Source organism: Nannospalax galili, unplaced genomic scaffold (assembly GCF_000622305.1).
Source record: "Nannospalax galili isolate Female #2095 unplaced genomic scaffold, S.galili_v1.0 scaffold1830, whole genome shotgun sequence".
Lineage (NCBI taxonomy): Eukaryota > Metazoa > Chordata > Mammalia > Rodentia > Spalacidae > Nannospalax > Nannospalax galili.
Genome location: NW_008328092.1, coordinates 597,229 through 723,288, shown reverse-complemented (window position 1 = coordinate 723,288; position 126,060 = coordinate 597,229). Strand labels below are relative to the sequence as shown.

Here is a 126,060-nt window from a genome sequence, read left to right as displayed (position 1 = left end):
ATAAGAACTCTTCAGGGTCTTCCATAATTTTTAAGAGTGTCAAGGGGTTCCGAAGCCAAATAGTTTGAAAGCTGTGGTTATAGAAAAACTCCCTGGTAAAATGCTCATGAAGGACCATTAAGTTTAAAAGCAGGTGCTGAGTACTGGCATAGGAACCCATACACATTTAATATAAAGCAGATTTAGGAGACCCACATAACTCAGCAAGCTGCTCTTTGCTCAAAGGGGAACCTTCTCTCCTAGCGAGTGCTTGGGGTAATTTTTACCTTTTGAGTATTTTTATTTTCTAGTTTCCCACAGTGAATACACATTTATCTTGCGATTAGAAAACCCCAAAATCTTTAAAATGAAGAGGAGCAGCTGATCACTGAGATGGAAGGATAAGGCACATAAAGTGAAAGGAGAGGTGGGAGGGAAAATAAAGGAGAGAGGGGGAGAGAAACACACACAAACGTGACAAAGACAGAAACACAGAGATGGGGACAAGGCTACTGCACTGAACAGCGCCTGGCACAAGAATCCTACTGTGATCTGTGAGAATGGCACACTCTAGGAAACTCCAGAGGTGGAGATGGCACAAGATCACCTCTTGAGAAGGGCAGGCTCTAACCTCACCTGGCAGCCCCTGCAGAACTGAGGGTGCTTGCCCAAGGACTCAGGGACAAAGAGAGAGGCTGGCTCTGCTTTTCTCTTATACCCCTTCCCTCCACATCCTTAATACTTTGTTTGGGGATTTAAAGCATTGTCATTTCTCCAGTTTTGTCTCCTGTTACTTTCCTATGATGGTTAATCTTGACTGCCATTCTAAATAGATTAAGAAGCACCTACAACACAAATCTAAACTTGGAATACCTATAGATTCCAGAAACCTAGAAAGGAACTGCTGGTGGGGAGAGAGAAGAAAGAACTTAAGGAAAGGTGGATAGAATACAGATGATATGAAAGGGAAAGGGGGAGGGAGATTTAAGTGGAGAGAGAGATGGGAGGGGAGGGTAGAGATTGAGGCTGCCCTACACAGGGGATAATGCTCCTCCAGAAACCATAGGTTGCCAAATAAAAAGTCCAGTGCCAGGTGTGAGATACTGCCCTTGATTTTGTTGGTCAGGAGTGTCCTGGAGACCCACCAAACAATACAGACTATTACTACTGCTCCTGGTTGCCCATCAGAACAGATGTTGTTGCTGAAGATACCACACACACATTGGTCACAGGACATGGAGAAATCAAGTTGATACTAACCAGGGAACTTCCTCCCTGCTGGTTAGCTTCATAGTATTGGAAGGTGCTTACGTAGGCTGCTGCGGGAAAAGTCATCAACAGTCTCACCCAGCTGTGAACCATGGCATGGCAAGATATGCTCATGGGTACAATAGTGGCACAAATGTTATGAGGGTAACCAATCATTTTTTAAAATTGGATTTACGACTTGCTCCACAGGAGGAAACACCTGCCTGGTACTGTAAATCTAAGTTCAGAGGCCCCCCAGGGGTGAACCTATTACTATTAGTTTTCCAAATGTGCATAGCACCAAATTATCCTCTAAGGCTTTCTACTTTTTGTTATTTGCAATTATATGTATATGTGTGTGAGGGAAAGGTTGTGTACATGAGTGTAGTGCCTGCAGAGATCAGAAGAAGACATCATCGAACCCCTGGGAGCTGGAATTACAGGCAGTTGTGAGCTGCCCACATGGGAATTGAACTCAGGTCCTCTGGAAGAGCAGTAAGCAAACTTAACCACTGAGCCATCTCTCCAGTCCTCAAACTGCCTTCTAAATTTGTATCTCTATATCCATAGATTAGTGCAGCAATCAGACCTCATCATATGAGTACCTTTACAATGGACAGGCGGTTAATACAGAAACTTACAATTGGTCAAAGAAAAGAGAATAAGTGCTTGTGGTGTGGTCAGACATCTTCATCACACTTCCTCTTACCAGGGCTCAGGGACCGTTGTAGAAGAGGGGGAGGAAAGATTGTAAGAGCCAAAGGTTGGGAGGACTGGGACAAAACAATGTCTTCTGGACAGGACTGCTGTACTCATGAACTCACAGCAGCTGCATGGGCCTGCACAAGATCTCCTCAAGATCTAACCAGTCAACGTTCCAGCATGGAGGGGGAGGGATTCACAAGGCTGCACCCTTAGCTGAGAAGCTATAGACAGTTATGATTTCTGGGGGAGGGAGAGTCAGGTTTTTTTTTGTTTTTTTTTAGTATTTTATTTATTATTATTTTTTAAATTTTATGTGTATGAGTGTTATGCCTGCATGTAGGTAAGTGCACCCGTGTTGTGCAATGCCCATGGAAGACATAAGAGGCTATCAGATCCCCTGGGACTGGAGTTATGGACAATTGTTAGCTGCCATGTGGGTGCTGGGATTCAAACCCGGGTCTTCTGCAAGAACAGTGTTTTTAACCACTGAGCCATCTTTCCAGCCCCCTTTCCAGCCCCTCTCCTTTAAAAAAATATTTTATTTATTAGAGTCAGTTTTCTTTAAGAGTGTGGTCCCTGGTAGGTTGACCAGCCTCAACTAGATGGCCTCATACCCATGACAAATTGGACTTGGTAGGTTATTAAAAAATAAAGAAAGAAAGAAGACATGGAGTTAGGAGGGATAGGGAGATGGGGTGGATCTGGGAGGAGATAGGGCGAGGAATAAGAGATGCTTATGATCAAAACACATTCTATAAAATCCTTAAAGAGTTACTAAAATATATTTTAAAAAAGAAGCACCTAGGAGATTTACACATATCTTTGGGGGGAATAACTAAGAAGGGAAAATCTGCTATTAATTGGGGTGGCAGCGTATTATAGGCTGGAAGTCTGGAGAAGGCCAATGAGTGCAGGCATGCTCTCAGCGTGTGAACTGCTCGGCTCTATCATGCCCCCTGCCTTGAAGTTCTAAAACTTTGAGTCAGATAAATCTTAACTTGCTTCTGCGTCCCCAGTGTTGGGATTAAAAGCCAGCACAGCACCAACATGCCCAGCTTCCACTCCACCTGTTTGGAATGGGAGTGTTTACACAGGGCTATGTTGGAAGTATGTAACTTGCTTTTTAAATTTTGTACACAGTTAAGAGTTTGTCTTGAGGGGCCTGGTCTTGTAGAGGACTTGGGTTTGATTCCCAGCACCCACATGGTGGCTAACAACTGTCCGTAACTCCAGTTCCAGGGGATCTGACACTCTTCTGACCTTCACAGGCATTGCATGACACAGGTGCACTCACATACATGCAGGCAATACACTCATACACATAAACTTAAAATAATAAATAAAAATTTTTTTTCAAAGAGTTTGTCTTGAATCTCAGAAGAGACTTTGAACTTGAATGCTTAATGCTGGAAATATTAAAACTACGGGGAGTCTTGGAGATTGAACACCTTTGGATTATGAGATGGTCACACACCTTTGGAGTCTAGGGGAAGAATATTATGGCATGAATATGAAATGTTCCTCATAAGTTAATTATTGAAGGCATGGTCTCTAGCTGGTGATACTACTTGGGGAAACTCTTGAAACTTTAGGATATGGGCTTGAGGGTTATATCTTGCCTTGGTGTTCTCTCCCCCCACCCACGTCTGCGCTGAGCAGTCTCTGCCACACGCTTCTGCCACTGTGTGATGTTCTGCCTCACCATAGGCCCTAACCAACAGTCAATGACTACAGATCGAAACCTCTGAAATTGTACGTCAAAACAAAAATAAATCCTTTCTCCTTTAAATTGTTTTTCCTCAATGATTTGTCACAATGACAGAAAGTCTGATACATTTCCTTTCATATATTGGACTCCAAACCTCATACTGTTTCATAATAGTTTCAGATATGCTTCTGCCTCAGAGCTGCATGCCTGGAAGATGCCTTCCCCAGATAGCCACATGGTTTGGTGCCTTCTTTTACTGGCCTTTTTGTAAATGTTTCTCCCTCACTGAGACCACCTTTTTTCTTTGCTTTTTTGTCTTTTTTTATTTTTAAAAATTTGTTCATTTATTTTATGTAGATGAGCGTGACACTTCTATGTATCTAAGTGCACCCATGTAGTGGATTCCCTGGAACTGAAGTTACAGATGTTGTTAGCTGCCATGTGGGTGCTGGGAATCAAACCTGGTTCCTTTGCAAGAGCAGCCAGTGCTCTAACCACTGAGCCATCTCCAGCCTGCTTTTGTCTCCCTATAGCCCTAGCTGGCTTGGAAGTTTCTAAGTAGACCAGGCTGGCCTTGATCTCACAGTGCTCTGCCCGCTTCTGCCTCCTAAATACCGGAATTAAAGGTGTGCACTAAATGCCTGACAGAGACCACCTTTTAAACACACTCTTGTCTTACTTTCCTATTATGCTTTCCTGTTTAGAATTTAACCATGTTATAATAATCTTTGTCTCTTGCTTTTCTTTTCCCACCGGACTGCAAACTCCAGGAGAGCAGGGATTTTTGCCTGTTTTGTTTACTGCTTCATATCCAGTACCCAAGTTGATGCACGGTGCAATGTATGTCCTAGGTATTTAGTTGAAACAAGGCATGTATGGATGAGAGGTACTTGACAGTTTTGCATGTCTTTAAAATCTGGTATAAGGCATCAAGATGAGGGGGCAAGTTGTGAATGCTAATTCCAGTGCAGCCTGGACCTAGAGGTAGTATTCAGTTACATAGTTATGTGGGTGGACTTTGCTGCCCTTCCTTCCTCTGGTTGTTGACCTGTTTGTTTATTTTTCACGTGAGTTAAAAGATTTACTGCTTGGTCAGATCCAGCACTAGGGAGGCAGAGGCAGTTCGAGGCCAGGCTGTTCATGAAAGAAGTTCCAGGCCAGCCTATGTAACGTTACCTATCAGGACCCTGTCTCAAAAAACAAACAAAAACATTTACTGATAATACAAACAAGTCCCATTCGGAGTCAATAGCCAACAAACACTTGCTCAGTGGAGGGAGCTAACTGCTTCTGTTCACAAAGCAAGACCAGACATGAAGCGAATCTGACAGCGAAGAATCCAATGAGTGGGAGTAAAGATGGCTCAGTGTCTGATCTGCGGGCAGACAAGGGTTTGACTATGACTTGTATTTAAAGACAGTGGGCACGGGCTTGAGACCTGGGAAATTTGCACTGATGGGGAGAACTGTGGCCCCTCCCGTGTGGATGAGGTTACAGGAATGAGGCGGCGAAAGGCCCGAGTTCAAAACAAGGCACACAAGCCCTGGCGAAGAGCATGTAGCTCAAGGATCGAACCTTCCTCGGGCGTGCAGACCGATGCCTCGGGGCACCGGGCCAGGGCGGCTGACGTTCGGGGGCTCAGTGCAGGCCGGGGTCAAGGCTGGGGCGCGGGTGGCGCGGGGAGGGGTGGCCGGACGCGCGGGGCTGAGATGGGATGTGACGAGCGACGCGCTGTGCATTGTGGGAACCCCGGGGCCGCGGCGACTGGTTCCAGTTCACTGGTTCCAGCGCAGCCGGGCGGAGGGCGCGAGCGCGGGTCGCGCGGGCGGGAAGCGAGGAGGCACGCGGGGCCGGCAGGAGCGCGGAGAGAAAAGGCGCGAGCGGCCGACGGGGCCCAGGCTGGACACCTTGCCGCTGCCGCCGAGTCGCCCCGTAAGTGCCCGGCGGGCCTCCGAGCCGCGCCGATTCCGCTCCTCCCGCCGCCGTGCTAGCTGCCGGCCTGGCTCCCGGGCGGCTCCAAGGGATCCGGCCTCCCGCCGGCCGGGCGGGTCCAACCTGAAAACCAACTTATCCGGAAGCGCACCGTGCCCGCGCTGGCCGCTTTGTGGCGAGCTGGCGAGGACAGGCCCGGGACTCCGAGGCCCGCGCTGACTGCCCAGGCGGGGACCCGCGCGAGGAGTTGTACTGGCGCAGCCGGCCCGCGCGTGGGCCACCCCGGCACAATACATCGGGCGGAGCCCGGGGCCTTGGTGTGGCCCCCTGGCCGGGACGCCTGGGCGGGGGAGGCCTAGCTGCCCCTCACTGACCGAAGCCCAGGCCTAGGCTGCTGGAGAGCCACCACGGACACCCCACGGCTCTTGCACGCCTTTTGTTTGCTTTGTGGTGGTGAGGTGTTATTTTAAGGTGACTCCGGAAGGCCGTTAGGCTCCCGGCGCGCGGAGAAGGCCAGCAGAGAGAGAGTCGCTGGGGGTGGGGTGAGTGGAAAGCCAGTGCGCTGGATGCTGTTGGCTGTGTCACCTGACAACAGGTGTGCAAGATGGTGTGCACCATCCCCACTCCCTCAGGGGCCACAGATAAATTGCTGGCAGGATATCGCTTGAAAGAGTCTTTTTGAAGAAATTCAGGGAAAGTGTTTTCTAGTTTGAAAGTGAGTGACTTCTGTACAAGCAGCCCAGACCCACCTTGAGTTCAACAATTACAATCATTATGTAGTCTTTGTAAGATTTTAACGATCCAATAAACAGCTTGGAAGAATAGACAATTAGGCTTTTCTGCTAGCCTCCCTCTTTCCTAACACCTTTGTGGTTTGAAGTTTTACGGTTAAAAGGAGGAAGTGCTTTGTTTCTAGACTCCTTGCTGCAGGGAGTCCCGATTGAACGGTTTTCTGTTAGAATGGAAGACTTAAGTTGTAAACTACAGCTAACTCAACTAACCCTCTTATCACGTTTAGGTTCCTGGTGTTCTGTCAGAGTTGTCACCAGCTCTGAAGTGAACATTTCCTGCCTGCAACTGGAATTAATCCACTTTGCACACAATTGACCAAGTTAAGCAGCAGCAATTCATTTCTTACACAGGATGACTAGGATGACTTTTTAAACATTTTTTTTTCCTTAAGAATAATGAAACTTCCAAGATTTTACCCCCTTCTAGTTTTACAAGGAGAGAGAGCCATCCCTCCAGTCCATTCTAAAGTTTTTCATTTGTTACTGTTGTTAATGTTGGGGAAGGGGGAGGTGGAGATTGTTTGACGCAGGTCCTAATTTAGGATGATGCAAAGAAGAGCTCACATTTTGATTGCTTCATCACTGGTTTGCTTTTACTAAATGGTTGAGGGTCAGGAATACCATGGTTGGGTTTGCCATTTCCTCTGGTTCTGGAAACTGTAAATTTTCAGAGAGCCCCCTTTTTTCCCATTGATAGGCTTAGTGCTAAGAATGTCCCAGTTCACCTAAAGATTTTATTTAAACCGACAACCCCAGCTATTCTATATTTGATGTTCAGCAGATTTGTAGTAGCGCCTGGTTCTTATTCATGTAACCTTAGGGATAGTGATGGGCTGTGCAGAGCCCATTCTTGGAATAAGAAATGGGAAGGGGCAGGAGTGAGTGGGGCTGGTACTTGTCCTGAGTTCCTCCCTCATTCTGTAGGTTTGGGAGCTCTTCTGAGTGCACCTGAATGAAACGACTCTTCATTCCAAAGAACTGTCTGATTCCCTTGTTGAGATCAAGCCTACCTGGTTGGTGTCTTGCAGTCCTTCACCAAATATTTCCCAAGAATCTGCTCAAGTTCAGGCAATAAGGACATAGTCATGATCAAGAAATGCCTAGGCCCTACCTTGGAAAACGGACCTTAGGAGAAGAAAACAGGAAAAGGACTCTTAGTTGGTTAGTGTAGGAGGGATGTAGTATTGGTGGGATTAATCCTTACCTGACATGAAAAGATCAAGAAAGAGTTGGCTAGGCAAAGGAGGACAGATGGGGGCAAGAGTGTGAGGCCTGAGAAACCATGTGTGTAGGTTGTAGAAGACAGCAGAGGACCCCTGGAGTACAGCCAGAGGCTCAAGGTGGCAGAATGCTAGGGTTAGGTGAGGACAACAGGACACAGAGGCATACCACAGAGGATCCTGATCAGAAACACACTTGATCTTAAGAGCAGTAAAGAGCTACTGAAGGACTCTGAGCAGGAGAGGAAGCCAATGACTTCTCCTAGGAACATGTCTGTTTGGCAAATAGCAAGTGGTTTCTATATACTAGGCCTTACTAGGTTCTTACCCCATTGAGGTCACATTTTAACTTTTCTTTTAATGGCCTTCTCTTGGAGGGGTTATGTTAGAATTTAGCATAACCTTTAAGTTGGAGAAGAGGTAAGCAGCAAGATTTCCTGTGAAGCAGGCAGAGTGACTTGCTCTTACAATGCAGGGCTGGTCCGTCAGTACAGCTCAGGAAACATATTTTAGGGTCAATGTTCAAAGGTGGAGTTTCAGGCCCTGACTGGCTACGTACAGACTTTTCCTGCTTCTGGTGAATGATACTTGTGTTTGGGTTTTTGCTTTTCCCTCCACTAGAAACCTAACACAATAGCAACATACATGTGCTGGAACAAAGTGCAGGTTTTAGGATTTATTTTGTTTCAGTTGATCTGCCTCTTCTGTTTATAATCCCTCCTTTCATAGACCAGTGGCTCATTTTATGATTTAGTGTTTAATGAATGGAGAGGTGTTTTTTCCTGATTGACTAGTGTATAAGAACAGGTCTCTGTTCTGAGCCAATCAGAACCCAGCTTGTGAACCCAGCTCTGTGAGTACTGGTTGTATAGTATATCCACATGCTTCTAGGGACGTGGCAGCAGTGCCACTTAACCATCTGGCAGGAGTCACAAATAGGATTGCTGTCCTTCCCTTCAGAATAAAGTGTCTCTGGTTTGCCTTCATGATTGTTGATGGGAAGGTAATAAATGCATGTAGATATGGGCATTTATCCAATTGCAGGGAATGGAGCAGGAGGCCTCTCCTCATTGACAGTGATTTGGGTACTTACAGCTCAGATTCCTCCACGCTGCTGCTGGAACTTGGACTCTTTGATGCAGCGGCCTAGTAATTTTAACATTTCACCTAGGATCAATATAATGAAAAACTTAAGGATTGATTATTCCCACGGTTTTCTTGATTGATTGTGTGTGTTGTCTACATCCACAGGCTGCATGCATCCTAGGGTAGCTACGAATGTAGCCCACCACGTTTGTAAATGGCAACATCATGTTGCAATGCAAAACATTGGACACCCTTGGTAAGGGCTTTCTCTGCTACAGTATTAACAGGGGTCAGCATCTCATAGGTATGAAGAAAGCAAGTATTTTCCTCTGCTCTGTGTTACTGAGCCAGTCTAGTGGTAAGAAGAGAAGTTGATGGAGTCAGAGATTTGTCACAGAGTCATTACCTCTGTGTGCCTAATGTCTCAGCAATCAGAACACTGGAATGTCTTCTTCCTGGGAACTCCTAAAGTGGCTGCACAAACTCATTGACCTTCAAGGATCTCAGCTCTCACAGTGACTTGGCAAATGGGTATACATGGATGATCCCGAAGAAGGTTCCTGACTGATTTCCCAATAGCCATGGCCCTGAGTCCTTGGCCTTTGGAAATGCTGCTCTATTCTCTATCAAGGGAACCTCATCCACTATAGTGCCAACTAAACTACAAGCCAAATGGCATTTGAAATTCTGCCAGATAGCAGGTAGGGTGGTGGGTGCTTAGAGATAGCTGTGAACAGATTAAATTGGTCCAAGGCACCAAGACATGTAAATTCTTTAAGAAAACAGGTAAATGATGATACAGTATAACTGGTCCTGAGGATGGGTGTATAGAAACTGGATTGATAGTGGCAAACAGGTTGGAAGGGAGGACTGGAGAAACATTTGTAGAGTATGTAAAATTTAAAATGGTCAATGAATAGATTAGAGAATAGGATCTGACAGAGGGAAATTATTATCTAAAGAACTTTTTGCTCAGTCCCTGGAGCTACAGCAACAGTAACTGTGAGTCAGTCAGTTTAGAGGAGCTCTAGTTGCTGGAAATAAGAAAAGATTGGGGTCTTCATGGCTTCAAGGCTGGAGTCTGTACATGGAGCTGACCTAGAGTAGATGGGGATTGGAACAGAAGGCACAGCCACAGCAGAATGCAGAGGGGATACTCTTTGATGGGCCTACATCAGCCACAGAAGACACTGGCACCACTAGGTAGGACAGCTGCAGGTAGGTCTGAGGATGGTGTTCCAGACTGAGGGAGCTGTTTGTGCTAACAGTGGAGGTAGAAATGAAGGTGGTTTGCATACAGTAAGGAGTAGGTAGATGTGTGACATTATCTCCATATTACTTTCCTTTCTTGCCCTTGCTGCCCATCCTAGTAGAAGAAGGCTGCTTTTGTCTGTTTTACTCATGGAATCCTCACCACTGTCTGTCTAATTGTCCCAGTGCTCTGAAGACAAATTGCAGTCTCCCAGTCAGATCTTAGCTGTTGAGCATCCCGCAATCAGAGACTAGTTTTTCACTTAAGCTGGTTTATCTAACAGTTGTCTTTGGATAAAGTTTGAGTTTCTGCTAACAAGGTTCTTGTCTACTGTGACTAGTTTGTAGCTGAAGGAATTGCAGAGTGTGTTATCTGTTTTTTACTATAATGAGATATCGGAGGTAGGCTACTTTATAAAGGAAATCAGTTTTGGAGGTACAGGGTCAAGGGGCTGCATCTGGTGTTTGCTTTCTTTCTGGCAGCATCCTAAGGTAGTGAAGAGCATTACATGGAATGAAACAAGGATTGCATTGTGTACGTATGTGTCTCCTCTCTCCCTCTCCCTCCCTCCCTCCTTTTCACTCACACATACACCCACAGTGACCAGGATTCAATCGTTGGAGCTCTGCCCTATGACCTTGTCTAATCCTGACCATTTTCCAAAGGCAGCACCTCTAAACACTATCACCCCATTAAGTTTCTGTCCTCTGCATACTTGTGATGGGATTCAATTTCAGGAAACCTCAGGGGACACTCAAACCATGACTATCCTAGAGCACAGGGGTAAGGATCCTGAGGTACCCCAGGATTGGTAGTAGGGTCTCCATGTCTTAGGCTGGTGACTAAGCAATGGTAACTGTGTATTCGGAGTGTTTGGAGCCCTCAATGGATGGATCCTCCTGGATGACTGAATAGGGTGCCCTCCTGAATGGTGAGCCCAGCAAGGAGAGACAGACACTTCCTGTCTGTGTGGCCAGGCAATATATTCTTGTGGGAGCAACAACAGAGGCTGAGTTCTCAGAAGGTCACACTTTGTCCATGATATAGGACTGTACTTCCTTAGATCAGGCTGCATGCAGGACACAGGTTATACAGGCCAGCATCCTGGGTTGGCCATTCAGACCATGGCTTCAGGGTCAACTTTCAGAGTAGTTTGTCATATGACAGAAATGGTTCTTTCCTTCCTTCCTTCCTTCCTTCCTTCCTTCCTTCCTTCCTTCCTTCCTTCCTTCCTTCCTTCCTTCCTTCCTTCCTTCCTTCCTTCCTTCCTTCCTTCCTTCCTTCCTTCCTTCCTTCCTTCCTTCCTTCCTTCCTTCCTTCCTTCCTTCCTTCCTTCCTTCCTTCCTTCCTTCCTTCCTCCTTCCTTCCTTCCATGCTATAGTACAATTCCCAAGCTCTTCTAATTCCATAGCACTGTGTGTAGCCAAGTTCTGGTTGATGGATCGTGGTCCATACTCTACATGGTCACCATCTGTACTTGACAGATGAAAATAAATTCAGAGGGGTTAACCCATATTCAAGCCCAACTCCCAAAATTCTGTGTTATCCTCCATGATTTCCCTTGGCAGTGCTGGCAATTGGGCATTAAAGATGTCAGAGCCACAGATGGGAGGGGCCTGGATGGATCCATGAATCACGGAGAAGATGGGCCTACCAGTCATGGAAAACTCTTCTGACCTCTATCGGTCTGTTTTTCTGTTACTACCATGAAATATCTGAGGTTAGGTTAACTTTACAAAGAAGTTTATTTAGCTCACAGTTTCGAAGGTTCAAGGACATGGTATCAGCATCAGCTTAGCTCTGATGAGAACCTCCTGACAGCTCACAGTGGTGAAACTCATGCAAGACACCACATGATAAAATAGGAAGCCAGAGAGGGAGTTGGTGAGGAGCCAGTAATGGTGTCCCACTAGTCCCATCTCCTGACACCTAACACCACAATGGGAACCAACCATAGCAGGACTTTCCATGAATGAGAAATAAGTTATAGGGACTTATCTATTACAGCAGCTTAGCTATAGCACCTTGACCAGTACAAATATCTAAGGTGTGTTCTGCAAGGAGTGGCCTTATATATATGTTTTGGTTCACTTGAACACCAGCTGAGAGTGTTAGGCCCTTAACACACACTCAACTGATTATTTCACTAACACTTTGAGGTCCGTTCTGCCATCATCTCTACTTGAGAAAAAGATGGGAAAAAAAAATTCAGAGGGGTTAATTCATTGGCCAAGGCTAGCCACATGCCAGCCAGGGGTAGAGCCATGATTAGAAGTATATCAGTCTGGTTTTAAACTTCTACTTATAGATCATGATGCTCAGTAGCCTCTTTGCTTATATCTACTCTCTGCCCCCACATTGGGGATAAACAGGAGTCATACCTCAGGGCAGGTTGGACCAGGTTGGACATAATACACTCACGAAGTTTTCTGGAGTCTGTGCAGGTAGGAAGGGATTTTGCAAAAGATGTTTAAAAACCACCACATACTGTTGAATGTCAGGAGACTTTGGGGCTTAGAATTCTTGCATCTTGGAGAACTATAGTTAGACGTGCAGAAAGAACACAGGAACATAACAGAACTACCCCAACACAACCCCCATGGCAGAGACAAGGAGGCTGCAACACTGGGGAAGAGCCTGGCTCAAGATGAGACATGAAGGTGTTCCTCACCAGCACGGTAGCTCTGGGGATTCATGATGAGCCGCGTGGGTGGTTGGTGTCCAGTCATTTGCGTTTCAGTCAAGTTGGGCAGGCTCACACATGTGCCATTTATACAGTGGGAACATAGGGCAGGTGGGCATTGAGGTTGTGGCCAGGGCCTAAGAAACTTCCATCGCTAAGGGGGTATGTGATCCTCCATTCAGCAAGCTGACAGGAGGACAGAGGGCATTCCATGTAGAAGAAAAGTATGTTTAAAGATGTTCTTAACAGCATGACATGTGCAGGAAGTGAGGGGCCTAGGGCTCCTGAACCCGGCAAGGTATTAGGAAGCAGTGCTATGGAAGTAGGTAAAGGATGCTTTCTATAGCTGACTTAGTTCAGGGTGGTGGGGAGGAGGCAGAGATGACTCTGGTGTGTGTGGAGAAAGCCTTCTGTTAACAATAATAAGTGATAAGTCTGAGGCAAGATGGGGGGGCATAGGCATGGGGAGAATGAGTTTTGTAGATGAGTTAGGCAGAGCTTTGCTAATGCTTGGGTGCTGTGGGACTGGCAGGGAAGTAGGGACCAAGTTAACTCCTACTTGGGTTGCATGGTATATGTACTGTCACTAGTGTGATCTAGAAACCCAGAGAAGCTTGTAGTACCTATGGGACTGGTAAATGGGCCCTTGCCATAGACAGTCATAACAGCTCTTGGGGCCTGGGACACTGACCTAGGGTCGTTAGCCTATTGGCATAGAGACTGTTGGGTGCTATCAGAAGAGGGGAACAGAAGGAATGTCACTCTTAAGGAGCAAGCATGTGCAGCATCTGCCAGGTCCTGGTACTTATGGCCTCTCTGGAGAACAGTATCTGCTGTCCATAGAGGCAGCCCAGGCACACCCACAGGTCTGCTGGGAAATAGCTTGTCTATGCATCCATCATAAAGGGGCTGAGCTGCTGGCAATCATCATCCATAGGCTACCTCTGCTGAAAGAGGGGAGACATTGGTACTTAAAAGCTCTAAAAGGGGGCTGGAGAAATGGCTCAGCAGTTAAGAGCACTGACTGCTCTTGCAGAGGACCTGGGTTCCTTTCCCAGCACCCACATGGCAGCTAATAACCATCTGAAACTCCAGTTCCTGGAGATCCAATGCCCTCTGCAGGTATTGCAGGACATAGTACACTTACATACATATAGGTAATACACTCATACATATAAAATAAAATAATGAAAATTTTTTTAAAGCTCTAAAAGCCTTGAGGTATTGGTCTGTGAAACACATTTAATAAGTCAAAGACTACAAGGAAACCAGTGACAACTCTTCCTTAAAACAGGTAACACATGTGCTACCCATGTACCCCATTTAGTGAGCCCAGGCACCTATTGTGTAGGTCATAGCTTAAAATAGTGTGGCACCACAGGAACCAAGTCAGTTCATAGCTTCAGAAAAGTTCCTAGCACCCTGAAACCTTAAGCCTTGTGACTTGGAGCTGACTCAGTACAGGGTTCTTACCACAGAGGCTGAGCTACCTTACCTCTTCCTGGGCCTGACAGTGTAGCTGTCCTGGCATGCCTAGGAATTCTGTTATCTATGATCCTCATAGCTGTGTCTCTCTCAGGCAGATGTTTGGTATGGTCCACAGTCCCAGGATAAGGTCGGGTGTGAGAATAACAAGGACTCCTAAACCTGGGGCCTTCGTGTTCAGAGCACAGTCTTTAGAAGTGGATAGCACTCGCACCATGGAGCCTGATATCAATGTCTCTGCATATATGAGATCTGTTCATTTGGTTCAGTGGTGCTAGCACAGGTGTTCCATGTAGAGAGAGCATCAGGGAGACTCCAGAACTACCTGGGGCCCCCCACAGCCCACCTTCTAGCACCCTACACTGGCCCTTTGAAACACATGTTACAAATATCATTTAATTGACCATAGGATTATTCATTGGGAGGGCAGGGACCTTATCTGTCCATCAAAGTTCCTATAGTGTATGCATGAATGAGAGGAATGCTTTGTGTAAGCATTTGATGCCCTAGGATTACAGTTAGAGGCAGTCCTCCATCTGTACTCTGATGGGAGAAGTGGGAATGGGTGCTCATCATTGCTGTGGGTTGAAGCTCATGGAGCCTAGAATGCTAAATGGTCAGATAAGGGATGATTGGCAGAGGGCAGAGAACAAGGGGATAAAGGAGGCCCTGGCAAAGGGGAAGAATCACTGCAAAAGCAGGGCATGGGGGGAGGGGGTACTCCTATGACTCCCTGTGTCAGAGTTTAGATTAAAATGGCATGAGGCCAAACTAGGCAGATATGCCAGGCCTAGATTTCTAGGACATTGGATGGTGACCAAGGATCCTGACTTATCAGAACCTGTGGTCACCTTGGCAAGCTTTTAGACCAGAGCTAGGGCATATTCTGATATGTATATACAAGACTGACCAGCATGAAGTAGGTAGAACATCAGGAAAATGAGAACTGCAGATATCTGTGACTGTGATTAAGGCTGGGAAATGTTGGGTCCAGTCACATTGTGCGGGGGAGGGGGGGCTGCTTTGAGGAGCATCCTCTGTACTGAGGGTGATTTGGGTAGAGTAGAAGAGAAGCAGTGGGAAGATACCTTTCCCTCTTCTCCAGGCAGCCCCAGTAGACTGACTGTGCTCAAAGGGCCTTTTTTCCAACCCAGCTACCCCAGGTTCTTGACTCCTCCCCAGTGTTCTAGCCTCTCACAGGTCAGCATCCTAGGGTAGATAACACAGCTTAAATTACAGAACCCAGCAATCTGGCTTTATCTCATTCTATGTGAAGACAGAAGTTTTCTTTCCTTTTTACTGCAGATTTATTACTTCAGTCTGAAGTATATGAAAATGTGATTATTAAATAAGTATAAAATATAACCAGGAAATCCCATTTTCTTTTACATCATAAGGCATAAAGGCAAGACACTTTAAGAGCAGTGATTGTCAGTATAGCATTTAAATGGAAGTAACCAATAGAATTGATGTCGTGAAATAAAATGTGTAAAGCTATACATTCTCTGCTCTAGCTGATTTCATAAATGACTGGCTGGGCTTGGTCACTGCTCACTGCGGCACCCATTCCTAACAAGGAACCAGGGTATACCTGGAAAAGGGGGAGTGGGGAGTGTGTTGACCCCAGTGACCCTGACAGTGTGCTTCTTGCCTTCACAGTATACTTACTGACCCACTTCCAAGGCCACCACCATGTCGAGCCGTGGTGGAAAGAAGAAATCCACCAAGACCTCCAGGTCAGCCAAGGCAGGGGTCATCTTCCCCGTGGGGCGGATGCTGCGGTACATCAAGAAAGGTCACCCCAAGTATAGGATCGGAGTAGGGGCACCTGTGTACATGGCTGCTGTCCTGGAATACCTGACAGGTGAGTGCCCAAGACTGCTACAGTCTCCATGGATCAGATGTGGCAGGTCTGATAGTTTTTTCTGAGGACTTACAGGACCTTTCTTCTGTCTATAAAAGCTCTCTGCCTTTCCCTTCCTATTTTTGTGCTATCAGCATTGGCTCATGTTTGCTTAACTTGGTGTATTATACTCCATTCATGTCATTACTCCTTTTAATGTTTAGATTGTCTCAAATTGGAACTAAAAGCTGGTTCTTCTGTTCTAGTTCTGTGTCGCCATTGGTTTCTTACATTTTCTTGGTGTCCAGCTTAGTCTCACCCCGGTTTCCTTGTCCCAGTCTTGGAATCACCCATTTCTCTAAGAGGTGCCTGGTCCTTTTCATAGGTCTCAGCTTATTTGTGGTCCCATAAAAATTGGGAGGCCAGCTGGGCAGACGGGAATATTCTGTTTTTAGTGAGGAGAAAATTGGGCCTCAAAGTATAAAAGGATATGCCTAGGGCTACACACATCACACATCCTTTAAGAGGCTCAGAAGGCCCCAGATCCTGCTGTCTTATTCTAATGCCACTTATTAATTGGGCAGGTTTTCTAGGTGCCAGGAAATAGCTCTTCTGATTCTTGCAGCTGCCTCTCTAGCAGAAAGAAGAGGTTTAGCAGGACAGTTGACTCTTAAGCCAGCACAGCTATCAGCAAAGGTGTTGGCCTGTTCCTAGCTTGCCTCTCAGTAGGGCAAGTCCAAGGCTTCCCTGGCACAGACATAGCCATGAGGGAGGTACAGTTTCTATGTTCTGTGGAGATCATTTAGCTTTGAAGGGTAGTCATTGTGCTTGAGTTTGAGGTGTTTGTATGTGTGTTGGACTCTTCACTCTCTGCTTGGTAAATATTCTAATAGACAAACCTGGTTGTGTGAGCTAGGCATGATTCTCACTTTATAGATGAGGAGATAGCGGCCTACCATTTAGATGGAACACCTATGAAAGTGATGTATATAGCATTGGAAATCAGCCAGAGAGACCAGTGGAAGAGTGACTGGATAGAGAACAGAGGACTTTGTAGTTCTTGTGTAGCAGTTTATATATGTTGTTACCTAGGGTGAGTCACTTAACCTTTCTGGGCCCACTTTCCTTACAGCTCAAGTACAGACAACTATCCCTGTTCCACTAAGTCCAGGCTCCTGTGAGAGCCAAAAGGGTTTTGTTTGAGCATGATGGTAGTATGCTGTGTAAACCTAGCCAGCCAGTGTATATTGGACTTTGAACACCGTCATGCCCCTCATGCCAGGAGTTCATAGATACGCTCATTAGTTAAAGACAACATCAGTTTCATTTCTTTCTGTAGTTTCTTCTGTTTTGTTAGAGGAATGTGGTGGGGGACAGTAGCATCACTCCAACATCTGCTACCTGTTGCCCCACAGATACTGTCTGTTGTTTGTGCCTGTCTTGTTCTGAATCTGAGTCCAGTGTTCATGAGATCAAGATGAGGATCCTTTCTCATGCAGACCTTAATACAATTGCACTTTCCTTGGTCCCTCCTAACTTTCATGATGTATAGGGATGCTCACAAAGGAGAATGGTACAGCAAGGGCAGCCATTCCTATAGCTGGAAAGGGAGCTCAGAACAGTTCCTTACCCAGCATTAGCCACACCAGCTCTTTCATAGTGAAGAGCAAGTTACTTGTTTTATAAAGTCCTTCTAGCAGGGCCACTGCTGCTGAATCCATGCCATCTCTGCCTGCACACAGCTTTTTTAATCCTTGGCAATGAACATCACATGACACTGCCCATCACATGGTCTGGTCTATGTGATATAGGAGAATGTCTTGAGTCAGCCCCATGCCCCATTTCCTGATGGGAGAGGAGCCAAGCAAGCTCTAGGGCCATGCCCAGTGAGCACCCCTCAGAATAATGCTGCTCACTTACTCTAACTGCTCTCAGGACTGGAATGTGATTCAAAGGGGTATCTGGAAGTTATCAGTCTTGCTTTGGTGAGTGAGGAGAGGTGGACCAACCCCCTTTATATTCTCTTTGTTTTTGTTTTACTGAAGACCTGTTCTTATCCATCCTGCACACTGAGTACCTATTATCTGCCAGGTACTGTGCTGTGCACTGCAGGAAAATATAGGAGTGATCAGGATAAAATGGGTTCTGCTCTCTGGAGTTCAGTCTAGTCTGGGAAAACCCAGCTTGTTACAGACTATGATAAGTGCCATGCACACAATGATCATAAACAGGCCAAAGCAAAGGGTTGCCTGGATAACCTCAGGGCCTAGGAATGCACTGTCAGGGAAAGCTTTAGAGGGCAGGAGGAAGATGTTAGCAGAGCCTAGGGAGGGACCTGGTGCCAGGTAGTACTCCACTCCCTTGTGCTTCACAAACCTGTTGGGTGCCTGCTCCACACCCAAGCAGGAGGAAGTGTTCTTGTTACTTTTTCTATTGCTGTGATAAACCACCCTAACCAAAAGCAACTTGGGGAGGAAAGGGTTTATTTTAGCTTTCAACTCCCAGGTCTCAGTCCATCACTGAGGGAAGTCAGAGCAGGAACTCAAGGCAGGAACCTGAAGGCTGGAACTAAAACAAGGACCATGGAGGAACTCTGCTTACTGGTTTGCTTACCCTGGCTTGCTCAACTACTTTTCTTATACAGCCCAGGACCACCTGACCAGGGATGGTACCACCCACAGTGGGCTGGGCCCACCTCAGTCAATTAGCAATCAAGGAAGTGCTCCACAGTTTTACCTGCAGGCCAATCTGATGGGGAAAATTTCTGAATTGACATCCCCACTTCCCAGGAGTCTCTAGTTTGTGTGAAGTTGACAAAAACTAACCAGTATATCTCCTACCCCCAGAGAACTTCCTGTCTAGAACAGATACAGGTAAGGGAAAGGCTGTGATAAGATAGGGCCATCCCTGTGCTGTGAGGTAGAAATGGAGTTGTGACTGGGTATCAGAAAATGCTTCCTAAAGGATGTTGTTAACCACTTACCAGGACTTCTCTGGGTCTAGCTCCCTGAATCCACTGCAAAGGGACTGCCTTCTCTGCATGGGACCAGACTCTCAGATGTGGCATAAACAGATGCCAGCATGATGTTTGAGTGGATCATGTAGATGTCCATTTGAAATAGTAGGCTGACCTCCCACTTTAGAAGGCCCATTGGAGACACAATGGGGTTTGAGGCTCACAGGTTACTAAAGGACTGCAGAACTACAGGGCCACCTTCTGAATCAGGAAGGGCATCTCCTTGGTGACTAGATGTGTTTGTTATTTTTCTTGTTGCTATCACATGAAACCTGACAAAAGTGTCTTAAGGAAGGTTTTATTTTGTAGCACAGTTTGAAGGTAGAGTCCTTCATGGCATAGTAAAGGAGTGTGAAGCAGCTGGCCACATTGTATCCATAGTCAGAAAATAGGGATGATAGCTGGTGTTCAGCTGCTTTTCTCCCTTTTACTTAGTCTGGGACACCAGCCCCTTGAATGGCATCACCAATACTTAGAGTGGGTCTTCCTACCTTAATTAACTCAATCTAGAAACTTCCTCACATGCATGCCCAGAGATGTATCTTCTAGGTGATTTTAGCTCCTGTCAAGTTGAAAGTATTAACCATCACTCCAGCCCTGAGGGCTGCTTTACCATCTGTAAAATGAGCCTCACAGTCAGTGCCTCAAGTTGAAGGCACTGTGAAGTCCTTGTGACTGTGCATTCTGTGTGCCCACATGTGAGCATACAGTAAAGTATAAGGAAGGACTTCTCCAGAAGTCCTATACTAGCTATACTACCTATACTAGCTGTACTAGCTACTGAGGTGACTAGGTTGTCTACTACACTTAAGGATGGTGATGGGAGCTGTTCTTGCACACTCTGACTTTCTGCTCCTCTAACTGATCCATACCCCTCCCCTGAACCCTGGGCCTCTCCCTGATACCTGTAGAATGTCTTGGAACTGCCACTGGATCCTCCTCCCATAACCTATATCACTAGATACCTTAGAATGCATGCTTGCCAAACTATCCTGTCTGGTTCTAAAGGCCCCTTCTGTCCCGAGTTCTGTAGTATTCCTGGAAATTGTGAAGAAAGGAGCTGAGAGGGCCCAGCTCTGGGCTGTTACATCAGTACTGAGGCCAGACCAGCCAGGGAGGATTTGAACTCATGAAGACTTGTGGACTAGAAGCCTAGTTACACAGTTCCCTGTGAGAATGTGTTCTCAGGGTCAAGGAACATGCAAGGGTTCTTCCATATTCTTCTCAGGATGGAGGGATATGGGGAGATGGTATTGGCCTTGCATATGAAGCTTGAATCGGCATTGGTTTCTCCTCTTGGGTGAGGAGCCCACTTATCTGCTGAATGTAAAAGGAGAAAGCACCATCTGTAAGAATCTACATCTAACAACCTTCTCCAAATCTCTGTGCACTGAGGTCCAAGCCTGGCTTGCCGCTTCCCCAAGGCCCTGCCTAAAGTACATGGTACTGTCTGCTTGTCCCTGGAGTGCCCCAGCTATGCTGTCCACTGTCCCCTGGCCCTTGACTTCTCAGCCAAGAGGATCAGAGCAGTGTTCCTGTCAGTACTGTGTCGACCAATGTTGCATCTAAAACATTTAGTCTGCATTCATAGTACACAAGCAATAACATTAAAAATAAGTGTTATCACAGGGAACACAGGTCATCAGGGACAACCTCTGTCCAGCCCTTTGCCACCATGGTACTGGGAAGCTTTCCTTTTTAAAGATTTATTTTAGTCTTTTTTTCTTTTTCTTTTTGGTCTTTTTGAGACAAGGTCTCCCTGTTGCCCCAGCTGACCTGGAACTCACTACATAGACCAGGCTGGTCTTGAACTCACAGAGAGCCGCCTGCCTCTGCCTCCCGAGTGCTGGGATTAAAGGCGTGCCACCACTCCTGGCTTTTTATTCTTAATCATAAACATATGCATGTGTGTGTGTTTAAGTGTGAGTGCCTACAGAGACCAGAAGAGGCCATCAGATCCCCTGGAACTGGAATTACATGTAGTTATGAGTTGTCTTACATGGGTGCTGGGAACTAAACTCTGGTCCTCTGCAAGAGCAGCAATCACTCTTAACCCCTGAGCCATTTCTTTAGCCTACTGGGGCATTTTTTGGATGAATGATATTTTAGGAAACCTCAATCCCAGAAAACTTTAGAGCCTCTCATTTGAGTTCAGCACAATGCTGACAGTGGGAAGGTGTCACAGGAAATGGGACATGACTTCTGCTTCCCTGGAATTTCCATTGGTGTTGGGGTATTTGGTGACTTTTAAGTGGTAATTCATCAAAATACAGTGTTCTGTGGCCAAAATCAGAGGATGATTGTATTCATATCTCTGACGTGGATAGATGATTAACTTTGATGAGGTCCTTAGTAAAGGAACTTGTTTTAGTTTGGAAACCATTGAGCAAACTTTATACATTATAAGACTTACCAGAGTCTTTAACATACTGGTGTCACTGTGAATTCCCAAAGGAAAAGATGTGGGATGTAGTAAATACTAGACTTTTATCACAAAAGGCTTTTAAGTAATGTCTGTATGAATGCTTTGTGTGACACAGTGTAAGGGACACCAAGCCCAGGAGAGCTGGCATTTGAGGAGGGCTATGTGAGGAAACAAAAGGTAGCACCACCTTAAAGAAGTCTAGCTTTTCATGGCATCATTTCACCAGCTTGGACCTAGGAAGATCTAGGTCTCTGCTACAGAGGACCCAGAACATAGGCAGTCCTGGCGTATTTAAGTGAGGCTTTGGAAGTTGTTTGTTTATTTTAAGTTAGGGAGGGACCTAGTGGTAGATACTGAGACTCAAGACAAGAGTTGTGCCTTCAAGAAGCTTGCTCTGGAAAGAAGAGAATTTGTAGCCTTTCAGCTCAAGCCCTGGGAGAATAGGCCTGGTTTCTTTATGAGGAGACCACTTTTCTGTTTCTGTCTGGACACCTTATTATATAATCTGGTCATACACTTTATTTTCTCAGCTTAACTTCTTAGTGACATAAGCTTTTTTTTCCAAAATGAAATCCACCTTCAGAAGATGTCATTCCATTAAGCAGAATAGGAAGCTGGCGTCCAGCTTCCATATGCATAGACCCTACCCACAGGGATCAGTGCTGGGCTTGATCTGTTGAAAAACCTAGTGTCTGGATGGTCATGGTGGCCTATACCTTTAATCCCAGCACTTGGAAGGCAGAGGCAGGCAGATCTCTGAGTTCAAAGCCAGCCTGGTCTATGTAGCATGTTCTAGGCCCACAGGGGCTATAGCGAGATCCTGTCTCAAAAGAGCCCCCCCACCCCAAATAAAAACCAACCACCACCAACAAAAAAATTATAGGGTCATAATACTGTATGGATCTTATAGGATAAGATTATGACTTAATGCTTTTCCATCTTGGCTGGGTGAAGTCTGTAAAATGGTAAAGACACCTGCATTGGCCTAAGTCCCATACTCTTTTCCATTTTCCCAAGCTCTTTCTCTCTCTATCTCCCCATGTTTCAAATCTCAGTCTTCCTTCTCCCATGTCTAACCCTTGATCAGAGTTTTTTCCAGGCCCTTAAAGCTGCTTTCAGGAACTTAGCTAACCATTGTGAAGTTTCAGAGCCAGCTCCTAACTTGGAGAAGCAGCACTCTCCCCTGGGTGATCTTACGGCCACTAAAAATACTGAATGAGGCTCAGCCCTTAGGCCTGACTGCACCTGCACTAAAACCCCCAAGAAAAAGGCGTGACTACTAGGAATATACCTGCTATCTGGTTTTGGCTGACAAAATGGTCATCCTCATCTACATTTCAGCTTGTATGGCTTCTGAGTCTCTAACTCAGGTTAGATGTGGCACATCCTTGTAGTGTTAGTCATTGGGCCACAATCCATCCCCACCTGGCCTCTTAGGTAAAAGGGAAAGAACACTGTCCTGTCAGCAGCACACCTCACTACACAAATGTGCCTTTCAGCATTTATCACACTTGCCACTTCTGATGAAAGAAAGAATCCTACATGCTTTGAGCACTGGCATAAACAGGGCTTGCAGTTGACTCTGTCACTTACCTTTAAAATGAATTCCAAGTCTCTTTACTGCTTCCTATATGGGACACCCAAGTAGGTCCTGAATTTAGACAGCTAAAAACAGAGCAGGAAGAGGCGTATATTCAGGCTCAGGTCTGTGATTATACATAGTCCTCTGAGTGCTGCATCCCTTGTATGGACTACTCCTGCCCTAGGGCTCATACCACAGTGGGTGCTATGTTCCACAAAGCCCTACAGCAGCCTCATTTTCCTTAAATTAAAACAAAACGGAAAAGAGAAGGCAAAGAATTTTAAGGAGTCAAGGGGTTGCATCTAGAAGTGGAGATACTGAAATGAAACTGCATTGTGCTAGGCACCAGTGTGTACAGACTGCATTTGGATCCATGTTCCCTTTTCTGGTTTTGTGAATAATTTGCGTTTGAAAATTTAGGAAGCTGATAACTCCTAATCCCACTAACCAGAGATAGCAGCTGGCTCTGCATGCCTTCTGAGTGCTTGTGAGTGCACATATAAAAAGCAGATTTAGTCTGATTGGAGGGTGGGCTTCCTCTATGGTACCCAGATCTGCCGTAGAACTCTCAGACTGAGTTCTTATCTAGTCCTTCATTTTGCTTTTCTAGTCCTTTATCTGGCTTTTCTAAAGAGTCCATACAATTGTCCAGGAGCATGCAGATGGATCCTGGGCACTTCATGAAATAGTTTTTCTGGGTCTTCCTTCTCTCCCAGGGCCCAGGGTTAGATTGTGATATTTGACTCAGAAAGGGGAAAAGTCTTCCTGCTTTGGCTTCTTTGTTTGTATATTTTGGGGTTTTTTTTGTAGCTTTTTTTTTTTTTTTTTTTTTTGAGGTCTGTAACCCAGGCCAGCCTAGAACTCACTATGTAGCCATGTACCCAGGTTGGTGTTTAAGTAGGATATTCTTGCCTCAAGCTCACTAATGCTGAGATTACAGGTAAACACGACTCAACTCATTGTGCCTCTTGACTATATATTTAATTTTTTTTTTTTAAACTGTGGTGCTGGGGATCAATCCTAAGATTTTACACGTGCTAGACAAATACTCTACCATGGAGCTATAACTCAAACCCTTGACTGTCTTTCACAGGGCAGAAACATTTGCTTTCTAATCTGTCAATTATTTCTTTCATGGATGGGCCTTTAGTATGTTCATCTCCAAACCCCAAGACATCTAGGTTTTCTCTCACATTATCTTCTAGGAGTTTTAATAGTTTTGTTCTCTATATTTAGGTCTGTGGTCAATTTTCAGTTAATTTTCCCAAAGAGTATAATGTCTATGTTGAGACTAGTTTTGTTCTTAAAGGTAGATGTCCAGACATTGTAGTATGTTTGCTAAAAACTTCTGCTTTGTTGAAGATAAAAATATTGTCTAAAAACTCACTGTTTCTTCATGCTATCCCTTTGAAGGGCAGGCTGCACTTCTTATTTACATCTTCAGCATCTACAAAAGCACAGGCAAGCTCCACATTAAGGGTTTGTTTTGCTTGGGCCAAAGTAATAGCTTAAAGCATTATAAAATCTGTTTCTGGTTTCAAAAAAGGAAAGAAGTATGGCACAACATAAATGTGCCTCCTTTCATCTATACTTTCCAGAGGAGGGGCAATTTACCAGTGACCATACCACTGACTCTCCCTCCCTATAAGGCTATATTTTTAAAGACTTAGTTTTTCTCTTTTTTTCTTTATTTTTTATTTTATTTTATTTTTTTACATTTTAGAATTTGTAACATACAGTGAATAAAAGCAAAATTCTTGATGTTTCCAGATTCTTCGCATATTATTGCTTTCTTTCTTTTTTCTTTTTTATTTATTTATTTTTATTTAACAACACATGATTAGAAGAAGCATTTCATTATAGCTTTAACATATTCAGTAACAATTTCCAGAGCAAGGCTACATCTCTTTCAAAAGTGGCTGTAAATTTTTAGGTTCACAGTTGGATTAATACAGTTATACAATATTGAACTCAGTATAAACCCTCTAAGACATAAAATTGAATGAATTTTTACCCTTTAAAGACGATCTCCATTTTAAAATATGCTGTTTACTACATTTTTAATGCTACTAACGCTTAGTTGTTTGCACATGTGTCTTTAATCTCTTTGTATCTGATTATTACTAGTCACAGTTGGTTATACTCGGATCCTTGGCACCTGAGTATGAATATAAAGCCATCAGGTAGATTTTACTGATAATGTTTATCACCTCTACTAATTAACATGAAGTAAGTTTTTATGCTTCCTCCTCAAATACGTCTTTTTTTTTTAATTTGTTGATTTTTTTTGTGTGTGTATCTCATACAGAACATCCCACACAATCTTATCTATATACCCACTTCCCAAATGGCACCCTCCCATACCCCCCCCCACTGGAGCCCATATACTCTGTCATCCCTGTTACTGTCCACTGTGTTGTCGGTGCCCCCAGCCATTCCCCAGTGCTTGTCCATCTGCTGAATCTAGTCAGCCTATCTTGAGAGCCTTGTTTTAGGAAGATCAGCGGTTCCTCATCTAGCAGCAATCGGTTATCAATATTCCTTTAGATAAGATGGGGTCTGCTGTTCATTTTCCCAGTTCTATGCTGGGCTACTGTCTGGGACTCTTTTGGGCCACCCTGGCTGATGACTCAAAGGAAGGTATTTCCTGTCGGGCATTGTTTCTTGTTATGTAGCCTTTAGCTATACATATTGATCCCTTTAATCTTTGGTTATACTTTCCTTTTGGGTGTTTAAGACCCTACAGTTGGCCCAGATAAACCAATTTATTTTTACTCTTAAGGTCATTTGATGATCTGTTCCTCAGGGGTAACATGGGCTTGGGAAGAGCCCCTGGCTCCTTTCTTTTACCATCTATATGAAGATAAGTCAAAGGTCCTGTTTGACTATGGCTGGCTTCACTTGGAAGCATGGAGGAAATGATTCCTCTGTGTTGACCCTCCTCTTTGTAGACTGGACACTGGTTCAAGTCCATCTTGTGGGGTCTCCTCAGCCTCCTTGATCAAGAGGACAGGTGACCCACCACAGTTACAGGACATTTTGAGAGATGCTCATAGTCCCCTGGAACGTAGTTGACCTAGGAGGGAAAGGAACAAAAACTGTCCTTTATGTCCCTCTGTCCAAATTAGTATAGGCCTCATAGTATGGCTGGTAAACATCCAAGAAGGTTAGTTCCACCAGTCTGGTACTTTTAATTACCATGTGCCATGTAGATAAAGCTTGGGCAAAGAACAAACGCTCTCAGATAAACCTTGCCTAGACATATATTATAGTCTTTGATCTGGTTGTATGTATAATTTGTCAGTAGGTTGTTGGACTAATATGGTTCCCTCTGGTTTTTTAAAACTACCTAGGCATTATTTATCTCTCACATTGTCTCACCCCTCCACCATGGTTTCCCCATTTAGGGTGCCCCCATTTTTTCCCATTTCTCCCTTAATAATACCCTTCTCCTATGGTCCTACCTCTCTTGAGCTCCTTCTTTCCCTTTATCCCCTAGGTTCCTTGTATAACCTTCCCTCCCTCCCCCCTTAAAAGAACCCCATTTTTATCCATATCTCCCTTATTAACTCCTGTTTCCTTCTGTTCTTCTCTTTCAGGTTCTTTCTTTTCCTTTACCTCCCTGGTTCCTTTTCATTATCCTGGTTCCTGTAGTTATGTCTGGATACATAATCACTTACCAGGATTTGGTGCTAGGATCCACATATGAGGGAGAACATATGTTGTTTTTTTTCTGAGTCTGTGTTAGTTCACTTAGTATAACCATTTCTAATCCCATCCATTTACCTGCAAATTTCATGATTTCATCTTTCTTTACTACTGAGTAAAACTCTGTCGTATAAATGAACCACATTGTCATTATCCACTTACTTTGAGGCACTTAGAATTTATCCTGATATATGGCGTAAGATAAGGATCAATCTTAATTTTGTTTCATATGATAAACCAGTTATCCTAACACAACTGAACATTCCATCTTTTTCCTGGTGGTCTGAGGTACTGCCTTAATCAGACATGGGATATCTATGTATAACTTCTGGGATTCATTTCCTGAGCTGGTCTGTCTTGTTATATACTTTATTTCTAGTAGCTGTTTCTTAACTTCACTAGCATGTAGTACATTATCTTTCATTCAATTTATTTTCTTCAGTAAGTAAAAATACCCATGGTAAAATTCCTATACCAAAGGATATGCAGTGAGACATTGTCTCTCTCTCTCTCCTAGCTCTTTTATGTACCTGATTCTTCCAGGAGTTTCTTATGTATGTTATATGTCTTTCTAAGTACATTAATTTCTTTTTGTATTCCAAAATAAATCTAGAAAGTGAAATGCCCCCCCCCCCAAAAAATCACTGAATCAGAAGGATAGTGGATGCACTGATATACAGGCTGATTTAGTTGGGAGAATTTAAGGATCTTTGACCAACCCTTGACCTTCCTCAATCCCCTAGTCAAGCTCCAGTCTTCACTTGGGGCTGTGAAGTGAAGCATCCTACATCCTGGGCCTAACCTGGACTGCTTTCCTCTGGGACTGCAGCTTTGTTCACACTGCCCTGTATCCAGAGCTTGTGTTCCAATATACAAAACCAGGCCAGCACCTTGGAGAATATTCCTTCACATACAGCTTTCATACTGCCTGACCACTGCTGTGCTCAGGCCACTTACTCAATAATTCATCTGGAATGGCCTACTTGTGAAAGATTTGCCAAGCCCTGACCAAGTGCAAGGTGCTAAGCCAGGTCAATCAAAGAAATCATCATTGATTTCCATAGATTTGAATTGAGTATCCCTGTGTGCCAGCCATATCAGAGACCATCTCTGTGACCCTAGTGCAGGGACTGTGCCTTCTCCACCCATCTCTCACATACACTTAGCTCCTAGCATGAGGCCTGGCATTCCACAGCTTCTCAGCTAATAGTTTTTGTTGAAGGAGGACACTAGAGGGATGATGAGTTTCAGGAGGAGGGGGAATTGGTAATGTCTCATGTTGCCAGGAAACTCATGAGGATGAGAATCACTCTGGACCCTGGATTTTATATACATATATATATATATGGGGTTTTTTTGTTTTTTTGTTTATTTTTGGTCTTTTTGAGACAGGGTCTCCCTGTAGCCCTAGCTCTCCTGAAACTCACTATGTAGACCAGGCTGGCCTTGAACTCACAGAAATCTGCCTGCCTCTGCCTCCTGAGTGCTAAGATTAAAGGCGTGCGCCATCTCGCCCGGCTAAAAATATTTTATATTATTTTTATTTTATATGTATGAGTGTATTGCCTGCATGTATGTAATGTAAGTGTACCTGTGTTGCGCAGTGCCTGTGGAGATCAGAAGAAGGCATTGGGTTCCCTGGAACTGGAGTTATCTGGTAGTTGTTAGCCACCATGTGGGTGCTGGGATTCAAACCCAGGTCCCCTGCAAAAGCAGCCAGTGCTCTTAATCACTGAGTCATATCTCTAGCCCCTGGACCCTGGATTTTTTAAATGAAGCATAATTAGGATGAACTTGAGTGCAGTGGGCCACATTTATCTGAGGAGGGCAACATGGCAGGGCAGCTATTGGTGGTTGACAGGAGGGCTTTAGAAGCCTTACACAGACTGCTTTCTCCTTGGCTTGAGGGTTTCTATGTCAGGTTAGCCCAGAATAAAATACCATGAAAGCAAAAACAACTTCTCAGAGCTATAAATAAGTTGCAGCAAGAAGACCAACCCAAAGGATATTCATCACAGCCCTCCTCTCTCTGTCTCTTCCCACCACCCCTTCCAGTTTTGCTTGCCAGGATGATGACGTAAGCCCTACCCCCTTAGATTTGCCAGTCTGTTCAGCTCACCTTACTGCTTTCACCCTGGCTCCCTCCCACCCTCCCTCCTTTTCTTCTTTCATTTCCTACCGCAGCCCTTTCTTTTTTTAAAGCAAGTGTATCTTCCACTTAGTGGCTGGAAAGTGTGGGTTCTGTGGTTTCTGGAACTGCTTCCTTTAGCAGCTTGCAGGAGTGTCCAATGCTGAGATGTCCCTCACTGCAAGGTATCACCCACATCTATTTGCAGGGAACTGCTCTGGGTCTTTACAGAAGCCTGATTCCCTATAGGACTTCCATTTCAGCTGGCAGAGCCATGTGGAAACATAAGCTATCTGCAAATGGCTAATTATTGACTTTATTTGCCATCAGTATCCTGGTCAGTATTCCTTGTAATAATTGGAAGCTGAGGTAGACTTGGTTAGTGTTTATTGCCTTTATAAATCTGGATATTGACTGCTGAAAGTCAGTATCTGTACTCATGGAGAAAATGAATGCATTTACTTGGAGTAGCACCTAGTCCTACCCCAGGCCCCAGTGGTTTTTATATTCAGAGACTGGTTTGTCTTGATGTTTTGGGATTGTCAGGCAAGTGCTTTTGGTAGATGGAACAGTTTAAGTCTGTTGAGCACTTAACTGTATGCCAGACACCAGTGAAATGCTTTAAGTTTGGCAACTCACTGAATTTGTAAGCCACTAGAGAGTTTAAAACTCCTCCAAAGCCATTCGGCACACTTAAGTCATCTCCAAGAGCAGCTCCTACAGGCTCAGCTGGGATTGAATCCTCAGCACTTAAAGAGAATTGGGACTAGGGGCTGGATAGATAGCGGTTAAGAACACTGGTTGTTCTTGCAGAAGACCTGGCTTCGAATCCCAGCACCCACATGGCAGCTAACAACTGTCCGTAACTCCAGTCCCAGGGGATCTGACAGCCTCTTCTGACCTCCATGGGCATTGCACAACATGGGTACACTTAACCTACATGCAGGCAATACATGCATACACATAAAATAAAATAATAAATTAAAAAAAAAAAAAAGAATTGGGACCCAGAAACTTTCTTAGCCTTAAAGCAGCCACTGGACACTGCAGAAGGACTTAGGCTTCTCTCCTCAGTGACACTTCAGCCTGAGGGGACAGGTTCCAGAGCAATCACAGGGACCTCAGAGTGCATGGGAAGGATCTGCAAAGACTGGAGACATTCCTGTTACTTGGTGTGGGCAAGGAGACCAGGAATCATGTAAGTGAGCCTGCAGGACAACAGTTAGCCATGGCAAGGATGAGGGAAGTCCAGAGCATGAGGGAGAGATGGTATGAGCTAGGAGGAAGGATCCTTGGGATGACAAGTGCTGGGGTTTCAGGAAGGACCAGTGGCCTCAATGTTGACTGCAGCAGCAGGTTAAACAAGTTGCTGGGCGGGGAAGTACTTGGGAAGCCAAGGGGCTGCAGGAGGAGTTTCTATAGGCTCCCGAGACAGAGGGCCCTGCCCAGTTGCGTATGGGAGGTTGTGTTGCTCAGTGGTGCTGTGGAGGGACTAGAGAGCTACAAGCTTTTGGGCCAATGTCCCCTTAAAGAAGGAGGTGTAGAGTATTGAGTGTGTATAGAGTTTAGGCAATGCCTAGGTTGTCCTCAGCCTTGGGAATCCACTAGATAGGACAGAAGTGGAACTAATGAGGGTGATGCCAGAAATTGTAGTCCCTCTTGGGGTCCTTCCCTTTGGGGCACTCTGCTACTGTTTAGAAATAACTCAGCCATGAAAAGGGACCTGAAGTTCCCTGTGCTCACAACCTTGTTTTGTGAGAGACCAGATGTGTGGGCTGGGAGGGAATGTCTGAGGGATGCTTGTGACTTGTAGTAAAGGCCTGTCCCCACAGCACAGAGCAGAGCTGCCTGCCACTTTACATTCACTCTGTTTTGCTTTCCATGTGTCTCTGACCTTGTCTCTGATTCTGGTCCCTCTTGGCCATGCTGCCTGTGTGACCATCCATGTACCACAGCAGCCCCCCCAGCAACCAGCTGCTCTGCTCCTTGTTTTCCCTCTAGAAGTCCATCTGGGAAATGGTACCACGACAGGGTTCTTTAAATGAATTTCCTCTTTACATTATATTCTTCACATAATTTCATTTCACCAGACATCTGATTGTTCACCCCTTCCTGATCTGAATTGGGAACAAATGGCTCTGGTTTTCCATATTAAAACAAACATATACATTAACCATTTCTTTGTAAATTAATTTAGAGACCTTGAAAGCAAGTGATCAGTGGCAGAGAGCCCTGCCATGCACTAGCCAGGCCTGGGGTTAGAACAGGTTTCCCTGGGCCTCTTCCCTTTCCCTCCTCCTTCCAGGGACTCTACTTCTGCAGCCTCCGCAGCTGGCTCTGGCCCTGCACTACCCTAGTACAGCCTGGCTGCTGGGGTCAGATGAAAGTCCCAGACCCCATCCCAAGGCACAGACTGCTTGTGGGGCTGCGCTGGGTGCTGTGTTCCATCAAGGCAGGTCTGGCAGCGCTGAGGTTAATCGAGTTCAAGTGCATATTTCAAACATATGCAAACTGTTAAGTGTAACAGCAAAGGATAAACTATCGGGGAGGAAACGCCAGGTTTTCTGTTGCTTTTTCTCCTTTTGCTTTTCATGTACATTCTCTACCCAGTTATTTCAGTGGAGGAAACCAAGGGAAAAGGAGTCTAGCTTCTTCTCCTAGTAATCAAGGCTTCTCCTTCTCCTCCATCATCATTTCTTCTTTTAGAGAGGGCATCCTATCCTCAGTCAATAGGTTGTATTTACCAAACCCACTAAGCATTTTACTTAGTAACTCAATCCTTACAAATCTAAGAGATAAGTAACCTCAATCCCTGTTTTATAGAATTGGAAGCTGAGGCTTAGTGCTATGTTGGCCATGTCTCACAACAAAGCAGGAGCTGGGAAGCAAATCCCAGTGCCTAACAGCAAAGTGAGTGCTGCCCACAGTACATCTCATGGCTGTTACCCTCCACTGCATGGTGACTGGAAGTCACTTTAGCAGAAGCACAGGTCTGTAAAGGTGGAGGTGAGTTTCCTAATGGGGGAGCCATTCAGGCACTAGGCTGGATTGGTGGGTTACAATGAGATGATGTTTACCAACAATCTAAGTATCTCTTCCCTTCCTTTAATATGTATACAAAATGACTTTTTACTATGAAATATGAAAAACAAGTACCTAGTGGAACTTCCTTTAGAAATTCCCAAGTTAAGCTACATTTCTTTCTTGTTAGTAGTCTGTGGGAGGGCAGCAGACAGGATCAGATGCTACAGCCAAGACCCCTGGCTTGTAGAACTAACAGCAGGGATGAGCTTGAGAGGGCCTTGGGGGAAGCAGTGGAGTGGCCCACTCTTACACAGTTCTTTGTAGTCAACACAGAAAGACTGGCTGCAATGACTGTCTAGCCTTTTCTTCATGGAATATCTGGTTCTTTTAAGAGCCCTGGGGGGTCCTAGGATAGACCTGTGACAGAGAACTTTGATGTGGCCCAGAGCTCCCCCTGAGGTGACAGGTCTGCAGGCTTCAGTCCCTGCCACTCCCCTTCTGCAAAGATGGGGTGGGAGCAGTGGAGTTTGATGGGATGCGGCTGCAAACGCTCAGGCCACTGAGGACACTGGAGAGAGCCATGGTATGGTTAGGATTCAGGAAGCTCTTAGCAGTCACCCTCCAATTGGGGTTGATTAGGTTAAGGCCTTCTGGAGTGGTATCATAGTTCTAAACTCAGTGAACTCAATGGAAGGAAGAATACAATAAACAGATTCCTCATCATATTGTTGGCTCTGTAGCAAATACCTGTTTTCTCCTTGGGATTACGTGGACATTTGCTTTCTTTGATTTTTGGTTGTTATTTTCAATCTTTCTTTTGTTAGACGAGATGCTTCAAACAGCTCTGTAAAAGCTCCAGATTCTTTCCTGTTGCAAGGTTTGTGTTTGGAGTTTGGCCCAGCTTCACTGCATCACCTGTTAGCTGTTAGGAGTCTAATTCTGCAAGCCATGACTTCATCTCCCTGAAGGAAGATAGACGAAATGCTTCCATACAGCAGGGAGGGTTTAGTTTGAGATGCTTGGGTGGGGGTGGAGGGTAAGGCCCTAAACTTTTGGTCTTGGGGTAAACTTGGAAAATAGGCCTGTCAAAGGCATTCATGTTCAGACAGCTGTTCTAAAGCTGAAAAGGCTGCCAAATCATGACCTTATCCAAAGCTGTGGGAATCTTGTCATGTTGCCTTAATCATGTTCAATGAGACTGGGGAGCTTTTGGCCTGGGGTACCTCTGAGTACTTGCGGCTCTGAGCAGGCAAGGTCATGTTAGTGGGCCTGGCCACCACAAGCTGGGAGCCAGTTGCTCCCTACTTGTCATATACTGGGCCTGGCCAAGAGTGGGGCCCATTTGCTATATGAATGTCTTACAAGTCATATCTTAAAACAATCTTAAAAGAATAGGTAACAAGCCACCCAGTAGTGTGCCTTACTTGGCATTTGTGACTGGAGAAGTTTACCATATTTAGTATCTTCTTTAGAGCTGACCTCGGGCACTCTGGGCCCCAAACCAGGTCAATGTTGAACACTGGTCATAAAAATTCACCTGTCTCTGGCCAGAAAGAGCTCTCAAGGGGGTGGAGGGCCTGGTGAGGGTTCTGCTTCTCCTTTTCCTTATTACTGTCGTCCCTCTCATCCTATAGTTTCTTATGGGTTCCATTTGTTCTGATTATGGCCTCTAGAGTATGGCTTCTAAATACCCCTCTGAGGAGGGGTCCAAGGGATGAGCCCTAGAAACCATGAAGAAAGAGATTTGTGCCTGTAGATCAGGTGTTTTCCTGCTTTTCTTTTTCAGATTCACTTTTCCCTTTTACTAGCCAAAAGCAAACATTACAAGGTACACAAGACCTTCCAGAATACGAAATTAACTGAACATAGGTGCCCCTCCCATGTAGGAAGGCCTGGGAACCAGTACACTTGAGGCAGAGGCAGAAGCTGGCTCTGGTCTAGCCTAGAAGGTAACTCCCTTAATGGAGGAACTACGAGCCTGCCCCAAGGGCATGGGGTACAGTGGCAGGAATTGTCCTGCAGCTCTGTGATTTTGCCTTCCATGTAATTTGCCAGGTAGAAAATCACTTTCTGGGAAGAAAGCCTCCCCAGACCATCCTTCCTTGGTGTACACCCTGTCATAGTCTCTTGGCAGTTACCCTCTCTCCACTCCCTCATCAAGGTGAGGGTGCCCTGAAGAGCAAACAGAAATCGTCCTGTTTCGTTGAGCTGTTGGCAGTTTACATCTCTCCTTCCCTGTGCAGCAAACAGACTCTCCTAGTCAGGAAAAACGATTACTTTATTGCTGTTTCTAAAACTGGGCTGAGGATGAAAGGGTATAGGGTGTTACTGCGGCTCAGCAAGGGGTGAGTGCTACAGTTTCTGCTTTCCTTAGCAGTCATGATGTACCCTTCATCTTTCTCAGCTGTTACAAAATGCCCAGGCTGTCTACCCACTGCAGGATGGGGTGTGGGACATGCTTCCTATAAAAGATGTGTCTCTGAGGTGCTCTGTCTTGTATGTCCCCCGTTACTATGGTTACTATCTATCTGGAAAAATGTGAGGGTAAACAGAAGATACAGTACTTGCCCAGCTAGCTGGAGTGTCTGTGTGCTCTCCTTTCTGTTTCTGTTAGAGCTCTTGCCTCCCTCCCTGCAGAGCCATGTCTTCTCTGGCAGTAGGCACCTAAGGTGCTAGACAGTCTTCTTGATCTATGCAGAAATCTAGGTTTTGCAGAAAAGAAGCTGTTTTGGGCTTCCAGCTCCTTGTTAACAGAAGGCAAGGGAATGACCCCCTTATAGTGCTCTCTTCCAGGAGCTGAAATGCTCCTATGCACAGCCTGAGCCTGTGCACCTCCTATGTGTAGCCTAAACCTGCCACTCCCAGGTGGATCCAGGATAGCACCCCTGCATTTAAGCTGAATTAGCAATGTGCAAGGAATCCTTGAAATTTCCCTAGTGGAGAATCTAAGGCATTTGAGCCTAGAGGGAAGGCTTATGGAAGCGAGATGTCTTTTTAACTCTTGAGGAGTAAGTCTTCTGGCCCCTCAACCTAGGGTGTTTGCTTCTGTGTCACTCAGTTACTTTCTTTTCGTTTTTCACTGCTTCCTTCCCCATTCATGTCAGTGGGCCACACCACACAGGGTTTCGTCCCCATTTCCACTCATTCCATGTCTTTTCACCCACCACCATTTTCCTGCATAGAAAAGTGAGAACAGTTTTGCAAAAATAAAAAGACCACATTTCTCCCTCATCCCTACCTCCAGTGGCCACTCCCCCTTCTCCTTGGGGATGGTCTTCTAGTAACACTCCTGTAGGAAAAGGAAACAGCCCTCTTCCACTTTCCTGAGAAACTGCTTTCAAACAATTTTCTTGTCAAAGAGGTGGGCTTAGGACTTAGTAAAACAGACTACCATTGTGGGTACTCTGAACATGCCCGTTTTTAATGAAGTGCACGTAAGATATTAGTTCATTAGGGTCAGCAGACTGTAACCTACCAGCTCCCTTCTTTATGTTCAGTGCTGGATACTGATGGCCTCTCCTTCCTGTGGCCTCAGGCCAAGCCTGAGGAGGGAGTATGGTAGAGGCTAAGAATCCAGCAAGATAGGCTTCACAGCTCCATGCTGCCAGAGACTCCTCTCAGGCCTTCCTAAGTGCTGAGTTCTAGCTCTGGGACTGCTGTGACAAGCTCTACTCATTGCCCTTTACTGTTCAAGTCTGCTTTTGTAGGGCTCAGGCACCCATTTTGCTAACTCTTGAGCTGTGGGCAGGACAGTAGCCTTGCTGATGTTGCTACCCCCATTATGAACACAGGAGCACTAGGCTCCACTGGACTGCAGGAGGGTGTTTCTACATTCATGGCCCCTGCATTCTGAAGTCACACAGGCATCACAAGCACCCTTTTCACTTGGAAGAGAGGCCCATGATCAGTTATGGGAGCTTTCAGGAAAAACTGCTAGGTAGACTATGTCCTCCCACCATCGGCAAACTACACTGTCCTGAGGCTATGGGGGAACAGCTCTGTGAGGCTGACAGATGAGGTAGAAAGGAACCCCTCCTCCAGTTAGTGTCTGTAAGTACTAGCCAGCCTTTCTGCCTCCCACTCAAGGCTCTCATGTGTATGAAGCCCAGGTAAGGCACTCTCCGGAGACCTGGCATATGCAGCCTTGTGTTGCTTTCCCTGCTTGCAGGTAAAGATCCAGAAGAGAGGGCCCTCAGTGTCTTTGTGTCACTTCTCAAGCATGAGCACCCTGTCTCTGTTTGGTGGTTGTTGAGTAAATGATTTCCTGGATTGAGGGCAGGAGATTTGCTATTTCTAAGTATGACTGATTTTCCACCCTCCCCACACCAATGCCATTATGAAGTGTTCATAAGTAGCCATATGTGTAGGTTCATGAGTACACATATGTAGTGGGTTTTTGCCTGGAGCTCAGCTTGGCATGGTGGCATGCTTACAGATTAGAATGAGTAAATCACGCTAATTAATGTAACTGTCCTTCATATTCCTATTTTTTGTTTTTTGGAGAACATCTAAAATATATTTTAGTGATTATGAAATACACATTATCAACTCTAATCACCATTCTGTGCAGTAGATCACTGAAACTTACCCTCAAGTCTAACTGAAACTTTGTACTCTTTGGCTCACTTTTCCCTTTTTCAGTCCCACCCCCACCTCCATCCTCTGGTGATTACTTTCCACTCTCTACTTGTGAGTTTTAGATTTGACATTGGTAAGATCATACAGTAGTCATCTTCCTCTGCCTGGTTTATTTCACTTAATGCCTCTTAAGTTCATACATGTTAATACAAAAATCAGAATATCTTTGAAAGAGGGATACTCTTATGAACAGATTTAACAGCAGCTGCCACATTTTGCTAAACACTTTGCTGTCTAGACAAACATCAAGATGTTTCACTCCAGCTGGGTGTGGTGGTGCACACCTTTATAATCCTGGCGCTTAGGAGGCAGTGGCAGTTGGATCTCTATGAGATGGAGACTAGCTTGGTCTACATAGTGAGTTCCAGGCCAGCCGGGACTACAGGGAGACCCTGTCTTGAGTGAATAAGTAAATAAATATGGTTCCCTCCTAAATATGTCAGCAGGAATTTCTTAAGAACAAGGATGTTCCCTTCAGAGTGGCTGTACTACTGTCGACTTAGAAAGGTTAATTCCCTAGGGGTGACCCCTGTGTTCAAACCACCTCAGTTGTCTCTAGAATGACTTTTGGGGGTGTCCATCAAGATAACACATTGGTTATGTCTTCTTTAGCTTTTCTACTTTTGTTTTATATTACTGTGACATTGACTTTGTAAAAGTCTAGTCCTATCCTTCTAGTTTTGAATTCAGATGTACAGGTGCTCATCTTTGATTCAAAAAGAGATTTCTCAAACTCCCAATATATCAAAACAAACAAACAGTCTTCCCCTTGAATTCTACAAATGCATGGCACATTACTGGAGATGATGCCCTTTTGGCCACACTGCTATATCCATGGGGTTGGCCCTTCCCACATCCAGGTACCAAGCAGCACAGCAGCCTTTTCTGGGAAATGGGAGCTGGACCTGGGTTTAGATCTTAGTCCCACTACTTATTGACTCATTTTCTGTTCTAGTTTGCTTTCTGTTGGCTGTGGTAAACACCATGACTTGGGGGAAGAAAGGGTTTATTTGGCTTTTACTTTTATGTCAGCATCTATCACAGGGGGAAGTCAGGACAGGAACTCAAGTAAGAACTTATAGGTAGTGACTAAAGAGAGACCAAGGAAGAACACTGCTTACTGGCTTGCTTCCTGTAGGTATTTCAGCTAGCTCTCTTATACAGCCTAGATCCACCTGCCTAGCTAGGGATGGCACTTTTCATGCTCATAGTGGGTTGGGTCCCCCTGTATCTCTTTTTCCTTTTTGAAATTTTTTGATTGATTGATTGATTTTTTTATGTGTATGACTGTTAGGCCTGAATGTATGTAAGTGTACCTGTGTCACGCAGTATCCAAGGAGGACAGAAGAAAGTGTCAGATCCCCTGGAACTGGATTTAAGGATGGTTATTAGCCACCATATGGGTGCTGGGATTTGAACCTGGGTCTTCTGCAAGAGTAACCAGTGCTCTTAACCACTGAGCTATCTCACCAGCTCCTAGGCCTTCCTGTATCAATTATCATTTAAGAAAATACCCCAGGCCAGTCTGATGTAGGAAATTCCTCAGTTGAAGTTCCCTCTTCCCAGGTGTGTTGTCAATAACCAAGATTAGCCATCACAATACCCTTCTACCTTTTCCCTCTTTTCTCCCAGTCTCTTTTCCATCTTTAAAACAAAGGGTTCTACCAGGGGCCTCTAAATCACTCCCAGCTTTCCCATTCAATCCCTGCCTGATTCCTCCCTAAGTATTGCCACCAAAACTTATCCATAGCTTCCTGCCTCAGGGTAGCTGCTTCCTAAGGCAGTCACCTGTGCCCATTCATGCACTGTGAATGGGGGATAGGGACATGTGAGCTCTCTGATGCTCTAACATAACCACACTCTTTCTTGTCCCACAGCTGAGATCCTGGAGCTGGCTGGCAATGCAGCGAGAGACAACAAGAAGGGGCGGGTCACACCCCGGCACATCCTGTTAGCTGTGGCCAATGATGAAGAGCTAAACCAGGTATGAAGCTCTCCACCTGCCCCCAGACACTAGCATATGTTCAGACCACCCAACAGAGGCTGTTGTGACTGGCCGAGGGCAAAGATGTGGAGCACATTTTGGACTATGAGCAGCTTCCTTAACTTTTAGGACCTCTTTGGAGGTGGGGTAGGTGCTTGGCTGTCCATGGAAGAATGATAGCATAAGTTCCAACCAAGAGAGGTACTCAAAGACTTGTTGCCTATGTTGTGAACCCGAATGCTATGAGCATCCTTGTAGATGTCATAGAGTCAGGAGCTGTACCAGCCCAAACCTGGGGGGTGTGAGCAGGGCAGTTTAGCTCACCAACTGCTACTTTGGTTTTCCTGCAAGCTGCTAAAAGGAGTCACCATAGCCAGCGGGGGTGTGTTGCCAAACATCCATCCTGAGCTGCTAGCAAAGAAGAGAGGATCCAAGGGAAAATTGGAAGCCATCATCACACCTCCACCAGCCAAAAAGGCCAAGTCTCCATCCCAGAAGAAGCCAGTGGCTAAGAAAGCAGGAAGCAAGAAAGGGGCCCGGAAGTCCAAGGTATGGGATCTGGCAGGGATGTGTGGGACAGAGGAGGTGCAGATAAATGAGGTCAGGACCCCCTGCCCTACATTGCTTCTCAAGGCTCATCCCACTGAGGGGGGAATGTGGGGGAATCCAACTCATTTGCTAGTCAGGAGGATCTGGTGGAAGAGGACTGAACACCTGTGGACCAAGAGAGGGGTGGTGGGCTTCCAGGGAGCAACTGGAAGTGGGTGATAGCCCAGACCCACACCTTCTTCTGTCAGGTCTCTCAGGTAGATGTACAGGCCTATGACAAGAGGCTTTCCTTGTGTCCAGGGACAACTACCATTCAGTCCTGCTCAGAGAGGCTGTTTGCCCACATGCCTTGATGTTCAGTTGCAGTCTAATTGTGTTGCCATAGCTACATATCATCCCTTGGGTATGCTCCAGCAGGGAGTATTCCAGACAGTTGTCCTTTACTAGCTTACTTTAGTCTAGAAGGAAAAGCAGTTCCCAGATCTACCGTCCACTGAGAACAAGGTCCTAGGTGCTGATCTCCCCATTAGTATGACCTGTGTTTTTGATGAGGAACATCAGAAAACCCTTCTGTTCACACTGTTTTGGTGCTTGCTTTAGTTGAGGTCGAAGATGCTGCATTTCCTTACACACTTCTGTGTACAAACATCACTGCCCTGAAAACGAGATCTAGATCCTTTTGCCAAGGAGCCACCTAGTTTCCAAGTCCCAGAGTTGCTCCTAGCTCTAGGAAAGAGAAACCTGATCTTGAAGAGCAGCCAGTCCTTTATTTCCAGATACATTCCATCTTGCCCATGAGTCCTGGAGGAGGCTGGGGAGGCAGGGCAGGGCCTTCACAAAATGCCCCCTTATTCATTCCTGAAGGGGAAGGGCTCCCCTTCCCCCTTCCCACATTTGTAGTTGGGAGGAGGAAGGGCAGGACAGAGAAGGCTGACAGGTGCCTGTACAGTCTTTTTAAATGTTAGAAAGAGACCCAGAGAAGCCAAATTTGCCCTTTCTTGAAAATGGACCCCAGGTCCACAGCAAGGCCCTGGAGCTTGGTGCTGGGGACCAGCATGGGTATAACCGTGTCTTGGGCTTGCCCCTTGTCCAGGCTTCATCCAAACATTGCCCTCTTTGATACAAGTTGTTTGTGACATTTGAACATATGTTCAGGCTTGGTTGAGCCTTGTTGACCTTGACCTTAGCTTTCCCTTATAGATTTTACCCCATGACTTCCTGAACTTTCCAGCTTACCAGTCACCAGGAATTTGAGGTTGTTTTGTTGTTGTTGTCTTGGTTTGTTGTTTTGTGCACACGCACGTGCGTCCAGCTCCTGGTAGCTATATTTGGAACTCTGACCATATGACCATATGTCAATAATCACTTGAACACTCAACTTTCCCGTGATCACAAAAGCAGGAGGCTGTGGTGGTCTGGTTTTCTTCCACACGATGAAGCACACTGTCTGCTTACTGTACCAGTATTTGGCTAACATTAAACTCTGGGGGAAGCTGAAATTGGAACCGTGAACAGCTAATTTTCAAAACATTTGTTTAATGTAAATTGTAGTGTCAGCTCCCAGAAACAGAAGGACCCAGCATCTCCGAGTTGGAGTGGAACATTCTGAAAATCTCCTTTGCAGGGGCATGCAGAGAGCACCTCAGTAACATGCTAAAGCACTTGTTGTGAAAGGGACTTGGTATTTTTCAAGTGTCAACACTCGAATTCCAAATCATAATTTCCCCTTTAATTCTATGTAATTTGAAGGTTTTGAAAATCTCCAGTGTGACAGCTGAATCAGCTATAGTGGGACTAGTTAGAGAAGGCAGCAACCTTTACGGGCCAGAGCTCTGGCTGTGCCCTAGGCTCCTCCTTCCTACTTGGGTGGCCTCAGGCAAGTCTGCTCCCTGCCCTGTACCTTAGTCTGCCTACCCCATAAAATGGCAGGGTCTGTTCCACTCTACAATTCAATGACTGTGCATATTGCATAATGTGCTTTTGTATAGGTTATGTGTATAAGAGTTTAGCAGGCAGAAAAAAAGTATGCAATAAAAAAACTTTCTCCCATCAGGTTGTATAATGAATTATTAATGTGTGCTTTCAGAAAATCTATGCATGTAAAAGTATGCACATATGCAAATCCCTCCCTGACCTATCTAGTTTTGTTTGTCTTTCTATTATGTAATCCTGGCTGTCCTGGAACTCCCTGTGTAGACCAGACTGGCCTTGAACTCACAGAGCTCTGCCTGCCTCTGCCTCTGGAATGCTGTGATTGAAGGCCTGTACAGATAAGGCTCAGCCTGTCTCATTTGTTATCTGTTTAAAATACAAGTCACCTAACCACTGATTTGGCAGTGTAGTGTTAGTGGTAAGGAATGGAAGGCCTGGGGTCTGCCACCTGCCTTTGTATTCTCATTCTGCCATTTGTATGATACTGGCGAGTTCCTTCTGATGTTCAGTGTCCTCAACTATGAAATGAAGCTATAGTAAAGGGAAGTTATGAGGCTTAAAAGAGAATTCATGAAAGTGCTTGGAATAGTGCCTGGCATAGTGGGAACTGCTGACTCTTTCCTTGGCAGTTTTCTCTCACTGCCTGCAGCGTTCCCAAACCCCAACCTTCTCCCATGTGAAGACAATCCTCCTGGGTTATAAAAATGTGCTTACTCCTCTCTGCCCTGGAAAAAAAACCCCAAGGTGATTTTGGTAGAATGTCTCTTTTCTGAGGAATAAATATTTAAACTACAAATTGGCCAATGTTCTGTTAAGGGATGTGAAAGAAAGGAATTAGTTCTTATGAGGAACTGTCATCCTGACAGTTCTGCTGGCCTTTCGGTAAAGCTTCAGCAGCTCAGGCATGAGAGGAGATGAGATGTAGGTGAGCTTGGGTTGATGGTTTTACCTCTATCTTTTTGGCACTTCAGATTCTTAAATGTGACTCCAGACTGACTCTGACCTGCCAGGTTTTCTTCAGCTCATAACAGCCCAGTATATGTCCAATGCATGGTAGTTTTGCATTTATATAAAAATGTAAAATTTTAGGAAGTCAGTCATTTGAGTTAGATGGGATTGCTTAGTTTTTCCTCCCAGTTTTGAATCTGAAAAATCTCGACTACCTCATATCACTACTTCAGGAAGAAAAGTCATTTTCATTCTAAGATGTAATTACAGACAATAAGCTTATGAAGCACTTAGACACAGTAATGGTCTGAGTGCACTCGAATCTTGCAGGACAACTGGGCTGACCTGAAGCTCCCAGACACCCCTGGGGCTTCTGCTGCTTGGAAGAAGCTTCTGCTCTTTGCAGTGGATGGTCTTCGAGAACCAGGAAAGAATAGCATGTTTCATTCTTCATATAGCACTTACTACTTTCACTCTTTTAACCAGTTCTCTAGTCTCAGTTCCATTTCTCACATGAAGAATCTAAGGCTTAGGCTAAGAAGGTGAGCAGCTTTCCCAGGTCACCCAGCTAGTGGAGCCAGGACTCAATGTAGAGCTTCAGAGCTCACATGAGTATTGCTTGTATGTCCTATGATCATGGACCAGAAACCTTCCTGTTCTGATGGTGGAGGGCTACAAAGCCACTCCCCACGTCTGCAGGGCAAGTGGGGAAATAGCTTTAGCAGCTCACTGTTGTAAACCACCAGCATCATCATGGTTTAAGAACCTGGCTGCACACGTAGCTGGGGGCTTGCATGGGATATGGGAAACGTGAATGCTCTCTGTCTCTGTAGAAATAAGCTCTAAGAGTTATGTGTCTGCAGTCCTAGCCATTAGGCTCTCTTCTTCCCTTATAAGTTGGTGTGCTTAGCAGAAGCAACAATTCCCTGTCTGCTTATTCCTTGGCAGAAATACCTTCCTCCATTTCTGACTGTGTCACAAGCAGCCCCTGTACAGATGGTACTACACAGACTAGGCTATTTTCAAGCCTTTTTGTTTATATACCTCCTAAAAGAACTTTGAAAAAATTTTGGTATCATAGTCATTTAAAATTTGACATTTATACCTTTCATAATAAATTTACATGATTTCATTTTTGGTATGCTATACTAACATTTAAAAAGTTTCAAAAGTTGTTTCTATGCATCCAATGGAATCTAAATACTCTAATTTGATCCATTGCTATATTTTGAAAATATACAGCAAAGTTTTTTTTAAACAGTTGGAAAATTGACATTAGTTTTTTACTTACCTCCCTTTTACTTCACAAAATTTAATTTTAATGTAATACTTTATTATTAAAGTATGTGTGTGTGTCTGTGTGTGTGTGTCTGTGTGTGTGCGTGCATGATGTAGGTGAGGGCACATGTATTAAAGTATGTGTGTGTGTCTGTGTGTGTGCGTGCATGATGTAGGTGAGGGCACATGTGTCACAATGTGAGTGTGGAAGTCAGAGGACAAACCTGTAGATTCATTTCTCTCCTTCTATCTTAACATAAGTTCTGGGGATTAAGCTTGTCACCAGGCTTGAACTTGTGCCTTTACCCAGTGAACCATCTCACCAGACCCAATTAATAAATTTTTCTGCTTAGTAATTTAGTGACTTCTGTAATACAACACAGTACTGTATATAAATTTCAATTTTCTTGAAGAATTTCTTGTGACCTTTTGTAAATGTACTGTGATATGAATTCTCCAAGTGGAATTGGTCACACACTTACTACTAATAGATACTTAATCGAACCAACAAATGCATTCCAGATTTTAGTAACTATTAGAGAAAATTTAAATTTTTATTGTAAAAGCATCTTGTAATGGGATTAATGATTTTTCTCCCTAATTATCAAGTATCCTAAGATATATGTAAGTTACTGCTAAGATGAGACAAGTTTCAGTATACTATGTATAGTAAGAACTATAAGTACCTTGAACATCTTGCCTGGTAGAATAACTAAATGAGAATGGAGAGGGGCTGTTAGAACAACATCACTTCTTTACTCCTGTATACAGAGGGTCAGTTTAGCAATCTCCCATCAGTTTATTGTAAGAAGCATTTTACTTTAGAATAATTTTAGATTTACAGACGAGTTACAAAGATAGTATGGAGTTCTTAGGAATCCCTTACCGTGTTTCCCTGCTATACACAACCTAGTACACAAGGCCATTACTAAGAAGCAACTGACACTGCTGTACTGCTATTAACTAGATGCTGTCAGCATGGTTTTCAGGGTCTCCCAGCTCTCAACTCAATTAGGCTTTTCTTTAGTTTTGTTGAAAGTGTAGAATTTAAAAAAGCTGAGTATGAAAGGCCTTGTTAGCCTTTGTTGCCTTCCTGCAAAGTATATTTTAAAAGGTTCCATAAAACTTACCATGCAATTCTTGATTATACATGGTTCTCCTTCATGATCAGATCGGATGCACTCAAAGTATTAGGAAAATGAAAATAGTGAGAGTCTTAGTATTATCTTTGCTAGTGCTGTATTTCTTCATAAAATGCTTTTGTCTCATCAAAACCTTGGAGCTTCAGATTTAGCTTATTTAATACATAGAAAATGTCAGCTATATAATCCAGTTGCCAAAGTAGTCCTTATTATTAAAGCAGTTAGCAAAATTAGCAGTTATTTTTCAATGCAAATAAGGCTGCTAATATACTATTGTTAATGAATTTGAATCCTACAAAGGCAAATGGATAGGATGCTGACCTTGCCAAGTTTACTGTCTAAGCTCATCCTTCTGGAAAGCACAGCCACCCCCAATACTCTGTGTCTCCATCACCTAGGCAGCTGTTTTCCACTGAGCTACACCCTAGCCATGCCTTCTTAATTTTCTCGCACTGGGCCTTTATCAGGATTAATTTACTCTATTAACTGAGGGGAGGGAAAAGCAAAATCAATAGAAGTCTCCACCACTCCCACTGTCTTCATCCTACAAAATATCTGAATGTAGAAAATTCACAAAGAAACCAAATAATCACTAGTGTTACAGTCTTCATCCTAAAAGTTTGTATGTCCTTTTAGCACCTACTCTGGTCAGTGAGAGGAGGGGTTAGGAATGGGGTCAGGTATAGGAGGAAATACACCTGGGGCCTTGTACTTCTTGGAAGGCCATCAGGAACTCCAGGGCACACAAGCTTGCATCTGAATGATTTGGGGGAGCATCCTGACACACATGGCACTGTGGGGATAGGGGCACAGCAGCCTCCATGCATGTCCTTCTCCACAGCTAGCTCCAGAATGGACAACAGGAAAGGGCCTACTGTGACTTCCAAACAGTTTATTTTCTTCCTTTTGTTTTATGTGCATGAGTATATTGCCTGCTTGTATATAAGTACACCTGTGTCCTGCAATGTCTACAGAGGTCAGAAGTGGGCATTGGATCCCCTGAAAATGGAGTTACAGACAGTTGTTAGCCACCATGGGGGTGCTGGGAACTGAACCTGAGTCCTCTGCAAGAGCAATCAATGTTTGTAACTGCTGAGCCATCTCTTCAGTCCCCCTTTTGTTTTATTTTGAGGCAGGATCCCACACTACACCCCAGGCTAGCTAAGAATCCACTGTGTAGCCCAGACTGGTCTCAAACAAATGGCAGTCCTCCTGCCTCAGCTGAGTGCTAGGATTACCAGTATGCACCTCCAACATTGACCTTGAGTCATATACAGATATCTAGAAAGGAAAGGCACCTAAAGACCTTTCGTGAAGTGATTTTGGCTTGGTCTGAATTTATGAAGTGGTTCTGTTCCAAATTATTATAAAGTAAGGTTTTACTTTAAGCTTTTTTAAGATAATAAAATGATAAAAATACAATGAAATGTTTTTCATAAAACTGTTGACCCTCAGAATAAGTTATGTGTCCAGTAGGATATGTCAGTGGTTTCATTTCCTTTGTCCTCTAAAGTGGTCTGGGTGAAGCCTGTGGCTGCCTCCCTACTAGAAAAGCCATAGTTGTGGCTCCTGCCAGGCAGTCCATGTTCTGACTCTTCTGTTTGTACAAGAAGAAGCAGGGAGAAGTCAGCAAGGCAGCCAGCGCAGACAGCACAACTGAGGGCACACCTGCGGATGGCTTTACTGTCCTCTCCACCAAGAGCCTCTTCCTCGGCCAGAAGGTAGGTAGACACAGCTCAGTCTGCTCCAGGGCCCTGGGACAGAGGACACAGGCCACCTCTCCTGCAAGGCTGAGATTCTTTGGGTAGACACAGCAACAGGGGACTTTGGAAGTAGTTATAGGGAGGTTCAGATGCTGAGAGGACCACAAAGCTGGGACAGGTAGGAAGGGGAGATAGTATGAAGACAGTAAGAGGTTCTCATTGGGGGGTTGGGACCCTTCGGCTCAGCCTAGGGAAGGAGCTGCTTTTGTGGGTTAGGCTGGTCACCAGGTAGCATAGATCATATATAGAGAAAGATCTAGCAGGCAGTGTCCTGGGGGGCGGGCACCAAAGATAGAGCCCTTGATCTGATCACCAGGCTGGGTTGTTCTCAGACAAACTAATGGGTTCACCAGGGGTTTCTTCACTGAACCACCAGACGACTCCTCAAGCCAACTCTTTGTTTTAACAACGGGCGATGTATTTTTCAGCCGCCTCAGTGATGCTACTTTGCCAGGATGCCATGGTTTTGGAAAAGTTAATTCACTTTTATTGAAAATAAAAATGATGCAAAGGCTTTTAAGACCTGAAAGCGAGAGTTAATTAAAAGAGGGGTGGGAGACTTTATTTTTTTAATCCTATGCTAAGAAAATTAAAGGGCTGAATTTGACCTTGCACATAAATTTGTTTAGAGGTGGCAACAACTTGGTTTAGAAGCTGCATCATTTTTAGATCCTCACTGTCAGTTTTCTTTCACATCACAGTGGCAGTTCTCTTGCTCACGTCATTCCAAGTTCTCCTTCAGCCTTTCCCTCTTCCTGTCACTAATTGCACTCAGTCTCTCTTGATGCAATTCCTGTGGTGACTCTGTGTTCCGGAATCTAACCATTGCTGTTTACGTTTTTATAACCATTATCTATATTTTGTGTGCATTTTTCAAAAGAAAAAGAAAGCAGTTCTAGTTGTCATCTTAAGGTCTGAGGCTTTGAAAGTTTTTGTGTAATTTCTTTTTTAATTTCAACTCCACAGTGAAGGCAAACACCTGGGTCTATTTTCACACCTCTTAACATGTCCTTGGGGTCATATATTGAAAGTTAATGTGACCTGCCATCCAAATTGCTTCAGTTGGAGCTAATGCGTGAAACCATCTGCTATTGAGGACTAACTGCAGTATATTCTAGTTCCCTAATGACATGATTAGCCAGAACGGGGACTGTTAAGCAGGTAGCCTCTGGAGCTACAGTTTAGCCTCTGGAGCCACCTTGTTCCTTACCCACCCTGCTTTTGGACACCTCTACCCTAGCCTCTCTCCCCTTCTGCTGCCACCCCAGAGCCAGCCTTAGTGTAATAACACTAAGTGTAATAATAGTGTAATAACACTGAGCTGTGTAAATGGCCATGTGCCAGTGAAGATGCCCTTCTGCTGTTGCTTAAGATGGAGTCAGGTCCACATCTGGACTGTTACCTAAAGCCCTGATGAAGGCTGCAGATACCTTGCTCACTCCTGCAGAGCTGGACATATCAATGCCCTGAAGCTCTCCTCCCTTTGGAGTCCTCATGGTCTCAGGACACAGGATGGGTATAAAATCTGTACATCTGCTCAATACTGACTCAGTTTCCCTCAGGTCTTGCAGAGGGCCCAAGAGGCCATAGAAAAGTATTGATGCTTCCTAATAATGTACAGATGTGTTGTCTGATGAGGAGACTGAAGTCAGTGAGCTGAACAGTGAAGCTAATCCTCTCTGAGATCGGAACTTTTGGTGAGGACTTTCTGTGGTAAGGACTTTTCCAGAGGCTAAACGCTGGAGCCCAGTGTAAAGTGGTCAGCCCAACAGTTCACCCAGTTTTGTGTCCCATTTCACATACTTCAGCCCCTTGGCTACCATTAAACTGTCCTTCCTGTTAAATGTACACACAACACTATGTATTAGGACTTGTGCTCCCTGGAAGAGGTCCCCAGAATCACTGTAGACACTTAGCTTCCCAGTGTGGCTTCACAGAATAAAAACAGCATCTCAAGTCACCAGTGTGAGAAACTAGGGTGCCATTGTCCTTTCAAGAACCCTCTTCTCTGTAGCTTGAGTCTAGAACACTAGCCTGAAGCAGCACTTCCCAGCCCTTGATTGGCTGTCAGGTAACAAGCATGGCATGTGGTGCTGAGGGATAGGATCCTAAAACAGACACATACAGTGTTAACACAAAGCACACTTAAAATATTACTACACGCATTAATTTTGATTTTGATTTTAGGAAGTGTTTCTAAAAGGGTACTTTGAATGATGACTGTTGTACCCCATGTTCTATGAACCTTATTTTTCCATCTGTGACAGTGAAGCTAATGCTTGAATATAGCAAGTGAAGAAAGGTGATATTGTGCTTACTAGCTCTGTAAGGGGTAGTTGCTAAGCTACTCACAGGAGGAAATGGCCCAGGGCTTAGGAGCCAGAGCTCTAATTGTTGATGTTAATGATGTATTTCACAGCCTAAAGTCTCAGAGTAATCACTCTTATTACTCTATGATTTCAGTATTCACACACGTTGAATTGTTTCAAAAAAGAAAACTGCTGTGAGTCTTGAATCCCTGAAATGTTTTTGCTTCAAGGTTCAACTGAGATTTGCAGCCTTTCTTGAGACCTTTTAAAACGAATGGTTTTATTTCTTAAAAAAAAAACAAAAAAACAAACCACTTCCAATGTGTACATCTATAAGTTCGTGTCAGTGGTAGTGATTATGGTTTCTTGATGGAAGAAGTATTTGAAGCATTTGGCGGGGCAGGCTGGAAAACATGTGATCGAGTCCCCTCCCAAATGATTAGAAGCATGTCAACAGCTCTGGAGGCCCAAGTCTCCCTCTGGCCCATGCCCCTTCTCCTGGGGCTGGGAAGTCATAAGCGGAGAGAGAGCTGTCCTTCACACCACTCAGATTGTTGTCAGGTTTCTGAAGAACAGGAAATGACAGAGCCCTGAAGCATGGCTCTGCTCTGGCCTTTGGCAATACCTGAGTGTTCTTGTCTTTTTGGGGCACTATCTAGCCAGAAGCTCAGCAGATTGTACCACCAGGTCTAAGGCCTCTAGAAAAATTCAGGCTAGAGACAGCACAGCATAGGGACAGCATAGCACAGATGCAAAGACGGGAGTGGCTTGAAATGGTTCCCCAGGAAAGCATAGTTCTCATAAGTCTAGAACGGGTTCTGTGGAGGACACCTCCCTTTCCATCCCCCTTAGCAAAGAAGGGGACTTTGAGGACAGTAAAAGAATTATACTGTGTGTGAGTAGCACAGGAAAATTAAACCAACCAAGGCTTCTTTCTTTGTCATCATGAATAATACCAAAATTTGACAATTATTAGAATCTTTTATCACATTCATGTCCTAAAATGGAATTTCTATTCAGAATATATATATATCTTATATATATAAAAGATTATGCTATCTCCTAGAGCCAACAAGGTCAAGGTAGTAGACCAGGCTAATTACTGCTACTTTGTCCTTAGTGATGGACTGCCTCCCACCCAGGTAAGTCCATGTTGGCTCCAAGCTGCTGAAATCCAGACCTGGCAAGAGCCCAGTTTCTGAGCTCTGGAAGTTCCTTTAGCCCTACTTTAAGGGAGAAGGGATGTTTATTTCATCTCAAGAGTTACTTCTGAGGATGTTTGATGTTCTTTGTTAAATGATATATAACCACTTTAGGAGAGGCCTAACCACTATAGCAGAGGTCAAGAGATGGGCCACAGCAGAGCCTCTTAAGATTAAGATAATCAGACCCTGGTGGGAGAAAGGAGCTTGAAATTTTCTGGGCTAAGTTCTTTTCTTCCCATTCTACAGCCAAAGGCACATACTTGTCTTCTCTTATTGACAGGATCCATGGTCACTTTCTCCAATGAACAATAGAGTTCGTAGCTGGTTCAAAGACCCCATGTTGTGGCATAAAACTAAAGTTTACAGTCTTTCCTGCTGATAATCAGGACAAAGATGTAATCACCTTACTCAAACACTGAAGCCATTAATGGTCTTTCTCCTTACTGGAAAATCAAAGTGTTGGAAATTTTCATAGTTTTCTGGCAGTCTGATTTGTGGCTTACAAGTTCCCCTCCTCTGCCATGTGTTTTGTGTGGCCACATTCCCTCTGGCTGAGAGGAGACCTCTCCCTGGTACCTGTCTTGACTTGACCATGTCTGTTCAGGGTGGCCAGCTGGCCTTGTAGGGTCCTTTCGGGTCTCATTCACACATGGCCCATTTGCACCGTCCCATGGGTTTTTCTCTCTTGTCTAGGATCTTTTTTTCTGTTGAGGTCATCTTACTTATGACCTGTGGCCACTGATTCATCCCGCCCAAGTCAATTCATTTTTCTTTCCAAAGAATCTGAACAAATTTGCCTTCTCTCTCCATCATCCTTCTACCTTTTGTAGTCCAGAGGATTTTTAGAGTTTTCCTATTTGTGAATATTTTATAGCAGAAGAATGCCACGTTTATTGGAGCCAATGCCACATTGTGAACACTGGTGCTGTACCCTAGTGCACAGCAGAACATAGGTAGATGACTCCAACACTAGCTTCATGTTCAGATGTGGGTGAAAGAGACAGACAGCCTCTGTTGCCTGGCAATTCCCAGTGCTAAGCAATAAACACACTTAGGTACAGTGGTCTTTACTCCTAAAAGTGATCTACCTGTGACCAAAGGGATGGCGTTGAGGCCAGAAAGGGCTAGGAATTATCCAAGGAGCTGAGTTCTGTTTGCAGCTGCTTGCTGCCTTCAGCAAACCCAGGACACTTCAGTTGCCCCCAAATAACCCATTCTTCTGAAAACAAGAGGGTTGCTTCCCCCAGAACAGCCAGAGGATGGCCACTTGGAGGGCTTCCTGGCTAATGGAATCAGAGCCCATGAAAACAATTGCTTGTCTAATTAATATAATCCCAGATATATCTTTACAATTAGGAAAAAAGTTTTGAGGATCGAACCCACGTGAGTCTTCTCAACTGTGCCACACCAGCAAAAGATTCCTTTCCTTTTTTCTCCTTTTCCCACCATCCCTCCACCACCAACCTCTTGCCTTTTCATACAGTATGAGGATTTTTTTTTTCCTCGTGGGGGCAATGAAGTGTTGGCTTAGTTCATTTTTATAAATAGCATTTGCTTGGAGTAAATGCCTAGCCTACCCTTCTCCCAATAGGAGGACAGCAGTTAGGGCCACACTGTGCTGTCTTCTGTGCCTCTGTGTACTAGGACCCTGGCTACTGAGAGCCTCACTGTGTGAGAGCCCAAAGGACTACTTGATTCCCAATGGACTTCTGGGAATACGAGTGGCCCCCAAATCACCATATTGTGCCAAGTACGAGAAAATCCAAGTGGAGAAAATTCGTCTTCTGTCTTTGAGGCTATCTTTGGTTATGTGACCTCATTTATTTGTAACAATTGTGCTGGGGGTGGTGACATACTACTTCTATTCCAGCACACAGGAGGCAGAGGCAGGTGCATCTCTGAGATTGAGGCCAGCCTGGTCTATATAATGAGTTCCAGGACAGATGAGGCCATAGGGAGATTCTGTTTGCAAAAAAAATAATTTTTGATTTCTTCCAAAGAATGACTTTTTTTTAGACTTTTTGAAAATCTAGCAGCTTCTAAGGACCTGATATTTGAGTTTATATTTTTAAAAAATAGTTTGTCAGATGTTTGTTTTTTGTTTATGACAAAATGTTTGGGCCTAGAAATTCAGAAACTTGGAGCTCAGTTGACAGGAGACATCCTGCCTAGGTCTGCTCACAGCCCCTCCTCATAGTGAGTCTAGGGACAAGGGCTTCAGTACTGCCTCCCACAGGCTTCAGCCATTCTCTTAGCCTGAATCTTCGTGAGTCTATGAGCTGCTTAAGGCACTTTACTGCAGCAGTTACCAACTGATGTCACTGAAAAATGAGCAACTTGATTACAGTACAGAGAATGTAGTATGCAAGCTCACCTAAGCACCTGTACCTAAAGGAAAGGAGGGAAAGGATAGGGCCAGCATGGCAGTGTTAGGCCTCTCTGAATCCAGTACCCACTCTTCTTTTAGTGACCAAAGGTTGCCATGGCAACAGAGCAACAGTCAGGAGAATAGTCAGTGGCTCTTCAGAAAGACCCAGTTAGTTGGGCAGACACAGAATTCAAGGCATTTGCCAGCTACCTATTGGGCCGCCTCAAAGCAACCTGACCAGTGAGGTGAAATTTATTAAACAAACAAACAAAAGCATAATCTTGCTGGAGAACTGCTGGGTTTCTTCCTGGGTGTCCCCAGAATTTCAGCATGTTCCTAAGCAACAGACTATTCTTGCTCCTTGCTACTTCTTCAGCAAGCTGGGAGCAGGGAGGGAGGGACAGCCAGCAGTCACAGGGGCGAGGATAGCCTTAAAGACCCATAAACACTTGCAAGACAGCAGTTTCTAAGGGTATACACAGCTGGGTACTGCCTTAGTGCCCAAGGACAAGAGCAGTACCCTGCACTCATAATGAACACCCTGATTCTGGGTCCTGACAGTCACTTTACTCTGGCCCCCAGGTCAAAAATTCCTCTAAAGAAAAGTCCCGTTCCCCCCCCCCCCAAGCCAGCGTGGCTTGTGCTTCCTGCAGGTTCTAAATGTTCCACCTAGCTTGCTTCCTTTCAGCACCCCATGGCACTGGAGTCTTCTGTTTGAAGTGGATTCACATTAGCCAGCATCCCTGTTTCTCTCTGCCCGGTACACTGTGAGCCTCCACTCCCTCACCCATGTCCAGGGCCCACTTCTCTGCAACTTGCCGGCTCTCCTGTTATTTCCCACCTCGTGCTTTTCTTTTCAGCTGAACCTTATTCACAGTGAAATCAGTAATTTAGCCGGCTTTGAGGTGGAGGCCATAATCAATCCTACCAATGCTGACATTGACCTTAAAGATGACCTAGGTAATTGGGGATGGGGTTTGGCACCACCAGCTGTCAGATGAGAATTTATGGAACCCAGAATTTAGGCTTCATTTGCCTAGACTTTAGCATGGTCAAAGCAAATGCGTAATCCATGATTGACATTTGAATGTAGACCTTAAAATTTCATTCACTGTAGGCTACTCCAAATGGAGACAGTCTCTTAGATTTCACTGAGTGTGATTGGCTGCTTCCCATTGATTGCAAATATATTGCCATCTAAATTCTCTTCCATAATGATCAAACTGACTGCTGGTTTCTTGGGAGGGATTTTAAAATGTGTTTTTTGTTCTTTTTCTTTCCTTTTTTTTTAAGCTGAAAAATCTCAGGTAACTACCAAATGATAGTTTCTCCATTTAAGCCTTGGTTAGGAATGACACTCAACATGTACAAAGGAAAGCAAGCTATATTGCATACCATGGAGCTCTTCACCCACAAGCAGATTGCTGTGCTCCAAGTTTACCACCTTATGTCACTTCTTCAGCCATTCTACAGTGAGACCAGGATATGATTGAGCACAGCCTTCATGAACTATTTGGCTGAAGGATATTAAACTAAAGGACGGAATCTTCCTGAGTTTGTTCCTATGGAGGAAACTGCCTCAGGGCCATGGTGCCCTCCCCGCCCCTGCTGGGGAAGGCAGGAAGTTCAAAGTAATCTGAGAGAGCTTCCTCTCAGGTGACCCACCTCTGTGGTTTCATCTTTTCATGAAAGGAACTGTGAGCTCAAGGTATGATAAAAGCTCTTGTCCTCCGAGGTACAGCCTTGCCAGGGCATACAGGCTTGTCCACATGCTTGCAGAGGCAGTGTCATCCTGAACACTGACCACAGTATATTCTATGAGCCTTCAGCTCCAGCTTCAGCTGCTTTTGTCAGATGGCAGGTGTCCTGATGTCCTTACTGGATTTCTGTCCTTACTGGTTTCTTGTCACAGAACTGGCTTGACCCAAACAGACTGGGCTCAATAGTGGGCTGAAAACATGGGGACTGGGGCTCAAAGCTGCCCTGCTGGAATTTGTTTCCTGCTTTACACAGATGCCTTCTTTAAAACAAAGGGCAGAAACTATAAATGGTAATGATTCTATTCAAAGTATATTGAAAAGTATATTTGAAAGATTTCCTAGGAAAAGAGACAAGCCTGGAAAAATAATTCCATCGTTAAGGGAAAAACTTGCAATACACATAGTTGTACTAGTACTATTTTCTTCTTTTCTCAAGCTGTCATTTGAAGGGAAGCTAAATGGCAAATGCCAGAGTCAAAATCAGCCTGCAAGTTGACTGCTACAGACTAAATGGAGAAACTCATTGTTTTGGTTGGCCTGATGGTCCACATTTTTTTTTAAAGCAGATGCCATGTTTTTGTAGACTCCTCAGTGGGGTGCCAGTTTTAGAGGCTTTTGAAACGGGGCATTTGTTTTGTTTCTTTTAACCTTTGGAAATGATCTCATATGTGTGTTTCTCTTTTTTTGGACTTGTCATTCAAATGTTTAATTTAAACATGTCACATTTGATATTCCTCCTCCTCCTGTCCTCACTCCCATCCACATGTGCGCACACTGCGTGGACTGATTGCCCCCTGGGCTCATATGTTGGAATCGACCAGGTAGGCCAGCCCTGCCATTGGGGCATTAGTAAATGTGCCTGTGCGTGGGTCTCGGTCCAACACAGTTGATCTACATTTGTTTACCTATTATAGTTGCAAGTTGTTCAGGCTGACATTGCCTCGATCGACAGTGATGCTGTCGTTCACCCGACAAACACTGACTTCTACATCGGTGGTGAAGTAGGTAATGCCTAGCTGGGTGCTGCCGAGTGTGTGTGTGCATGGTCAGTCGGCCGCGCAGACAGCTTGATCCTTTGACAGCTACGCAGGCTGCATTCATTTCACACTTCCAGCCGTCCCGACCTTCCTGGGGCCTTCTGTCCCTGTGTTGTGAACTGGAGAAGTACAGCTAGCTGTCAGCCAGGTGCATCATGCAGCTCCCCAGTGGGCACTTCTGGTTTGGAAACTGGCCCAGCAGTAGCATTTCTTCCTCTGCTTCATGAAGCACAGCTTTGTTGGAGACTGGGTTCCCAGAGATTTCAGTTACAGGCAGGATAGGGCCATCCTCTGAAGAACAGACATGCACATACTCTGATGCACAAAGCTCTAGAGGCCCACCTGCCCAATTTCTCCACATCAGAAGACACTCATTCCTGTAAATGGTCTCAGCTTAGACACACAGAGGGCATCCTTTCTAAATGTGTTCCCGCATGCAGAACACTCAGACTAGCAGTACATATTGATGAGATAGATGCTCTTAGCTCTTGAGAAACACTGCCCTAGACCCAGAAGGCACTTGAGTCTCTCCTGGCACCCCCTGTGGGTTTACCATCAATGTGCTGAGTAGCTCAGTATAACTGAGGTGAGAGTACTTGGGATGCTGAGTCTGGGGTTACAGATTCACAGTGTGGAGTCAGTAACCTGCTCTCATACTAAGAGGAGTTATGTCATAAGGAGGCGTTTAAGCAGAAAAGAAGAAACATGAATCTTAGGAACTTGAATCCTAACTTCACTGTCTACTGATTATGGGACCTAGCAAAGTCACTTAACTCCTCCATCCCTTGGTTTCTGTGCCTGATACTAAGAATTATGTGAATGTAGGCAAAGCACCTAGTATGGTGTTTACTGTTGACTGCATTGTCATGTGCACATATGATTTGCAAAGATGGGCTGAGCCCGAGCAGTGTTCTGAGTGTGGTTTCATAGACAGTTCCCAGAGAGAACAGTGATATTCCTAATAAGCACCAAATCTTACCATCTTGAAGAATGAGTTGATGGAAGCTTCCCTGGGTCCTGGACCACCTAGCTTGGCTCAGTGTCACTAGCAGAGCCTGCCATCCCAATCACCTCAGACATTGCAATTTGAGCTAATGACTCTCCTGAGCATTTTGGAATTCGGACATAGATAGATAGAAAGACAAGCTGGATGGAAAGTCAGGAGTTGCCAAGTGTGTCAGGTCAAAATGGATTCAGGCTGTAGACAGTTAAACTCCCCTCCTAAGACAGGTGGCTTAAAAGAAAGATGCTTCCTTTCTTAACACAATAAAACCTTAGTGGGAAGGAAGTGCTTACAGAAGAATAAATACATGACCAGCACAGGGATTGCCCTTTTTTTTTTTTTTTTTTTTAAGTTGGTAAAAAAGAAGCATTGAAATTTGGCATCTTATTTGAGTTAAAGTGAAGAGCACTTTAGACTAAGGATTAAGCAACTTAGTACATGTAGCTAACATGTGGTAGATACCTGTAATTTTAAGCTGAGAATGATTAAGGCTTGGCTTATCCTGCCATCTAGGCTATTGAATGACATGGAAATTATGAAACTCCCTGGGCAAAAGTATGTCACCAAGCCCAGAGAAAGGAGAGAGCTGGCCGACTTGCTGGGTACCATGGAAGGCTCATGTTCAGCAGGACTAGCCATAGCAAAAGAATTGGAAGCTTTAGGACACGGTTACAACAAGCTAGAGAGTAACACTGAGAATAAAGCTCCCACCTATCCTATCCTTCAGAGCCCAGTTCTCCCCAGTCTGGGACTGGTCTTGCTGTATAATGACAGTGGTGACACTTCCACTGATGTACACAGGCAGGCATTGTTATCTTCTGTGGCACATATGCTACCTGGGTCTGAGCACTTGACTGAGATCATTACATATCACCTACTAATGCTATAACAGCTAGAAAAACCTCAGAAGAGGGACTATGCCAGGCCGGAACCCAGTCTTCCAAAGCCCACCTCTGTGCTTTCTCTGCCGAGAGATCCAGTCCAAACTAGTACTGACCTCAGGTATTTTGAGCAATTCCAAAACAATGAAAAACCAGATTTATGCATGTCCTCGATTGGTTCCAGCTCCCACTTTGATGTGAGAGAAGGGAAAAGAGGAAGCTAGGAAGTAGTCACTCCACTTGTCATTTTCGGTGTGAATTCCTGAGTCCTGAGACTGCTGGAAGAAGGAATTCGAGTGCAGGAATGCTTAGCCCCAGTGATTAACTTTTACCCATCGAAAGTTCTTTCTAACAGTGAAATAGACCACAGGCTGAGCCTGACATTTGTCCAAGCCTAAATTTTGCTTAGGCTGTTTTGAACACTGATACTTATGCCTGCTTTCTAAGCATGAAATAATGTTCTGTTCTCATGGGAGTAACACATGTTTATGCTTGGGGGCAAATAAGCCAATTGCTTTATGATTAACCCTGAAGTTAAGCCTAAAAAGCAAGAGTCTTACATTAAGAGTGTTGACAATATGGTTGAAAATGGGCCTGTTTCTTGTTAAAAAGTACACGTGTGTCTACATGAACATGTGCATACATATGTGTGTGTAGGAGTCAAGTCCTGACTGGGTTGATTGCCTGCGACCTAGGGTTCAGTTTTTAAGTTTGAGAAACCCATTAAGTGTATTTTAACTTGCAATTTCACTTCTAATTAAAGCAATATTTAATTATAAGTAAAAATTTTAAAGTAAACACTCTTCCTAAGATAAAACACCTTTAGTTATAAAGCAGCTCATTTTCTTAGGATGTTTTACATCTTAGAAGGGAATCAGTAGTCTTCATAGGTGAAGTACTGATTTTATTTTCCAAATTTCCCAGTCCTCACAGAAGAGTCAATGTGATAGAGAACAAGGGCCTTAATCAGCCTGCAGCATATTTGTCCCCTCCTCAGACTCCCAAGGATTAGGGAAAGACTAGACCAAGGAACCAGTTGATTTGGATGCCACACTTCTTTTTCTTAGCTGCATAGATATCTCAAATGAACCTATATTGGGGCTCACATCTGAGCCGTATCCGCTTCCTAGTGGGCCTACCCCTAGACACATGGCTCATTTACTTGCCACTCTGGTACTGAAGTTTGCTGCAAACATGCAGCTGCAGGAGCAGTAGCAACAACAGCAGCAGGAAGAGTCTCTGGATGTGACATTGTGACACCTGCCATATGAAACTCATGCTGCTTGTTAGGGAGGTAAAGGTACAAGGGCAGTCTGAACTACAGGACCCCACCACAAGAATCCACAGTTTGCATCTCTCCAAAGCCCACCCTCTCCTAACTGGGGCCCTTGTGGGCAGTGGGCTGTGTCCCTTCCAGTCACTCCCTTAGACTTTCTGCAGTGACAGTGAAGGTTTAGTCCCTTCCATTAGCCCTGGTTCTGTCTTATCTGTGGCAACACCCAAAGTATTGGCTTTTGCTTCCAAATGCTTCCTGGGTTAACTCACCTCTGCAGAATACACATACACATGAGGCAGGTTTGCTAAGACAATTAAGATCTAATCTGGGCTGGTGCGTTCTGATACATCTTGACCAACCCAGATAAACTTAGAATTTTCCAAGACAAATGGTGAATCTTAAGAGGAGTATTTCATCCTCTTGTGAGGAAAAAGTACTTTAAAATGTGCAAAACTGAGGAACCAGAGCTTAAGGAAGAATTAGACTCTATTCTGGCCAAACTTGAAAGGCTGTTGTCACCAGCCTAGATGGTTGCTTCCTAGCCCACATGAGCTGCTTAACTCAAAGTTCTCAAGGTTCTCTGGCCACCTTGTTTGGAAACTTGGCTTTCATAGCCAGGAATGATGTCTTAGCAAATGTATAATTCCAGAAAGCATAGTGCTCCTGACCGTTGGTTGGTTGTCTCTAAAAATCTGATCCTAAGCAGCTAACCATCCTTATTTCCAAACTTTGATATAAAACCAGTTCATCTTTAAGCTCTGCTTCTGACGCTGCCCTCCTTTCCCTAAAATGATTCTGAATCGTTAGTGTAATTAAGAAAATGCTGTCTGAGGCCATTATTTTTTCTTTTTTCTTTCTTTCTTTTTTGTTTTTTTTTTTGTTTGTTTGTTTTTTTGTTTTTTTTTTTGTTTGTTTGTTTGATTCACATATGACACCAGAGCTGCAAAATAGGACCTAAGCATATAATGTTGGCCCCAAATGGAAATGCTTTCTCCTGGGCCTCCTGCCAGAAGAGCTAGCTGCTTGATAGGAGCATGCTCTGCTGTTGCACAAACTTCCTTATTTGGGACTTCTCCCCTGAGATGAGAAGAAAACCCTGGGCAGCCTTGTAACCACTGGAAGCCAATGCCAGCCGATTTCTCAGTGCCCATGGAAAGTGTGCAGGCCAGGCATGTTTGCCAAAAACAGACGTCTCCTTTGCATCTCTGACATCACCAGTCTGAATCACCTCCAAAGAGAGGGCAGCAAAGGTAGCTAGAAGAAGCAGTACTGCCAAGTGGCCCCTGGCTGAGAGCAAGTTCCTTCTAGATTTCCCCTCCCCGACCCAGCCAAGGCATAGATCCTGTTTTGCAGCCTTGTGGAAATTTAGCTCATTAGACCATTTAAAATATGCAATCACTTGACATGCTTAATGTATGTATGTGTGTCATAGACATGGTTGGCACTCTGACCCCACCCTGTCCTTGCCTAGGAAACACTCTGGAGAAGAAGGGTGGCAAGGAGTTTGTGGAAGCTGTTTTGGAACTCCGGAAAAAGAACGGACCCCTGGAAGTAGCTGGAGGTGAGGTGTGGAAACCACCATACGTGTCTGGGTGGCATGCCCAGTACTGGGGAGGGACTTAGAGTTCAAGGTACTTTGCAGAGCGGCTGTGTCTCCTAGGTGGAAAAGCCTGTCAGCTTTACCACTCACAAGTGTAGCCCATGCAGATTGTCAGGGGAACTTAAGGTTCATGAAAACCACCTTAACATTTTAAATATTATTTAGTAGCTCCTATATATTTGGTGTCTAGACCTCAAATTTGAAGGAATTTTAGCTGAGTTTGACAGATGTGAGAACTGGGAATAATCGAGGGTGATACTGAGCCTGCTGGTGAGCAATGCGAATTCATTTTCACTCAGTCAGCTATTTTTAATAGGAAACAAGCTCCCAAGCACACATTTCTATTTTCCACATCTACCTTCCTTGGTGGGAGAGGGAAGAAAAGGATTGCAGATGTGCCTTGAGGGGAGCAGTGCCGAAATCCAGAGGTAGAGTTTAAGTTTTAGATTTTAGATGTTCAGCAGGTCATGAAGGACAGGGCCTCCTGGGTCTCAGAGGTGAGAGCCCCTCCATCCTAGCTGCCTGAGAAGAGATGACCCTCCCTTTCCTTACTTCAGGCTCTGCTTTTCCTTATTTATTCTGCAATCCCTGATGCCCCTTCATCAAGTCCTGCTTGTCTTTTAAAAGTTAATCTTGAGCTGGGTGTGGTGGCGCACACCTTTAATCCCAGCACTCGGGAGGCAGAGGCAGGCGGATCTCTGTGAGTTCAAGGCCAGCCTGGTCTATATAGTGAGTTCCAGGCCAGCTGGGGCTACAGGGAGACCCTGTCTCAAAAAGACCAAAAAAAAAAAAATTAATCTTGACTAAATGTGGATATTAGTAATTACTACATGATGTCCACATAGGCCCTCTCAAGCCTTGCCCAGGGATGAAATATCACCTGCATCCTGGACTAGTGTCAGGGCCTAATAGCAATCAAATCTGAGCTTGTGTCCTGTGATATGCTACTTCTGTTTTCCCATAGGGGCATGATGGGCTGAACATGATAGGCAGTTCCATCGAAAGCCCCCCTTGTACAAGGGAAGACATAAAGACTGATAACTCCCCACCAGGAGCAGCTGGCCTTTCCCATGTACCCTTATTCATGCTCCCATTTGAGGATGGTGACTTTTGGCACAGGATATGTCCCCTCTAATGGGAGTCAGCCTGGTGCAACCAGAACTGTGACTGTGGCAAGCCTGTTAGATTTAGTATGGTTCAAAATACTCCTTGTTTTAATATTTTTTGGTTTTGATTTGAACCTTTTTGTTGTTGCTAGTCTCAAACTCCTGGGCTCAAACGATCTTCCTACCTCAGCCTTCCAAGCACTGGTATTATACCTACCTTAAAAAATCTTGAAGAGTATCAGGAAAGGGGCTGGAGAGATGGCTCAGTGGTTAAAAACACTGACTGTTCTTGCAGAAGACCCAGATTCGAATCTCAGCGCCCACATGGTAGTTAACAACTGTCCGTAACTTCAGTTCCAGGGGATCCAACAGCCCCTTCTGTCCTCCGTGGGCATTGCATGACACAGGCGCATTTACCTACATGCAGGCAATACACGAATACACATAAAATAAAGTAATAAATAAAATATTAAAAAAGAAAAGTATCCAGAGAATAAAACCTATTCCTGCCCAGGGGATATCTGTTAGCATGTTTCTTCCTAGCTCTTTCCCATTCATCTTAGGGCCAACTTCAAAGGCAGTAGTCAGCCCTGAACATGTGATACCAGTGAACCCAGCCCCTAAACTGTCAGATTAGAGCTTATTTCTGTGGTACCATAAGACTTGCCACAAATCGTTTTTCCTGCAGTGTCTTCTAGTGCCACAACCTCAACCCTTGCCCCTGGGACAGTGCTAACAGTGTTCACCAAAACATGAGTTTTGCCCACACTCAGCCAAATCAAGAACTTTGAAGTAGTGGGTGGAGATGTTAGCATGAAATGCTGCTTGAACCCACTGGCCTGAGAACTGCTTTCTTTGCAGAGCATCTTGCAGACAAGTTTCTGGGAACTGCTACAGGAAACAGGAATAGGCTAGTTAAAGCTCATGCATGCAGCAGAGCTAAGGCTGTTTCCTTAGATCTGACAGAGAAGTAGACTGCCATGGATATATGTAGCTGGAAACTTACTTCTCCTCCAGGAAAAGAAAAAGTTGTATCCTAAAGAACCACTCTTTTTCTGCCATAGTGGACAGGATCAGTAGCCATAGAACCCAGGCTGCCACTCCAAAGAGAAGACAATGACTACAGAGAGGCAGAGCTCCTTTAAAGGCTCTCAGGACATGGCATGGTATTGCATGACTCTGATTACAGCACTTGGGAGGTAGAGGCAGGTGAATCTGGTAGAGGCCAGTCTGATATACATAGGGAGTTCCAGTCTAGCCAGGGTTACCTAGTGAGACCCTATGAGCGGTTTCCATCTCAAGCTGATGTCAGAGTCACAGCATGGCAGGAAACTGCAGTCCTCTTTGGACATAGGCCTGCGTGGAAGATGGGGGACACTAGAGAGCAGCAGAGCAGGTGTGGGTTTGGCCTCTTGTGACATGTAGTTCTGTCTTATCCCTTCTAGCTGCTGTGAGTTCAGGCCATGGCCTACCTGCCAAGTTTGTGATCCACTGTAATAGTCCAGTTTGGGGTGCAGACAAGTGTGAAGAACTTCTGGAAAAAACGGTGAAAAATTGCTTGGCCCTAGCTGATGATAAGAAGCTGAAATCCATTGCATTTCCATCCATTGGCAGCGGCAGGTAGGGACACAGACATGCCATGATGTCAGTCATGGATGTTTCTCTGCAGTCATGGTCCCTAATTGCAGAGCTGTCACTTGCAAGCAAGGCCTGGTAAGGCTGCCTGCAGGCCCTACTTCCTCCAGAAGTGCAAACAAAAGAATGCAAATGTAAAAAATGGTGGGCTGGGGCTAGAGAGAAGGCCCAGTGGTTACCATGCTTCCTGTTCTTCCAGAGGACTCTGGTTTCCAGCATCCTTGTCAGTGGCTCACAGCTGCAAGCTGCCTGCAATTCCAGCTGTAGGGGATCCAACACCCTCTTCTGGCCTCCACAGAGGCTTGCACAGACATAGCATGCACTGACATACATACACATAAATAAAAAAATCTTTTAAAAAGTGGTGGGCCAATTAAAGAGTTAGATCTAAAACTTTGTGACAGCACTTGTCAGCCCAGAGGAGACTATAGAGACTCTGCCCCAGAGAGGGTTTTGGAGGGGCACTGAGACCTGGTTGAGAGAACAGGACATTGGGATTGCAGGGGCACTAAGAGAATGACCTTTCCAGAATTGACATAGCAAAGTCCTTTAGCTCCTTATGTTTTCATTCCCCAGCATCCTTTATCTCCCACTCCATGGCTCTAGGAGAACTGAGGGCCTGCTGATGAGGTCAGGGTACAAGTAGAACTGAGGAAGAAAATTGGGAGACAAGGACTTAGGTCTGGGCCCTGCCACTCACATACCCCAGATATACTTACAAGGCCTACTCTTTGCAGTCAGAGGGCCAGCCCTGAGGTAATTAGTATAGTCCTTCTACAGTTGAGTGTGGAGGTCAGACTCAGCCACAGCCCACTCCTCAGGTCTCTGTTAGGCAGTGTTGGGCTCAGCTGGAGTCAGGTCCTGCCCCTGTTTTGCACCAGCTGATCGATGGCATATAAATAAACCATCACTCTGAAAAATAGGTATTGTTATCCCTGATACAGCATCTCAGGGCTATTCTGGAAGGTAAAGGAGCCTACAGTGAGTGAGTTCTTTGAGAGCTCTTCACTATGGTATGGTGTGGAGTAGTGCTTCCCAAGGTAGCAATGCCCCAGAGGGCATCAGAAATCATGTCCTCTCTGCTAGGGCTCTAGGCTACTAGCCTCTGGAAGACTCAGGATCAGGTGTGAAGCATAAAGAAGAGACTTTAGAGCCTCTTTGAGCAGCTGGGATCATAAGGAGCCCCACCTGGGTGTCTGTATTAGCAGGTGGTATGGTCTGGATGGAGTACCTGCTTCCCTTGGGTAGCCCATACATACCAGCTTTGAGATTTCTGGGGTCTCTGCCTGTCTGTCTTACCTATACCCAAGGAAGGAAGGGAGGGCTGAGGGCAGTAGCACTGATGTCCCAATCCCCATACTGTGCTATCTTTTCAGGCAAGCCTGAGCAGTCCTCAGGGAGCCTCCACCCTGTGGGTTTAGAAAGCAGCTCTTTACCAGACATTTTCTTTCACTGTCATGGAAAAGATAGAGAGCAGAGCCTCCTACTTTCCCTTTTGGGCTGCACTGAAATCCCACACCTTAAGTGATAATGATAATAGAAGCTTTGAGTAGACTTTATGTTTGGCGGAGGTCAGGCATGACTGTTGAGACTCATCAGACATCCCACCATAGGAGGATGGGAGGTCTCTGGCTGTTCTTGACCCTGTTTCTCTGCAGCCTTCCATTGCTCCTTACTGCAAAGGCACCGTGAGCTGGTTCTCAGCCTGCTGTGCTAGGCATCAGAGGCCTCCTGGAGCTGGGGTTCCTTTGATGAAGGTCCCTCAGTCCTCAGCACTTCATGTGGGTGGCCTCCTTGGACCTCTGCACTGAAGGACCAAAACTAGGCTCTACAGTGTGTGGGCAGGGGTGGAAGGATTCCTGAGTAGAAGATAAGTGAAAGCTCAGGCCTGTGCCTGAAGCCTCACACATACCTGCCCATACACTCCACGTACACTGCACTGCCAAAGCAAAGGCACAACCCAGCTGCATGGCAAAAGCTTGGGGACCCCTGAGAACATGCTTATTGCTGTAGGTGGCTATCTGCATTCTTAGTGACTACACACCTTCATTCTAATCTCTTGTCAACATGATTCCTACATTTCTTTCTTTTTTTTTTTTGGACAGTCTCGCTGTAGCCCCAGCTGGCATAGAACACAGTATGTAGACCAGACTGACCTCAATCTCAGAGAGATCTGCCTGCCTCTTCCTCTGCTTCCCAAATGCTGGGATTAGGATTAAAGGCATGAACTGCCATGCCCTGTGGCACATAGATTTTATTTTAAAAATCAATACCAGAAAGCTGAGCATGATGGCTTGGAAGTAATCCCAGCTCTTGGAAGACTGAGACAGGAGGATTGCTGCAAGTTTGAGGCCAGCCTAGACTGCAGCATGGGACTCTGTCTTGAAAACAAACAACAAAGTCAGCACCAGAGTTGAAACATCCCAAAGCCCTTTCAGTCTACTCTGAGAGCACCTGGAAACTCAAGTATAAGGTCATGGGCACTGAACTTGCCCTGGAACTTTGGATATGTGTTATATAGGTGCTAGGGTCCCTCCCAAAATAGATTCAAGACCCTTTTTTTAAAAAAAAAATTTTCATAAAGTACTTTTGAATCAGAGCTTAAATAGCCATATTCCCTGCTTTACCCACCTTCCATGGAAGGTCTTTTTTTTGGCTTTGTGTTGCTGTGCTGTGTGACCTTTAGTAAATGAATCAATTTCTGTGTTCCTGGCCTTCCTTAACAAGTGAGGCCATAGGGACTACCCTTCACAGATGGTTTTGAGGCTCAGTTAATTAGTGTTTCAGATGCACTTTGATCTACTCTGATGAAAGGTGCTTCCGAAGAGCAAGGCAATAGGAGCCTTTATTGGAGGTAATAATTTCACGCTCTTTCATATGGCTATTGGGAAATTTTTAATTGAAGCATAAAAGTAATTCCCATAAAAGAACATATGTTATTACAAACTTATTTACATTTTTTCATGGAGTAAAAAAGTTTTTTAAAATAATCAATGGGAAGCTTTTAAGAGGGCAGAACGCCAAAGGCAGCACATGTGCTGGGCTCCCTCACCACATCTGTCAGGCAGACCTCGTCCCACAGCCATGCAAACAGCTGCCCTTGCTTTCATGAGGAAAGAATGGGATTACACCAGGCCAGCCAATAAATCACAAGAGGTTAGGACGGGAAATAAAATGGCTTGTTTGTGGCATCCAGTGTCTCTGGCATAGAAGTCATGGGGAAATGCAAACAACAAAAGTGCTAATACTGAAGAGCTGGGAACACTTTCCCCAGAAGGTTGGTTATGGCCTCTGGAGGTACTGGCCTGCTTTCACCAGCTTCTGGCCTTGACTGGGGTCAAATGAAACCCCTTCATGTAACCCTGACCTTGGCCACCATAGTCACAATATTAATGCACACCCACCTCTGTTGGACATCAAGAGGTGACTCCTCTTAGGGCAGCAGGCAGGGACTGGCTGGTGTGGGGCTTTGACTAAACTTCCTTTAGATTTATGAGCATACAAGGAAAACTACTTTGTGCTTTTTAAGCTACCATTTATGGGTATTCATTGAGCCCCAGGCGCTGCTAACCCTTTTATCTGTACTATCACCCAGCAATGCTGAGGAGTAACACTGTTAAATCCATCCACAGGTGAAGGAGCAAAATTTAGGGGTTATGGCATGCACCTAAGGTCACACAGCTTGTCTTTGGCAGAGCCAGATTTGATCCCAGGGCTCTAGGCTCCAAAATTTGTGCTATGAAGCAGGCTGGACCCCTGCACACCGCTCTTTGTGCTGCACATGCACTCTGCACACAAGGCCCCATTCACATGCTCACTGTGTGTAGATTTTCCCCAGAAGCATGAAGCATCTCTGTATTCCCTGAGCTGCCAGGGAAGCACAGCACCCTCCCTGGTGGCACCTAGGGCATGGCTTTAAAGGAGAAAGAAGAGGAGCAGAACTGACCTTGAAGGCCTCTAAGCTTACAGGAATCCCACATGGGCTGTTTGGAAGCCCAAGAGAGCCTCTAGCTGTGGTGCACAGAAGCCACCGTCATCCCTCTGAACATCCCCTTGGATGCCATTGCTCTTGGCTTCTCTAAAAGGAGTAGCCTCAGCCTGGGGCAGTTTCACACAGTCACTCAAAAACTAGACAGAATGTGGGAAAATGGTAAAGGCCTGGGAGCAGCCATAATGGTACAAGAGACCTAATCCTAGCAGAAGTGTTTTTATAGGAGGTAACAGCCATGTCCCTACCTTACCCAAGCTCCCAAAGCTCCCAGCCTGTCCCTACAGGACACCCACCTGGTCTTTTCCATCCCCAGGATTTTGGATGCTGTCTGAGGTTCTCTGAGATCCCTAGGGGGCCTATTCCCTTCATAGCCTGGCCCATCCACTCCTAGGCAGTGACCTTCTAAGAGCAGGGCTGGTAAGTCCTGGCAAGATCCACAGGAAAGGGTTCTGCAGATTAGAGCTGGAACCTGCCCTTAATGTGGCCCTTGTGAACCCAGCCCTCCACGTACCCAGGCAGGATGACCTTTCTGTGTGTATGCCCAGGCCATCACAGAGCAAGCTGACCTAAGAGGGCACAGAGAGAGAGAGCCCTCAGGATTTCCTTGCACTAGCCGAAGGAGACTGGGGCCAGGCCTCTGGAGAACGGCTGTTCCAGACACTGTAGGAGTCACTCCAAGGGAAGGTCATGTGGCTCTAGTCTACACAAGACTGGCAGAGAGATCAGTGGCTAGCTCTGCTTGGGAAGTGCGTAGCTTCAGAGGAACTTGAGGTCTGCGTGGTGGACACAAGCCACACATCAAGTCGGTTGAGAGTGAGGAGGGAGCCCACAAGTGGCTGCAGCAGTATCTCCTCCCCATCCTCCTCACTGCATATGCTCTGGAAATGCCTGTTTTCCACTTGAGGAAACCAATGCCTTAGAGAGGCTTATACTCTGCCAAGGGGCAGCTGAAATTCAAACCTGGATCACCTCCAGAGCAGAAACCCCGAGCCTTGTAGAATCTGCCCAAGGTGAAGAAGAAGGCAGAGACCTTGCAAGTTGAAATGGCCATTTAGAGTAGAGCCCAGGCAGCTCCCCCAGAGGCAGCTGGCATGGTACCAGTCAGCCTGCACCATTCATGCCAGCAGCTGGGCCTATAGTTCTAAGAGAGCTGCGCATCACACACTGGATGATAGCTCTCTGGCAGCCTGAGGCCTGCACTGGTTAACCTCATATAACTGACAACAATAGCAGTCATAGGTGTCGGGCCTGAGGTAGGGGAGGCAGTACTCTACCCTGTAAACCTTTAGAAGGATCCCAGGAGACTGTCCCTTTCTAGCTTGAGCCTGGACCACACCCTGGTGCAGGCTGGTCGTGCCACTGCTACCCCCACCACCAGAGTATGGGGTGGTGTGTGAATCGGTCTGAGAAAGCATCATATTCAGCCATTTTGTTTACCAGTGCTTCTTTCTTGGGCAGCTAGGAAGCATTTGGGGCCATATCTGGAAAATACGAGGAAAACCTCTGCCTTTGCTTTTTCTCCCTGGCTGCCCTCCCAGTTCCATGGCAGGGCTGCCGCTTAGTATGTGGCTTCATAGAACAGAGGGGTGACTTGATCAATAAAGAGTTTTTCTGGAAACAAATCCAGATGCATAGCTGCCTAACGTCAGGCCAAGGCAGCAGGAGGGTATGCTGGGGTGGACACTACTGGTCCTAACCACTGATCCTACCTTTTCTTAACTATCAGACTCACCCTGTGAGCTCAGATTATGAAATCCATCCCTGCTAGCTACATGTAGAACACGGTTCTCAAAGAGGGACTGCAGACCTAAGGGGCAGAAGCTCCAGGTAGAACCCAGCAAGCTGTGTTTGAACAGGTGTCTGTAATGCTGTTACCAACTACAGTTGGAGAATTACGACACAGAGGAACAGAAAGGAACCTTCCCTCACTGACAGCAACATTCCCCTTTTCAAGGGCTACAGCAAAGGACTAGAGAGCTCTTGAGGGTCTCTCAGAAAACACTGAGCCAGCTAAGATGACCACCACATTTTTGGTACTCCAAGAAGGCTGTAGCTTTGCAATCAGTAGGCAGAGGGACTGGGGCCACAGCATGTATTTGCATCATAGCACTCCCCCGCCCTGCATGGGCCAGATGGAGCTAGATTGGAACTGGAGGCCTGGCAGACCAGCTGACTGAGCACATGTAGAACACCAGGTTGTAACCACTTGACTACAGGGCACTGTTGCTGCAGGCAGTTCCTCAGGCCCTCCCCCATCCCTGCTCACCTAAGCAGAAAGAAGACATGCAGGGCATCCTTACAGGCAAAGCATGGTGCTAGTGAAGTGTAGCCTTACAGCTCTCAGTTCTCATCTTCCCAGGTCATTCTGTGGCCTGAGCTCTACCCACTCTAGTAGTTTTCTTTCTTCCCTTGGCCTGAGTGCAGGCTGCTTGCAAGACATGGGAACCCAACCACAGCTGGAAGCAGCTGTACTACAGGGAATATGCTCTCCACAGCTGAAGATCAAGTTTATCTCCTCCAACAGTTCCTCTGTGTTCCTCAACACCTAGGAAACAGTCATGGCAGCTGTGCCCAGCTGGCTTTCAGATCTGACAGGGCATGGGTGCTTCACCATAGGCCACTGTCTCTGTCACCCTCCAGTCAGGCTAGGGCCACTGGGGTCACTCTGGGAAGAAACCAGAATGGACTTGAAGCTCTGAAGTGTTCTCATTGGTTGTGCTGTATATAGATGTATTATATGGCTGTGCGTGGAGGGGCCTAAACCTGGATCACATCCCATTAGTTGCCCACATCTAGGGAAATGCCCTGAGGTGAGACCCTTGCCTTCTAAGAATGTGCTACATTCCTGAAGCATGCACGAATACCTGGGTCTCCTAAGTGAAGCCATGCCTACTGCAAAGCTAGTCACACAGAACAGTGTTCAGTGGCCATGTGATGCCCTGCGCACTGGCAGCTGTGGAATGTATGTCTCCCTAGGTGCTTTAGTATCATAGGAACATGGTACAGAAGATGAGAAGTGCTATGAACACATTCTCACCACACATCTCTGCAGACCACCCCACCTAGTAGTAGTAGGTGCCCCACCCAGAGGAGAGGACCAGTCAAAGTGGTAGACACCAACAGGTCCACAGGTTCAGGCAGAGAGGACTGTAGATCTACCACTGAGCAGAGAAATGCCTGTGAAAGTTGCCCCAAGCCCTCGCCCACTCTCAGTATCTTTAATTGTACAATGGGCTCAGTATGGGCAGCTCCAAGCACAAATATTTCCACCAAACCAGGCAAGCTGCCACTCCTGCAGGTGTCTGGGTTATATGTATGCAGTGTTGACCAGCAACAACATCCAGTGCTAAGCTTCTCATCTTTAGTTCACATTCTCACTAAGTTCTCAGCCCCTATCTCTAAAATATGCCTCGTGACATTTACTTTGAATAAAACCACATGTCAGTTGCAGGACACTGGCTTGGAGTTTTAGATGATAACCCTGAAATCAAGAGAGGCTCCTTGCCCCAGAGTTCTTGCTCTGTACCATAGTGGCTTTCCTACCATTTGCTGTGACTAGCTGATATGTGTTAGGATGCTGGGCCAACAGCCCTTGGAGCCATGACACCATGAAGGCCAGTAAGAAGGATGTTTCAGCATTCAGAAGTCAAGGCCTACCCAGAGACCCCTAGGCTGACACCCATAGGGAACCTTAGCAGCCCCAGCAGTGAGACTCATACAATGCTGATGCCGTGGACAACAGAAAAGAAACAAGTTTGTGCTGCCTTGGACAACTCAATGCATACCGTCCAATACTCTCCAGCTGCTTACTGCCGACTTCTAGAATGTTCCCCGGGTCCTGCCTCCTTGGAAAGTTTTCAGAACACTTCCTGTGCCTGAAGATGCCAGGCTGTTGTCTGTCTTTCATCTTATGGGTAGTTCTGTCTGGAGAAGGATTTTGGTTTCAAATAAGTGAGTTTTGCATGTAGCAAACAGAAGTAAAAGAGCAGGTAGCAGATAGATAGCAAACATCAGACCGGGCCCTTAGAACACCGAGCAGAAATGACTGGAAGGCCAACTATGCAAGCAAGCAAAAGAAAAAGAACAAGTAGCAAGCAGAAGATAGGTGGCATCAAATCAAGCACAACATCCAGCAGAAATCTACTGTGAAGACCGCACCAAGTGTAACTGTAGTCCCCAATTGAGAGAGTTCTAGGCAGGGTGCCCTCTCCATGAATGAGCTTCCAGCTTCTTGTTTTCAACACAGGCATTTTTATACCATGGAATGTGAGCTGTAACCTTGGTCAAGAGTACAGTGTTTTTAATACTCTTGGGCTGTTATCTCTTCTCCTTTCTCCTGTGTCCAAGGGCCAGCCCGCTTCAGGACAAGGAATCTCGGGGACACTTGAGATAAATATGCTTGAGTCTGAGACATGGGAGAGGAGTATGTTGAGCCGAGTCCACTCTTAACAAGTACAAGCAGCACATGACCATTCACTAATAAAATTTATAGCCCATGGATTTTCTTACACCTGTTGGGGAGCACCTCCAGGGTTCAGTGGACCCTGACTCAATGTGAGGACCCTGTAGGAGGTAGCCTGAGGTGATCTCACTGTGGCTGCCCCAGATGCTGACCATTGCATTCTCTTCTACAGGAATGGGTTCCCGAAGCAGACAGCGGCCCAGCTGATTCTGAAGGCCATCTCCAGTTATTTTGTGTCCACCATGTCTTCCTCCATCAAAACCGTGTACTTTGTGCTTTTTGACAGTGAGAGTATAGGCATCTATGTGCAGGAAATGGCCAAGCTGGATGCTAACTAGGCCAGTGTCCCCAGAGCCAGCCCATACCATGTCCCCTGCCTCCAACTGGAAAGAAAGAAAAAAGGAAAAAAAAAAAAAAACCCTTCATTTTTACTGGGAGGCAGGATCCATTTTGTTTCAGTTTTGCTCATCTAGGGAAAATAAGGTTTTGGTTTCCAGTTCAATTGTTTTTGACCTTCTAAAATGTTTTTCTGTTAGCACTGATAGTTGACATTACTATTGTTAAGCACTGTGTTCCAGACTGTGTCTGACTTAGTGTAACCTAGGAGATTTTATAGTTTATTTTAATGAAATCCTGATTGACGCAGAGTGGTGGGGAGGATGGTCTCTTTTACATGTCGAAGCAGCAGGAAACCCCATCTGTAACCATGTGTTGTGCTTTATTGTACACCCAGTGGCGTTCTTTTTACTATTATTTTTCCCCCCTGAGAAGAAAAATCATGAATTTGCAACAGACCTAACTTTTTGTTTACTTTTTTGTCTTAATGATGGATTTGAAAATGAAAAATTTTAAAGACAGAACAGAATCTGTTGTCCTTAATTATATTTGCAATTTGAAATTTGTATGAATTGATTTAGTAAAATGTTAAGCTGTTGTTTTGACTGACATGCTTTGAGTTATTGTGCCTGTGAGTCATGAACCCTAGGTCAGTCTTCCTAGTTACAGGGTATGGGGCACAAAGCCCATATCCAGGAGGCTCCACAGTGGCCCCTGTGCTTTGGTGGGTGGGTGGGGCATCTGCTGGCTCCAGGGGTTTGTAGAGAATCAAAGCAAAAGATTTAAATCTCATGACTGGTCAGAAGTGTCAACTCCATTTCACAGATATGGAAGAGAATGTACCCAAAGCCACACAGGTGACATGTGACAGGCTCCCTCAGAGCCCAGGACTTCAGATTCTGAGCCAGCGCTCTCCTGCCATCTAGGCCCTTTAGCTGTCTCTGGCTTGTGGCTGGGCTCTGCCAGTGGAACTGCAGAAGTCTCTGGCCTTCTGCTGGCCTGCATTCAGCCACATCCCTGCAGAATGGGGTCCCTAGCAGAGGGGCTTCAGGAGTCTCCAAGAACACACTGCCACCACCAGGGTACTAGTATGTGCCACCCCAGTAGCTAAAATGCCTTAGCAAAACATAGATACTTTTCATTTCACAGGCATTTGTGTCTTAATCTAAATTTGCCTAAAAGGCACAGAAGCCTTCTTACATCTCTTTGAAAATTGTCTCCTTCTAAAGCAGATGGAGCCAGAAAGAAGTATGCAGCACCTTTAACTCACTCAAAGGATCTTTTTCTTTCTAAAGAGGAAATGTCAGACCTGAAGGAGACTGTCACACAAGCAGTCTTTGGAGTAAAGATGGAACTACTTCTAACTCAAACCTGAACAATGATTTTCCAACTTTCCTTTTAAGGAATTTTTTTCACCAGATCTTTAATCGGTCTAGATTATGTCTTTTCATCTCTTGATTATAATGGAGTATAGTTTGGCACTGATTTTTTTGAGAGGCTACATCATTTTTCAAAATAATTATTTTACTCTGAGAATTTTGTATAATGTACTTTGATTGTATCACCCCTCCCCCAACTCCCCCGTCACCCCCACCTTCTACCCACCCAACCTCCTGCCCTCTTCTTTTTTAGAAAATATTTATATTTTTTATGTTGTCATTTTTTATGTGTATGAGTATTGCCTGCATGCATGTAAGTGCATCTGTGCTGTGCAGTGCCTGCTGAAGTCAAGAGGGTGTTGGATCCCCTAGAACTGGAGTAACAGTTGTTAGCCTCCATGTAAGTACTGGGAATCGAACCTAGGTTCTCTGAAAGAGCAGCCAGTGCTCTTAACCATTGGGCCATCTCTCAGTCCCCCCTTTTTTTCTTTTCAAACCCATGGAGTTCAATTTGTGATACCCAAATACTTTTGAGGGTGGGGCCATCACCTGGAATATGGTTGACCCACCAGGGGTCACACCCTTAAAGAAAACAGACTCCTCTTCTTCCAGCGGCTATCAGTTGCCAATAGCTACTCAGCCAGGGTTCAGACTTCTTACCCACTTCCCCACTCCATGCTGGGATTTTGTCTGGCTTGGGATTGCCCAGGTCTTGAGAATGCTGTCACAAGTGCTATGGGTTCATATGTGCAGCTACCCAATTCTGTTGGAAAACATGGTTACTTTGTGGTCAACCACTACCTCTGCCTCTTAAAATCTTTTTGCCCCATCTTCCAAATGATCCCTGAGCCTTGGGAGGACGGGGTGTGATATAACTGTCCCATTTAGGGCTGAGCACTTTACAGTCTCGTTCTCTGCATGTAGACCAGCTGTGAATTTCCATGTTAATTGCCATATACTACAAGAAGAAGCTTCTTTGCCGAGACTTGAGAGATGCAATAATCTTTGGGTACAGCAGTAAGTCACTAGGAGTCAGTTTAGTACTATGCCTTTTTAACAGAGTAATAGTAGGTTCCTCTGTGTGCCTATGGCCTGTCTAGCCACAGGTTCTTGACTTCTATAGCAATGCCAGGTATGGGTTTCATCTGTGGAGCAGGCCTTTAAGTCGATCAGAAAGTAGTTGATTACTCCTATAATATTCATGCCACTATATCACCAGTTGGCATATCCTGCCAGGCTAGTCTTTATTGTGGCTCGCAGGGTTCAGACTGGGTAAGATTGGTAGTTACTGTTCTCCTCTGGGAGCATGCATAGCACCTTCCAACATGAAAACTAGCCTGTAAGGATAAAGCTTCCAGGTCAGTACCAGCTTGATTTCTCCATGTTCTATGATTCAAGTATGTGGTATCTTCAGCAATAGGGTTTTACTGTCAAGTTCTGGAGGAAACCAAGCACAATGGCAATAGATGGGTACCCACTAGCCAAAAGAGGTAACACATTCTTGGCACTGGGCTTTTTGTTAGCCTGTGGCATCTAGTAGGGGTATTGTCTCCCCCCCCACCCCTATTATAAGATAACTACACTTAAACTATTTTTACATTAATATATGCATAAATTTTAAGAAGCTTCTACAGTAATAGGCTTCTGTATAACTTTTTCAAAAGGTCTTTAGTATTCCTATATTCCCTTCTCTGCCATGCCCTCTGAACTCCCCACCCCATTTAACCCTTTCTGTTCCATTGTCCCCCTTTCCCTTTTATCACTGTATTTTATCTCCCTACCCTTAAAAGACCCCCCCATGGCCCCTTACTAGTGTCCTGACCTCTACGAGTATACCAAATGAAACACAGATATCTAAAGATTTAAAGCACCCACATATGAGAGAAACCCTGCAATGTTTGTTTTTCTGAGTCTAGATTACCTCACTCAGGATAATTGTTTCCAGCTCCATCCAGTTATCTGTGAATTTCATAATTAATATCTCATTGTGTAAATGTACCACATTTTCATTATCTGTTCCTTAGTTGATGGACGTCTAGGTTGTTTCCATTTTCTTGCTATTGTAAATAAAGCAACAAGGAACATGGATGGGCAGGTATCTCTGTAGTAGGATACAGGGTCCTTTGGGTCTATGCCCAAGAGTAGCATGACTGAATCACATGGTAGATCTATTTATAGCTTTTTGAGGAACCTCCACAGTGGCTGCAGCAATGAATAAAGTGTTCCCCTTTCCTGACATCCAAGCCAGAATTTGTTGTTTGTGTTTTTGTTTTGTTTTTATTGTTTGCTTGCTTGCTTGCTTATTTGATCTTAGCCATTCTAACCAGGGTAAGACAAAATTTCAAAGTAGTTTTGATTTGCATTTCCCTGATGACTGAGGATTTTGAACATAATTTTTTTGTATATTTTAATTGGCCTAGTTTTCAGTCTTGTTCATTATTTTTATATATTTCATGCACAATATCTTAAACAACTTTATATCCCCTTCCCCACTGGCACCCTCCCACCCCACCCCCAACTAGTTTTCATGCATTCTGTCATTTATATTAAGGCCTATTGAGTCAAGTTAGTGTCCCCAGACATCCCTTAGTACAAATTCATCCACTGAGGTCCAGTCAGCCTATCTAGAGTCACTCCCTTAAAGAATATCAGCTCTTCTTCACCTAGCAGTAATCAGCTGCCCAAAAATTCTTTGTCTAAGATCAGGGCCTGCTGTCCATTTCCATACTTCTATGCTAGGTTTTTGTCTGCTTGCATTTGCATGGGTCTTGTGCATGCTATCACCATTGCTGTAGGTTCATATGAGCAAAGTTCCAGGAGCCTGTAAAGACTCATTTCCATATGATCATGTACCTCCTCCCTGGCTCCTACAGTCTTTCCACCCCCTCTTCCACAGTGGTCCCTGAGCCCTTGGTAGGTGAAATTTAATATAGTTCTGGCCAAGGACCCACACTCTGCAGACTCTTATTCTCTATGCTTTGACCATTTGTGGCCCTTTGTGTTCATTGCCCTCTGTTGCATGAGGAAGCTTCATTGATGAGAGTTGAGCATTAGTATTCTCTCTACCCCTTGTTCTGCTGTGTTCCATGAACCTTAGGTGTAGAGGTTCCACTTAGGTGTAGATGTGTCACTTAAGGTTGGGCATCTCACAGTGTCTATGTGTGACAAATTGAACATTTCTCAGCCATTTGCATTTTATCTTTTGAGAACTTATTTATTTTCTTGCCCCAATTTTTAACTGGATTGTTTTCTTGATGTTTAGTTTCTTGAGTTCTTTGTATATTCTAGATACCAACACTCTGTCAGAGGTATGGCCAGTAAAGATTTTTTTCCCATTCTGTAGTCTGACTCTTCACTTGAGTTATGGTGTTCTTTACTGTACAAAAGCTTTTTAGTTTCATATACTTTGTCAATTTTTGTTCTTAAATGCCTGTGCTACTGGGGTCTTGTCCAGGAAGTCCTTACCTAGGCCTATAAGTTTCAGTATAAAAGTTCCCTACTTTTCTCCTCTATCAGATTCGGGGTATTAGGTCTAATGTTGAGGCCCTTGATCTACTTGGAGTTGAATTTTGTGTAGGGTAAGAGATAAGCATCTACTTTAATTCAACCTGTAGCTATCCAGTTTGACCAGCACCACTTATTGAAGATAAGTGTGTATTTTGGCCTCTGTCAAAAATCAGGTGATGGTAGGTGGGTGGATTCATACTCTGGTCCTCAGTTCTACACCACTTTATGCCAGTGCCATGCTCTTTTTTATGGTTCTATTTAAATTATTCATTTCATCTTGATTTAACTTTGGTAGGTCATATATATTTAGAAATTAATCCATTTCTTTTAGACTTTCCAGCCTAGTGGAATACAGATTTTTTAAAAAAGATTTTATTCTATTTTATTTTTGGTCTTTTTGAGACAGGGTCTCCTTGTAGCCCCAGCTGTCCTGGAACTCACTATGTAGACCAGGCTGGCCTCGAACTCACAAAGATCCACCTACCTCTGCCTCCCAAGTGAAAAGATTTTATTTTTATTTTATGTGCATGAGTGTTTTGCTTGCATATATATGTAAGTACACCCACATGTGTGCCTGGTGCCCACAGAGGCCAGAAGAGGGTGTACTGTCCCCTGGAAATGGAGTTACAGACAGTTAGGAGCTACCACATGGGTGCTGGTAAACAAACCTAGATCCTATCGAAGAGCAGTAAGTACTCTTAACCACTAAGCCATCTCCAGCCCTGGAATACAGATTTTCATGGTTTGTCTTTATGATTCACTGAATTTCATCAGTGTCTGTTATAATACTTCCATACTCATCTCTGATTTTGTTAGTTTGTATCTTCTCTCTTTCTTTTGGTTAAATTGACTGAGTTTTTCAGTCTTACTAATCTCTTCAAAGAACCAATTCCTTGTTTCCTTGATTCTTTGTATTATTTATTTTTAATTCTATATTATTAATTTCAGCCCTGATTTTGATTATCTGTTCCTATCTAACCTTTGTGCTTCTTAGTCCAAGGTTCAGCACATCATTAAGTTATTAATTTTAGATCTGTCAAGTGTTTTGATGTAGGTACTTAGTGCTATAAATGTTTCTCTTATGATTGCCTTCATTGTGTCACATAGATTTTGGTATGTTGTGTTTTCATTTTCATTCAATTCTAGAAATTTAAATTTTTTCCATCTTGATTTTTCCCTTGACCTAGTTTTCAGTCAGCAATGTGTTACTTAGTTCCCATGAGCTTGTGTACTTTCTATAGTTTATGTTGCTGTTGATACTTGGCTTTATTCCTTTGTGGTCAGATAGAATGCAGGATGTTATTTAAGGGGCTTGCTCTGTGTCCTAATATGTGATCAGTTTGGGAGAAAGTTCCATGGGCTGCTAAATGGAAAGTGCATTCTTCAGTGGAATATTCTGTAGATGTCTGTTTGATTTATGCTATTATTTAACTCTAAAGTGTCTTGGTTTTGTTTTTGTCTGAATGAACTTTCTGTTGGTGAAAGTTGAGAATTGAAGTCACCCACTATCACTGTGTTGGGGTCAGTCTGTGGTTTTAGATCTAATAGTATTTCTAATTGTGAAATTGGGTGTACCTGTGTTCTGTATGTAAATGTTTAGGGTTCTAGTATCCTCTTGGTGGATTTTCCTTTAATGAGAACAATGTGTCCTTATCTCTTCTGACTAGTTTTGGTTTGAAGTCTATTTTGTCAGATGTTAAAATAGCTCTACTTGTTTGTTTCATAGTTACATTTGCTTAGACTACCTTTCCCCATCCATTTACTCTAAGGTACTATCTATTGTTGATTACCAGGTATGTTTTTGAAATCAGCAAAAATATGGATCCTATTTGGTAGTTGTCCCACTAAATTTGCTCCTTCCCACTCTGTTTGACCTGCCACTCTCTTCAGGGTCTCGAGCTCCTGACCCGGGTAGACAAACCACATAACACATCTTTATCTGAATTTTGCATAGGTTTTACCTTTGGTGGGGAGAGGAGTGACTTGCAAAGAAAGGAACACTTGGAGCCTAGCTCTGAGCTGCAGCAGCCCGCCGGTCTGGGATCGCTTTTGCCCACAGTCTGCCTCATCTTGCATCCATGCATGCTCACTCACCCTGCAGAGTTATGTGCGGGTCCATGGGGTCCTCCCCTGCAACCCACAGCATCCACAGCAGGCTAGCTTGCTGGCTCCCTGTTCCCTCCTTCCCCCTTTCCTTCCAATCTCCCTCCACGCTAGGCTCCACCCTTCTTCCCAGGGTGCCCTGTAGTGGCTCTTCAGAGGAAGTCAGGAGGAATAAGTCATTTCCCAGCTACAGCAGTCCAGTCTCTTAGTCTGTATCTCTTTTCTGGGGGATTGAGACTGTTAATATTGAGAATTATTATTGTTGAACAATGTTTATTAATTCCCATTATTTTGTTGTCATGTTATTGTTTTCTTAGATCTCTTTTGATTAAGAATTGTTTATTTACTCCTTGTACCCTCTTAGGTGTGTTTAACCTCTTCAGACTGTATTCTTTCTAGTATCCTCTGTAGAGCTGGCTTAGTGGTCATAAATCCCTTAAATCTACTTTTACCGTGGAAAGTGTCTCTTCTTTGATTGGGGCTGATAGTTTTGCTGGGTAGAATAGTCTGGGCTAGCATCTGTGGTCTTTCAGAACTTGGAGAACATCAGTCTAGGCTCTTGTAGCTTCAGAGTCTACATTAAAGAGTCGGGTATTACTCTGATGGCCCTGCCTTTATATGTGATGTGGTCTTTCTTACAGCGTTCAAATCCTTTCTTTTTTCTGCACATTTAGGTTTTTTTTTGTTTGTTTTGTTTTAGTCTTTTTGAGATAGGGTCCCCCTGTAGCCCCAGCTGACTTGGGATGCACTATGTAGACCAGGCTAGCCTCAGTCTCACAGAAATCCACCTACCTCTGCCTCTCAAGTGCTAGGATGAAAGGTGTGCACTGGGGCTGAAGAGATGGCGCTGTGGTTAAGAGTACTGACTGTTCTTGCAGAGGACCTGGGTTTGGTTCCTAGCATCCACATGTTGTTTAACAACCGTCTGTAACTCTCCAGTTCCAGGGGATCCAACATCCTCTTCTGACCTCCTCAGGCATTGCACAACATGGCTACACTTATATACCTGCAGGTAATACACTCATACACACAAAAAATTAAAAATAATTTAAAAATTTTGTAGAAGGTACACTACCATGCCTAAGTATTTTGATTATTATGTGGCATGGGGAGTTTTTCCTCCCAGTCCTGTTCATTTGGTGTTCTGTATGCTTTTTGCACTTGATAGACATCGCTTTCCTTAGATTTGGGATATTTTTTCTATGATTTTATTGAAAATATTTTTTGTGCTCTGGTCTGGGTTTCTTCTCTGATACATGTTTCATATGTTTGTTCTTTTCATAGTATACCAGAGGTCCTGTGTATTCTTTTTTTTTTGGACTTAATATTTTTATTATTTTTTATTTAAGAATATTTTATTAGCATTGCTTTCTTTAAGAAGTAACTTGATTCCATTGAAAGCCTTTGTATAGATTGGAGAATTTGGAAAGGGAGTGAGGGGAAAAGTCACATAGGAACAGTAACAAATTTCACATTATTGTTGAACTTTGTAGTATAGTTTTGTCAGTAAACAATATTCAAAATTATAGAATTTTTATTATATCCTAAGATATAATTACATATTTTTAGTTTGAGGAGTATATTAGTTTAATTATTGCAGTACTTCCTAGTTCTTTATTTTTTAAAATTTTCCAGACTGATTTTTATCTCTAGAAGCTCAGTTAGGGCATAGGCAAGACATTTCATGGAGGATTTAATTAAAGGATTTAATTTTTTTTTTTTTTGACTGACTGATCCATTCCTCCGCCTTGTCTTCAAGCTTTGATCTTGTTTCCACTTGATCCATTTTATGGTGAGACTTTTCATTGATTTTTTTGTTGTTGTTTCACTGACTGAATTTTTTGTTTCAAGTTTTATTTCAGTTTAGCTTTTCTTCAGAAATTCTCCCATTAAATTCTGTCTTCATAGCTTGAAGTATTTTCTTTATTTCATTAAACTGTGTTTTCAAGGTTTTCATTCCAGAATTTATGCACATCCTCTTTGAGTTCCTTGAACACATTTATAATTGCTACTTTGTTTTTTAAAATACTATTTTTATTTTATGTGTATGAGTGTATTTCCTGCATGTGTGAACATGCACCCGTGTCATGCAATGCCCACAGAGGTCAGAAGAGGGTGTCAGATTACCCTAGAACTGGAGTTACTGTACTGGAGGTAGCTGCTGTGTGGGTGGTGAGAATCAAACCCATCCTCTGCAAGAGTAGCCAGTGCTCTTAACCACTGAGCCAACTCTCCAGCCCCTGTAACTGCTATTTTGAAGTCATTGTTTTGTGCATCAACTTAAGTTGCTTTTCTCAGGGAACATTATGATGAGGGCACTGATTTTTGGAGGCGATATATTGTACTGATTATTCCTGCTGTTTTTGCAGTGGGTTCTAGGCATCTGGAGTTCAGTTATAGGGTTAATAGTGTTTATTGGTATGAATATCTCATCTCAGATTTATTAAAGGGATGTTTGAATCCTTGCTATTATTCCAACTTTTCAGCTTTGGACAAGCTGAGTGGTGCTTAGGGTTCAGTCTTGGGGTGACTCTGTGTTAATGTTCAAATGGGGTGTCAGAAGTGGTCCCAGTTCAGCCAGGGATAGGTGCTGCTTCCGAGTCCAAGAACAAACTTTCTGCAGCTTGAAAAGATTCTTGCTGCTGATCCTCAGAAGTCTGTAGAGGGCTTACTGAGTTCTCCAGGCAGTCCTTAGGTGGCAGGGGCTGAGGTTACAGTGGGTGTGTGCTCCATGGAGGTGGGGTGCAAGATGCCACACCATCCTCAGGCAGAGGTGGGTGTGGTGGAGGTGGAAAGTGGCACAGGATGCTATATCGTCCTCAGGTGGCCTGGTGGGTGGGCTGGCAGGTGGGCTCAGGGGGTCCCTACCTGGGATTGGGGTCATAGGACACATGGTCCCCAGCCAGTGTAGTGATGGAATGGCTAGTGGGCTGATGGATGAGCTCTGGGGGTTCATACCTTGGGTCAGGGTCACAGAATGCCATGTGGTGAGAGGATGAATCTTAAAACAGTACCACAGACTTCCTGGAGGATCCTCACTGTGCAGCCTTCCCCCAAGAGCATTGTTTTCACATATAGCCCCTGCAGGGAGAACAAGTAGTGGCCACTGTTCACTGGTGTTAGTGGCATTTGCGTGTGCCTGGCAATGTACTGAGTCCTTCAAGGACAACAGTGCACCTGCTCCTTGCAGTCACAGTGAAAGGCAGACCCTGCTGTCAGAGACATTCCACAGTTGAGGAAACCGAGGCAGCGGTTAGGTCATTGGTCTGTGATCACACTGTTAATTGACAGGCAGATGCAAATAGATACTGTGCTCTGTGGCACAAGGGGCACTCTCATCAGCACTGAGAGTCCATCTGGTCTTGGTGGTGGCTCTAACTCAAATGGAGACATCTCAGGCCCCTATTGAAGCGCGAGAAGGAACCTGGTTCAAATGGCTTCTTTGAGACTGGAGAAAAAAATACTGAAGCAGCAACTGGAGGAGTTTTTGAAGACTCTCCACTAGATGTCGCTCAAATGATTGGGATGGGACTAGAGAAAAGGGCAGCCAGTTTCTACTCTGGTGATCGCACAAAAGAATAAATTGCGTTTAGCGAAATGTGCATGAATTATTCGCCACAATCACTTAAATGTTTCTAAACTTTGAATATCCAAAGTACCCTGGGATGTACGCACACTAAAAAAACTAAAAGGAAACTGGGGGAAGGTTCCAGCAGCCCACCTGAGAGTGCCATCATCTATAAACCACCCAGTTTTTAAAAAAATATACTTTTATTTTTATTTTATGTGTATGCGTGTATTGCCTGCATGTAGGTAAGTACACCCATGTTGTGCAGTACCTGAGGAGGACAGAAGAGACTGTTGGATCCCCTAGAACTGGAGTTACAGACAGTCGTTAGCTGCCATATGGGTGCTGGATTCGAACCCAGGTCTTCTGCAAGAACAATCAGTGTTCTTATCCACTGAGCCATCTCTCCAGCCCCAAATAATTTGTCTGAGGGTTTTTTAATTATTATTTTTATGTGTATGCATGTATTGCCTCTCCCCAGTTTTAAAACTGGCATCAAAACTTGTTCTCTGATGTTTGAAGGGGAGAAAAGGCTCATTACATTAAAGAAATGCACGCATCTACAAGGAACCTCTTAAAATACACATATGCCTCTACTCAGAAGACAAGCTTGAGTCAGAAAAAAGGAACCACACATAAATCATTGTGAGGGAAGTATGCAGGCCCTGGAGGTAAGTGTTCTTTAGCCTAGTGCATCGCTGCCATAAGCTGCTGAGTTGGTGGCAGAGAACACGCCACAGAGCAGAGCTCTCACCTCCACCCAGACTTCAGGTCATACAGCCTTGAATCCCACAGTGTCCTAGACAACCCACTCACTTGTCTTTCTTTTTTTCCCTGTGGGGTGTGTGTTATGTGAGGTATATGCACATGTGTGTCCTGCTCTATCATTTATTCCCTTGACACAAAGTCTCCTACTGATTCTGGAGCTAGGCTGGAAGCCAGAAAACTGGAGTAATCCTCATGTCTCTGCCCACACAGGATTGGTGTTTCAGGCTCTGGAAGCCATATGTTTTTGTTTTTGTTTGTTTTTGTTTTTTAAATGTGGGTGCTGGGGATTGGGACTCAGGTCCTCATGCTTGCATTGCAAGTGTTCTTACCCGCTGGGCCTTCTCCACAGCCCCCGCCCCACGTGTGTCTGAAGAACAACTCCCGCCCTTGGCAGCAGGGCTCTTCCCTGAACAATTGATGCTTCTCTTGGTGTTCTTCCTTGAGTCTTCAAATGACGCATGAGACCTTTCACAACACCACAGCTCCAACTGGGACTAAGCTGACACCACCACCCACAGTGAACGTCCCCTCTACATATATCCTTTCATCTGCTTTTCATGTCAACCCTGTGAGGAAAGTAACTAACAGTGTATTTACAGATGAGGAAACTGACCCAGCAAGGTGAAGTGTATTCCCCAAGGTTGCACAGCTATAAATGAAACTGGGATTTGAATCCAGCTGTGTCTGACTGTGCAACCAGAGCTTTTCCCAGAAGTTGAATTCTTTGGTAACCCGGTATTTTGTTCTCTACATAGGCACTGCTTCTTGCATGTTCAGGACTTGGGTGGCCAGGCTTGGGACCATATACAGAATTTGCTGAATGGAAGATGAGTTAAAATGTATGTTTAAGCAATGCTAGTGTTTGGCATGGACTTACTCAGAATTTCCTGGGAAAGTGACCTGTCAGAGGCAGGTCAGGCAGTGCCTCTGTCCAGCAGTGGACGTGGACTTGGAGAAGTGAGCTCCCTGGTACAGAGGGCTCAGGAAGGTTTCTTGAAATGCATAACCTATTACTAGACTTAGTAGGAAAGGTTGGAATCCTCTAGCCCAGGAAAGCAAAAGTGGTGGGTGATGAATGGCATGTGGGCAGCTCCTTCAGCTCTAGCCAGGAGGGGCCCCTTTGCTAAGAACCCAGACTTGTACCCCATCCTACCCACAACAGCCACTCCAGCCCTGCCTCTGTGCCTGATCCCCAGCATTTGGAGCTGTCCAATCAGGCATTTGTTTAGAAAATTCACCATTCAGAGTTAGGTGGCCATAATGGGTCACAGCTACACCCAGCCCTGACACATAAAATAGCTTACACTAAAGAAAAATAAAGTAAAATAACATGAACCAGGCATCAATCTCCCCACCTCGCCCAAGGCCTTCCCAGGTCCAGGGCTCCTAGGTTGTCTGTGCTGTGCTCTCAGGAGGTAGAAGTCCCACAGAACTGGCCTAGGCAAGCTCCTCAGTTCCTTGTGTGCCATTCAGGCTACCCAACAGTCACCCAGTGATCCTGGGGGCAAAGCCTGGCTGTTGTTCTCATTAGCAACCATGATGTTTAATTTTCCCTGTGGCGCCACTAGCCAGTGTTATCTTGGGAGCTGGTCTTGCTGTGGTCTTGCAGGGGGGCAATTGGCTTGAAGGCTCTGGGGCAGGAGGGAGCCTGGGCCCACTCCTCAATGAAAAGAAAGGGAAATGTTCAATGGCCAAGGGTGAGGCCACCTTTTCTTGGGCTTTTCTTCTATTTATAACTTGACCTGTCATGTTTGCTTCTGGGGGCCCCTGATATCAAAATCATATCGTATGACTCTCCTGACAGGTGAGGCAATGCACTGTTCATTAATCCTGACCCCCACCACCCTCTGCACTCCTGGCAAAGATGTGTAAATAGATTGGCCTCTCCCTGACCCCTGAAAAGCAACCAGCCAGGGCTGCTCTGTCAAACTCAGGAGCACTCTTAGAAACACTGCCTCCCTCAACAGAAGTCACTTTCCTTCCCTACTGCCCCACTCCACACCCATGTGTGTGCATACACACATGCATACACCAACACACATGCACATGCACACATACGCCTACAGTAGACTCCAGAGCCCTCTGTGTTGGTCAAGGATAGAACTGAGGGACATGCAAATAAACATCCTTGAAACAAGCAGAAGGCAATGGGGACTACCTCATACGAAACAACTGCGTTTTCTGAGAAGTCCTCCTAAGCCTGTTTTACACTGTGAAGTCAGAACTCTCTACAGAGCTGCCAACATCACCCCTTGGAGGATGTAGAACAGGCTGCCTGGGACCCAGCAGAGTCTGCTGGGTGCCCAGCCCTCAGCAGCCATATGTTATGATGACTCCCGCACACTTGATGTTAATGTGAGTGTGTCCTAGCCCACATCCATGTGTCCTGGCCAAGAAGCCCTCCTGTGGAAAGCAGGGAAGCAACCCCAATGTCAGAGGTTAAAGGTCGCCACCTTGGCTTCAGGTTTGCAACTGCACTGTACTGTGGGGAGGGCAAAAAGAGTACCAGAATGACACCCTCCACATGTTCTGTCTAGCACCTGGAACCCCAATCCTGAGCATAGCACCGAATAATGCTGCTCAGAACACACAGGACCTCAGTCAGTGGGCCTTGATGGCAGGAGTCATTTCAGACCCCAAGTCTTTGGGCAAGTGACTGATCTCAACATCAGATGTCACATTGCCCTTTCTCCCACCTACCAGACTGTCCTACTGGGCAAGAGACCCATCTCCATTGGACCCCTACTGTTGACACATCCCCAGCTGACCATGACTTGATCAGGCCAGGTCCTAGATGAGACCCTCTGGAGCAACGTCTGTGTGCTCTCTGTCCTGGGAAACTTGACATTGCTGTACCTTGAAACAAGGCTTCCTAAGCTTAAGAGAATAAATTAGAGTTGTGTTCAAGTAGGCTCAGCTGCAGCAGATGGGCAAATTGATTTACTTCCCATCTGGGAGATTAAATTCCGCTGCCCCAAAACAGCAGCAGGGTAATGAGCTGTCAATCAAACAGTGCAAGACTAGGCCCTGAGCATAATTGGAACCCAGCAGATCCTCATTAGGTCCCATAGAGGTCCTGGCCATGAGGTCTCACCTGGACTACCTCTGAGCTCCAGAAGATGTGCTGGACCTGTGGCTGCATCCTCTAAAAGGAAACATCACCAGGGCAAGTGCCATGTGAACTTTAAGGAACTTTTGCTCTCCCCAAGTACTTGTACTGTGTTTGCCCACTGTCACTAAGAGTGCCCCAGGAGTTAATGATGGGGACAACTGAGAGGATGCTGAAGGTTCTCTTAGTATCACCCCCAAGGGGCATGGCTTCCAGGGGCCTTCTCCAGAACTCTCTTCTGCCTCCTAGTGTGTCTCCAGTTGCCTCCAGACTTGTCAAAGAACAGCCTCCCTCAACCCATCACACTATTCGGGCCTTTCTAGCACACAAACCGTGTGTACACACTGCTATTGAAGTCCTTACAGCATCCGAAGATAATAGTCTCAGTGTCTCTGATGGGTAAAGAAACTGAAGCCTGGATACTGACGTGATGGCTCAGCAGTGGAGAGTACTGTCTGCTCTTACAGATAACCAGGATTCCGTTCCCAGCACCCACATGGTAATTAACCATCCGAGCTCCAATTCCAGGGGCTCTGATACCCTCTTCTGACCTCCGTAGGCATTGCACAACATGGTACACATATGGGCAGGCAATATATTCACACACATAAGGAAAAGATAAATAAATTATTTAAGAAACTGAAGCCGATGGAAGCTGCTGTTAAATGGCTTTAGAGGCCTAGGAAGGAAAAAGGCTGGTCAGATCTCTTCCTACTGCTCCCACTCTGCACCTGATCTGACTTTGGCATGTATTTGGCATCTAGCCTTTTATACCAGCCGGCACCTCTGGGACTTAACTACTGCCATTGCTTATTTATGGTCCAGCTCAAACCTGTGCATCTGTTAGACTTCCCCTCCTCCTCCAAGAAGGCTTGCTTCCCTGACTCACTGTCTGGAAGATGCCTTCTCTTGGTGAGCCCTGCATACTCACTGGCCACAGCACCATGTTTGCTGGACATCTATCCTGTTCTTATACAACCAACTCCATCAGACTTACTGTGTCTATGCACACATTTCCTGACTGCTCTGGACCACGCCTGGTAGTAGGCTCTGGGAACACAGTGGTGAGTGATCAAAGGAGACTGTTCTCCATAAAGACTAGGGCCAGGGCCCTACATATGTCACAGCCTCCATGACTTGCCTAAAGGACCTGGACATGGTGAGGGCTGTGTGAATCACTGCTGGGCTCTGAAAGCCAAGCAGTGGGCAGAAAGCCTGACTCAGAGAAAGACAAGGTAGATTCCGGGAATGTAGACTCCTTCGGGCTCACACCTAAAGACATTCCTGACACTCCATCCCAGAGTGACACCTCCTGGGGGCAGTGGCTTCAGTGCAGTCTTGGGAGCTAGCCCTTACAGGTATACTGTCCACTACCCATTCAGCCTGCATCTCAAAGTCTCTGGTGCCTCTTCTTTGCCTGTCTCCTGCCTTGAAAAGGGTATGGGAAGACTTGTCAGGATAGATTCTAAACCCACACCATCCTAGACAGGGAGAATGATGGGAAATATCTGTGGAAGGGACTTGGCGTTGTGACAGCAGAGGGCCCTTGATCAGGTACCACTGAGCATGTGTGGACACACTGTCTAACCTCAGAGAACTGCCCTTGCTGGGTCACTTGCAGCCTGACCTGGCAACTCTGTACATGTTTGTGCCAGGAAGCTCCTCACAGGTCGCACTGTGAAGGGAGGACCCTTTGTGCTACTGGCTCCACAGCTACTGACTCCTGATTCTGTTTGGCTTTCCCACCCAAAAGAGAGGCCTGTGACCTCCCAGAATGGCAGGGTTACTATGTACCCCTAGCAGGATGTGTGTCCCACCTCTATTGCCTGGACCATCACAGCAATCACCACAGCAGCAAGGCTTTTGAGGGCCCACTACAGGAGGAGGCAGTTGTTGCCTCCACTTCACGTGGGAAAACACCAGCAACAGCACAGGGACTATGCCCTGAGATGTAGCCCTCGTGCAAATACTTTGTAGACTTGAAGAGCCTGTGGATGTTCCATCACGTTCTGACAAGGCTGCACAGTATGCTGTGTATCCCTGTCCTTGAAGTTAGAAAGTTTGGATCAGAGGGTAAAGCAATCTGCCCGTGCCACAGAGCAGGAACCTGGCCAAACCAGGATTCAAAACAAGGAATGCCTATTTCTAAAATCAACTCTTATTCATTCTGGGACACTGGGGTCCCATTTTACAGATAAGGACAAGTGAGAAGTGGAGCTCAGCACCATGTCCGAGGCTGCATGAGTGGAGCGTCCAGGTCTGCATTCCCTGGGCCTCCTGGGTAGAGACTGAGGACTCCAGCAAAGCCCAAACTGCACCAACCAACCCTAGGCCCTGCTCCTCAGGTTGGGGACCTGGCTGGGGCCTTCCGGTAATTAGTAGACTCTTGTTAAGACCCAGTCGCGCCACACTTGGGCCAGCACTTGTTTTTGTTCCCATGTGGAGGCCCTTGCAGGAAGGCCAGGCCCATGTGCACAGCCCCATAAATCCAGCCGGCGTCGCTCATTACAACGTTCCGCTTCACGACTCCGCCAGTCTCGGCCTGCGCGAGCTTCTCAGGCCACAGGGCCTCCCTGCAGCCAGGCCCAGCGCTCCATACTGCTCACAGCCTCAGACATGAGCTCATCCTTCATGCAGCGTGTGAGGAAGTGCCCGGGCGGTACTCGCGAAGCTGGGGACAATGTGCTTATTAAGCCCTGTTCAGCCTCTGCCCGGCAGAGCAGGACCACCCCACTCTGCACCCACCCTGTCCAACTTAGGACAGCGCTTCCAGAAGCCATTTCATGGAGATGTGCCCAGGGGTGTGGCCTGTGCGCCTAGTCATAGGATGTCAGAGCCAGTCAGGGAGAGCTTAGGCGGTAGAGAACAGGGCTCAAATATGGAAAACCTCCAAGGCTGTCCTCTCAGGAATTGGCCACTTTGCAGGATCTGGAGTAGATCACTCAGCTCCTCAAAGCCTTCATTGCCATGATTCCTACCTGCCCTGGCCACTGCTAGTCAGGGGACACTGCCATGAACAGATGACAAAGACAGGTGTTCATCCCTGGGGATACCCTGGAGGTGGACGAACACAGAAAAGCCCCAGGTAAGGACAGTGCTCTGCAGCCGGTGACCTTGAATCTCTGTGCTCTGGCTTTTCTGAAGTGTGGGCTTAGTTGCTCTTTCCACCACTGTGTGATCATGTGAAGTCACCTCAGCTCTCCTGGGCATGTTTTTCTCTTTTGTAAAGTTGGTGGCACAATGCTGGTCACAAATGCCTTAGAAGTGAGAACCACCCTCATTCTTTCATTACCACATAGGCTGGAAGCTGTGTATCTGCCATGACCAAAACCCATATTAACTGTAGCCAGTGCTTGAGAGCAGCTACCTTACCCATGTGGTTGTACAACCATGTGCTAATTAGAAGCCACCTTTACCACGTGTGGCTGAAGAGGCTATTTGAATTCCTTTCTGTATGGTACTGTCATGGCTCAGAGCAGTCAGGTAATGTCCAGTTTGAAAAACATCATTCTAGATTTGTATTGTCCAATATGGTAGACTCTAATCACCTGTGGTTAAACTAATTAAAGTTAAATGAAGTTACAAATTAATTTCCTCGTCCACACTAGACACACTTCAAGTATGTGGTGGCCAAAGACAGTGGGTACCATGTTGGATGCTAATGACAGACATCTCCAATATGTCAGGAAGTTGTACTGAGAAACTCTACTTTAGATCATTCCCTGGGTTGATTTGATCCAGTATATGGAAAAAAAAACGCCACAGCCAGGAAATTTCCATGAACAAATGATTCTAAGCAATTGAAAGAGATACTGGCAATGAGAGTAGTGGAAACAACAGCATTCACACCAAACATTTCTGTGCTCAGGCACAGTGTTAGAGGCCCAGCATTCATCACCGCATGAATTCCTGCAAAGTACTCTCTTGTTAATGACATATCAGTGTGCAGACCCAGAGAAGCCAGGGAAGCCAGCGAGGAGGTGCAAACAAGCCAAGCCTGGCTGCAAAGCTGACCTGCTCACAGTGTTCTGATGGGTTTGCACAGTGGGATGGCATGTGTGCTTTCCTTTCTTCGTTCAGCTCAGACTTGTTTGAACCAAGCAGTTTCCCTCAAGTCCCTCTGTAGAATTTCATGACTTAGACCTGTAAGGGACCTCTCTGGGTCAGTGGCCTAACCTGTTCCCACCCAGATCCTAAGGGGACCACCCCGCTGCAGCCCAGAAACCATGCAGTTCCTGCTGTGTTGCAAAGCACTTCAGGGCTGAAGCCCTCTGGAAGGGCAGGTCAGCAGAGCCAGAATGGACAGAAGGTGTCAGCTAGATACACAATGTGTGTGCCTGTGATCAGGAGGGGCCTGTGTGCTCAGGCTCAGGGCTACAGCCAGAGCATACACTGGGGCACAGAAATCGGGGCATGGGCACTGACCAGACTCTCAGGGAGCTTGGTGCCTTAGCTTACTATCCATCCTTAGCTGTTTGTTGAACAAGTAAGTGTTAGTCATTGGTTTCAGGGCCAAGTGCATGGCAGCCCTGAGGAGCCTGTGACTAGCCAGGTCCTCTGGGCCACAGGGTACTCGTTCCCTTCTCCACGTCCCTCCCTCTGACTATCTCCCTGTGACAGACTCAGGGTGGCAGAGAAGTGACCACCCCCAAACTGGCAGATGGAGAAACAGAGGCTGGCAGTTCCCAAGCCTCCACACTCCCCTGGAGCTTGCTATTGAGCTCACCCACTCCCTCAGTGTCTTTTAAAGGCGCCTTTCCACAGACAAGGTCTGTGGCTCCCTAGGCCAAGAGACCTCATCAGAACTATACCTCAGGCACACTCCTTTCTATTCAGGGCCTCCCAGTGTCCCTTCCTGCTGCAGGCCACCCTGGTACCTAAGTCATCAGATAGGATGATTACTGAGTACTGCCATTGGATGGAGGACATCTCTTGCACAGATGACTTGTTAAGAGACCCAGAACTGCTAACCTGTAATATGTCCAGGAAATGGTCCTGAGCAGACAGACTCCCTCACACCCAAGGGATCACCAGAAACAACCTGCCAGCCTCAGGGCAGCCCCAAGCCTGGCTCCTCTGCCCATTGGCATGAACCCACTGTGGTGGAGAGGTCAAGCCTCACCAGGGCTTCCAGCTAAAACAGTACATTGGAGTGACTCATAGCTCTGTGCTGAGAGAAGAGGGAGGCAGGGAACCTCCCAAAGGCTTCATCCTACATTTGTCTTGCGGAAGCCCTAGGACTCCAGTTTAAGAGCCTTTTTATAGACTCCTATAAAGGAGAAAGTGAACTTTTAACATGTTTGCACTGTACTAAGTCAATATACATAAAAGGGATAACAGCTGAGCTTCCTCTACCCACTCTCAGGCCAGCGGGCCAAGAGCAGTAGATGCCATCAGATCCTGTGGGCAGCTCATGGCTGCTCTTTGTTGCCCCAGGCTAGAATGCAGCCTACGCTTGGAAAAGTGCAGGATGGGCACCAATGAAGCCGGAAACCTCACCCTGGCTGGGCTACTGGGTGTTCCTGCCCTCACTCAGTGAGATGGCCCCCCAGATGCATGGCTTTCACGATTTGAAGATGGAGAGGAGGGGAAACACGGAAGCTGTAAAATTTTACTAGGAATTCTCCACCATCCTCCTTTGGCCCCAACACTCATGGTGCCCTTCCATTTAAAAGGAGCTTCCTTTCTGCTTTGAACTTACCCCTTAAATCTAAGCAGCCCTGTGCTTGCCTGTAGGGTTAGGGGTCCACTTCCACAGATGCCTGCCTGGGAGGAACAGGGAGACTGTTCAGGGAATGGCTCACCCTGGGGCAATCCCAGAGGATGCCACCTGCCTGCTTAGTATCTCATCAAGGTCAAGGGAATCAGGGTTTTATGCCTGAGATTTAGCACACACCTTGGGGATGGGGTTGCAGACCTTAGTACACAGCTGTTTGTTCACTGTTCTATACTAGGCAGTTCCCACGTACAAGTCATACCAGTGATGGGCCTTAGGGTTACTTAGTGGGTATCATCTCAGTGGTAAGAACTCAGATGTTAGAGTCAGTTCTGTGCTTGAGTTTCAGTTCTGTCACCTACTAATTGTGATCTTGGGTATATCACTTAGCTTTTCTGAGTCTGTAACTACTCACCTATAAAACAGAAACAATACTCCCTATACACAGAGACATACAACCACTATGAAATATCCATGAAGACTATGACATAATATATGTGCCTGGGATGTAGTAAGTCCTCAATAAATGGTAGCTTGGAGCACCAACAACTCTATAAGGAACTGCAATGGTTTTAGTGTTGAGTGTTACCCCCCAAAGCCCATGTGTCAAGTACTTGGCCCCCAGCATGATGCTATTGGCAGAGAATGGAAACTTAAAGAGGTGGGGCTGGGGCTGAAGAGATTGCTCAGTGGTTAAGAGCACTTGCTGTTCTTTCACAGGAGCCAGGTTCAATTCCAAGCACCCACATAGTAGTTAACAACTGTCCATAACTCCAGTTCCAGGGGGATCTGACATCCTCTTCTGGCCTCTGCAGACATTTCACACACATGGTGCACATACATGTAGGCAAAATACTCATACACATAAAATAAAAATAATGAAATATTTTAAAAAGCGGTGGGGCCAAGTGAGAAGTCTCTAGGTCACTGGGGCATGGAGTAGAGCCTTGATCTTTTCTCTTTTGTTTCTCAGTGCCCCCTTATGAGGGAGCAGTTTTGGTCCACTAGGCTTGAGAGGGAGCCAGCCTCCAAAATAAATGAGAAGAGTTTAGTGAGGGGTGATTTTAGTTTTATACCATGGCTTAGCATTCTTATTTTCAGTTGCTGATGGTGAGGCAATGCTGGTATGATGTTCTTAGAACTTAGGAGAGTCAGTCTAGTGCATGGCTGTTTTTGCATCTACTACAGAAGTTGAAACCCTTCCTTCATAGATGATTAGGTACACCAGGCCTGGAGCTGTGAGGACTTAATGAGTTCTGGAAGGAGGCTCACCAAAAGCAAAGGTCACCCCCTTTGCAGAAGGCTCCAAAGTGGCTATCCCTGCCCATCAACCTGGGTCTGAAGGTTCCTCGCAATGTCAGCTGCCAACCACATACTCTCATTAAGCCACTGGCAAAGGTGTTGCTTTAACATTATTTTTTTTGGACTGGTGAAGTTTTTATTAAATCCACAGAAGTCAAAACCATTTTGAATGGGACTGGGGGATGGAGTCACCAGTGAGTAGGAACCAGGCCACCAGGCGAAGGAGGAAGGATGATGAGGTGAAAGACCAGAGATCAGAGGTTGGCTAGCTGGGCATAGAGGCCCCAGCCTCAGGGGATATCACCAGGGCCACCAGATAGCTTCTGAGAGCTTAGGCCAGTACTGAGCTGGCTCAGAGTCCATGGCTCCACCCGCACAGCAGAGAACCTGCTGTCACCAAAGCATCATTTATGCATATCTCAATGAAGCTCTGCAGGCTGCTGTCCCTCTTGTCCTCAGCCTGCTGAACTGCTTGAACAGAATCTCAAGGGAATGGATCTGCATACTCACTCAGATGCTGCACCCAGTACACGTTCCAGGGCCACTTCAGAGCAGCACTTGCCTTCTGAGTACACCACGTCCAAAAGGTATTTCTAGGAAAGCTCACAGGCTTCGTGCTGTTTTAGCCTCTACCTATGCCTGAAAGAGGACAGAAATCTAGTTTCCTGACCTCACTCAGAGCCCATCTTTTGGCTAGTAGCCAGGCTTTAGGGAGCCTAGGCTCTTCAGAGTATGGCCAGAGGGGCAGAAATTGATTAAGGAAGCAGCAAATAAAGAAAAAATCACTGTCACAAAACTCACGATTGTGACCCCAAAGGAAAGAAGGAGCCCTGCCCTATGCCTGTGAGGCAGAGTGCCCCAGTGACCTGCTGTCCCTCTGCTGGCTCCTAGTTTGCTATAGGACATAGCTCTGCAGGGAATGAGTGCTAGATCTATAAACAAAGGTGCCTGAGGGAAAGACAAGGATCCAAACTGAGCAGGAGTTTGGGAACTGCAGTCTGGAGGCTTCCGGGAGCCAGAGCTATGTAGCATCAAGTTCCACCCGACCTCAGGTCTTAGTGTTTATACCAGTTCCCTATTGCTGCTATGACAAATAACCACAAAATTAATGGTTTCAAATAATGCAAACGACCTTAAAGTTCTTGAGATCATAAGTCCAAAGTGAGTCTCATTCTATAAAGGTAAGTTCTGGGGTGTGTTCCTTCCAGAGGCCCCAGGAAGGCTCTGATGCCTGGTCATCTCCAGTATCTGGAGCTGTCTGTTCTTACTGACCCAGGGCCAGGTCTTCTATCTGCAATACTATGCAAAGTATATTCTGATCTTCTGCTTTCAGCTTCTCTGATGGACAGTCCTGCCTTCCATACTGTAAAGACCTTGGGCCCAGCTGAATAACGCAGAATGACCTCCCCAATGTACATAGTCTCCTTGGCCTGTGTGCTGGTTAGTTGGTGGCAACTTGACATGAACTGCAGTCGCCTGGGAAGAGGGAACCTCAACTGAGGAACTTTCTCCTTGGGACTGGCCTGAAGCCATGTCTGTGAGTCATTTTCTTAATTGCTAATTGATGTAGGAGGGCCCAGCCCACTGTGGGTGGTGCCATCCCTAGGCAGGTGGCCCTGGGAAATATAAGAAAGCTAGTTGAGCAAGCCAGTAAGCAGTGTTCCTCTGTGATTGCTTCTTTAGCTCTTGCCTCAAGGTTCCTGCCTTGAGCTCCTGCCTTGACTTCTCTCAATGATAGGTTGTAAGCTGTAAGATGAAATAAGCCCTTTCCTCCCCAAGTTGTTTTGGTCAAGTATTTATCACAGCAGCAGACAGCAAAGTAAAACCCCTTGTAAGGGAACATATGCACAGGTTCTAGGGTTGGGAGTATGGACATCTTTGGGCAATATTCCTCAAATAACAGTGTCTTCTTAGATCTTGAGGGCATAAGTGTTCCTCATGCTATCAGAGAAGGAGTTAAGGGGCCTTATGTGTTCAGTTTACTTCAGGAAGAAAGTAAATGACACATAGCTTTCTAAAGCAACTTATAGAAAAAAAAAAGATGAGCTTATGGTTCCAAGGGAATTACAGTCTGTCTTGGTGGGGAGGCATGGCAGCAGGAGGTGGCTGGAGCAGGAGCGGAAACTAAGCTCTCACATCTTCAAGCAGGCACAGGAAAACAAGAGAGAGTGCCTGAAGATCTGGGAAAGCTTAAGAACTCTAAGCCTACCCCCAGTGACATGTTTCCTCCAGCAGGGCCACACCTTCTAAGACCTTCCAAAACAATGCCACCAACTGAGGACAAAATGTCCAAATACTTGAAGCCTATGGGGGACATTCTCATTCAAACCACGACAGAGGACATCTACTGACTGAGGAAGCACACAGTCACTCTCCGGCAGCTGGAACCTCGCAAGGGCCAGGATCCAGTCCTTGGTACTATAGACTTTTGGCAGGGAGAGAATCACGTATGGCCCAGGGAGCAGCTCTGAACTCTGTGGCTTTGGGGGCAGCTCCCAATTGACACAATGTACACACCAGCTTCAGGTTGATGGTGTGCCTCAGGAGCCACATCTAGCTTGACTCCTGCTTCTGTGACTGTTTTGCTGTGCCACCCTGGGCACATGGGCTTAAGCCGTCTAAGATGTGGGCTCCCAGCTGGGAAGTGGTAGTATTCACAGTCTCCCCACAGGACTGCGGTAAAATCTCAGTGGGCGGGGGTGCTGGTGAAGCAGATGGTGTGCACTTTTTGGGTTGTTTTTAAATCATGAAATTTGGGCCTGAGGCTGGCTACAAAGGACCTATCCATCTCCTTGCTATTAGCTACTGTATTGAAAAGTTTTTTCATTTGAGGTGCCCTGACCCAGAAGAGTAGTCATGAGGATGGAAACCCTCCTTCTGGAAAGTGGGTGGGGTGAATGCAGTTACCTGAAAGGGTCCCTTATGAGGACCATAAGCCTCCCTCTGCTCCTTGATTTCAGGTCCGTGCAGCTGCCTGAACTAAGGGAAAAGAGGATAAGGAGGTCCTCCAATAGGAGGGCCCATGCCAAGTAGCTTTTGCTCCCTAGGTTGGCTGCTTGCTCTGGAGGGGGCATAAAGAACAGATAGAAACAGTAGGGGGACTGTTCAGGAGAGGAGTCCTGGGGGACGAGTAAGCATGGGGACACTGGTGTACAGTCCCTAGGCAGCCTGTGCAAACATGCTGCCCTTTTCCTTTAGTCCAGGCAGCTGCAGGGGCCTGTAATCAAAGAGCAAAGGGAAGCCCAACTGCCTCCTCACAAGGGACTCTTATGCACATCAGCCTCCTCCCTCAGCCTCCCCAAGGGGTACATTAGCAGGAACTATACTCCTACCAGTCCCAACAATATCAGAATTGTAAGTGTGGTACAGCCCATAGCATGAACCCCTGCCCTTTGCCCGACAGCAGACTTGTATGTTTGCTCCTAGTTCTCCTTGGGGTCCTGGGATACCCACCCTCTCTCCACATGCTCATTCTCAGACTCCTCCATGGCTCTTATTTAAGAAAAGCTCTCACAATGATAAGCCATATTTAGGCACTGGTACAAATCCCAGCTTCCAGCCTCCCAGGGCCACCAGGATATAAGCAGGCCAGGACAGCTGGTTTGGGCTAAATACGGTACAGGGACTCTTGCCAGATCCTTTAGGAAGCTGTGGAAAGGTAGTTTCCCAGAGCTGGAGGGCCATCACCCACCCAAGACTGTAACATTCTCTGTGTTGATCATGGGGCTCTTTCACCTGGGCTTCCTGCCACTCAGCCCAGAACTAACAGAGCCCAGCATCACCAACACTAGGGTCAATGACAACAGGTAACACTAACTGCCTCCAGCATGCCAGGCACCATGCTAATGGTCATTCTACACTACCACAGTGGGACTGTTATTGCCCTTTCTCTCACAGGTAGGAAGGCTGAAGCTTTGAAAATTGTGGAGCTTGTCCAAGGTCACATAGGCAAGTGTCAGAACCAGGACTTGAACCTGGTTCTGCTTCACTCTGACTTTTATCACTGTGCTCCTCCCTGCCCTTCCATTCCCAAGGCAGAATTCCACACTGAGGTCCCAATGTTGAGGTTGCTGCACCCAGGAAGTCACTCTTTGGTGGAGTCAGCTCAGCGCCCTGCACCCAGCTATGGAGCCTGCCCATCCCACCGCCCCAGCAGAGCACCATGTAATGCTGGCCCTGAACCATGCCTTCTTTGCTCTGTCACAAACATCTTGTATCTACCTCTCAGTGATGGCTGCATTAGTGGAGGTGACCAGACCAGCACCAAGGAACAGCAGGAAGCAGGGATAGGACAGGGGAGAGAGATTAGATGGGACTCACAATACAAAAGGAGTAAACCAATTCACAGTGAGGAGAGAAGTAAAAAGAGGAGCCCAAATCTAGCAAGGGCCGGATAGTGAATATTTTGGGAATGATCAAAAAGTAACATCTGGTACCTCTGTAGAGGTCCTGACCAGAGCATTACAACCAAGTCCCACACAGGACTCAACACTGAGCAACCACGCTCTAACCACCTGCAGCTCTAGTGCTGACCTTGAAAATGACCAAGCCATGGCTGCCCCTGCCTGTGTGTGCCACACCTGTGTGTACTGAGGGGTTATTCAGTCTATGCTGCCTGCTGTGTGACCTGTTCCAGCCAGTCGCATCCATCTATGCTCATTTTCTGAAGAAGCACGGCAGTGAAGAGGTGGTAAAATTCAGAGCTGGGCAACTCTAGCTCTCAACTTAGCCTTCAGCTAGTTGGTATATCACATGTCTATCACTCACCATTTCTCTTTTCAATTTTTTTAAATTAAAAATTTGTATTAGTTCTTTGAGAATTTAATACAATGCAATTTGATGCTATCCCCCCCGCAACTCCTTCCAGGTCCACCCCACCCTTCTCTACCCACCCAACTTTGTGTTCTCTGTTTTTGTAACCCGTAAAGTTCTATCTGTGCTGCCCATATGCTTTTGGATGTGTGGTTATAAACTAGAGCACGGTGGACCTACCAGAGGTTACACTCATAAAGAAAACCGACTGCCTCTCTCTAAGCAGCTATCAATGCCAATAGCTCCTCAGCTAGGGGTGGGGCATTGTGCTTACCTCTCGTCTCCATGTTGAGATTTTTTTCTGAGCTTTTTTCAGGTCTTGTGCCTGCTGTCACAACAGCTGTGAGTTCATATATGTACCTGCCCTGTTGCATAAAAAAAAAAACTTTCCATGTGTTCATGTACCACCTCTGGCTCTTACTATCTTTCTTCCCCTCCTTCATAATAATCCCTGAGCTTTGGGAGGAGAGGGTATGATATAGGTCTTTTCTGGTTCAAGTAGGCTTCCTACTCTACTTACTTTGGATATGATTTCCTTGAGCCAGTGGAATATTTCTGACCATGATGTGTGCAGAGGTTAAATGTACTTTCATGATTTATCTTGTCTCTACAATGCAAGAGAATTCATACAGATACCTGAACCATATGGTAATCACAGCCAACCCACAAACTTGAATATCTTTCTCAAAAAGCTAATAGAAGATAGACTGAGATGGCTTCTTTAGTATGTTTTCATCAGATTTCACAGAGAATAAATATTTAAGGAAATAATGGCAGGTAACTTTTCCAGAATTGGTGAAAACAAATTCTAAGTAGGATAAATAAAAAGAAACTCGCATGAAGACATAATTTAGGAAAACTGTACAACTCTGAAGACAAGTAGATCTTAAAAGCTGCCAGGGAAGCCAGCTATGCATCTGACAGAGGGTTAGTATCTAGAGTATACAAAGAAGTAGAAAGACTGAACACCAATAAAACAAATAATCCCATTAAAAATAGGCTATGCAACTGAATAGAGGGTTTCAAAGAAGAAATAACAAAGAGCAAAGGAATATTTTAAAAAGTGTTCAGCATCCTTAGCCACCAGGGAAATGCAAATTAAAATTACTTGAGGATTTCATCTTACCCCAGTCAGACTGGCTAAAATTAAGATAACAAATGACAACAAATGCTGTTGACAATGTGGGGTGGTGGGGGGACCATCATTCACTGTGGGTGGGAGTGCAAACGGCTGCGGCCACTATGGAAATCAATGTGGAGCTTCCTCAAAAAACTAGAAATTGATCTACCATACGAGCCAGCCACACCATAACTCCTAGGCCAAAGGATTATATATCCAACTACAGAGACATTTGCTTATCCACATTCATTAATGCACTATTTACAATAGCTAGGAAATGGAAATAGTCTGGCTGTCCATCAGCTGATGAATAGATAGTGAAAATGTGGTACCTGTATGCAAAGGAATTTCATTTAGCTGCAAAGAAAAATTAAATTGTGAAAATTTCAGGTAAAATGAAACTGTAACAAATTATACTGAATAAGTAATCCAGACCCAGAAAGACAAACATCACATGTTCTCATTCATATGTGGATCCTAAAGTAAATCTTTATTTTTGATCTAGGATCAAATATATTTGTATTTAATTTGGAGTACCTATAGAAGCCAAGAAACTAGAAAGGGGCCACTGGGGAAGGGAATCTTAAGACAGAGATGATAGTAGAATGCAGGTGACATGAAGGGGAGGAAATGGAATAATGGGGGGGATAAAGCAGGGGAGGGGGCTAACTAACATCAAGGATATTTGAAAAGCTATACAGAAACCCACTATTTTATTAGTTTTCATAAACACACAAACACAGGCACACACACACATACCATACACACACACACACACACACACACACACACACACACACAGAGTTTAAAAAGAGTTATCCTACACAGGGGATAATGCTCCTCTCAGAAGCTATAAGTTGTCAGATAAGAAGCCCAGAATCAGGTGTGAGATACCACCCCTGGTGTTGGTCAAGGGTGTTTCAGAGATCCCCCAAATAAAATAAGCTACTACCATCTCTCTGAAATTACCCACCAGATGTTAACTATAACTGAAGACACCTCATACTTTGATCTCAGTGTATGAAGAAATCAAGCAGAAGCATCCTCCTTGCTGGCTAGCTTTCATAGTACCAGAGGGTGCTACGTAGGCTGCTGGAGGAGAAAAGTCATCAGTAGTCTTACCTACTATGCAAGTGTTCAGCTGTGAACACTTGGAGCTATAATAATGGTTATCCTGGTGATATAAGCCCATGGATGCAAGAGTGGCATGAATGTTATGGGAGTAACCAACTGATCGTATTCAAGTTCTGCTCCACAAGAGAAAATGCATGCCTGATACTGTAAATCTGACCAAGAACCCCTGGCTTAGGAGATCATAGGGACTAGGGCTGAATTTACTACTGTTATTTTGCTAAATGGACATAGCATTGAACTGCCTTCTAAATAGTTGTCTTTATACCCACAGACTAGAGCAGCTGTCAGTCCTTATCAGAGAAGTTTCTTTGTGCACTGAACAATAGTTAACACAGAAACTCACAACTGGTCTAAGTGCTCAGCCATAAGTGCTCCCCCTAACCCCCAAAGCCCAGGGAATATCACAGAAGAGTGAGCAGAAAGATTGCAAGAGCCAGAGGTCAGGAAGGACTGGGGCAAAACAGTATCATCAGGACATGACAGAACCAATGTACTCATGAACTCACAGCCGCTATGGTTACCAGCACAAGATCAAACCAGTCAACATTCCAGAATGGAGGGTGAGTGGGTATGTTAGTAACTTTTCTGTTGCTGTGATTAAAAAAAAAAAAAAAGGATGACCAAGGCAACTTATAGAAGGAAGCTTATTGAGTTATGGTTCCAGAGGGATAAGAGTCCATCAAGGTTGTGGGGAGGCATGACAGGAGCTAGCCAAAGCAGAAAGCTGAGTGCTTGCATCATTAAGCAGGCACAGAAAGCATAAAGAGACAAATTTGAAATGGGGCAAGGCTAAAGACTTCCTCCAATATGGTCATACCTTCTAAAGGTTCCATAACCCTTCCCCAAAAGCATCACTGAGGACCGAGTATTCAAATACTTGGAGCCTATGGGGTACATTTTCATTCAAACCACCATAGGGGAACTCATGAGCCCCCACTCTTAGCTGTGAAACTATTGACAGTTGATGGCTGCTAGGAGAGGGTGAGTCAGTTTTCTTTAGTGGTGTAGTCCCTGGTAGGTTAACTGTGTATCTATGAATGGTTCCACACCCATGCCTATATGGACAGTGCAAATTGGACTTCGTGCATTATCAAATTTTTTAAAAAGGACATGAAGTTTAGAAAGGGGGAATCAGAGAGTGGTGATGGATCCTAGAGGAGTTAAGGGGAGAAGATGGATGAATATGATTAAAATACATTGTATGCATGTATGAAAACTCAAATAACTCTTAAAATGTTATATTTCAAATATATAGTTGCCAGGGAAGATGTGACCTACACTTTGGCCTATATGGGCTCCCTATCAAGGGCCTACCCAGAGACCAACACATTATTTATTGAAGAGAGATGTCAGTGTCTTTATGGTATTATGCTACCTGGAGGAAACCTTGGGGGAGGGTTCTAATCTGGCCTTCTTAGTGACATGAGAGTCCAGGGCTCATAAAAGGGACAACTGCATATATTGACTGTCTTGCAGATATGACACCGAAGACCAAATCATCTACCTCTTAACTTAGCTTCCTATGATAGGTCCTGACACAGATGGGCACACAGGGAACAGGTCCTCCTCAAGACCATGTGACAGAGGAAGAGGAGAGCAAGGAAAGTCCCCTAAAGCCCAGATGCATGGGCCAAGCAAGCAGTGCTTCCCTGGCTCACAGCGGCTGTGCAGAAGAAACTGCCTCTGATGCAAGCTGGCTTCTGGGCCTCCCCTGGATCTGCACATCCCTGGTACTAATTCTCAAGAGAACTCTCAGCCTAAGTCCAAACCATGTCTACCAAGAAAGAGGCATGCCTGACTCTATCAAAAAGCTCCCCACCCCTTCTCCCTGTTGAAATGGCCTTTCAAAGTAGATGTGGCAAAATCTCCCTCTTCCATGGCTGACCAAGGGTCTTCTGAGGAGAGTGACCATCACAACCAGCACATAATGAATGAGATCAGAAACCAAATTTCCATTCTAGGGTGATGAATGTCTATTCGTGTATGGTGGCCCAAACTTCTTCATAGGACAGCTTCCCAGAGCCCAGGGTCACCTGTCCTGTCCCATCTCCTCTAAGTGCGGAGGTGTCAGAGGCAACATGTTCTCTACAGATAACAGTTATCTCAGGAATCCTGTCCTCACAAACACCTTGTTCCCAGACCCTGAAAGGGATAGACAGGCAGAGTTGCATGTCTTACAAGGGCCTGCCCACATGCAAAGGAGCAAGCTCTGGGAATGTGTGCACTGGTGAATGAAGAAACAGTGTTGGTCCCGGAGCTGCGGGCTGGGTGTGCTGGATAGTTTTTGTTAACTTTACACAAACTAGAGACATCTGGGAAGAGGGACTATCAAAGAAGAAATTTTCTCCATTGGGTTGGCCTGTGGACATGTCTGTGGAGCATGTTCTTGATTGCCAATTGATGTAGGAGGGTCCAGCCCACTGTGGGCAGTACCATCCCTGGGCAGGTAAGTCTGGGCTGTACAAGAAAGGTAGCTGAGCAAGTCAGTAAGCATTGTTCCTCCATGGTCTCTGCTTCAGTTTCTGCCTCGAGAATCCTGCCTGACTTCCCTTAAAGATGGACTGTGACCCGACAGTGTAAGATGAGTTATTTCATCTTACCCTTCCTCCCCAAGTCACTTTTGGTCATGGTGTTTATCACAGTCATAGAAAGCAATCTAGAACACTGGATGTGGAAGGAGGGATGAGGCAATTACTCAGCTCATTGACAACCATGGCTTGCTTATTTTCATCTAAAGAATCATCTGGCTGGGGTTTCCCTGGATGACACCCCTGGAATCCCCTCACAAATGGCTGCCTATGGACATTTTGCTCTGCAGACAGTCTAGCTATTCAATTCATGAACACTTAGTAGTGTTTGGGCTCCTATGTGCCTCAAGGGCACTAATTCTGACATAATCTGTTGACAACAGTGCAGGAGAAACTGCTCTAGGAAGACACCGGATACTCCCTTGACCAAAGGAGATGGCAACTTGTAATGTGGAAGCTAATTCTTCTTCAAAGTGTTGCAAAGGACAAGGCAGGCTCCAGGGTCTTTAAAGAGCCAAGAGCTGCCACAACTTCCATGCCTGGAAAGACCATTTCTCCTCCTCCTTTTGGAGCATCCTCAGATCCAGGGTTGCTACCCAGCAAGCTTGCTGAGAGGGCTTCTTAGCCATTCCAGACAGAGGCAGCAAATTAGATGAGAGAGGATCCCCTGGCAGTGCAACACTAGGGACAGCAAAAAGTAACAGATCACGATAGAGAGCAAAAATAGAGAAGGCAAAACTGTATAAGTCTATAAGAAAAAAAACTAAAAATGTAGCTTGTCACCATCCAGGGCCTCCACCGGCTGCCACACATCTGAGTAGGTTCTGAATTATGTGAGAGCAGAGACGGGCATTCCATAGAACTCAAATATATACTCTGTAACTTTTAAATGTGCAATGATTTCAATTAATTTTGTCTGAATTACTATAATGACTACTGAACAATCTAGCTCTTTAGTTCATGAGCACTCAGCAGCATCTGGGATTGACTTATCACTCATCACCCCTTCCGCACCAACCAGGTGGCATCTACTAGGAGGAGATTTTCCTTCTTCATATCCATTTATCGAGTACAGCAAGGGCTGCCAGGTAATGGCTTTAATTCATTACTATCATTACATATTTTGATACTCAGTTGTCACAAGTCGGAGCCCTTCAAACCGCTTACCTTTCCTTCTGACAAGTCTGTACCCATTAAGCCCTTCCTAAATTTCTAGCATAATGAGATGTTCAGGGCTTATCTTAAGCTTTTCCTGCTCTGCTCTGGAACCAGTAATATCTTCAAGGAATCCGGATCCCTTTTGTAGAAAATAGTGAGCTCCTGTCTCAAACACGTACACACACACACACACACACACACACACACACACACACACAGAGCCGTTATCTGACAACTAGGTATATTATTTGCTGAGTAGATATCATTGTTTCTAGCCCTCCTACAAGGAAGAGTTTAGAAATATTTCTGTGTTATTTTATATTGATCTACATTGAAAGCCATGAGTTTGCACCAATACCTCCAGTAAGCTGGGTTTATTCAAGCTTTCACCTTTCCATATCTGTAGCTCTCCACTCCAATGTGAGAAAGCCATCCTCCTTTATTTTCTATTTAGCTCCTCATTCCCCCTGAGTACAAATTATTTGTGTGTATTATATGCATGTGTATGTTTGTGTGTGTACACATCTGTGAGCATGTGTGTATGGGCCAGAGGTTGTTATCAGGTATCCTCTGCTATTGCTCTCATCATATTTTTCAAGACAGAGCCTCTCACTGAACTTGGAGTTCACTGATTCAGCAAGTCCTGACCTCAAGTTCCTGTCTCCACTTCCCAGCACTATGATTGCAGGAGAGTGCCACCACACCCAGTGTTTTATGTGGGTCCTGGGGATCCAAACTCAGGTCCACATGCTTGCACACCAAGCACTTTCCCAACTAAGTTATCTCCCTAGCCCCATAACTAAATTCTTAAATCCACCAGGCTGCTATCCCACACAGCTACCTTATCTGGCTTTCAACCTTTGCCTTGCCATATTCCCTGGTGGGCTTGCTTAAATGTTTTATTCTTTTTAAAATAATATTTATTATTTTTATTTTATGTGTATTGCCTGCATGTATGTGAGTGCACCCGTGTCGTGCAGTGCCACAGAGGTCAGACGAGGGCTTCTGATTCCTCTGGAACTGGAGTTAAGGACGGTTCGTAGCCACCATGTGGGTGCTGGGAATCATATCTGGGTCCTCTGCAAGAGCTATCAGAGCTCTTAACTGCTGAGCCATCTCTCCAGCCCCTTAAATGTTTTTTTTCTTAAAGCTTTAGTGAATTATGAATTGCTTACCATGACATTAAATCACTTTAAAATTTTAAGCCAATGTATTGAGTTGTACAGCCTGTTGCCAGGTCAATTCTGCAACAGTTCTATCACCTCAACAAAGTCACCAAGTCTTTCTGGAGCCTTCTCTAGCTCTGGCAGCCACAGACCTCCATGTCTAAACCCCCCCCCCCATGTGTAGACCTGCCCCTGTGGGAAATCTCACAGAAAGGAGATTGTATAATAGCTCTGCTTTTTATTGGACTTAATTTTCATGCAGTGTGTCTTTAAAGTTCATCCATGTTGTGACACATGTCAGTAGTTCCTTCATTTTTGTTGTTACATCACATTGTGCTTAAAGGATGTCATGCTTCATTTATCTGTGAATCAACTGATGGACATTTGGAATATTGCCAGTTTGTGGCTATTATATATAGTGCTGCTATGAACAGCCATGTACAAGGCCTCATGTGGTTACACAGTCTCATTTGTCTTGGGTAGAGTGGTAGGTAAAATAATGGGATCCCAGACATGTGCAGGTTGCTGATCAGCTGAACTTAAGAAAGCATGATGATCCTGGATTATTTTATATTATATCCATGCCCTAATCCCCAGAACTTGTGAACATGACACTACATGGCAAGGAGGAATTAGGACCTCCCTAGAATGAAGGTGGCTAATCAGCTTTACTAAGGAAGTGAGATTGTATGGGATTATCTAGGGAGGCCCAGTGCAATCGCAAAGATCCTTAAAGAGGACATGCAGAAGAGAAAGTCAGAGAGATGTGACATAAGGAGGCCTTGGCCTACCAGGGCTGGCTTTGAAGATGGAAAAGGTGGCCAGGAGCCAAGGAACCATGGGCAGCCTCTAGAATCTGAGGAATGCAAGGAAAAAGATCTTCCCTGAAGCCTGTGAAAGGAATACAGTCTGCTCACACTTGACTTTAGCCCAAGGAGACTCCACTGGACCTTCAATGCCCAAAGCTGTAAGATACACATTTTTATTGCCTTAAGCCATTGCCTTTTTAGTGATTCATTACAGTGAGAAATGAGAGGAAGATGATACAGGCAGGTATCTAAGAAGAGTGGCTGGCTATTGGCTTAGACAGTAGGTTGTTTAAATTTTCCAGAAACAATCTTTTTAAAAGTGACTGTACCATTTTACATTCTTACCAGAAATGCATGAATTTAGTACATTTCTAGAGTCTTGAGATGATTGTGTGTGTGTGTGTGTGTGTGTGTTTACTGTCTAATTTTATTATTGGTTTTTAGAGGAGAGGATTTGCAAAGCTTCTCACCCCACCATTCCAGAATAGAATGGCTTATTGACTGAGTTATTGAAGAAGAAAAAAATAAGGAAAGGTCAAATATTTGTTACTGACTTATAGGCAGTATTGGAAGGCAATAGATTTCTGGAGTTGGAACTCCTGCCCTATCCTTACAAGCTGGTGATTTGAGGTAAGTTGTCTTACTTTTCTGAGCCTCTCTTTATTCACCATAAATTTCAAGGTTTGTTTCCTAGCTTTCTGGTAAAGATAAACAAGACAGCACAGGTAACACATGTATCTGATGTTGACAGCTACTACCTGGTAGTAGTGATCATAATGGTCAGGTCAAATGAATAGCCTAACTTTGGTTTGCTCTGACCCACTGAAAGAGACATAAGGATGTATAATTAATTATAAAAGTGTGAATTCTTGAAAATGTAAATGGTTGTCTTATTTGACATATTTTCCAAGTCATTAATAAATTTCAGAAATCTAAACTTTTTGTGCATTAATTGTACAAAATGATGGGTTTCATGTGACACTGCTGTAGATGCATATAATGTGATTTGATCTTATTCACCTCCACGACTCTCTTATCCCCTTCTCCATCTTCCTCCCCATCCCCAAAAGTCCAATCTCATTTTCATGTCTTTTCTCCCCTAGATTCCATACATTAGAGAAAACATGTGATGCTTGTCTTTCTGAGTCAAGTTTATTTCACTTAACATGATAGCCTCCAGTTCCGTCCATTTTCATAAATGGCAGAATAATACTCTAGCATGTGCATATACCATATTTCCCATTGATGAGCACCTAGGTTGATTCCATATAATTTGGCTATTGTGAATAGTGTTGCAACAAATATGGATACGCATGTATCTGGTTTGACGACCAGAATGTACTCAGGAATAGCATAGTTGGGTCATATAGCAGGGTTTTTTTGTTTTTTGTTGTTGTTGTTGTTTTGAGGAGAATTCATACTGGTTCCCACAGTGGCTGGACTAGTTTGTATTCTGACTAACAGCACTCCTCTCCCCTCATCTTCCCCAGCATTTGTTGTCTATCCTTTTTAAATATTTTATTTATTATTTTTATTTTATGTGTATGAGTATATTGCCTGCATATATGTAAGTGTACCATAAGTGTACTGTGTCATGCAATGCCCACAGAGTTCAGAAGAGGATGTCAGATCCCCGGAAACTGGAGTTACGGATGGTTGTTAGTTGCCATATGGGTGCTGGGATTTGAGCCCTGGTCCTCTGCAAGAGCAGCCAGTGCTTTTAACTGCTGAGCCATCTCCCCAGCCTCTGTTGTTGTTTCTCTTGATGATAGCCATTCTTTCCTGGATGAGACAGGGTACATATTTTGTTCATGGTTAAGGATGCTGAACATTTTTTTCCTGTATCTATAAGCGATGTGTACTTCTTTTAAAAATTATCTGTTCAGTTCCTTTGGCCATTTATTGGTTGGATTAGTCATTCTTTTGGTGTCTAAGGTTTGAAGGTCCCTGTGTAGTCTGGGTATCAATTCTCTGTCAGATGAACAGCTGGCAGTTTCCTCCCATTTTTAGGCTGCTCCTTTTCAACCTGTTGCAATCCTGCTTGTCATTTCTTGCTATTATTTCCTGAACCATGGGATGCTTATTCAGAAAGTCATTGTCCGTGCCTATGTCTTAAAATGCAGATGCCTAAAATTTAAGCACTGAATTCCACAAATCATATCTTGTCAGTGAGAACCATCTTCCTCCATTGGACAGGATTGTAGACTTTCTCCCATTTTTTTCAGCAAACACTTTCACATCATCCTACTTGGCAGGCTAAGAAAACTGAGGCCCAGTGTTGCCAAGTGGTGGGTCACTCAAGGCTCTACAGAAAGGAAGTGATGAAACTTCCACCAATACTTTTTCTTTCTTTCTTTCTTTCTTTCTTTCTTTCTTTCTTTCTTTCTCTGTGTACATGGTCATGTGTGTACAGGTATGTGTGCATGTGTGTATATGCGTTTTGGAGGCTAGAGATTAACATCAAGTGTCTTTCTCTATCACTTCCCACCTTATTTTTGAGATGAGGTCTCTCACCTATTCAGCTAGACTGACTGGCAAGCAAGTCCCAGGAATCCTCCTGCCTCTACCTCCCTGGTGTTGGAATCGTAGGCATGTGCTGCCACACAGCTTCTTATGGGGGTGCTGGGGGTCTGAACTCAGTCCTCACGTTTGCACAGCAAGCACTTTGCCAACAGTCATCTCCCAGTTTCCTGTTTCTTCCTTTTCAAGGAATGCCACTGGGTCTCGCCCACAGGCATGGTTTCATCTTCTTCACCCACTGACCAAGGAAAGGTTATGGTTCATCCAATTCAGAGGCACAAGTAAGATAATCAATAGTCATGAACGCATGCTGATTTCATTTTTGTCCGTTCTGCTCATCTTACTGGGCATGACCATGCATGACTTGGTAGAGAGTTGATGCTCCATCACAGAGGAAACCATGCTTAGGCTAAATTGGCACTTATTCTGAGCCCAATGGCATTTTTAATGCTTTTGTAAAAATGGGAATGAGTCAAGGCACCTATGGCCGATTACACAGAGCAGGATGCCCCTTCCCTAGCCCTGCTCATAGCAAAGGCCTTGCCTGTGGATTCACAGTCCTGCCCATAGCTCCTGTGCTCAAGCTCATGAGGACAAGCCCTTCTTCCCAAGGGCTGTCCTCCCACAGCCCAGTTATTCACCACTTCAGAAAAGTCTTCAGAGGCCCTACCACTGAAGGCCTGAAACTTTCCCATCCCATATGAGGAAGCAGAAACTCTGATGGGGCCGCCTTGCCTGTCACACAGCTGGCAGGTGATAAACCCAGGTCTTAAACTCGGGTCACTGAGACTGAGCTCATGCCTCTCCCTTAGTGTCCTTTGCCTCATGCCCCTCTTCTAGCCCAGCCTTGCTATGTGCCCCCTGACCTGAAGGGCATGGAGCACAGGCTGGGTGCCTGTGTCACACAAGGGAAGAGGCGTGCAGAACCAGGTTCTGCTCTGAGGCCCTCAAAATGAAGCTGACTTTGAAGTAAAAGTCACTTCTACCGAAAAGCAAAAGTGGTTTGTTCTGTTAGGGCTTTTGATTTTGCTCCTCTGGAGAAATGTGATCCATTAAATGAACCTTACCTTGTTCTCTTGAGCCAAGTCCCTAACTCTGTCAGAGGGCAGGGGAGGAAGGGGAGATGGAGAGAACAGGAAATCACACCAGACTCTGTTCCAAACCCAACATAAACAGCCATGTCTGTCTGTCTGTCTCCTCTGCCTAGGCCTCACAAAGTTAAGTCAGAGCTCCTAGCCAAGGCCCCACTCCAAATTCTGTTGCAAATCCTGGGGAAGGCAGATCCTTCCCCCACTCAGAGCTCTCTGACCACAGCTGTTTCTTGAGGGAGGGTCACACCTGCATGTCTTCAAGGCACCAGAAAGGGCCAGGACTTGTCTCTTATTAATCTCTGAAGACAACCAGACTAGAGAGAAGGACCTCCAGTGTCATCCTCTCTTGTGATCAAGGAGTGAGACCCCTGAGGGTACTTGACAATCAGGGCTGACCCCCCAGGGCCAGGCAAAGTAGGGAGGTTGAAGAATGCAAAAGGCAAGAGTGCCATCTTAGGAGGGCCAGACTCATTTGTTCATTTCTCTACAGCCAATTCTGTGGCAGCATCCTGGTCAGAAGCGGCTAGCATTGCCACAGCACTTCACAGTTTCCAAGGCCATTTCACAGAACTTCTCTTTGGTGACTCACTTGATGCCAAGCAGGGCTGATAGTCTGCCAGTCTCACAGATGTACACACTGATGCCAGGAGTGACATGCCCAGGTCACATAGCAAGGAAGTGGCCAAGCCATGCTGGAGCTGAGAATGGAAGTGTGTAGATGGATCATACGGGCCATCTTAGGACCTTCTGGGTCCTCTCGTGACAAGAAAGGTATGCTAAAGAGCAACGTATCAGAAATATTTCATGCACATGCACCTATGCTCCCAGTACTCTGGAAGCTAAGGCAGGAAGATTGTGGGTTCAAGGTCAGCCTGGGCTACATAGGAAGATCCTGGCTTAAAACAACAGAATGAAAAACAAACAAAAGCAGCATTTCTCCCTTACATGTCCCAGGGTGCAGAGATGGGGTCAGGAGACCCCTCCCCGCCTATCTCCTCAGCACCAGGACAGTCCTGCCTGCTCCTTTCCAGCTGTAGAGCTGCACCACCACTCTGCCTAACCATCCTCATCTGTATAATGAGTACAACAAGCATCCCCATGTTAGGGAGCACACTCCAGGGACCCCATAGGATAGTGCACATGATCTGTTCCTCATACCCTGCACCAAGCATGCTCCACGGAATATCTTACGGTGTTCCTTGGTGCCTGGCTTGGACACACTGTGGGGGCCCAGGACACTTTCTTAGATTGGCCACGGTCCCCAGGCTAGTGAATCAGTTTCCTCCCTGCTTGGGCCCCCCAGGAAGAGAAATTGAAGATGAAGGGTGGGGAGGAAGGAGGAGGTGTCAGAGGGGATCTGTGGCCGCCTCGTGGCCAAGCATTCCCAGTCCTCGCCTTTGTCTACACCCCCCATAACTGAGAGGCCTGTCTAGACTGAGCGGCTACTAGAAGTAATCCCAGGAAAATCTCCCTGAAACCTGATCGCTCCCCTTATCAAGGAACAGGCAGATTAGGCTGATTGATTGAACAATGGATGCCAAGGTCTTAACAGGACCTCCATGTGCCTCCTGTGCAGAAGAGGCTCTGAGAGCACAGGGCCCACCTAGTGGAGGAACCTGTCCTTTGGGGTCAGCCTTCCAGGTGGCTACAGGCAGAGGGTTGGAAGGATCCACTTCCCCAGGGTGTCGACACTAATCTAACAGGCTGGGCTCCTTCTCAGGCTCAAGTGCAACACACTGAATGTGTGTCATCACCAAATGTTCCAGTTACAGCAAAGGTGATGAGCCTAAGCAACTTGCTGAAGGTCACAGGAGGAGTCAGGGAGTCTGGAGTCAGCTCATCTCTTTGACAGAAGCCTGAGCTCATCCCCATATTCCCATCCTGCCCTCGATGGTCATAGACGTGTGGTTAGCAAGCTGATAGACTTGACTGTTGTTCAGAAGACATTTCAACAACTGTCAGAAGCCTTAATTATCATCATCACAAGTGAGGTACCAGCACTTACTGGTACCTTTGCTCTATGAGGGTTTCGAAGAGTAATTGATCAACCTGTGCCTTAAATGAAAGTTTCCTTCTTCCCACGGCAGGAGACTCAGCACTCCCACAAACTACTGAAACTCAGAATAGATGCCCTCTATCCATTTAAAGCAATGGCCTGACAAAAACAGGCAGGAGAGCTGAGCTATGCCCTGTTCATGGAGAGAAGCTTATGTACTTGGGGCGGGGGGTAGGAGGAATCTGCTTTGAACACCACTCTGTTTGGTACCCTGATGTGATGCTGGGACTTCAGGTCACAAATGAAGATACTGAGGCTCCAGAAGAATTCATCAAGGAAATGAGACAGCTCTCCCCTTAGGATGCACCCGAGGGGTTTCCATGGAAGCATTATCAGCTCATTAACTAGAGTGGGTAACAGTGATCTCCCCTAATACCTCTGAGACTTTTTGCAACCTGAACACCCAGCCAGGCTCCTAATTTATTTCATCAAGTGCATCGAATACATTTCTGCCTCTGTGATCTCAAATTGGATAATCCCTGCCCTACTGGCTTCCTGTTGGTCAGAGTAACACCTGCACACTGCAGCAGCCCCTCTGCTTGTGACTGGTGTAAGTCTGATGTCTTCAGGTGGTCCCCTGGCACCTCAGAAGACGGTCCAGAGCCAGCCAAGCCCTCAGCTCAGGATCTAGCCCATCCCACCTTCGGGACTGTGGCCTTTTGGTTCACCCTTTGCCACTGGCCTCAGCCTACCAATGCACTCAGCTTAGAAGAGCTCTGCCTACTTGTCCATGGACAGTGCCTTCACCTCCAGTCACCAGCCAATTTCTTCATGTGGCTTTATGACCAGGCAAAGAATAGCAGCTAAGCCAGGCCCTCCCTTAGGGATGGAGCCCAAGCAAATGGGAGAGTGTAGGAGAGTCCTGACCCTAGCATGAGGCAAGGTAGGGTGGGGTAGAGTCAAGAGGTGGCTAGGACATTACAGGAAAAAAAGGGCATGTATTTTTATGAAAATTACAGGACATCTAGCCCCCTTGGGTAGCAGGAGGAAGAGAGACAAGCCCTGCCCTCTGGCACCTCATCTATCAACATGAACTAGAGGAAGCAGAAAGAACGTGGCTAGAAGGGACAGCTGAGGGAAACAGAGGCTGGATTCAGATGATCACAATTTGTGTACCTAGAGACAGGAAAGCCACTGATGACACAAGGCTGAGTTCTCAGACCACTAAGGTGACAGAAAAGCAGGTGGACTGGGATTAGGGAAGAAAGAGAATAGTGAGGAACTGGCTGTTACAGCCATCCAGGGCAGAGGACTGCTGGGTCCACTCTCTCACTTATAAGCTGTGCAGCCTCAGGTAGAATACTTAACCTTTCTGAGGTTTAGTCTGCCAGCTTGAAAAGAAACCATAACAGCAGGCCTGTCATAAGGATTAAACCTGCTAATGCATAGAAAGATTTGGCAGGGTGCCTGGCACACAGTAAACGCTCAATAAATGTTTGCTTAGAAAAACACAAAGGCAAACGCTGACTTATAGAGCTCCTTCCCTCCCCCAGTCCCCTCAATCAATAAAAGCAGCCCTTTTATCTAAATCCCTGGGACCAAAGGGAAACCAAACACAGCAGCTGCAGCTCTGCCTTCCAAGACCCGCGCCCCCCTGCCCAGGCTGCTCAGGCTGGGGCCACGGTGCTGCTGTGGCCAAGGAAAGAATGCTGTGCTGTGACCTGGCCATGAACCTCCCCCAGCCTCACGCACACACAAAAGCATCACTCTGCCTCAGCAAACACCCCTTTCAACCCAGCACCCCCTGTCCCATCAGGAGCCGGTGGACACAGGCAGATTCTGGCAGAATCACACACCTGCCTGGGGCTGCTGCCTCAACCAAAAATGTAAAGAAAAATGTGTTCTTCATATTCATGACTCTAGGTGTTATTTTTGTGCTCAGTGCTGAGTTCCTGCATAAAGAGGGGAAATTCAATCCAGTGTAAAATGTGCTTGGTAGAAGACGGGGTAACACAAGCTCTTAAGACCCTGAGAACTTTCTGCTGATCTTTTCACAAGAAAGTTGTGGGCTCTTTCAGGTGGGCTGAGAGGTGCGCATTCTGCAAAGTGAGGGAGGAACAGTTTCGCCCAGACTTTCTAAGACTTCAGAGAGAAATCCCACCAACTGCTAACTTCTTGTGGATGGAGGTGGGTGGTGGTGTCAGCTGCCCATATGTCACAGGACTAGGCAGGCATGATGCCATCTCAGACCCAAGGGAAGTGGCACTGTTCCCATGTGTGCTTTGGATCACAAGCTCATGCAGCAGTGTTTATCAGAAATACCAAAATGTAGAGGGGGTCAGGAAGATTCCAGACTTGAATCCCATTTCACCACTTAAAATCCACACAGCTTACTTGATCTGACCCTCAGCTAGCTACAGGGAAAAGCCAGAATGGCTGCTAGCTGTGTTACTTAAGTTTACTGTTAAACTAAATAGACCCTGCTCATCGGGTACCAAGCCCATGCCAGGCACTCCATAAATATCTATCTGTCTTTTCATTCAACAAGTGTCCATTTCAAAATGTAGCACATCTGAGCCACCTTCATCCCCAAAGTGAGCCAGTGGATCCATTATCCATATTGAGAAAAATAATTTTTTAAATGACTATTACTGGGTAATTGAAATAACAGGATTTTTTTTTTACTTCCATGGAAATTATCAAAATAAGCTTTAAGTTTCTTGTGTGTACAATAAACAGGCAGATAAGCAAGGGGCCTACTGGCCCTGGATGAAAATGTAAGCTCCAGTCATACTCCCAGAGGATAGAAAGATATTCTTGCTTTTGCAGCAATTAGAAGAAAATGGGCAATTTTCTGTCTCTGAGTAACTGTTCCTCACTGGGAGAACCATGTGTGGAAATCCACAGGAAGGTGCTAAAGTAGTTCATGTTAAAGTAGTCAGTCATCAAACCCTCATCAACGTGTCTTTATCTTTCAACTTCATCTTTTAAAAAATGAGGCTTTTTGAAATTGGCTTATGTTTTCAATTTTTAACACAGAATATATAAAATCAGACTTCCAAATTATGTGCCCATTCCAATAATATATCAAAACTTTCTGTTGACAGAAAGCCTTGGATGACCTCATTTTCTTTCAAATGTAAAGTTAGATTCCCCCACCTTGACTTCAGCAGTCATTGAATCTGGATAAACATATACATGCCTGTCACTCGACACAGTCAGACAAGAGCAAGAACATTTCCATTTCCACGCATTCCCTTGTCCCCTTCACAGCCAGCTCCCTCCCCCCAGACAACAGTTCTGTTTGTTCCATGGAGTCTTTCACTCAGCATGTTTGTGAGATTCATCTAGGATGCTGCATATATGAGTTTGTCCTCTTCTGTTGTCAGGGAGTGTTTTATTGTATGAATACAACACAGTTCATCCATTCACATACTGATGAATCTTGGGCTGTTTCTAGTTTGAGGCATGAAGCTGCTATTAATACTCATGTAAAGTCTCTTGGTGAACATATGTTTCCATTTCTCTTGAATAAATACTCCGGAATGGAATATGGCAAGTGTGTGTTTCACTTTGAAAGAAACTGCCAATTTATTTCCCAGGGGGGCTGCCCAATTTTACACTTCGGCAAACAATATATGACAGTTCCAGTTACCACACTAACACTTGGAATTGCTAGTTCTTTGCCTTGTTTCATTCTTTACATTTGAAATATATCTTCTTCCACAGATTTGTTAAGGTATAAACTACAGGCAGTAACATTTGCCTGTTTTAAGGACACCGATTAACTTTGGTAGTTATATATAGTTGTGTAACCAGAACTACAACCAACATATAGATAGATAGTAAACCTTCCTCCTGCCCAAAACAGTTCTCCCCAGTCTCTCAGCCAGCAGTCCTGCCCCCTGACCTCTGACCTTGGCCCCATAATCTGTTCCCATCTGCCTTTCACAGAATTTTGTGTAAATGAAGTCATACAATATGTAGGTTTTTTTACTTCATACTTTTTGAGATCCATCCATTTTGGTTGTGTGTGTGTGTGTGTGTGTGTGTGTGTGTGTGTGTGTGTGTGTGTGTGTGTGTGAATAGTTCTTTTAGATACAATTTATTTATCCATTTATCATTGGCTGGTCATTCTGTCGTTTCCAGTGTAGCACTGTTATGAATAATACCTGCAAGAATGTGTATCTGTAAGTCTTTATTATTCTTGGGTAAACACTCCTGGTAGAGTCCTTGCTCCCATTGGAAGCTGTGTTGTTATTATAGTCTGTATCTTTATCAGTCCCCTAGCCTTCTGAACTGTCACCCATTAAGCTCTGCTTAGAGCGTTCTAGAACTTCTCGAGCTTCCAGCACCAATTGTTTCCAAATTACTCCCATTAGCCAGTTCCAAAGGCCTAAGAACCACATTGTAAGACTTAATCACAGCAACAGTTCCTGTTCTGGTGCCATTTTCTTATATTAGTTACTTTTCTTGTTTCTGTGACCCCACATACCTGACAGAAACACTGTAAAGGTTTTATTTTGGCTCATCGTTTCAGAGAGTTCAGTCCATGGTTGCTTGATCCCACATGCCTGGGAAGAACACAACAGCTAAGAAATGGAAACAACCTAAATGTCCCTCAACTGATAAATTGATAATAATATCAAAAAACTTTAAAATATTTTATTTATTATTTTTATGTTATGTGTATGAGTGTTTTCCTGCATGTATGTAAGTGCACCCGTGTCATGCAATGCCCGTAGAGGTCAGAAGAGGGTGTTGGATTCCCCTTGAACTGGAGTCAGGAACTGAGTCATGAACATTGTCAGTGGCCATGTGGGTGCTGGGAATTGAACCCGGGTCCTCTGCAAGAGCAGCCAGTGCTCTTAACTGCTGAGCCATCTCTCCAGCCCCATAATATCAAAATTTTAAAAAATAAAAGTTATGTTGGCTCATGGTTTCAGAGGCATGAAACCATGGTTGCTGAGTCCCACTGCCTGTGGTCCTGTGGCAGGCAGTACATCCTGTGGGAACACAGGACAGAGGAAAGTCCTCACCTCATGGTAGTTTGGACATGAAGAGAGAAAAGCAAGTGCAGGCACTCAATATCCCCAACTCTGCAACACTGATATGGACAATTTTTTGGATATGAGCTCAAAGCACAGGCAACAAAAGCAAAAGTAGACAAACCAGAGCACCTCAAACTAAAACGCCACACAGCAAAAGACCAACTTACAAAATAAAAAGATAACTCATGGAACGAGAGAAAATCTTTGTAATCCACCTCTAATAAGAGGTTAATATAAAAAAAATAACATTATGTGACTTTTCTGGAATGATGTAAATAAGATCTCCACTCCAGATGGGGCACTGACCACAAACCAAAAAAGCAACTCCACCCATCTAGCCTGAGGAACCAGTGACTTTAATTGGGTTACTCACAGGAACCTGAGTGCCGGGTTATCTACAGGAACAACTTGTAGGCTAAAGAAGTCTTCTACACCCTGAACAACTGTTTATCACTTCTATATCCTCAGGGAGGAAAGGAGCCTTGTGAGTCACATCGGGAGTCACCTTGTGAGCCCTTCCTGCTTCCATAAGGGAATGTTAATGGACTCAGTCTTGTGAGGGTCTTGCATGGGTAAATCACAGCTGCTCTGATTTCAAGACAGCAATGGCCACATCACTCTTGAAGGATAGAATTCCAAAGAAATCATTAACAAGAAGAAAACTTGATTTTTTTTAAATGGGAAAAGACCTGAATAGACATTTCTTGAATGAAAATATGCAAATGGAAAATAGGTACATGATAACTGATCGGTATCAAAGCTTTGGTAGAGACTGCTGTCATCAACCAGTCCTTGTCTTCCGCTCTTAAGAATGAAGTGTGGGGCTGGAGAGATGGCTAAGCAGTTAACAGCACTGGCTGCTCTTGCAGAGGATCCACATTCAATTCCCAGCACCCACATGGTGGCTAACAACTGTCCATAACTCCAGTTCCAGGAGCTCTAACTCCAGTTCCAGGAAATCTGACACCCTCTTCTGGCTTCTTCCAGCTTTGCATGACACGGGTGCATTTACATGCATGCAGGCATAACACTCATACACATAAAAAATTTAAAAAACCCCTATGTGGGAGACAGGCTTGAGTCTAGGGTGATATGGCAACTGTCAGGGTCCAGGAATCCTGGCTCTGTAATCTGAAACCCAGTATGCTAATGAGGCATCCTACCCTCTATTCTGTGATAGGACATTAAGTCTGTTATGCTAAGTCTGTTATACTAATAAGGTATCCTACTTGCTGTACTGTGATAGGGCGCTAAACCTGTTAGGCTAATAAGGCATCCTACTTGCTGTGCTGTGTTTGGACCACTATCCCTATATAAGCTTGTGCCTTCCTGCAATAAAGCAGACCTGTGTCACTGAACCTGGTTTCCTGTGTCTGAATGCGGCTCCGCTGACACAGTCTCCTCACCAGCCCTGGGGTCTGAGACGGGGCAGAAGCAGCGACAGGAGGCAGCACAGGGCAAGCAGAAGAGCTGCCTCAGCACCAGGCGAGCAGAAGAGCGGCCTCAGCCCAGGGCAGGCAAAAGAGCGGCCTCAGCCCAGGGCAAGCGGAGGAGCAGCCTCAACGCCCATGAGAACAAATGAGTGGCCGCCGCTGGTGTTGACCACACCCCTACAAGTAAATCTACCATGTGAGCTTATAATCACTCTTCTGGATATGTAACCAAAGACACTAAAGTCACTATGTCAAAGTTTGTCTGCACCTGTGTGCTCATGGCAACATTATTTCCAGTAGCCAAAACATGGAGTCAAGCTGTGTCTATCAATTGCTAAAAAAGTGGTGTGCTATATATAAATAAAAGAGTAGTCCATTTTAGAAGAGGTAGGGACCCTGTCATTTCTGACAACATAGGTGAGCCTAGAGGACCATACACTAAGTAAAATAAGCAAAACACAATTCTACTCATCCGTGTAACTTAAAAAAGTTAAACTCAGCATAGAGTAAGATTATGGTTATCAGAGGCTTTGGTTTGGGGGAAAGATGAATGGGAAGAGCTTGGATTTGAAAAAAAATGGGAAGATATGAATGGGGACTGTTTAGTCAAAAGGCACAAAGCTTCAGATAAATAAGAAATGGGATTGAGGGCTGGAGAGATAGCTCAGTGGTTAAAAACACTGGCTGCTCTTACAGAGGACCCAGGTTCGAATCCCAACACCCATATGGTGGCTAACAACCATCTGTATCTCCAGTTGCAGAGGACCCAGTTCCAGGAGATCCAACACCCTCTTCTGACCTCTGTGGATATTGCATAACATGGATGCACTTACATACATGCAGGCAATACACTCATACACATAAAATAATTATTAATAATAATGATGACAATAAAGAAATGGGTTTGAGGGATGGGAGATGGCTTAGTTGGTGAAATGTTTGATGTGCAAACCTGAGAAGCTGAGTTTGGATATCCAGGCATAGCAGCACACAATTGTAACCCCAGTGCTGGGGGTGTGGAGATAGCTCCCTAGAGCTCATTAGCCAGCCAGTCTAGTTAAATCAATGTGTTCCAGCTTCAGTGAGAGACTCTGTCTCAAAAAATAAGGGAGATGGCTCAGCAGTGAAGAGTGCTCTTACAGAGACCTGAGTCTGGTTCTTGCACCCACGTTAAGTGGCTCATCACTGCCTGTAATTCCAGCTCCAGCGGGATCTGACACCTTTGGACTCTGTCAGCGTGACACTCAAGTACATATACCCTACCCCCTCATAAAATAAATGTTAAAAAAGAAAGTGGAGAGTAATCCAGTAAGACACCCAATGTAGATTAGATGTCTGCCCCTTCACATGCCCCTGTACACACATGTGCATACATCCACATGAACACATATATATACCCCCACACAAAAAAAATAGATTTTGAGATAGAGCTATTATACAATAGGGTGACTATAGTAAAAACAATGTACTATGCATTTCAAAACAGCTAAGAGTAAATTTCAAATGTCTCACTCTGTAAAAGGTAGGTAAAGAGGTTGAGGACATAACTCAGTTAACAAATGAACATCAAAGTAAATATAACAAAACTTGTGCAGTCAAAAGCAATACTTAAAATTAAATTTATAGCATTAAATTAATTTAAAAGAGCTACTCAAAAAAAAAACAATCATGGATTCTATTTTAAGAAACCAGGGAAATGGGGCTGGAGAGATGGCTCAGCAGTTAAGGGCACTGACTGCTCTTGCAGAGGACCCAGGTTCAATTCCCAGCACCCACAGGGCGGCTATGAACTGTCCTTGACTCCAGTTCCAAGGGATCCAACACCCTCTCCTGGCTTTTGCAGGTGCTGCATAACATGGGTGCACTTACATACATGCATGCATAACACTCATACACATAAAATAAATATAAATAATAATTTTTTTAAAAGAACTTTTAAAACAGCATTGAAACAAGGCATGGTGGCACACACCTTTAGTCTCAGCACTCAGGAGGTAGAAGCAGGCAGATCTCTGTCATTGCACGACATGAGTGCACTTACACACATGCAGGCAATAAACTCATACACATAAAATAAAAAATAATAAATAAAATATTAAAAAAAAATAAACCAGGGAGAAAAAAATTAAACACAAAGTAAAAGAAATACTAAAGACTAAAAATCAATGAGATTGAGAATAGAAAAACAGAAAAATCAATGAATACAAAAGTCAGTGATTTGAACTTGAGTAGGATATGGTGGTGGATGCCTTTAATCCCAGCATGTAGGCTTAAAGTGGAGGTAAAAACAGATTTCTGTGAGTTTGAGGTCAGCCTAGTCATAGCAGAATTTCAGGCTAGCAAGGGATACATAGTGACACTCTGTCTCAAAAAAAAAAATAGTTATTTGAAAGAATACGTTTTACCTAGTCACCTTTTCCCTCAAAAAAAGAGAATATATGAAAAACAATATCAGGAAAGCAAAAGAAGCATTAGAGACTTTAGATATTAATAGATACTAAATACTACAAACAATCCTCTGTTCATAAATTAGATAACTTAGATTAATTAATCAATAACTGGAAACAAACTTACCCAATGGAAAGTAGACATCCTGAGTTGTCTACTGGATATTTCTCTATTACAGAAACTTAATTCCTAGGTAAAAGCCTTCTAACGACTAAAACTTTTACCAAATATTTAAGCAAGAACTAATAGCAATTCCACATAATCTCATTCAGAATATAAAAATGGACAGAATAATTATCAACTTATTTTTGTTAGACTAATGTAACTGCAACATTCAAACCAGATAAAGGAAGGCACTACAGATCAATATCTTTCATAAACATAGATACTAAAGTCCTTAGCACAGTACTCTAACCTAAATTCAGGCAGTTGTAAAAAGAATAATGTAACAATTAAGTGGAGCTCATCTCAGGAGTGTAAGGCTGGATCAACATTTGAAACTCAATCAATATATCTTACGATATAAGCAGACTAAGCAAAAAATGAGATTATTTCAATATACAAAGAAAATCGTTTAACAAAATTCCAAATCCACGCATGATGAAAGCTCTCGTTAAACTAATAGCAGAAAAGAACTTCTTTCACTTAGTAAAGTCATCCATCACAACAAATTACTATAACGTAACAGTGAAAGACTGCTTCCCTAATACAACTTGGAAGAAGGTAAAGATATATTCTCTCACCTAGAGATATCTTCAGTGTCCTAGTTAGCTGTTGATTACTGTGAGAAAACACTCTGACCCAAACCAACTTGGGAAGAAAAGGGTTTATTTGTTTACCCTTCCACATCACAGTCAATCTTTGAGGCAGGAACCTGGAAGCAGGAGCTGAAATAAAGACCACAGAAGAACTGCTCACTGGCTGCTCCTCTGCCCAGGGATGGCACTACCTATTGTGGGCTAAGCCATCCCATATCACTCAACAGTCATGGAAATGCCTCATAGACATGCCCACAGGCCAATCTGATGGAAGAAATTCCCTAAATGAGGTTCCCTTTTCCCAGGTGTGTCAAGTTGACAACTAAAACTATCCAGCACATTCAGTATCATACTGTGAGCCGTAGCCAGTGCCGTAAGTCAAGGAAGAGATACAGAGAGGCAGAGGGGGTAAGGAAAACTGTAGTAGCAGATAGCATGCTATCTACAGAGAAGATGATATAAACACAGAAAAGACGTAAAGCTTTCCACTTTTAATGGGATCATAAGACAGACGGTCAGTAAAAGCCAGCCATATTTCTCTATACAAGCAACAAACAACATTAATATTTCCAATAGCAATAAAGATGTATAAATGACTACACAGTCTGTAGATGAAATTGATGAAAGAAATACAAACAAATGGAGAGATATACCAACTTTATGTGCTGGAAAACTCAACGCTATTCATGGGTTAATTCTCAAAAGATTCTAATTCACCTAGTGACCCATGAAAGAAAAGTAGATGAGTTAGACTTTTTCAAGGTTAAAAAGGTTTTCTCTGTGAGATTCTATTGAGAGATTTCATGAAAATACAAGCCACATCTTTTTTCTTTTTGATTGATTTATTTTTATTTTACATGTATGAATGTTTTGTCTACATGTATATAAATACACCTGTGTTGTGCAATGCACACAGAGGCCAGAAGAAGGCACCAGACTCCCTGGAACTGGAGTTACAGAAAGTTGTTAGCTGTCATGTGGTACTGGGAACTGAATCTGGGTCCTCTGCAAGAGCAGCCAGAGCTCAGTATTTCTGAGCCATCTCTCCAGTCCCCATAAACCACATTTCTAATAAAGGACTTGTTTCCAAAATGTATAAAGTACCTTCAAATCACAATATTAAGAAAACAAATAATCCTTTAAAATGGGAAAAAACTCAAAACAGAAACTTCACCAAAGACATATAGTTGCCAAATAATCACAAGAACAAAGCTTCACACCATCAGTTATTACATAAGTGACTAAGGCTTTAAAAATTCATTGGTTTTTTTTTTCATTAGCACACAGAGCATTGGGTTTCATAATGGCATTTTCATACACACGTCATTCTTGTTTATCTTCCCCCATCCCCCTGTACTCCTCTTACATGGTGCCTTCTGATTTCATGTTACATTCATTCTCCACCCCCAGCCCCTTCACAACCCTCCCTTAGATCTCTTTCCCTTCTTAGTTCCCTTTCTAAAGAGGAAACATGAATGGCCAAAAACTTTTTTAAAAATGTTCAACATCAGGGAGATGCAAATTAAAACTACTTTGAGATTCCATCTCATCCTAGTCACAATGGCTAACATGAAGAAAATAAATGCTGGAGAAGATGCAGGGAAAGAGGAACACTTATTCACTGTTAGTGGGGTGTACTCTGGAGCAGCTACTGTGGAAATCAGTGTGGCTCTTTCTCAAAAATCCTGAAACTTCTTTTTCAGTGTAGATTTTTATTGAAATTGTATGCATTTCATACAATACATCTTAATCATATTTAGACCCATTCCCTCACCCGCACCTCCCATAGCCCCTCCCACACTGAATTTCACGCATTCTATCGTATATGTTAAGATCTGTTGAGTCAAGTTTATATAACCAGATATCCCTTGGTGCAAGTTCATCCACTAGTGTCTAGTCAACCTATCTTGAGTCACTCCCTTAAAGAAGATCCCTTGAAGCCAGGCATAGTGGTACACACCTTTAATCCCAGCACTCAGGAGGCAGAGGCAGGCGGATCCTTGTGAGTTCAAGGCCAGCCTGGTCTACATAGTGAGTTCAGGTCAGCTGGGACTACAGGGAGACCCTGTCTCAAAAAGAAAAAAAAAAAAAGAAAAGAAAATCCCTTGAAAGGGTAAAATAACTGACTAGAACACACACACACACACATACACACACACACACACACACACACACACGAAGGAAATGCAACCATGGAAATAGTTGTATAGCCACTGTGCACTTGTCCATTTTAAAAATAAAATCAAGCACAGAGCTATCAGAAGACCAAGCTGTTCCAGTCTTCAGTATTCATCCAAGACAAATAAAACTTACTTTTATGCAAAATCCTATATGTGGATGTCTAGGTAACACTTTTATTCCAAATCATGAAGACAACTCAGATGCTTTTTTTAGTCAGTGCACAGATGACACCATCCCAACAGTACAGTTATAAAACAAAATATTACAATGTGCAGGTACTGATGACCACACAACATGAATAGATCTTACTTACATGCATTTTGCTAAATGAAAAGGCCAGATTGTAAAGCTCATGCGATATGATTCCATTTTTTTTTTCTTGTCTTTTTTGAGACAGGGTCTCCCTGTAGCCCCAGCTGTCCTGGAACTCACTATGTAGACCAGGCTGGCCTTGAACTCACAGAGATCCGCCTGCCTCTGCCTCCCGGGTGCCGGGACTACAGGCGTGCGCCACCACGCCCGGCCTAAGTACTTTAATACTAAAGAAAAAGAGCTGAGCCCAAATACTATGTTATCATTAGCAAATTTACTTTTCCAAAATGTAAAACCCAGCAGTTTTGAAATGACTTTATATATTCAACTAAAATTGAACAAATAAATAGATCCAATTGTAAATATTGAAAACTAAGAGTCTTCTGATCTGAGAGGAACTACAGGTAAACAAGTGGCGAAGGCCAAAGCAAATGAACATTGGAGTCTGCAATTGGAATTTGAAATATCAATATGAGCCAAAAAATCTGAAGACTATTCACTTACACAGGCAAATAAGAAAATATAAACAAGTGTGTGCATGGGTTAGTGCACACATGTACGTTTCCAAGTTCCATGCACTAACCTAGAAACAATGACTCCCAAGTAGCCACAAGGACACATGCAGCCCAAATCTTAGTTTCTAAATATCATTCTCCAATTTAAAACAAGCAACGAACCCAAGAAACAGAGGTTCTTGGAAAAGGTTAATTCCAGGGCTGGAATGGAACGCATATAAAAGGACCCTGGAGCATCCTGTGGTACCAAAAAGTAAAGAAGTGCTCAAAAAAGGATGAGGCGGGCTGAAGAGGTAGCTCAGTAACAAAACACTTGACTGGCATACACACAACCCTGGGTTCAATTGCCAACACCAGAAAAAAAGGATTAATACTTGTAAAGGGCACAGGAACCAATCTCAATCCCCAGTGGCCAAAATGGAATTAATTTGAGCATCAAAACACATAACAGATAACCCCTCAGAATAAAATATGCATATATGGATCAATATTAACATAAATTACTAAATAAGTCAGGATGAGGAAGTGAGGCAGATAGGAGAAGACTGAAGAATTTATGAGGACCAAGTGTCACCAAGGATACTACTAGGTCAGCAACTAAAGTTCTCCACTAACTTTCCCACTGTTAGTGGGAAAACTTGTACAGTCAGAATAAAGGCTGTCATTCAGTTGACAGTATTGGGCCAATGCTAATTTCACAGTTTTGGGAATTATACTGTGGCTCTGTGGGATAGAAGTGAAAGGAACATAGAGAATATGTACTAACTCTACAACTTTCTTGTAAGTCTAAGTTACTTTTAAAAGTCGTTAATTTCCTGCCAGGCGTGGTAGCACACGCCTTTAATCCCAGCACTTGGGAGGCAGAGGCAGGCAGATCTCTGTGAGTTCAAGGCCAGCCTGGTCTACATAGTGAGTTCCAGGACAGCTGAGGCTACAGGGAGACCCTGTCTCAAAAAGACCAAAAAAAAAAAAAAGTCATAAATTCCCTTTAAAAGATATTTATCATTTATGTGTGACAGTGACATATGTAGAGATAAATGTAGTTTAAGGGGCTGGAGAGATGACTCAGCAGCTAAGAGCACCAGCTGCTCTTGCAGAGGACCCAGGTTCGGTTCCCAGCACACACATGCTGGCTAACAACTGTCAAGTCACTCCAGTTCTAGCGGATCTGATGCTCTCTTCTGGCCTCTGCAGACATTGCATGACACAGGTGCATTTACATACATGCACTCAAAACATTCATACATACAAAATAAAAATAAATAAATAAACGTTAAAAGGGGCACGTTATATGAACTTTTAAAAAATAAACAAATATAACCTGAGAGCACTGGCATGTGCCTGGAGTTGCAGCTACTCAGGCTGAGGAGGGAAGCTCACTCGGTCATAGGAGTTCAAGATGAGCCAGAGCATAATGGTGAGAGAACCACGGAAACCCCAGTCTTAAATGTGGGTTAGTGAATAACAGAATTGCAAATATACAAAGTCAGAAACTATTTTGAATATAATTAAAACAAGTGCTAAAATTGTGTTTAAAGGGAAATGTATAGTTTCATACATTTTTAAAATATTTTTATCAATTTTTATAGAATTCCATAGAATGTATTTGGGAGGCTTTTAAAGACAGTGTCTCTCTGTAGTCACAGCTGGCCTGGAATTCACTATATAGACAAGGCTGACCTCCATCTCACAGAGACTGGCCTGCCTCTGCCTCCCAAGTGCTGGGATTAAAGGCATACACCACCATGCCAGGCTCCATACAATGTATTTTGGTCATTTTCAGACACCCTTCTCCATTTCCGACCCCAGCCTACCACCCCCCAACTTCATACACTGTTATTATTTTTCTTTTTCAAATTTTAAATTAAAAAAATTTATGTGTACAAATGTTATGCTTGCATGTAAGTGCACCTGTGCTGTGCAGTGCCCACTGAGGACAGAAGAGGGCATCACTTCTCCCAGAGCTGAGCTATGGCTGACTGTTAACTGCCATGTGGATGTTAGGATTTGAACCTGGCTCTTCTTCGAGAGCAGCCAGTGCTCTTAGCCACTGAGCCATCAATCCAGTCGCTGTTTTTCTTTCTTTCTTTCTTTCTTTCTTTCTTTCTTTCTTTCTTTCTTTCTTTCTTTCTTTCTTTCTTTCTTTTAAAAAGCTCTATTGAGTCTAACTTGCGTTCCCAAAATGCTCTTGGGTATAGGTCCATCCTTTGGAGTCTGGTCCACTTTCCAGGCATCACACCCTCAAGGAAAACTGAATCTCCTTCTCAGCAGCTACCAGTTGCCCATAGAGCCTCAACTAGTGTTAGGGTTTCTTGCCTGCCTCCTCCCTCCACCCTGGGTTTTTGTCTGGCTTGGCCTTGCACAGGTCTTGTGCATGCTGTCACAAGTCCTGTGGGGTTTATATGTGCAACTGCACTCCTGTGCTGAAAAATAGTTTCCTTGTATCTGTCCACCGCCTCTGAAGTCAAGGACGACGGATGCCTCCAGCTCTTCTCCTGTTGTTCTGAATTTTTTTGGCTATCCTGACATTTTTATGTTTCCCTCTGAAATTTGAGGGT

At 44.9% G+C, this 126,060-nt stretch overlaps 1 protein-coding gene and 1 non-coding gene across 6 annotated transcripts; one reads left to right on the top strand and one right to left on the bottom strand.

The window, feature by feature from the left end:
- Positions 1-5,373: 5,373 nt before the first annotated feature.
- On the top strand, positions 5,374-71,627 carry LOC103746136 (core histone macro-H2A.1). 5 transcript variants are annotated; one of them, XR_001872821.2, is made up of 9 exons: positions 5,374-5,572; positions 15,749-15,953; positions 38,331-38,437; positions 38,789-38,986; positions 45,897-46,007; positions 54,606-54,692; positions 59,360-59,449; positions 62,040-62,214; positions 70,855-71,627. XR_001872821.2 is itself a non-coding variant. In XM_008848357.2 (9 exons), the coding sequence occupies exons 2-9, from the start codon at positions 15,782-15,784 to the stop codon at positions 71,018-71,020; spliced, it is 1,116 nt and encodes a 371-aa protein (XP_008846579.1). In that variant the 5' UTR covers positions 5,375-5,572; positions 15,749-15,781; the 3' UTR covers positions 71,021-71,627. The 5 variants fall into 5 exon arrangements, 4 of the variants coding, with proteins under 4 accessions (XP_008846579.1, XP_008846624.1, XP_008846505.1 ...); XM_008848357.2 differs by lacking the exon at positions 54,606-54,692 and adding an exon at positions 52,792-52,891 and having other exon boundaries at positions 5,375-5,572; positions 45,900-46,007; XM_008848402.2 differs by having other exon boundaries at positions 5,375-5,572; positions 54,606-54,696.
- A 21,310-nt stretch (positions 71,628-92,937) lies between these two features.
- LOC115072835 lies at positions 92,938-93,026 on the bottom strand. The gene has a single exon (XR_003851849.1). It is a non-coding gene; the product is annotated as a small nucleolar RNA U83B (small nucleolar RNA).
- Positions 93,027-126,060: the final 33,034 nt, after the last annotated feature.

Excerpts from the sequence above, each read along its gene's own strand:
- LOC103746136 (XM_008848283.2), top strand. The coding sequence starts at position 15,782 with ATGTCGAGCCGTGGTGGAAAGAAGAAATCCACCAAGACCTCCAGGTCA. Across the intron at positions 59,450-62,039 it reads ACCCCTGGAAGTAGCTGGAG|CTGCTGTGAGTTCAGGCCAT; the intron begins GTGAGGTGTGGA and ends TATCCCTTCTAG. Across the intron at positions 62,215-70,854 it reads CCATCCATTGGCAGCGGCAG|GAATGGGTTCCCGAAGCAGA; the intron begins GTAGGGACACAG and ends TCTCTTCTACAG.